This window comes from Theropithecus gelada, chromosome 12 (genome assembly GCF_003255815.1).
Source record: "Theropithecus gelada isolate Dixy chromosome 12, Tgel_1.0, whole genome shotgun sequence".
NCBI classification, from domain to species: Eukaryota; Metazoa; Chordata; class Mammalia; order Primates; family Cercopithecidae; genus Theropithecus; species Theropithecus gelada.
Window position 1 is genome coordinate 110,195,332 of NC_037680.1, and position 122,549 is coordinate 110,317,880.

A 122,549-nucleotide genomic window follows, 5' to 3' on the forward strand; every position below is an offset into this window, starting at 1 on the left:
TGGGATTTATTGTTTTTATCACATGTTCACCTACCATCTGCAGGATACAAAATTAATATTGTGTGTTATCTAAATCAATGCTCATTTTATTTTTCAGAAAAAATTCAATAATGGTCAGCTATAGGAATTGTGCTCTCTTTATGATAATGGAGTAACTGTATAGGTAAGGAATGGTTCCAGATTAGAGGAGATATCAGAGATAACTAAATACCATGCTTGACACTGGATTTGACACTAGAGTGGGGGAAAAATTGCCATGAAGGATGTGAACTGGAAACTGATGGAATCTGAACATAACTAAGTATTAGACAACAGTATTATATCTATGTCAGAAGATCCTGATTTTAATCAATGTTCATGTAAGATAATATCCTTGGTATTAGAAGATAAACACTTAAGTATTTAGTAGTAAAGGGACCTGGTGTCTTCAACTTAATTTCAAACGGTTCGCACTAATAATGATAATGTTAATAATGTGTGTCTGTGTATACACATGCACAAATGTGGCAAAATGTTCATCAGAGAATCTAGGTAAAGGGTATACAGGAGGTGTTTTTACTATTCTGGTAATTTTTCTGTATGTGTGAAATTATTTAGAAATAAAAATTTAAAACTTGTATCTGTATTAACTTTCAGTGCCTATCAAAGTTTTCTACAGAGTGGATATAAAATAAATGGTAAACAAAATATCCTCAACAAAATAATAGGAATAGAAAAGAAATTGCAAAGATATTTCTAAACAAATTTCTATACGTACTTGAAATTGCCAGTTTCCCAAATGATCAACATCTTTAATATATACATGGTAATGGCCTCCGTAGCAGCCACCTTTGTGTATAATAACTGAGAAGAGGTCATACATATATTCTAAGTCATCCAATTCATTCTAAAAGAAAAAAGAACATAAATATTGATACAGTTTTCATAAAATGCTAAGATAATAATCAAAAGAAAAAATAATTTCAACTACTCAAACTAATAAGAAACTTCACTGTTGTTAAGAGTAAAGATGAATTCAAGTAATTGGCTTTAAATTTAAAATTAATTAATTTTAAATTTATCTAATGGCCAGTCACACTACACCAATCAAATTCTGCCTCTTAGCCGACCATGAACACATGTACCTGAAAAATACATTACTTTTATGTACTTTGGCTAAGACCATGTAAGCCAATAAATCAATGAAGCATGTTACCCTATCAGTGATTCTATTGCAGAAATTTTTAGCAAGAGAAACCCATCTTCGTACAATACCTGTTTATGCTATTTTATAGATGCACTCTTCTTTTAAAATGCATCACCTTTTTTTAAATTGATACATATCTAGTTTAAATTGTCCTCTATTTCAACTAGGTTGTCATGTGCCTCAAAGTCAAAGCCAGATCAACTATCACCCCTCCTGACACTAGAGTCCTCTGTATAGAATAAGAACTTAGTAATTATGACTATCATTTGGTTTTGTTTAGAGGCAGTTTAGTGGAAGAGGTTCTTTCTTGTTTTATTAATTCTATGATCAACATTTTCTACAATCAATATGCTCCATAATCATGAGTGATCTAACAGATGTACTCCTACACTAGCAATTAAAAACAAAATAAAACAAAAAGCTACTCTAGATTAAGAGGTACTTTAAAGATGTTTGTTTAAATTTCTGATGCAGAAGAAAAAAGAAGCCTTTTTTACACCTGAGGGATCTAAAACTACATGATATAAGCTCTCTTCTGGCTTTGACATCTAAACTCAGTCAGCGCTCATCCGTGATGTTCAGATGTACATATGGTGGCCCCTTGATGGGTGTCAGTTATTTTAAGAATTTATTTGCTTAAAATATTAAACTTTTTAAGTGGGCAGCAGTTTAAAATGTCTAGTACAGGCAAAAGACAAGGTGTATACAAAGATGCACAGTGATTTTTTTCCATTAATACAGAAATCCAAAAGTAAAATTAATGTGAACTTCCTAGATAAGTGCTCAATTTATTCACTTATTTCAGTTTTGTTACATCAAAGTATGTTAAAATCATGTGGCAAACTATCTTTTATAAAACAAGAAACAATTATATTAACTAACTCTGGGAAAATTATTTATTTGGGTATGTCAATAATAGCCTCGGGGCAACAGAATATTAGAACCTTTGAGTGGTAATTCAAACAACAACAACAACAACAAAATTCAAAAAGCTCAATAATTTGGCTTGAAGTAAAGGAAGGCCCATGTGTGAAGATCCTGAATTTAAGAAATGTTTATAAAAAGATTACTTTTTTTACACAGAAACTCAATAGCTAGCTAATAAATGTTCTATTCTGAATAAACATGTAAGAATGATTTGTGATAAGAAATAATTACTCATTTCACCCAGACCTTGGCATGTACAGCAATGTTATAAAAAACATTTTTAAATGGCTCATAAAGTAGGTTGGTTTTGTAACTAATTTGTTTTCAAAACCTCTTCTTTCCCTATATCTTAAGGATTACAAATTCTAGACTAGCGAATTTCCATTTGCCTCTTGACTTTCTAGATGCATAAATTCATTATTACATGTAAAATAAACTAAATCCAAATCAGTGGTACCAATTAATCGTAAGTTTTCTAAATGCAGGGTAACTTCTAATTTTGTTCTTAAATTTTCATTTCAAATATTTTAAAGAAGGGTTTAATAAAAAGAAGGGAACAAATCTATACTTTGGAAATTCAAAATGACTGTAAATAAATCAGTGGTACTTGAACAGGGTCAATCTTGCCCATGCTGTCCTCCCAGGAGACATATTTGGCTTTGTCTGAAGACAGTTTTGGTTGTCACAACTGAGGGAGGGGGAGTGAGGATGCTACTGTCATCCAATAGGTAGAGGGCAGGGATGCTGCTAAACACCCTAATGCATGAGACAGTCTCCCACAACAAAGAATAATTTAACTCAAAATGTCAATAGTGCCAAGGTTTAGCGATTCTCACAATAAACCAACTGAAAATCAGGTCAATAATAGATTCAGTCTTGAGAGGGGAAAAGAAAGAATTTAAAAATAAAATAGTTCAAACCTGTTCACAAAAGGGCTTGAGATTGATCCGGAGAGGGAATGTATAACAGCTAGTTTCCTTGTAGCGTTCGCATTTCACAAAATCAAAATTAAATCTTAGTAATGAAACAGTAAGAAAAGGAGGCAGCTTACGTAATTTGGCCGACTGTTAAAAGAAAAATTTACAAAGCTTTTTAAAAACAGGGTTATATAAAAGGATACATAATGTTTCCTAAAGTCTGAAAAAACAACCTATGACACAGGTCTAAGAGAAATATTACATCAACTCATTACCTTGGATTCAACATAACTCGATATCAACTCATCTATTTTATGGGTCTAAAGGTAGAGCCACTCATTTGTGCTTACAATTAATAATTTATAAGCTAGTTTTATCTTTAGTGTTGATATCCTGAAATAGTATTTGATGACTGGTGCCTATTTCCTGCCCAATTTCTGGCCTTTCACTTTCATCCTTGGTGTCTCCACTTTACCTGGCAGGTCTACAGTTCTTTTTAATCAGTGAAGAACTGGAACTGTCAACCTGAGACCTATGAACCTGTTTTAAAGGATCTGAAATGATAAAAAACTGTATGTGCATATGTATTTTTTCTGAGGAGAAGAATCATAGCTTTCATGAGACTTGCAGAAGGCCTCTAACTTCCCCAAGGGCTAAGATCTATTGACTGGGATTAAGCTGCTTTTTAAGAGTATCAGCTGTGCCCAGCCTCTGGGATTACTGGTCTGTGAGGAGAAAAAAGTCCTCCCTGATATATAAAATTACCCATAATCATATATCTCTAACAGTGCTAAAAATACATTTTAAAAAACAGTTCCACAAATCTAGTGAGTAAAAAACAAGTTGAATGAAAAAAAACAAAAACAAAAAAAACCCCCAGCAATATAACAACATGGTAGATTTTCAAACAAGCTCTAAAAATGCATCTAAAAAAACTGAGTAACTCAACTATAATGTGGCTGAGAAAATACTGCTTAGGACAAGAAAATCTGCATTTATTTAGCAGTATAGTCAAACATAAACTTAGAATGCAACAAATCCAATGCATAGAATATAAATTTAGAAGTATCAAGATCAAAAAACTTCTACTGAAAGAGAATTAAAGAAATGCGATAAAAGGTATATTTAAAAACTACATTTGTTTAGCAAAAGGTTCTTATTTGTTAACGTGAACATGAAGTCTAACCAAAAGCTGAATGTGTAGGTCTCTTTCTAACACTATTCCAAACTCTGAAGTTCATACACCAAAGGTGAAATACAAAATAAGCAAATGATGAACCTCTCTCTTTGGGTTTGATAAAGGGGCAAAAACTGGATGGAAATACAGGTGAAACAGTATAAAGTTCAATCTTCCTGTGAAAGCTATAGGCATAGGGTGTAAGGTTTTATTATTGTTTCATCTATAATCTCCAGGATACAAAATCAGTATTGTGTATTATCTAAATCAATGCTCATTTTCTTTGTTGGAAAAATTCAATAATTGTCAGCTATAGGAATAATGCTATCTCTGTCATAATGAAGTGACTGCATAACATAAATATGTCTCTTATGGTAGCTGTTTAAGACAATGTTCAGTAACCACTGAGTGAACTGAGCTCAAGTTGATGATGTTTATGAACAGCTCATCACATCACCCACGGCAGTGGGAACGTCACCACTGCAGATAATAACGACAGTAGCAGGGTTGATGCCATATTGGCCATTGGTACAAGAAGCTGAGAAGGAAGGCCAGAGAAGGTTAGAGACAGCACATCCAGACCAGAGGAAATGGTATTAATATACATACGTAGATATAGATACATTTATCTATAATAATCATTTTTATATTAATGTTAATGAATTACTAGTATTTAGCAATTAACTAGCATTGGTAATGCTTTTGGTGGAAATTAAGGGTGTAAAAAATACATTAAAGAACAATTCCATAGTGAGAAATCACAGGGAATTGTGAAAAGGAAATATAAATGAATGGCTGCTAGAAGATAAAGTGGGAAAAAAAACCTACAAAACATTTTTTAAAAATCTGTCCTCCAAAAAGAGTTATTCAGATGTCAGTCTCCCTTAGAACAAATAGATATCCTGGACCCAAAAGGGTTGGCCAGTAAAGCACAGAGAGAGACCTCACATCAGTACTGGGATAAAACACCAATACGTGGCACAGGGATTTTCAGAAAGGCCAAAGTGCTGATATAATAAATCCCTGCCATATCAGAAAAGAGCTGGAATGCGCAAAACTTAGGATGCATGAAAATAACGCCAGGGAGGTGTTCCACTAAGCTAAACAGTAGTTGTCTCTCATTTCTCCTCTTATCAAAGTGTCTCTTCTTTCCTGGAAAGGAAAATAACTATGAATTATACTACAGGAATGGCTACTGATATATGAACGTGATGAATAAATTTGAGAAATGTCAGAATTCTATGTTTATTGGTTTGTTTTACTTTTCTCTCTCAGCTCTCACATGGCAAAAGATATCAGTTGCTTTAGTCCTGACCTTCTTTTGTCTTATATTTTGCTTGACTGTACAGAAAGAAAACCAGAAGCATTCTGTTAAATTCCTTAATTAGCAAGTTAAATACTCCCACCTGGCGGAGGAGGTAAGTCTATATTGGATTTGCCAGAGTGAGGAAGAACATGTCAAGATTATAAAATAACTGTATATTAAGAAAATGAAGAAAGCCATCTATTTTCGTAGTAGTAAACAAAGAAAGTAGTAAACAAAGAAAGTAGTAAACAAAAGGAAAGCTCAACAAGCTTCTCAATGGCAGAAATAAAAATATATACATCTCTTTTCACAACAGTAATTGCAAAAAGGAGGGATACTTACGAAACACTGAGGTACAAATAAACTTTTCCCCAGAGAGAAGGAAGTTGGGTGTACTGTTGGGCTGAAAGCCTTAAAAATTCTTTATTGTAAAAAATTAAAATACAGATAAGGATGTAAATATCTTTTCAATCCTTAGTGTCAACAGCTTCAAGTATATCCTCAAGACTTTTTCATACAAGTTGACTTATACTAAGTACAAAGTGGGGACCCTGGGAAAAAGCAGGTATCTGTCTTTACCTTTGCTGCTTTAACCAGCCTGTTACAAGTTCCACAGTGGTACAAGTTGTCACAATCAAAAACTTCCTCTTCTACATACATGTTCCAGAGAGCATCTTCCAAACCAGATACATTTTTGACTGCTACTGTTAGATCTAAGAAGTCTTCCTGAAATAGACATGAATATAATATTGAAAAACAATTTCAGAGGTTTACAAACACATAAACACATCACCAACTCACACATATATTGGGAATAATCAGATATATGTTTTCTAAAACACTACAAATAAAGATGTAGATCTCCTGATTAGATGTTGTGAAGTTCATAACGCTAAATATCCTTCTTTTGAAATAGAACTATAATTTAGCTTAAAATATATCAGAAAAAAATTGATAAGAAAAGTTTATGAATTTACTGCAGATGCAATAAAATGTTTTATGAGGAAATATAAACCACAATAAAACACATATCTGAATTCAGAAGTGCATATATACAAGGTACACAGTACTGTTTTAGACTCTAGACTAGACTATAAGAGCAAGGGCAGGGTTGAATTTTCTAATGTAAACTCCATTTCTTTATCTTCTTTTGCTAGGGTTGCCTTAAGATATACTGAAGAAGTTATAAGGAAAGAAATTATATGACCAGCCTGGTCAATATGGTGAAACCCCATATCTAAAAATACAAAAAAATTAGCTGGGTGTGGTGGTGCATGCCTGTAGTCCCAGCTACTTGGGAGGCTGAGGCAGGAGAATTGCTTGAACCTGAGAGGCGGAGGTCGCAGTGAGTCGAGATTGCGCCACTGCACTCCAGCCTGGGCAACAGAGTGGGACTCCATCTCAAAAAAAAGAATTACATTAAGCTAGGATAAGAAGGTCTTCCTATGAAAATTCAAGAGAATATTTTGTAAAAAGAGGGTTTATGAAATCTGCTATAACTACATTTGAATCACAATATTTCTAGTAATAAGCACTTACAATTTGGCAAATGTAATTCATATTTATAGTTCTGTATGTGTGTGCAACAGCTTTATTTTAAGAGATTTTGGGGAATGAAAATGATTAACTCATGGTGAAAATTTTAAGTACTAAAAGTAACATTTATACAGTATATGGTTTATAATATATATGTGAAAAGTTAATGTCTTTAATTTATAATGGTCTTACATATACTGTTTTGAAAATACTGATTTACTACATCATAGCTAAGTCAAGCATGCAGTAATTCAAAAACACACACAACATCTTAATTATTTCCAAACTTAAAAAATCACTTTTTTTTTTTTTTGAGACGGAGTCTTGCTCTGTTGCCAGGCTGGAGTGCAGTGGCGCAATCTTGGGTCACTGCAACCTCCGCCTCCTGGGTTCAAGCAATTCTCCTGCCTCAGCCTCCTGAAAATCACATATTTTTATATCTATTTTCAAAAAAGCAGTTAACACTTTGAAAATGGTAATTTTGTCCTCATACAAATACACAAACTTTCTTGGCATAAATAATCAAAGCAGCCTTTTATTAAAGGATCAGTGATGAATTCAGTGATAAAAATCATTGACTATATAAGATTTGTAGGGCAAACAGGATTGTATTTACATGAGGAAATTTCCAATTAGATTAAAAGGGCAATATGTGTCATTACAAAGAACTGAAGGTTATACTAATTAACACAGGATTACAATAGCTTTATATATAATATATAAACGGAAGCACACATATATAAATGAACGTTCTGAAGAATATTAATAAACTAAATCCAATATTTAATTATAGATGCCTGTCAAATTAAACACTCCTCGGTCCTCAGTATTATCAATTTTTATTACCTCCCTAATTAACTTTCTTTACAATATTCCAACCATGATGACATTGGCTTCTCACATGAGGCCACAGTCTTCTATTTGTAAATATCCCCAAATCTATTTTCCAAATATTAAAGTACTGAATAAAAGATTAAGTTTCAAGATATTTGCTTCTTTCAATCTAGATGGAGAAATCTGGATTATAGGCTCATGATTTAGGTGTAGTTAGAAGAAAAAAAACTCAGTAAATTACTTTTAGTAATAAACACTTTAATCCTTGTGTGGTATTATAGATCACACATTTAATGACATGAATTATAATTTACAACATAACTTATTACTAAAATACTCTGGCGTATTTACCTGCCTCTCACTGACGTTCTTACACTCTTTACAAACAATCTGGTTAACAATGGTTCCATGATACAGACGATTGATGAGGTCATGACCGGAGGTCCCAACTAAAGAAGTTTCCAAAGCACTGAAGAGGATTCGATTCAGTTCCTGCACATCATGTTGCCTCATTTCCTACACAACAGGTAACTTTTAGATGTAATTCTGGGCTTCAGATTTTTTAAAACATTTAAAAAAAAAACACTAGTCAATAAAAACTCAAGATTTATCAAGCAATCCAAAGATCAAATATAAGAATGACTCAGCAAAACAAGCTGTGAGCTGGTTAAGACATTACCACCTATCTTTATTTATACTAAACAATGAAAATATGAACAGGCAGTGTTCACTGTGTACATATAACTCAATTCCTTTGACACCCAGAATGTGCATTTATTCTTGTGGGAAACCATACACATGGCCATGCCTCAGTAAGGAGAGAGGGATACACTAGGCACAGACCAGTGTCTAAGAGCTGGCAGTGTCTGCACAGGAACACCTCACTGAAATCAGAGCACATGCTGAATAGTCTGAATTATCAACAATAGAAAAGAACTAGAATGTACTGCTTTGAAGTAAAAACAACTAAAACAAGACTCAGTGCTACTGAGAAAAAAATCCTGATGGAACTTGCTTTAATCCATTATTAGTCATGCAGCTGTGTGTGAACTTCTCCTTAAGAAAAATTTATAACCAAACCAAGGGGCGCACCAAGACTTAGAAGTGGAGGAGAGGAGGAAGAGCAGTTGCGGGCAGAGCCAGGAGAGTGAGACCCCAGGAAGCAGGAAGAACTGGGGCTTTAAGGAGGGTGGTGAGTGCTACCGAGAGCTCCTTCTGCTGAGAACAGAGTGTCTTCTGGACTTGGCACAGGGATGTCACTGTTGACTTCAACAAAAAAAGTAGAAAGGAAGGAGAGGAACAAATGGAGAATTCAGAAGCAGAGGCAATAAACGAAGACAACTTCAAAAATAAGTTTCAACCAAGAGCAATAGCTCATGCCTAAAATCTTAGCTACCTGGGAGGCCGAGGCAGCAGGATGCCTTGAACCCAGGGCTGCAGTGAGCTATGATCATGCCATTGCACCCCAGGCTGGTGACAGAGTGAGACCTCAACTCAAAAAAAAAAATAGTTTCGTGTGAAGAGCAGCAGATAAAGTGGATGAAAGCTGGAGGATTCCTATCTTGCCTTTTAAAATAGAAGACCCTCAAGGATGTAAATTTACCTAATATCACTAGCTATGATGGGATAGAAAACTTGTGGAAGTTTTCAAGTTCTGTTCCTAAACAATCCTACACTTGGCAAAGGTACCACAGAGACCTTCTCCTACCACTGCAGGTCCAGTCCTAGAGGGTTTTCTGTAAGACCTTATTTAGAAAACAAACAAACAAAAAAAAATTCACAGCATTAAGAAGTATGAAACCAGCAACTTAGTAAAGCTCATTACCAAAAACAAAGAAAAATCTATCAACTAATGACTAGATTTAAAAAAAGAAACAAAAACCATGCGGCATATCTATCCAATAGACTCTCATTTGGCAATAAAAGGGAAGAAGTATCGACACATACCACAACATGAATGAACCCTGAGAACAGTACCTTAAGTGAAAGAAGACAGTTACGAGACCACCTATTGCATCACTCCATTTCTATGAAATGTCCAGAATAGGCAAATCCATAGAGACAGAAAGGAGGTCAGGGGTTGCCAGTGGCTGAGTTGAGGGAGATGGAAAGTTACTGCTAATGGGTATGGAGTTTCTTTTTGGGGTGGTAAAAATTTTCTAAAATTGATTTTAGTGATGGTTGAACAACTCTGTGAATATGCTAAAAAAAAAACCCTTTAAATAGAGTGAATTTTGTGGCATGTAAATTATATCTCAATATAGCGTTTTTTTTTAAAAAGGGATTAACCCCAAGTACCAGCCCTACACCAGAAATTTAACATACTTGTTTAGGGAATGTATTATTGCCCCATTTTGCTTCAAAGTCCATGCCTTACCTCCTTAATCACATAGTATCACCTAGTTAAGGAGTGTTCCTGGTGAGAAGACCCCCCTGCAGAGTTTACTGTTAAAGTCAATATAACACTATTCCAATTGTTTGCTCTTTAAATTCTATGACAGTTGCCTGTACCTGTCATTGCAGGAATACATCCATCTATTCCATATAAAAATGGTAGATTGGGATTTGTTTGGATTTGTATAGCTAACAGCTCATCAATATTTGCAACAAGCACCTTTACTCATTGCTGACAAGTGTGTAGTGTTTGTATACAGTAGAATTCCTTTTAGAACCCAAACAGGAAAGTGAAAGAAAGCCCACATATACAACAAGATTCATAAAGAAAATGGAGAAGGTCAGGAGAAAGTCAGGACAGGAAGAATAAAAAGACCCACCAAGAACCATTTCACTTTTTTGACTGAAGCAAACATTCAAATCAGAATATATGTGGATTCAAACAAAGCACACAACAAACACAGAATTTTTAAAAATATACTTACAATGTAATTGATCCATTACATCCAGTTGGTCAAAGACTAAAAACCTGATCAACAGTTTTCTATATAAATGGTAGGTAATCTCCATGTAATAGGTGTTGTATCTCAACCAGACTACATAAAGACTCTTAGGGTAGAAACTGTAAAAATCAGCTCTTGTACTTCTCCCTGTTTTTCTAATCTTCTCCCCAGCCCCAAATCATAGCTATTCATAAAATACTGTATACAGCAAGTGTCTAAAAATATATATTTCTGGCCTATAATTTTTTAATGTGAGAAGGAAACATTCAAACAGTATGTTGAGACCCTATGACAAAATTAAAGGAAGTTGGATAACATTAAACCAGCCTTATTCTTTCCTCTACTGCTGGTAACTCTTCCTTAGAGAGCTGACCCTCATACCTCATTGCTGGTCCACCCAAAGCTGTCAGTGAGGTCTGTTGTGGATGCAGCTTCCTGGTCTAAGAGCAGAAGCTGGGCAAACAAGCGCTGTAACTGTAAAGGGATGATTCGAACCTGAATGAGAAACAAACACATTTCTAAATGAATTCTTTAAGTGTTGATTGAGGCTTTTGAAAACAACTGCACACTAGCTTTTTTATATCTCCCAGTTCATTCAGAAGAAAGTTTACAAATATCCTATTATAAGGAAAAACTATGATTCAGTTCTTCTGTGAAAATTCTAATTCAATCCAAAATATAATAGTTATTTGGAGTTTTCTACCTTGATATGGTTCAGATAAACATTAAAACTCAAATAGGTCCTAATAAACCACTCAATTGATTACAGATTGACAGTAGTTTGAATCTCTTCTAATAGTCCAATATTTCTTTAAAATATCTCTCATACACATAATTTCCCCCTCTGTAGAAATTTTCCAGGCACAATACTGTATCTCACTCTGGAGTTCTCAGCACACCCTGCCTCACTTTCTCCTGGCTCCAAGTGAGTTCCTGCCTTACTTGATGTGGTGAGGGCTGGTGCAGACTGAGCAATGTTGCTTGGACTCTGGTCTATAGGCCAGACTTTATTGAAAGGAGAATAAGTATTTAGAAATTGCAATGGCAATTTGACATTCCCATGGCATTTTTATCATATACTACAAAAGTGCTAATCTGCAATAGATTGGGAATAAAAAGAAATACACAAAAACAGGTCCTCTGCCATACAGGTAGTCTGAGAAGCACTGGGCTAGATCATGAAAGACTCCTAAGAAGTACAAATTTGGGCCTGAACATGGTAAGAAACTTTTGAATTATGTTTAAGCAGGGAGGAACGTGATTAGATCTGCACTTTAATATCAACACAGTAACAAACAAAATAATAAATTAACTCATTACTCAATTTATTTCCAGAGTACCAAATGAAAAGAATACCAGTCTCTATTTTTTTTGGGGGGTGGGGTGGGTATTGTTGCAAAAAAAGTGCTTTAAATAGATTTCTGGGGGAAGCTAATGTGGATGTTCTGCAAATATTTCCTTCACCAGAAGAAAGAATAAGCATAGTAAAGAGTGCTACATGTTTATAAAGCTGTAGCAGTATTGTACTTGGAAAAGTGATTATTTCTCAGAAGTAAAATTCCACTACCCACAGGGTATAGGCCAAATCACTTTCGGAAAAGATCATATTTGATAATTAATAAAATTATTGTTTTGTGAATAAGTCACTTAATTCCTTCTTTTAAAAAAAATGTCCTGAATACTCTAAAACATCCCCAGTAAATCATAGATGTAATACCTTTGCATCAGGTTTATCCTTATCTTCAAATAAACCAAGCTCCTCCGGGCCAAGAGAAAAGAGAGCTTCTATACAAAAAGGTAGAATCAGAGATGCAAATGACATTATTTCATTTCAAAAAATTGTTTTAGAAAGCCAAGACCACCTTTAAGTAAAATCAAGTAGATTCAGAAATACGACTGTGGCAATATTTATACCTTTACTCTATACACTTTACTTTCTTGTAACATTTTTAACCAGTGACTCTAAGAAAATAAAGTGGCATGCTAAGGCTTCAGCATTTCCTAATTCTAGGAAAGGAAAATAATCTTTATGCATAAAACTAAAAACAGTAACATCAGAAATCTTTCATGGCTTCCCACTGTCTATGGCATCAGGTACCAAAAGCCAAAAGGAATCTTAGGAAATACAGTAGTGTTGCGGTTTTCCTGCCACATGTAAGGCTAACAACCATCCTTTTGTGGGAAGGATCCCCTTTTACTCTGAGATGCCCTTTTTTTTTTTTTGGTGTGAAAATGTCTTTTCCGTATTGAAGGTAATAACAGATGACAGTGGTCTTAGCTGGAAAAAGAAGAAGTTGGCAACCCCATGTGCTTAAATTTCAGAATTTCTTTATCACCCAGCATCTAGGTGATGTGCCACCCAACGGGGCATATTTGAATCTTTTGAGAAGTCTGTATCTAAGCCCAGGTAGGAACTCTTACTACGGAACTCTGATATACTCCAGGGATACAAGGAATGGAATAAATGTGTCTCCTATTGAAAAACTACTGCTGCCCTAGTGCTTACTGTTAATGAATGTTATATTCTTTCTAAGTGCTGGGACTGGGCAAAAATGAACTACAAATCTACAAGTTAAAGCATAAAACCATACAAGAACTTTTATGATAATCTCCCAGTACTCTCAGCTACATTGTAATGGAGTACGATGGAACCCAATCTAGCCCTATTATTCAAAATACTATTCCAAAATTTTTCTTCCCCAGTTCTCTGACAGTCCTTATCCTTTCCAAATTATACCTCCCTGTCAATCAGCATCAGGATTCTGGCTAAGCTATAAAAGCAGTGCACATTGTGCACTAAGATGTCAAATCATGTGCTTAATCCCCTTTGCTAGAGAGGAAGCTGGCCTGTGACTCTCAGTACTATTCTTGCCTAATGGTACTCTCCGTGACCTGCCCTACACTTGACCATTTTCCTCAGTCCCTTTGAGGCTACGTTTCTACTTCAAGTTGTCCTTTAACTTCAACTATATTAAAACCTGGAAAAGTGTTATCCCTATTAGGAATCTACTTATTAGTGCTGGAAATTTCTAGTGGTGGAATTACTGATTGCATCAGGGAGATATTTTTATGGAGGGGATTGAGTCAAGGCTAAGAGGTACCACTTAAATCCCACATGCAATCCAATCCATTAAATTGCTCCTGGGAAGGTAACAGCGGTAAATATTTACTAAATATCTGGAGGCAGGAAGTCTTTCTAAGCTTAGAAGCAACAGAAGAACCACAAAGATTTGATAAATGTGGTGGTAGTACGGAAGAGGAACATGGCAAACCAGGTACAGGATGAGTCAGGCTGTCTGTCCTCCTAATATGGAGACACTGTGGAAAGCTGAGCTACAAAGCCATGTAGTGCTGGGGACCCCAATCAGGGCCAGGTGAAGGCAAAGTAATGTTCACCCTGAGCCCATGGGAACACAGCTCCTAGGACCCTTGTGGAGGAAGCTGGTTTGCAGAGATGGGATATGGGAGAAATAAAGAGAGAGAAATAGGGGCAAGAAATCAAGGGTCCAATAAGGTCAGGCTAGCTTCTTGCAGTTGATTTCTGAGATCCCCTATATTCTTATAATAATCCCCCTTTCAAATTTAGCTAATTTGAGTTGTGGGTCTGTTTCTTGGATACAATCCCTTACCTAAAATCTCTGGGTCTTTGGAATTCAGCATTTCCAGAGTTTATAAAGATAATATGAAAAAAGTGGTTTTTTTTATATATACATATATATATGTATATATACATATATAAAATGTTACATTCCCAGCAGGGTCTGGGACAGTTTCCATTAATCAAACAGATTAATATTCCTGTAATGAATGTATGAATATTCACCCACATGAGATAACTAAAAACTGTAAATAGCCTCACACCAGGTCTGGTTGTGAAGCCAAACAAGTTCAGGTGAGATCAGATAAGGGTGTAAGCTTTCCAGATTTCAGAAATGTGTACGTATGAACGACTGTGGACCCATATAAATAGTATGATACCCTTCCCCACTCCAAAAGGTAGATATAATTGTTTGGATAACTCTGGCTTAACTGTTTGCTATTCTGGAGAAATTTTAAAACTCAAACAGTGTGACAATAATGAAGACTGATACTTATGACAATTGTCTTTATGTTGTACTTCAAATTATAGGAATTAAAAAGAAATATATTGCTTTTTTATTTTTTTACTAAACATTATTGTAATCACCCAGGATATATTTAAGTTTCACATTTCTCTGCAGAGGGAATTACCAATTTATACCTTACATTTGCAACAGTAAACACATACTGTAGAATATACCTTTACGATAACTGGTCCATTTGTGATTTTGCATAATTAATTACATGTAAAGAAGATGGTACATATTGCTAGTCAAACGTACGTAACATAGCATACCTCTGAATTCAGGTGTGAAATGAAGAGTCTGAAGAAGGGAATTGAGGTAACAGGTTCCACCCTGATTTCTGATTCCGCTTAAATTGGTGAATTCTCTAGGAGCAGGAGGCTCCAAAGCTTTAGTCTTTAATTTCTTCCCTTTTCCATACTGATTATTAGACACAGTGGAATACTCCTCTTCAAATAGGTCCCCAAACATTGTGCAACTAAATACTACCCTTAAAAAAAAGTGACATATAAATGCTTTTATTTTTAAAATAAATTTTCCCCAAATCCCCCCACCTTACACTTGGGAGTTGATTCTGTTGTTTCTTAGAACACAGGACTACTGTTTCTATGTACAGTAGTTGGGTTTTGGAGGCAGCAAGATCTAGGCTTTTTTCATCCCTGTCAGGATCCTAAGTACCTGTGTGACCCTGGATATGTTAATCTGTTTTCTTATGTGTAAAATGGGATACCATCTGTCTCCTCAGGTCATTTAAACTGTCAAATGACATAACGAAAGAAGGGCACTTAGTGTACAGGGTTTGGCCCAAAATAAGTAATAGCTGTTTTTAAAAAGGCACGTTCACATCACTAATTTTTTTAAAAAAGAAAACCTGTCACCACAACTAATCCACTGCTGGGATGGCAAAGTCAACCCTAGATTCTTAGACTCACTCACTAAAATCTCTGCTTGTCACACTCTTCAGTACTATATACCAGATTATGACATTTAAATTAAACGGATCAAGTTAACTTTTTTTTAGAGCAGTTTAGTACATAGTCCCGAAGCTGTTGGGCCGGAAGAAGTTCACTGGCGGGGGAGGGGGAAAGGAGGGCGAAGGGCGGGGAAGACTGCAATTAAAATTATCGAGCCTAAAGGCCTTCCAATATGTACCCACTAATCCCATCGTTAGGCCTGGGGGCCTAGGTGACTTCCCCAAGGTTTCACATCGGGTGTGGCGGAGGGTCACTTGGAGATGAGAAACGTCACGCGCCTAGCATAGTTGCCAAGAGACAGGAAGCGCTGAAATGCAATTATTTTTCTTTTCCTCAGAAGAAAACTATAAAAAACACAACTCGAGAGTCTGGCCTCGAGCTCGCTGTCTGCATTCCTGAATTCCCAACTCCTACGGCCGGCCGAGGCCGGGGCCTTCCAAGCCACCACAGGCCCAGGGGCGCGAAAAGGCAGAGATCCCCGTGGCCCGAGACCACTGTCCCGACTCCAGGAGAGCGCCGCGTCCTCAGGCAGGCCTGGGCCGCCTCTCGCCTCGCCCTCCTCAGGCTGTACCACCAACACTGTACCTACGCTTCCCACGTCCCTCCCTGGATCCCCGGCCGCCAGCCGCACTTACTGCCTAAAGCCCAGACCCCCGCCCTGGCCAAAACGCGAAGCGAACGAACCCGCCCCAACTGGGCGCCGCCATGTTGGCGAGGGCGGGTCTCCAGAAAGTGATTTATGGATCGTGGACTATGCTTCCCAGGATGCCCCGCTGGAGCGCCGGCCCCTCGCGCGGGGCCTTATGGGAAATATAACTCCTCTGCTCCTAGAGTTTGGGAACTGGAACGGGAGCGGGAAAGGTGAGCTCGCTTACAAGTCGGCTGGTGAGTTCGCGGGTCCACTCGAGCAGGGAAGCACTCATTCGTTCACATTTTTAAGATTATTAAAAATTAACCCTTTAGATCAAGGGATCATAAGGACCTTTAAGGCTCATTACATACGGTTTTCTAGGGAAAGGGGTGTTAACACTATGGAAGAGAATCTCAACAGGGAGAATATCGTGAAAGCCCGGAAGGATTACACCATTGAAGAGGCCCATGTTGTTACAGAAAAACTGTGAAAGCCATCAAGCCCCAAACAATACAGTAGTGCTGAAGAAAACTGTGTCTCGATGTTGTGTGTGAGTTCACAGGATTTACAACAGAGCCTATCAAGGAAGTCATGGAAGAGATTGTGGGTATGGCACAAAAAAAAAAAAAAAAAAAAAGGCATAAAGTGTTTGAAGATCTAGATCTTGGAGAAATTCAAGAGTTAATAGATACCACATCTGAGGAATTAACAGAAGATGATTTGATGGAGATGAGTGCTTTTGAATCAGTACCAGACAATGAGGAAGAAGATATAGAAGAAGCACTGTCAGAAAATGAATTGACATTAGACAGTCTTGCAGAAGGATTCTGATAATTTAAGACTGCTTTTGACTTCTTTTACAACTTGGACCCTTCTATGATATGGGCATTGAAAGTAAAGCAAATAGTAGAAGAAGGATTAGTACTGTATGCAAGCATTTTTATTTATTTATTTTTATTTTTTTGAGACGGAGTCTTGCACTGTCGCCTGGGCTGGAGCACAGTGGCACGATCTCGGCTTACTGCAACCTCTGCCTCCCAGGTTCAAGCGATTCTCCTGCCTCAGCCTCCTAAGTAGCTGGGATTACAGGCACCCGCCACCAGGCCCGGCTAACTTTTTGTAGTTTTAGTAGAGATGGGGTTTCGCTATGTTGACCAGGCTGGTCTCAAACACCTGACCTCATGATCCACCCGCCTCAACTTCCCAAAGTGCTGGGATTACAGGCATGAGCCACTGCGCCCAGCTCAAGCATTTTTGAAGAATTGAAAAAGCAAAACTATCAGACAATAATTATGATGTGTTTCCATAAAGTTAAACGGAGTGTGCCTGTCTCTCCTGCTTCCCCTTCCACTTCCTCCACCAATTCCCCCTCTGCCACTCCTGAAATAGCAAGACCAACCCCCCCATCCCACCCCTCCTCAACAGCCCAGTCAATGGGAGGCAGTGAGCATGGTGACCTTTATGGTGATGCACTTTCACTTAATGAATAGTAAAGATCTTTTCTCTTCCTTATGACTTTTAACATTTTCTTTTCTCTAGCAGACTTTATTGGAAGAAAAATACAGCATATAATACATATATTACACAATATTTATTAATTGACTGTTTATGTTATTGGCAAGGCTTCCAGCAAACAGTAGGCTACTAGTAGTTATGTTTTAGGGGAGTCAAAATTCTGTGCTCATTTTTGACTGCACGAAGTTGGTGCCCCTAATTCTCGCTTTATTCAAGGGTCAGCTGTAGTAGCAATGAACAATTGAAAATTGGAAATACCACTTAAAATAGCATAAAAAATATGAAATACTTAGAGCTAAATCTGACAAAAGATGTGAAAGACTGTACACTAAAAACTACAAAACTTCAATGAGTGACCTAAGTAAACAGACATGTTCATGAATTGGAAAACTCAAAATTTTTAAGATGTCAGTTCTCCCAGTTCATCTATAAATTCAATATAATCCCAACCAAATCCCAGCAGGCTTTTTTTTGTGCAAATTGGCAAACTGATTCTAAAATTTTTACGGAAATGTAAAGGATCTACAATAGCAAAAACAACAATAGAAAACAAGAAAAAATAGTGGACACTGACTCATTTCAAAACCTCCTACAAAGGGTAGTAATCAAATATTTCATAAATATGTCAATGGAACAGAATGAAAAGTCCAGAAATAGATACACAGTTGTATGAACAAGTTTTTACAAAGGTGCAAAGACAATTCAGTGGAGAGAACAGTCTTTTCAGCAATTGGATATCCATACCCAAGAAAGCAAGAAAAAATATTACATCTGTGGTCTTTCCAAAAACCTATAACCCCAGTCTATGATGAAAACATTAGACAAACTCAAACTGAGGAACGTTCTACAGAAAAATTGACCAGAACTTCTCAAAACTGTCAAAGTCATCAAAAACAAGGGAAGTCTAAGAAACTGTCACAGGCTAAAGGAGGTGAAGGAGACATATGATTAAATGATTAAATGTCATGTGGTATCCTGGATGGGATCCCAGAAATGGAAAAGGACATTAGGTAAAAATTAATGACATCTGAAGAAAACATAGACTTTAGTTCATCGTAATGTATCAAATGTTGGTTAATGAGTTGTGATAAATATGCTACAGTAACATTTAACAATAGGAGAAACTGGTACAGGATATATGGGGATTTTCTGTGCTATTTGTTGCAAACTTGCTGTAAATCTAAATTTATTCCAAAATAAAAAGTTGGATGGAAAAAAAGAGAGTCCACAGACTCGGAAGAAATATTTGCAGCACATGTATGTGATAAAGGAGAAATATCCAAAATGTATAAAGAACGTTTAAAATTCAACGAAGAGAAAATGAAAATAAACCAATTTTTTTTTTATGTGCAAAGATTTGAACAGACATTTACCAAATAAGGTATACAGATGGGAAACAGGCACATGTAAAGACACTCAACATCATTAGTGATTAGAGAAATCAAATTAAAACCACAGTTTAATTTACACACCCATTAGAATGGCTGAGAGGAAAAAGACTGACAATACCAAATGATACAGTTTAGGTATTTGTCCCTTCCAAATCTCATGATGAAATTTAATCCCCGGTGTTGGAGGTCAGACTTAGTGGGAGGTGTTTGGGTCATGGGGGTGAATCCTGCTTTAATGTCTTGGTGCGTTCCTCTTGATAATGCATGAGTTCTCCCTCTATTACTTTCAGTAAGAGCTGATTGTTTAAAAGAGCCTGGCACCTCCCTCCTTTTTCTCTTGCTTCTCTCTCACCGTGTGATCGGCACCTTCTGCCTTCACCTTCTGCCATGAGTGGAAGTAGCCCAAGTCTCTCACCAGATGCAGATGCTAGTGCCATGTGTCTTGTACAACCTCTAGGACCATGAGTCAAGGAACATGCTTTCTTTGTAGATTACCTAGGCTCAGATATTCCTTTATAGCAACACAAACAAAGACACCAGGTACTGGTGAGTGTGAAGAGATCCTGGCAGAAGGCAAGGAGGAACAAGTAACATGTTATGTGGATGACAGCAGGAAAAGAAGGAGAGCATGTTCAGGGAAACTCCTGTTTTAAAACCATCAGAACTTGTGAGACTTACTGTCAAGACAACAGCATGAGAAAGACCTGCCCCCATGATTCAATTACCTCCCACCAGGATCCTCCCATAACTTGTGGGAATTGTGGGAGTTATAATTCAAGATGAGATTTGGGCAGGGACGCAGCCAAACCATCTGATTCCACCCTGACCCCTCCCAAATCTCATGTCCTCACATTTCAAAACCAAGCATGCCGTCACAACAGTCCTGCAAAGTCTCAGCATTAACTCAAAAGTCCACAGTTCAAAGTCTCATCTGAGACAAGGCAAGTTTCTTCCACCTATGGGCCTGTAAAGTCAAAAGCAAGTTAATGACTTCCTAGGTACAATGAAGGTACGAATATTGGGTAAATACAGCCATTTCAACTTGGAGAAATTGGCCAAAATAATGGGACTACATACCCCATGCAAGTCCGAAATCCAGTGGGGCAGTCGAATCTTAAAACTCCAAAATGATCTCCTTTGAATCCATGTCTCACATCCAGGATATGCTGTTGCAATGGGTTCCCATGGTCTTGGGCAGCTCTGCCCCTGTGGCTTTGTAGGGTACAGCCTCCCTCCAGGCTGCTTTTACAGACTGGCATTGAGTGTCTGTGGCTTTTCCAGGTGCATGGTGCAAACTACTAGTGGACTTAACATTCTGGGTGGAGGGATGGTAGCCCTTTTCTCACAGTTTCAATAGGCAATCCTCCAGTCGTTACTCTTTGTGGGGGCTTCAAACCCACATTTCCCTTCTGTACTATCCTAGCAGAGGTTCTCTGTGAGGGTCCTGCCCCTGCAGGAAACTTCATCCTGGACATCCAGGCATATCCATACAGCCTCTAAAATCTAGGCAGAGGTTACCAAACCTCAATTCTTGACTTCTGTGCACCCACAGGCTCAACCCCCCATGGAAGTTGCCAAGGCTTGGCACTCACACCTTCTGAAGCCATGGCATGAACTGTACTTTGGCTCCTTTTAGACACAGCTGAAACAGTTGGGATGCAAGGCACTGAGTCCCTAGGCTGCACACAGCAGGGGGCCCTGAGCTTGGCACATGAAACCATTGTTTCCTCCTAGGCCTCCAGGCCTATGGTGGGAGGAACTGCCATGAAGACCTCTGACATGCCCTGGAGACATTTTCCCCATGGTTTTGGAGATTAACATTCAGCTCCTCGTTACTTATGGAAATTTCTGCAGCCAGCTTGAATATCTCCTTAGAAAATGGGATTTTCTTTTCTATCACATGGTCAGACTGCAAATTTTCCAAACTTTTATGCTCTGTTTCCCTTTTAAAACTGAATGCCTTTAGCAGCACCTATGTCACCTCTTCAGTTCTTTGCTGCTTAGAAATTTCTCACACCAGATACCCTAAATCATCTCTCTAAGGTTCAAGTTACACGAATCCCTAGGTCAGGGGCAAAATGCTGCCAGTCTCTTTGCTAAAACATAACAAGAGTCACCTTTCCTCCGGTTCCCAACAAGTTCCTCATCTCCATCTGAAACCACCTCCGACTGGACTTTATTGTCCATATTGCTATCAGCATTTTGGGCAAAGCTATTCAACAAATCTCTAGGGAGTTGCAAACTTTCCCACATTTTTCTGTCTTCTTCTGAGCCCTCCAAACTCTTCCCATCTCTGTCTGTTACCCAGTTCCAAAGTCACTTCCACATTTTCAGGTATCTTTTCAGTAGCAACCCACTCTACTGGTACCAATTTACTGTGTTAGTCTGTTTTCATGCTGCTGATAAAGACATGCCTGAGACTGGGGAATTTACAAAAGAAAGAGGTTTAATTGACTTAGAGTTCCACATGGCTGGGGAGACCTCATAATCATGGCAGAAGGCAAGGAGGAGCAAGTCACATCTTACATGGATGGCAGCAGGCAAAGAAAGAGAGCTTGTGCAGAAAAACTTTTATTTTTAAAACCACCAGATCTCGTGAGACTTACTCACCATCATGAGAACAGCATGGGAAAGATCCACCCCCATGATTCAATTACCTCCCTCCAGGTTCCTCCCATGACATGTGGGAATTGTGGGAGTTCCAATTCAAGATGAGATTTGGGTGGGGACACAGCCAAACCATATCATTATTGAATTTGATTTGCTAAAATATTGTTTTAAATTTTTGTATCTAAGGTCATGAGGGTCTGTAGTTTTTCTGTCTTGTCACATCTTTATCTGGTTTTGGTATTGTGGTAATGTTGGTCTCACAGAATGAATTAGGACATTTCACATGCTTCTGTTTTCTGGACTAGATTGTGAGAAATTGGTATTATTTCTTCCTTCAGTGTTTGGCAGAATTTGTCAGTGAAGTCATCTGAACTGTACCTTTTTGTTTGTGGGAACATTTGAATTCAAAATTCAATTTGAATTTAAAAGGTACAGATTATGTCATTTGTGTTATTAATTTATTTTTGTGTAAAGTCTGACAGCTTGTGTCTTCTAAGAAATTTGTCCATTTCATCTAAATTGTAGATTTTATTGGCATGAATTTGTTCATATTCTCTTATCATTTTAATACCTGTAGAATCTATGGTGATACTACCTCTCCCATTCCGGGTATTGGTAATTTATATCTTCTGTCTTTTTTTTTCTAATCAGCCTGGCTAGAAATTTGTCAGGTTAATTGATCTGCCCAAAAAGTCATCTTTGGTGTCATTGGTTTTCTCCATTGTTTTTCTATTTTCTATTTCATTAATTTCTACACTGAAGTAAACCTCCAGGGAAGGTAGATCACTCACTGTCATGTTTGTTTTTCAAGGACAGTCATCTGCCAGTGCCCCAGTCACCAAGGGACAGGTGACTAAGCAATGTCTAGTACCCATTGACGCATCCTGGAGGGAGCCATCTTGTGCTCCTACAAGGATTATGCCCTGAGGTTGGCTGCTGATTCCCTCACTAAATATGCCTGACACGCTGGGCTAATTCATGGAAATCTGCATGATGTAATTCAGCCCAATGCAACAAGAATTCCGTCAACTTCCTCTGTGCCAGGTATAGCATGGGTGCTGTGGAAGAAGGATGAAAATAGGAAGAAGACATAACCTCTGTCTTCAGGGGGTTTTCAGGATACTGTGGGTGACCAATACATATTCCTGAAAGAAGGCACCAGACCGATGGGATAAGCCCACAGCAGAGGCCTACAGCTCTGTTCAGAACGAGGAAGCAGAGCGGGCTGAGAGAGGCAGCTCAGCAGAGTGCTTAGGAAAGGATAGGGCCACGACTCCCCACTGCAGGTAACATATCTAAGGAAAGCCGTTTACAATAGGTGACGGTCACATTCCATCAAATCTCTGGAAGGGTTCATGGAGGTGGGGTTGTCAATCTTATTTCAGCCTTTCAAAGGCCTCTCAGGGTTTGGAAATGGAAGCAACAATGCCTGTGCATTGCAGAGGCGCAGGTGAGCCCCCATTTCCTGCCAGTTAGGAAGTTAGTGCTGAGGGCCTTACTGTCTTTCCTTGGCACGTGAGATACCAGTTCCTTTCTGGGCATAGAGCTTTTTGTTGTCTGAGGATAACATCCAAATTTTGCTTTGAAACACATTTCAAAAATATGAGCTTTATTCAAATTTACTTTCCTTTTTATCTTTCTGAATTGTTAAGGTCCAAAAGCATTGCTGAATAATTCTGTGTCTAAACACCCATTGCAACACAGGGCATGATCTATCCCCAAGGCAAAGAACATAAGGTACGCTTGTCTGGAAAATGTACACGTAGGTATCTCAGCAAATGCTACTCGTGTTATTATGAGTAATTCATTGGCAGTGATTGTGACTTTTTTTTTTTTTTTTTTTAATGAACAAATAACTACATGCCCTCTACTGGGGTCAGGTTTTGTGCCTTTACTTCTCCCACCTACTGTATCATAGCAGCTTAGAATCCCAGCTGCTCACTCTGAGCTGAAGTTCTCTGATGGCTTTTGCAGGGTGGAATAGCCTCCTTCCCCTATCTGTGTGTCTACTGCTGACCTGTGGCTTTGCCAAGGCAGGGAAGCTGCTGGTAGTGCCCATGGATGGGAGCCACTGGTTCACCATGCGGTCAGTGGTGGAGAAACTCATTCTCAGGGGGCATGAGGTGGTGGTAGTCATGCCAGAGGTGAGTTGGCAGCTGAGAAGATCACTGAATTGCACAGTGAAGACTTATTCTACCTTGCACACCCTCGAGGATCTGGACCGGGAGTTCATGGCTTTTGCCAATGCTCAATGGGAAGCAGAAGTACGAAGCTTATTTTCTCTATTAATGAGTTCATCTAAATGTTTGGAATTTAGTTTTTCACATTGCAGGAGTTTGTTTAATGACCAAAAATTAGTAGAATACTTAAAGGAGAGTTCTTTTGATGCAGTGTTTCTGGATCCTTTCGATCTGTGTGGCTTAATTGTTGCCAAATTTTCTCCCTCCCCTCTGTGGTCTTCACCAGAGGAATATTTTGTCATTATCTTGAAGAAGGTACACAGTGCCCTGCTTCTCTTTCCTACAGCCCTAGATATGTCTCAGGGTTTTCATATGCCATGACTTTTAAGGAGAGAGTATGGAACCACATCTTCTACTTAGGGGAACATTTATTTTGCCCGCATTTTTTCAAAAATGCCTTAAAAATAGCCTCTGAAATTCTCCAAACACCTGTCATAGCATATGATCTCTACAGCCACACATCAATTTGGTTGTTGCGAACGGACTTTTTGGACTATCCCAAACCCGTGATGCCCAACATGGTCTTCATTGGTGGTATCAACTGCCATCAGGGAAAGCCAGTGCCTAAGGTAAGTCATTGCTCCTTTAGCACATTAAAAGTGTTCTGGCTTCGAATATTTAAAAAGATTCCTTACTGAACTGGGATTTGACATTTGTGTTTGTTGCATCTAAAATTTCTTTTCTGTGTAAAAAATTATTTTGTGCCATCCACATGCTTGTTGGTTAGCAACTTTTATGTAATGGCTTTGTTAATATGTATCTGTGTACAACTGGTTAATTGTTCATAATTTCCACTACATTTTTAAAATTTTTATTTTATTTTTAGAAACATGGTTTTGCTATGGTGCCCTGGCTAGACTCAAACTCCTGGGCTCAAGTGATCCCCCTATGTAAGCCTTCCAAGCAATTATGACTTTTTTAGTATTTTTGGAAAAATACTTAAAAACCCAATAAGAAATGAAACTTTCATTTTAGCTAATCCTGTAGTCCCTGCTGCAGTAAAATGCTCTTTGCGATTGTGTATGCATGTCTTTCCATTTATTGAAATTACTTTATATATAAACATGTATGTAAATGTTTACACTTACTTTATTAAAATCAAATCTACTATCAGGCTGGACATGTTGTTCTTTACCATGAATTTTTACTTGCCAGTAAACCAGAGACAACTTTACAGATTTGACATGTTCTTTTAATAATTGCATAAAAGTCTTTACTTTGGATGCAACATAGTTGCAAGCTTTCCCAGGTGTTTTTCTGCTAAAGATTTGGCTAACTTCTTCAAAACAACAATAATAAGCTGATGATATCTTTCTTTGACCCTGAAGAAAGTATAAAGCAGAATGCGTTTAGCCACCCAAAACAGGGTTACCATAACGTTTGGTCTCGTCCTGTCTGCTTTTTATTTGACTGGATCACTTTCATCTCCTGGTAGCCATTTCTTTGATTGTGCTGTCTTCAGGGTCTTACTGGTAAAGCTGTGTTTCATCTCCGCTTACAATTCTTTGAAGAGATGCTTCAAGGTCTTGATCCCACTTGTTTATAATTTCCTGTGAAGGGTCTGTTCTTGTCTGTAGCTGATCTGGCTGCAACGGTTTTGGCACCCATCAAGTGGAAAATTTGTTCAACTGAAATTTTTGTCAGAATTGTGTAAACTGTCCTGATTGAAATTTCTATTGTGTTGGCTATTGTTTCTGCTGTTAATTGTCAGTCCTCTTCAGTTAGAGCATGAGCAAGATTAATTATTTCCTTGCAAATTAATGTGTGGATGGTCTGCTGGTGTGGGCTTCATCTTCACCATCGTCTTGTCCCTTCTCAAAAGGAATTACTCACTTGTAAACTGCTAATTTTTTGGAGCATTTTCCCCATTAACTTTCTGTAAAGCATCAGTGATTTTACCATTTTTCCCTCATGCCTCAGCATAAATTTTAGGCTATTGCTTCAACTGTAGCAGAATTGATGTTGTTCTGATGGGGACTTCTTTCCAACTGATGTCTTATCCTTCTTAGTGCCTCAAACTAGATCCTACTCAGACAGGTTTTAACAACTTAGTGTAAGTTTGTTTTGGTGCAAAGAAATTTGAAATCCATGCATAAGTTTTCATAATATGCATTTTCATTAATTGTGTGATGATCCCTCATCTATTACTTTTATAGGTATGGACCATGCATTTTTGTTTATTGTTCTGGCTTCTTACAGGGTTCAGTATACTTTGTAACACAATTGTGTCTCTCACAGATTGGCAGATATTTGGTAAAGGATTGACTTTGTAGCCAACTCATGGGAAAGTGAAATAATGTAAAAAAACAGGAAGACTACAGTTTTAGGCCTTTCAAGTGAGGCATGGCTTTCAGCTCTTGGCAAGAACAGGTGAGGAGATGCAAGTTGTAGGACTCTAAGAGGCTAGGCTTTTCAAAGTGCTCCTCTCCCCTTCACCCTCCTTCAGTTACAGCACCAAGCACCACCCAGGTGTTGCCTGCAGCCTCACCCTCTACCGTCTGCCACTTCCGGAACCCACACTGAGTTCCTTGTGGCTCATAGGGTCATCCAGAGGGCTGTAAAGATACAGAAAGATATATGTAATTTTATATCACCTATCATATAAAGATATATTTATAAAATAGGAAACATATTAACCATTTATCATTTTATATATTTATGGTTTTATGTGTCTAAAATATATTGTTTTATGTATGTATTTAAGGGTAAGTATGTATAAGAGGTTTTAGGGATATGGAAAATTACATATTTATATATATCTTTACAAATTTAAGAATAAAGGAAGGAAAATTCTCAAAGAGGAATTCAGATATCCAAGAGTGCCCTTTGACAAAGAGCCTTGGATACAACATACCTACAAAAGTGAATTGTCATTGAAAGACCTGTGGACACTGGATTTCTCTTTCCTTATTTTAGAAGGGCAGGCTGTGTCTTGGAAAAGCATACAGTTTGTTGTATCTTGCTGGACAACAGGAGTGGTAGTCTGAAGTGTCTGATGAGAAGGAAGCATCACTTGATGGTGGAGTGTGCATCTGTGCCCATGTATGTGCACGTGTGTTTGTGTGTGTGCCTGCACATGTGTCTGCATGCAGTGTCTCAGATCCTACATAGGGATTTTTCCTGAAGGCCTCCAGTAGCGAAAACTCATTGAGTCTATCCAGGGGAATTACATCCAATGCTGTAATTAAATACTTTAATGAAGATGGCAGATCATCATTCAAGAGAGTATCAAGATAGTTTTAATTTAAAAAAAAAAAAAGGAATCACTCCCAGGGTTTTTTAGTTTTTGGTGAGTTCCAGCAGAATTGATGATGAGGTCCAGTAGGAAGGAATTCAGGATTACTCTGTACCATGCAGGGTGAGTGTAGCTCTGAAGAACTGGGGGTAGGAAGTGACTTCATAGCAAGCAAAGATCTGGGCTTCCCCCATTGCTCTAAGATCTAGTTCCATTCTGAGATTCAAATTCAGAGTAAGCTGTTAGTGGGCAAGACCAAGGCCTCCCACCAAGATTATTCAATTCAACTTCTTTTTTTTTTTTTAATCAAAATTTTCAAACATATGGCAAGGAGAGACTATAGTGTAATGAACACCTATATATCCATCTTTGTGTTACGTAACTTTCAATATTTTATTATACTGATTTATGTATCTGCTCTTTTGTTTCTTTTTTTAAAAAAACCTTCTGGCTATAATGTTTTAATGGAATGCTGTGCATATCATTCTATCCCCAAATACTTCACTAAATATGAAAAGTACAGAAAGTTTGTTACATAGCCACAATATCATCATTCCTCACAGAATCAATAACTCTTTAATATTGTCTCACTCATAATCCATAATGAAATTTCCCCTAATTGTCTCAAAAATGTCTTTTACCTGCAGATCAGTAGAATGGAGTTGAGAATCCAGAAACAAACCCATACATCCTTGGCCAATTAGTTTTTACTGTGGTGCCAAGACTGTTGAAATGGGAAAGAATAATCTCTTCAACAGAGGTCGCTGTGACAGCTGCATATCCACATGCAAGATAATGAAGTTGCATCCTTATATGCAAAAACTAACTTGAAATGGATCAAATAACTAAATATAAAAGCTAGAAGTGTAATAGTTTAGAAGGTAACATTTGGGCAAGTATTTATGACCTGGGTTTCTGAGATGTGGCACCAAAAGTATCAGAAACACCAACAAAAACAACACAGACATATTTGACATCAAAATAAAAACTTTTGTGCATCAAGGGACACTATCACGAGAGTGAAAAGACAACCCACATGACTTCCCTCACTAAGATGTACAAACAAACATGTACATGCTTGATGTGGAGGCTCCTGGGAGGCGATCACAATCCTCAACGACCTGAAATCCCCAAATCTGGAATGTTAAGATCCTGAAAGATCAAGGTCCCACGAATATAATTCCAGAAAAAATAACTTTAAAAATTATTTAAAAGATATCTGTTTACATTTTAAATGGAAATTTATTTGAAAAACATATGAAAACAGGACAGAACACTTCATAGGCCACTTTACACCCTAAAATATGTAATAATAATAATACATATTTTTGCAAGCGTAAACCCTCAGGTGTACTAATAACTGTCACATAGCATAGGTATATCAGTTGTGATCAGATGATTCATAGAGTAATAGGTCAAGAAAATGATAAGCGTATATCATTGTGATTGGTAATTTTGTGCACTCAGCTTTACAGCTTTGGTCATCTGACATACATTGAAAAATGAATAGAGACTTTTCATGAGGTCGGTCAAAAATCTCTATGGGTCTCCACCACATATACAGTTACTCAAAGTGCCCAAGTCTTGAGAAATTTTTTTGTTTGTTCGTTTTTTGAGATGGAGTCTCAATTGGAAATGCAACAAATGAAATGTCAACTTACAGTTCAGTAAGCAATCTTTTTCTAATTTCCAAAGCCAGATTATTCTTAATGTGCTAAAGGAGAGATAACTTACGATAGGCAATGGCTTTCCCTGCGGGCCCCCACCAGCTATCACAGTCCCCATCATCTTGCCTTCCCTGGCTCACAGGCTTTATTTTATGCCACTCTTCATCCCTCCTCTGTGCAGCTCCCCTGTTCCTTTTCCCTCCTTCTTCCTTTTCTCTATTTCCTTCCCCACCAATTTCTTTCCCTCTGTCGATTCCTCAGCGTGATCCCTGTTCCAGAGGTATAGGATGATATGGTTTGGCTGTTTCCCACCCAAATCTTATCTCGACTTCTAGCTCCCATAATTCCCATGTGTTGTAGGAGGGACCCAGTGGGAGATAACTGAATCATGGGGGCAGTTTTCCCCATACTGTTCTCATGGTAATGAATTCATCTCATGAGATCTGATGATTTTATGAGGGGTTTCCCCTTTTGCTTGGCTCTCATTCTCTCTCCTGCCTGCTGCCACGTAGACATGCCTTTCGCCTTCTGCCTTGATTTTTAGGCCTCCCCAGTCATGTGGAACTGTGAGTCCATTAAACCTCTTTAAAAAAAAAATAATTTATCCAGGTCGTAACTCTTTATCAGCAGTGTGAAAACAGACTAATACAGTAAATTGATACCAGTAGAGTAGGGTGCTGCTGTAAAGATACCTGAAAATGTGGAAGCAACTTTGGTACTGGATAACAGGCAGAGGTTGGAAGAGTTTGGAGGGCTCAGAAGAAAACAGGAAAATGTGGGAAAGTTGGGAACTTTCTAGACACTTGTTGAATGACTTTGACCAAAATGCTGATAATGATATGGACAATGGGATGAGGAACTTATTGTGACCTGGAGCAAAGGTGACTCTTGTCATGTTTTAGCAAAAAGATTGGCAGCATTTTGCCCCTGCCCCAGAGATCAGTGGAACTTTGAACTTGAGGGAGATGACTTAAGGTATCTGGTAGAAGAAATTTCCATTTTTTTTTTTTTAAGACGGAGTCTTGCTCTGTCCCCCAGGCTGGAGTGCAGTGGCACGATCTCAGCTCACTGCAAGCTCCGCCTCCCAGGTTCACGCCATTCTCCTGCCTCAGCCTCCTGAGTAGCTGGGACTACAGGTACCTGACACCACACCCAGCTAATTTTTTTTTTTTTGTATTTTTAGTAGAGACGGGGTTTCACTGTGTTAGCCAGGATGGTCTTGATCTCCTGACCTCATGATCCGCCCGCCTCGGCCTCCCAAAGTGCTGGGATTACAGGCTTGAGCCACCGCGCCCGGCCTTTTTTTTTTTTTTTTTTTAAGATGGAATGTCGCTCTGTCGCCCAGGTTGGAGTGCAGTGGTGCAATCCTGGCTCACTGCAACCTCTGCCTCCCAGGTTCAAGCGATTCTCCTGCCTCAGCCTCCTGAATAGCTGGGATTACAGGCATGTGCCACTGTGCCCAGCTAACTTTTGTATTTTTAGTAGAGATGGGGTTTCACCATGTTGGTCAAGCTGGTCTCAAACTCCTGATCTCATGATCTGCCTGCCTTGGCCTCCCAAAGTGCTGGGATTACAGGCATGAGTCACTGCGCCCCACCAGCAGAAGAAATTTCTAAGCAGCAAAGTATTCAAGAGGTGACTTGGGTGCTGTTAAACTCATTCAGTTTTAAAAGGGAAACAGACATAAAGGTTCAGAAAGTTTGCAGTCAAGCACGCTGCAGAAATTTGCATAATGAGGAGCCAAATGTTAATCCCTAAAACAATGGGGAAAATGTCTCCAGGGCATTTGTCCCATTGTCCCTGGGCTGGGCCCAGGACACCCCTGGTGTGTGCAGCCTAGAGGCTTGGTGCCCTGCATCCCAGCCACTGGTACATCTCAGTCCCTGGCTTCAGAGGGTGCAAGTCCCTGGCAGCTTCCATGTGGTGTTGAGCCTGTGGGTGCACAGAGGTTTGGGAAACTCTGCCTAGGTTTCAGAGGATGTATGGAAACACCTGAATGTCCAGGCAGAAGTTTGCTGCAGGGGCAGCTCCCTCATGGAGAACCTCTGCTAGGGCAGTGCAGAAGGGAAATGTGGGGTTGAAGCCCCCCCACAGAGTCCCCATTGGGGCAGTGCTTAGTGGAGCTGTGAGAAGAGGGCCGCCATCTTGCAGACCCCAAAATTGGAGATCCAATGACTACTTGCACCTGAAAAAGCCATAGACACTTAACACCAGCCTGTGAAAGCAGCCAGGAGGGAGGCTGTACCCTGCAAAGCCACAGGGGCAGAGCTGCCCAAGACCATGGAAACCCACCTCTTGCATCAACATGACCTGGATGTGAGACATGGAGTCAAAGGAGATCATTTTGGAGCTTTAAGGTTTAATGACTGCCCTATTGGATTTCTGTCTTGCATGGGGCCTGTGGCCACTTTGTTTTGGCCAATTTCTCCCATTTAGAATGGGAGCATTTACCCAATGCCTGTGCCCTCCTTGTATCCAGGAAATAACTGACTTGCTTTTGACTTTACAGGCTCATAGGCAAAAGGGACTTGCCTTGTCTCGAATGAGACTTTGAACTGTGGCTTTTTGAGTTAATGCTGAAATGAGTTAAGACTTTAGGGGACTGTTGGGAAGGCATGATTTGTTTTGAAATATGAGGACATGAGATTTGGGAGGGCCAGAGGTGGAATGATGTGATTTGGCTGTGTCCTCACCCAAATCTCATCTTTAATTTGAGCTCCCCAATTCCCATGTGTTGTGGGAGGGACCAGTGGGAGGTAACTGAATCATGGGGGTGGTTTTCCCCATACTGTTCTCCTAGTAGTGAATAAGTCTCGCAGGATCTGATGATTTTATAAGGGGTTTCCCCTTTCACTTGGCTCTCATTCTCTCTCGCCTGCCACCACGTAAGATATGCCTTTTGCCTTCTGCCAGGATTGTGAGGTCTCCCCAGCCATGTGGAGCTGTGAGTCCATTAAATCTCTTTTAAAAAAATAATTTACCCAGCCTCTAGTATGTCTTTATTAGCAGTGTGAAGATGAACTAATACAGGGGTCATCAAGAAAGGTCAGCTTCTTCATCAAGGTTGGAGGCAGTGAGAACGACCCGAGTTCCAGTCCCTTCTGTGGGACCTCGCTTCTCCTCACTGTCCCCACTTTACATCCATCTGCCCTGCCTGAAGACCCACCCTGGGGTCCTTAAGCTCTAGCATCAGACACCAAGTCCGTTTTCAGAGATCGTCCAGTCAGCTACCATCACGCGTCTGACCAATCCCTCACCATGGGTATGCACAGCAGCTCTGCTTCTCTCACTGAACCCTGACTGCTATAGGTTGGAAGTAAGGGCTGTGGCACAGTGGCACCTTGTACACTTTTTGACTTGAAATGCAAGAGGCAGGAGGGACAGCAGCAAGAGGAGAGCCTAGATTATGGCCTATTACAGTTTTTATAGGAAAGACAGGCAGGGCAGGAGAAACAGTTTAGGACTGGCTGGTTTGGATAATTTCAGTGGGCTCTGAGCTATAAGGCTGGGCCCTTTGCTCTCTCTAATAATTGGCTGGCTTGGGGAGGGACTCCATTCTCAGCCAGAAAGGGATTTGAAGATGTGGAAACATCATAATATGCAGAAAATTAAGAAATACATACAATATAGGTAGTATGCTCTTTCTTTTTCCTCATGGATAAATACCTAGCAATAGAATAGCTGTACTCTCTGATAGGTATATGTTTACCTTTTTAAGAAACTGCCAAACAATATTCTCAAGTAGCTGACCCAATGTGCCACCCCACCTCCAGGATATGAAAGGACTAGCTCTTCCTGCTCACAAGCACCTGGTGTTTTAGTCTGTTTGTGTTACTATGAATAAATACCTGAGGCTGGGTAATGTATAAAGAAGAGATGTTTAGCCCTCAGTGCTGCAGGCAGTACAAGAAGCATGGAACCAACATCTGCATAAGACAATAGAGTTAGCCTATCCCTTCCTGGCTTAAACCCTGGTGCCCACTTTCTTCCTTACTAATAAATGTCCTTTGTGGCCTTCTTTTTCTAGATAGGGCACTTTTGCATGAATTAAAAACCAGTTTGGGCAGATATTCTTTCTCTTCGAAGCTTTTCTTCATGAATTCTGGGAACTCATCTGCTGCCTATTGCTTGGCAGAAGTTGCTTCTGTTATCTTCACATTTTTAAAGCCAAACCTCTTTCTAAAACTAGCAAACTATTCTTTGCTGCCATTAAATTCTCCAGCTTTATATCCTTCATCTTTATTTAGCTTTGTGTTATCATATAATGACTGTTTTTCTCAGGTAGTAGTAGAGAATATAGGTTTGCCTTTCTTGTAACAATCCTGTGCCCACATAAAAGCTACATTTTTTGTAATAAAATTGTGTTTAGATAAGCATGATACAGAATTACTCTTTGACAACTTATCTATGGATATAATGACTCTAGTTTCAGACTTTTTCTTCTGAAATATGTGAGCTTTGGCCAACAGTCTGGTCTCTTTTCCTACCTTAATTTTCTACTTTTGCTCTTGGATTTGTTGATAGGGCACAGAGGACTTCCCATGGGGCTGTAAAGAACTTATTCCTCCGTGTGGACTGTGCACACCATGGTGCTGTCATTACTGTTACCACCAGGAGACTCCTTAAACGCTTAGGATATATGATAGTTTTCACTTGGTTAAAAAAATCTGCCAGTTTCTCAGAAAGACCTTTTTCACTATTAATCTTTAACCCATGGATGGAATCCTAGATCTTTTTATCCATTAACTCTTTGAATATCCTTGTTTCTACCTTGGCAGTGGAGTCCACTGATATTGAAAAGCTGCATTTTTAATATGAGATATAAAGGTATTTTGGAAAATGTGCGAGGTTTGAAGCCTGCTGGCATCACTGCAATGATGGCTTAGTGAATTTTCTTTTCTTTTTTTAACGATGGTCCTTATCTGGTTTCATTTTTTTTTTTTTTTTTTCCAAATGATGGCCAACCACAGCTGCAGTCCTCAACCTATGGTATATATCAAGCAATTCAACTTTCATTATAATATCATGAATTTCTCTGCTTCATGGGAGCACTTGAGGCATCACTAGTGACACTTTGTATGGGCCCCATGGTATTATTTAGAGTTTCTGATATGCAGCAAACATGACAAAAAATGCACGAGAACTGTGAGATCAGTGTTTACTGTGATACCCAATTTACTGGAGGGATGAACTGTACACACGGAGATGATCAGCCTCACTCACCTGGTGTACTGAGTGGATACTTGCAACATTTGAGCTCCCTGCAATAGCAACAGGAGGTGGCTATGAAATTATCACAGTAGTACAGTAGGCACAGTTAACTCTATGCAGTTATGACTTAATGCTGCAACCTTACCGTTGTTACTTTTCTCTTGACTGCAAATGGTGTCATGTATAGTCTGTGTTTGTGTGTATAAGTTTTGATAAATTTTAACTATTTAAAATAGATTTGTGTCCATATTATGGTAGTAAATGATAAAATAAACTAATTGCTATATATATTTTATGCATTCCTGACATACTCAACTGTTTCTTAATTTTTTCACTATTGTAGGCTGTGTGGTTTATCTGCAAGTTTTTCAATTTGTTGCAAATCTCCATAACATTTTCTAATATATTTATTGCAACAAATCTGCCTATAAATGGACCAACACTGTTGAAACTCTTGATGTTCATGAATAACCAATTATAGAGATGAAATTAACTTTTACTTGTTGTATCCTGCAACCACACTAAACTTACTTATTTGTTCTTGGAGGTTGTTGCAGAGTTTGTTGGAATTTCCCCGTAGATGATCACATTGTTTGTGAATGAGCTCTTTTTACTTTTTCTTTCAAATCTGGATATTTTAAATTTCTTTTTTTGTTTGGCTGCATTGAATAAAACAATGTTGAGTAGAAGTAGTAGTTAGCCCCCATCCTTGGCATGTGTCTGATCTGAGGAGTGGAGCATTCAGTCTTTCACCATTAAGGATGATGTTAGCTGTGGGTTTTTACAAGATGCCCCTCAATACTTCAGAAACTTTCCCTCTTTTTCCTTCTTTTACTGACAAATTTTTTTGTCAGATATGGATTTTGGACTTTGTCAAACACTTTTTCTGCATCTATTGAGATCATTACATGGTTATACATTTTTAGTTTATTTATATGGTATGCTGCTTTGATTTATTTTTAAAGATTATTTATCATTAATTGTGGTGAAATACACATAGCATAACACTTATCGTGTTCACCACTTTAGGTGCACAGTTCAATATTGAGTATATTCACATTGCTGTGCAACCAACACCACCATTCATCTGCAGAACTCTCTTCATCTTCCCAAACTGAAGCTTGGGACCCATTAAACAATAATTGCCCATTCCTCTCTCCTCCAAGCCCTTGGTGTAACTGCCCAAGGGTTCTGCTTGCCTGCTGCCTAGACAGAGCTGATTTATCAAGACATGGGAATTGCAATAGAGAAAGAGCAATTCACACAGAACTGGCTGTGCGGTAGACTGGAGTTTTATTATTACTCAAATCGGTCTCCCTGAGCAATTCAGGGAGCAGAGTTTTTAAGGACTACTTGGTGGGTTGGGAGAAGCCAGGAGTGCTGATCAGTCAAAGATGAAATCATAGGGAGTCGAAGCCATCTTCTTGCACTGAGTCAGTTCCTGGATGGTGGCCACAAGATCAGATGAGCCAGTTTATCTATATGGGTGCTGCCAGCCGATCCATCAAGTGCTAGGTCTGCAAAATATCTCAAGCATTGATCTTAGGAGCAGTTTAGGGAGGGTCAGAATCTTGTAACCTCCATCTGCATGAATCCTAAACCATAATATCTTTTTTTTTTCTTTTTTGAGACGGAGTCTTGCTCTGTCGCCCAGCCTGGAGTGCAGTGGCATGATCTCGGCTTACTGCAAGCTCCTCCTCCCGGGTTCATACCATTCTCCTGCCTCAGCCTCCTGAGTAGCTGGGACTACAGGCGCCCACCACCACGCCCAGCTAATTTTTTTGTATTTTTAGTAAAGATGGGGTTTCACCATGTCTACTAGCCAGGATGGCCTCGATCTCCTGACCTCGTGATCCGCCCACCTCGGCCTCCCAAAGTGCTGGGATTACAGGTGTGAGCCACCGTGCCCAGCCCTAAACCATAATTTCTAATCTTGTGGTTGATGTTAGTCCTACAAATTCAATCTAGTCCCCAGGCAAGAAGGAGGTCTGCTTTGGGAAAGGGCTGTTACTGTCTTTGCTTTAGGAAACTATAAACTAAGTTTCTCCCAAAGGTAGTTCAGCCTATGCCCAGGAATAACAAGCACAACTTGGAGGTTAGAAGTGAGATGGAGTCACTTAAGTTAGATCTCTTTCACTGTCTCAGTCATAATTTTGCAAATGTAGTTTCATTGACAACCACCTTTCCTCTTTTTGATTCTATCAATTTGTCTATTTTGGATACCTCATAGAAGTAGAATGGTATGGCAGTTGTCATTTTGTGACTGGCTTACTTTACTTAGCACAAAGTTCTCAAGGTTTATTCATGGTGTAGCATGTGTCAGAATTTCCTCCCTCTTTAAGGCTGAATTTTACTCCTTTGTTACCACATTTTGTTTATGCACTCATCTGCAGATGGGCAGTTGGGTTGAGTTCGCCTCTTGGCTGTTGTGAATTATGCAGCTATGAACATGGTGGTACAACCTGGATTAATTTTCTAAAGTGAAAACCAGCCTTACATCCCAGGGATAAACCCTATGTACTTGTAGTCTATGATCTTTTTATGTATTACATACTTAAAATATTATTAAATTTGATTTGCTAAAATATTGTTTTAAATTTTTTTTTTTCTAAGTTCATGAGGTTCTGTAGTTTTTCTATCGTATCATGTCTTTATCTGGTTTTGATATTTTGGTAATCCTAGTCTTTTAAAATGAATTAGGAAATTCCATAGGCTTTTGGTTTCTGGACTAGACTGTGAAGATTTGGTATTATTTCTTCCTTTATTGTTTGGTAGAATACATTAGGGAAGTCATCTGAACTTCACTTTTTTGGTGGGAAAGTTTAAATTTCAAATTCAAATTCAATTTAAAAGATATTGGTTACTTCTATTTGGGTTATTTATTTCTTCTAGTGAGAAGATTGGGAGCTTGTGCCTTTAAAGAAATATGTTTATTTCATCTAAGTTGCAGACTTTATTGGCATAAATTTGTTCATGATATTCTGTTATCATTTTAATGTTTGTAGAATATATGGTGATACCACCTCTCTCATTACTGATATTGGTAATTTATTTCTTCTGTCTTTTTCTCTGATCAGTGTGCTAGATAGAGCTTTATCAAGACAATTGATCTTCTCAGAAAGCCAGCTTTGGTTTCTTTAATTTTGTCTATTGATTTTCTATTTTCTGTTTCATTGCTTTCTGCTCTGAAGTAAGCCTTCAGGGAAGATAAATTACTCACTGTCATTTTTATTTTTCAAGGGCAGTCATCTGCAAGTGCCTCAGTTGCCAAGTTAAAAGGTGACTGAGCAAATGTCTAGTACCAATTAGGGTGTCCTGGAAGGAGACATTTTGTTCTCTGACAAGAACTATGCCCTGAGGTTTGCTGCAGAATCCCTCACTAAATGTTCCTCAGAGGGTAACCTGACAAGCACCACTGAGCTCACCTGTGAAGGTGTTGTGAAAACCTGCAAGATTTTATTCGGCCCAATACAACAAGTATTCCCATGGACTTCCTCTGTGCGAGGCATAGTATGGGTGCTGTGGAAGGAGGATGAAAACACAAGACATAACCTCAACATCAAGTACTACTTAGGAGACTGGGGCAGACCAATACATATATTCCTGAGGGAGGCACCAGGCCAGTGGAATAAGCCCACAGCAGCCTACAGCTCTGTTCAGAACATGAAAGCAGAACAGGCAGAGAGAGGCAACTCAGCAGAGTACTCGGGCAAGCATAGGGCCGGTGACTCCCCACTGCAAGCAACGTTATCTGAGGAAAGTCGTTTACAATAGGTGACAATCACATTCCATAAAAATCCCTGGAAGGGTCCATGGAAGTAGGGTTGTCAATCTCATTTTAGCATTTCAGAAGCCAGGAATGGAAGATTAAAAGCAGCCATGTGTATGCATTGCAGAGATGCAGGTGAGTCACAATTTCCTGTCAGGTAGGAGGCCAATGCTAAGGACCTTGCTGTCTTTCCTTGGGCCATGAAATGACAACTCCTTTCTGGGCAGAAGGCATTTGGTTGTCTCAAGCTAAAATCCACATTTTGCTTTGCATCTGGGCAATTTACAAAAGAAAGAGGATTATTGGACTTACAGTTCCACATGGCTGGGGAAGCCTCACAATCATGGCAGAAGGGAAGAAGGAGCAAGTCACATCTTACATGGATGGTAGCACCCAAAGAGAGCTGTGTAGGGAAGCTCCCCTCATAATACCATCAGACCTCATGAGATTTATTTGCTATCAGGAGAACAGCATGGGAAAGACCTGACCCCATGATTCAATTACCTCCACCAGGTCCCTTTCACAACATGCGGGAATTCAAGATGAAATTTGGGTGGGGACACAGCCAAACCATATCAGGGGCAAATTCCAAAAACATTAGCTTTATTCAAATTTACTTTCCTTTTTACCTTTCTGAGTCATCAAAGTCTAAAAGCACTGCTTAATAATTTTGTTTCTAAACTCACATTGCAGCACAGGGCATGATCTGCCCTCAAGACAAAGACCATAAACTACTCTTTCCTGGAAAACGTACAAGTTGGTATCTCAGCAAATGCTACTCATGTGTTCTCATCCTTATGAGTAAATCATTGGCAGTAAGTGTGATTTTTTTTTTTTTTGGGGTCAACAGGAAAATACACGGCTTCCCTTGGGGGCAGGTTTTGCCTGTACTTCTCCTGCCTACAATATTATAGGAGCTTAGAATTCCAGCTGCTGGCTCACTCTCAGCTGAAGTTCTCTGATGGCTCCTGCTGGGTGGAATGGCCCCCTTCCCCTATGTGTGTGTCTGCTGCTGACCCGTGGCTTTGCCGAGGTAGGGAAGCTGCTGGTAGTGCCCAAGGATGGGAGCCACTGGTTCACCACCATGAGGTCGGTGGTAGAGAAACTCATCCTCAGGGGACATGAGGTGGTCATAGTCAGGACAGAGGTGAGTTGGCAACTGGGAAGATCACTGAATTGCACAGCGAAGACTTCCTCAACCTCATACACTCTGGAGGATCTGGACCAGAAGTTCGTGGTTTTCACTGATTCTCACTGGAAAGCACAAGCACAAAGTCTATATCCTCTAGTGACGCGTTCATCCAGTGATATCTTGGACTTCTTTTATCCAAATTGTAGAAGTTTCTTTAAGGACAAAAAATTAGTAGAATACTTAAAGGAGAGTTCTTTTGATGTGATATTTCTGGATCCTTTTAATGCCTGTGGCTTAATTCTTGCCAAATATTTCTCCCTCCCCTCTGTAGTATTCACCAGGGAAATATTTTGCCACTATCTTGAAGAAGGTGCACAGTGCCCTGCTCCTCTTTCCTATGTCCCCAGAGGTCTCTTAGGGTTCTCAGATGCCATGACTTTCAAGGAGAGAGTGCGGAACCACATCATGCACTTTAAGGAACATTTATTTTGCCACCATTTTTTCAAAAGTGCCCTAGAAATAGCCTCTGAAATTCTCCGAATGCCCGTCACGGTATATGATCTTTACAGCCACACATCAATTTGGTTGTTGCGAACTGACTTTGTTTTGGACTATCTGACTTTGGACTCGTGATGCCCAACATGATCTTCATTGGTGGTATCAACTGCCATCAGGGAAAGCCATTGCCTAAGGTAAGTCATCTAGTCATCTCTCCTTTAGCATAGTAAGAATAATCTGGCTTTGGATAATAAAAAAAAAGATTTTGTATTGTGTTAGGCCATTCTTGAATTGCTATAGAAAATACCTGAGACTGGATAATTTATAAAGAAAGGGGGTTCAATTGGCTTATGATTCTGCAGGCTGTACAAGCATGGTGCCAGCATGTGCTTGTACAGCCTGCAGAACCATGAGTCAAGTAAACCTTCTGTGGGAGGGCTCAGAGAGCTTTTACTTGTGGTAGAAGGCAAAGTAGAAGCAGACATGTCACATAGCAAAAGCAAGAGCAAGAGAGAATGAGAAGATGTGCCACATACTTAAACAACCAAATCTTGTGAGTACTCACTATTACAAGGACAGCATCAACTCATGAGAGATCTGCCCTCATGACCCAAACACCTCTCACCAGGCCCCACCTCCAACACTGGGGATTACATTTCAACATGAGATTTGGACGGGACGAATATCCAAACTGTATCATTTCTCCCCTGCCTATTCCCCCAAATCTTATGTTCTTCTCATATTGTAAAATACAATAATGCCTTTCCAAAAGTCCCCCAAAATCTAACTCATTACATCATTTGCTCAAAATTCCAAAGTCCAAAGTCTCATCAGAGACAAGGCAAGTCTCTTCCACCTATCAGCCTGTAACAAGAAACAGTTATCTACTTCCAAGTTACAATGGGGGTACAGGCATTGGGTGCTCCCATTCCAAAAGGGAAAAATCAACCAAAAGAAAGGGGCTACAGGCCCCATGCAAGTTTGAAACCCAGCAGGGGAGTCGTTAAATCTTAAAACTCCAAAATAATTCTCCTTTGACTCCATGTCTCACATCCAGGGCACACTGGTGCAAGGGGGAGGGCTCCCATAGTCTAGGGTGACTATGACCCTGTGACTTTGCAGGATTCAGGCCTCATAGCTGCTCTCACAGGTTGTTGAGTGCCTGCAGCTTTTCCAGGAGCAAGGTGCAAGCTGCCAGAAGGTATACCATTCTGGAGTCTGGAGGATGGTGGTCCTCTTTCTCATAGCTCCACTAAGCAGTACCTTGTTATGGACTCTGTATCGGGGCTCCAACCCTACATTTCCACTCTGCCCTAGTAGAGATTTGTTGTGAGGGCTCCACTCCTGTAGCAGGCTTTTGCCTGAGCACCCAGGCTTTCCCTTGCATCCTCTGAAATCTAGGTGGAGGGTGCCAAGCCTCCTTCACTCTTGCATTCTGCTCACCCACAGGCTTAACACTACGTGGAAGCCATCAAGGCTTATGACTTGCACCATCTGAAGCAGAAGCCCAAGCTGTATCTGGGGGCCTATGAGCTGAGGCTAGAGCTGGAGTGACTGGGATGTGGGGAGCAGTGTCCTGAGGTTGCACAGGGTAGCAGGGCCCTGGGCCTGGCCCACAGAATCATTCAGTCCTCATAGACCTCAAGGCTTGTGATGGGAGGGGCTGTCTTGGAGATCTCTGAAATGCATTTGAGGCCTTAGCATTTGGCTCCTTTTTAGTTATGCACATCTCTCTAATAAGTGGTGGCTCTGTGGCCTGCCTGAATTGCTCTCCTGAAAAAGCTTTTTCTCTTTCTCTGCCACATGATTAAGCTGCACATTTTCCAAACTTTTATGCACTGCTTCCCCTGTAAATATAATTTCCAACTTGAAGTCATTTCTTTCTTCCTGCATCTAAGTGTAGGTTGTTACAAGAAGCCAGGCTACATCTTGAATGCTTTGCTGCTTAGAAATTTCTTCTGCCGGATACCCTAGGTCATCACTGTCAAGTTCAAAGTTCCATAGGTCCCTAGGGCATGGACGCAGTACAGCCAAGTTCTTTGTTAAGGCATAACAAGGGTGACCTTTACTCCAGTTTCCAATAACTTTTTCATTTTCACATGAGACCTCATCAACCTCGTGCTCATAGCCCATATTTTTATCAGCATTTTGGTCACAATCATTTAACCAGTCTCTAAGAAGGTCCAAACTTTCCCTTCATCTTCCTATCTTCTTCAGAGTCCTCCAAACTCTTCAAACCTCTGCCTGTTACCAAGTTCCAAAGTCACTTCCACATTTTCAGTATCTTTATAGTAATGTCCCACTCTCAGTACCAATTTTCTATTGGTACTATTTTCTGTTGGTACCGATTTTCTATTCTTCATTGTGTTGCCATGAAGAAATGCTTGAGACAGGTAACTGATAAATAAGAGGTTTAATTGACGCAAGGTTTTGCAGGCTGTACAAGCATGGTGCTGGCATCTGTTCATATTCTGGGGAAGCCTCAGGGAGCGTTTACTCATGGCAGAAGGTGAAGCAGGAGCATGTCACATGACAAAAGCAGGAGCAAGAGAGAGTCGATGGGGGTGGTCCGCACACTTAAATAACCATATCTTGTGAATACTCACTGACTACTGCAAGGACAGCACCAAGCCATGAGGGATCCACCCCTATGATCCAAACACCTCCCACCAGGCCCCACCTCCAACATTGGGTATTATATTTCAACATGAGATTTGGGTGGGGACAAATATCCAAACTATAACACTTACTGAACTGTGATTTAACATTTTCATTTGTCACATTTGGAATTTTTTTCCAGTTATGTGAATCAGTTTGTGCCACTTGATGTACCTCTCAGTTAGCAATTTTTTATTTGTAGGTCATATCCAGGTTACATTTAAACATACTCTTTTTGGGAAAATACCAAAAACCACAGTGAGAAATGAAACTTCCCTTTATTGCTAATTCTATAGGAAAATGCTCTTAACAGTTTTGTGTGCATCATTTTCATTTTTTGAAATTATTTTATGTATATGCATATATCTAATGTGTATTCTCATACCTATTTTGTTAAAATAAAATCTAGTAAAGGCTGAACATATTGTTCTTTACTTTGCATTTTTAATTTGCCAGTAAATTACAGACATCTTTAGAGGCCAATACCAACTGATTTGACAAGTTCTTTTAGTAATTGCGTAAAAGTCTTTACTTTGGATTCAATGTAGTTTTTTCAACCAATTAACATTGATAGAGATTTAGGCGTTTTCCAAATTTGTCTTTGTGCACATTAGGGTGCAAACATGCTTTAATACTTTCTTTACATTACTATGTTTCCATATTCTTAGCCTCTGATGAATTCTTCATCATGTGGATCCCCAGCAGCTTTACCTCTCTCATTGAACCCTGACTGCTGTAGACTGGAAGTAGTGGCTGTGGCAAAGTAGTGCGTTGTACACTTTTTGACTTGAAATATAGTGAAGCAGAAAGAATAGGAGTGAGGCTAGAGGCTAGACCATAGCTCTACTGGAGTTTCTGCAGGAAAGGCGAGGCAGGGCAGGGGAAACAGTTTAGCACTGGTTGGTTTGAATAATTTCAGTGGGCTCTGAGCTCTAAGGGCAGGCCCTTTGCTGTCTCTAATAATTGACTGGCCTGGGGAGGTGCACTGCATCCCTACCAGACAGGGATTTTTAAGATGTGAAAATTTCGTAATATACAGAAAATTTAAAAATACACACAATACAGGAAGTATTTTATTCTTATGGATAAATACCCAATAGTGGAATAGCTTGATCTATGGTAGGTGTGTTTTTACCTTTTTGAGAATTTGCTAAACAATATTTACAAGCGGCCAGACCAAGGTGCCCTCCCAGCACCAGCATATGAGAGGTCCAGCTCTTCACACTCACCGACACTTGATGTCTTAGTCCATTTGCATTGCGATAAAGGAATACCTGAGGTTGGTTAATTTATAAAGAAAGCATGTTTATTTGACTTGTGGTTCATTCAGGCGGCACAAGAAGCATGGCACCAGCTTCCGCATCAGGTAAGAGACTCAGGCTACTTCCACTCATAGCAGAAGGTGAGGGTGGGGGGTGCTGATCACATGGCGAGAGAGAAGCAAGAGAAGAAGGAGGCAGGTGCCAGGCTCTTTTTAATAATCAGTTCTTGCTGAAACTAATAGATGGAAAGTTCACTCATTACTGGGAGGGGGCACTAGGTCATTCATCAGGGATCCATCCAAACACCTCCCCCTAAGCCTCACTTCCAACATTAGAGATCAAATTTCAACACTTGATTTTGGAGGGACAGATAACTCAACTGTATCATTTGATATGGTCAGTCTTTTTCATTGCAGCTATTTTAATGGGATGTGGATTAAACTGCAGTTTTAGTTTGATTACCCTAATCATTAGTTATGTTGAACGTCCTTACATGTGCCTGTCTGCCATCTGTGTACCTTCTTTGGTAACTGTCTTTTGAAATCTTTGCTCATTAAAAAACATAGATGTCTTTTTAAAATAGACTTTTTATTTTACAATAAATTTAGATTTAAAGCAAGGGTGCAAAAAAATAGCACTGAGAATTCCCATGTATCCTTTGCCAGTTTCCCCTATTGCTAAATCTTGGATTACTATGCACGTTTATCACAACTCATTAACCAACACTGACACATTATGATGAAGTAAAGTCTATGTTTTCTTCAGATGTCATTAATTTTCACCTAATGCCCTTGTTCTTTTCTGGGATCCCATCCAGGATACCACATGACATTTACTCATGACATTTGTTTCATCTCCTCTAGCCTGTGACAGTTTTTCAGACTTTCTTTGGTTTTGATAGCGATTTGTTTTCTGGCACTGCTTCTTCTACAGCTTCTTTAGTACCTGGTACTGATTCAAAAGCACTCATCTCCTTCAAGTCATCTTCTGCTGATTCCTCTGGTGTGGTGTCTATTCGTTCTTGAATTTTTCACAGATCCATATCTTGAAAGAACATATCCCCCACCTTTTGTTGCTGAATTAGAGATGTTGGGTTTGCAAGCAGGTAGACCACTTTGACACCTTCAGTGTTGAACTCATGGGTTCTGGGTGGCTCGGGGCATTGTCCAAAATCAAAAGAACTTTCAAAGACAGTCTCTTACTGGCAAGATATTCCTGACTTCAGGGACAAATCAATGTAGAACCAATCCACAAAAAGTGTTCATGTCGAGGCCTTCTTGTACAACAAAAAAACTGGTAGTGGGTATTGATCTTTTCCCTTCAAGGTATGGGGGCTGGCAGGTTTATAGATGGGGGCAGTCCTATTTGTAAACCCAATGGCATTTACAGAAAGCAGTAGAATTAGTTTATCGCTTCCTGCCCTGAATCCTTGTGTTTGCCTCTCTTCCTTAGATTAGGGTTATGGTTAGTAGCCTGCAGATCAATGTTGAATAGAAGCGGTAACAGCCCCCGCCCCCATCCTTGGCATGATCCAAGGAGTGAGCATTCAGTCTTTCACTGTTAAGGATGATGTTAGCTGTGGGTTCCTCCAAGATGCCCTTCATTAGTTTAAGATACTTCCCTTTTTTTTTCCTAGTTTGTTGAGAATTTGTTTTATCAGAAATGGATTTTGGATTTTTGTCAAACACTTTTTCCATACCTATTGAGATAATTATATGCTTATACATTTTTAGTTTATTTATATGGTATGTTACTTTAAATGATTTATAAAAGTTTTTTATTTTATCACTAATTGTGGTGAAATACACATAGCATAAAATGTATCATCTTTACCACTTTAGGTACACAATTCAGTATTGAGTACATTTACATTGCTGTGCAACCAATGCCACCATTCATTGCCAGAACTCTCTTCATCTTCCCAAACTGAAACTTTGGACCCCTTAAAAAATAATTCTCCATTCTCCCCTTCTTTCAGCCCTTGTCAACAAGCATTCCACTCTTTTATTCTATGAATTTGACTATTTTAGATACTTCATATAAATAGAATCATACAGCATTTGCTGTTTTGTGACTAGCTTAGTTCACTCTGCGCAATGTCCTTAAGGTTCATTAATGTTAGCATATGTCAGAATTTTCTTCCTTTCTAAGGCTAAATAATATTGCATTCTGTATATATACATCACATTTTTGCTTGGGTTGTTTCCACTTATAGGCTGTTGTGAGTTACATTGCTATGAACATGGTGATACGACCTTGATTAATTTTCTAATGTCAAACCAGCCTTGCATTCCTAGGATAAACCCCATTTGGTCATGATGTATACATCTTTTTATGTAGTAACTGTTTTAAAATATTACAGAATTTGACTTGCCAATATTTTGTTTAAAATTTTTGTATCTAAGCTCATAAGGGTCTGTAATTTTTTTTTCTCCTCATAATGTCTTTATCTGGTTTTGGTACTGTGATAATGCTGGTCCCATAAAATGAATTAGGAAATCCCCTAGGCTTCAGTTTTCAGGACTAGTTTGGGAATAATTGGTATTATTTGTTTCTTCAATGTTTGCTGGATTCATCAGTGATATTGTTTGAGCTTCACTTTGTCGTGTGTGGGAACGTTTGAATAACAAATCCAAATTCAATTTAAAAGATACTGGTTAGTTCTATTTGTGTTACGTTATTTATTCTTGTGAATAGTCTAGCAGTTTGTGTCTTTAACAAAATGTGTCAATTTCATCTAAGTTGTAGTTTTTTTGGCATAAATTTTTTCATGATATTCTCTTAGCATTTTAATATCTGTAGAATCTATGGTGATACTACCTCTCTCATTCCTGATATTGATAATTTATTTCCTCTTTTTTTTTCAGATCAGGATGTCTAGAGCTTTACCAAATTAATTGATCTCAACAAACCAGCTTTGGTTTCATTAATTTTGCCTATTTTTAAAATGTATTCTCCATTTCATTGGTTTCTACTCAGAAGTAAGCCTCCAGGGAAGGTAGATCACTCACCGTCATGTTTATTTTTCAAGGACAGTCATCTGCAAGTGCCCAGTCACCAAAAGAAAAGGTGATTAAGCAAATGTCTAGTACCAGTTAGGGTGTCCCAAAAGGGGCCATCCTGTGCTCCTACAAGGATTATACTGGTTGTCTACAGAATCTCTCACTCAATGTTCTTTAAGGTGTTACCTGACACACACTGCTTAGGTCATCCATGAAGTATCAAGAAAACCTGCAGAATATAATTCTGTCCAATGCAACAAATATTCTGGTTGATCTTCTTTGTGCAAGGCTGTGTTTGTCTGTTTGGATTGCTATAAAGGACACCTGAGGCTAGGTAATTTATAAAGAAAAGAGGTTTAGTTGGCTCATAGTTTTGCAGTCTTTACACGAAACACAGGGCTAGCATCTGCTTCAGGTGAGGCCTCAGGAAGCTTACAATCGTGACAGAAGGTGATGGGGAGCTGGCATGTCACATGGCAAGAGCAGGAGCAGGAGAGAGACAGGGGAGATGGCACATACTTTATTTTTAGTTTTTATTTTTATTTCTGGGGTACATGTGAAAGATGTGCAAGTTTGTTACATAGGTAAACATGTGCCCTGGTAGCACATACATTTTTTTTTTCCTGCTCTTAAACTTTCTTTTTTTTTTTTTTTTAAATACTTTAAGTTCTGGGATACATGTGCAGAACATTGTTACATAGGTATACATGTGCCATGGTGGTTTGCTGCACCCATCAACCCGACATCTAGATTAGGTATTTCTCCTAAGCTATCCCTCCCCCAAGACCCCCCACCCCCAACAGGCCCTGGTGTGTGATGTTCTGCTCCCTGTGTCCATGTGTTCTCATTGTTCAACTCCCACTTATGTGTGAGAGCATGCGGTGTTTGGTTTTGTGTTCCTGTGTTAGTTTGCTGAGAATGATGGTTTCCAGCTTCATCCATGTCCCTGCAGAGGACATGAACTCATCCTTTTTTATGGCTGCATAGTATTCCATGGTGTGTATGTGCCACATCTTCTTTATCCAGTCTACCATTGGTGGGCATTTGGGATGGTTCCAAGTCTTTGTTGTGGTGAATAGTGTTGCAATAAACATAGGTGTGCTTGTGTCCTTAAAGTAGAATAATTTGATATCCTTTTGGTATATACCCAGTAATGGCATTGCTGGATCAAGTGGTATTTCTGGTTCTAGATCCTTGAGAAATTGCCACACTGTCTTCCACAATGGTGGAACTAATTTACATTCCCACCAACAGTGTAAAAGCGTTCCTATTTCTTCATATCCTCTCCAGCATCTGTTCTTTCCTGAGTTTTAATGATCGCCATTCTAACTGACATGAGATGGTATCTTATTGTGGATTTGATTTGCATTTCTGTGATGACCAGTGATGATGAGCTATTTTTAATGTACTTGTTGGTTGTATAAATGTCTTCTTTTGCAAAGTGTCTGTTCATATACTTTGCCCACTTTTTGATGGGGTTGCTTTTTTCTTGTAAATTTGTTTAAGTTCCTTGTAGATTCTGGATATTAGCCCTTTGTCAAATGGATAGATTGCAAAATTTTTCTCCCATTCTGTAGGTTGCCTGTTCAGTCTGATGATAGTTTCCTTTGCTGTGCAGAAGCTCTTTAGTTTAATTAGATCCCATTTCTTAATTTTGGCTTTTGTTGCCATTGCTTTTGGTGTTTTAGTTATGAAGTATTTGCCCATGCCTATGTCCTCAATGGTATTGCCTAGATTTTCTTCTAGGGTTTTCATGGTTTTAGGTCTTACGTTTAAATCTTTAATCCATCTTGAGTTAATTTTTCTATAAGGTGTAAGGAAGGGGTCCAGATTCAGTTTTCTACATATGGCTAGCTAGTTTTCCCAACACCATTTATAAAATAGGGAATCTTTTCCCCTTTTCTTGTTTTTGTCAGGTTTGTCAAGGTTGAGATGATTGTAGATGTGTGGCATAATTTCTGAGGCCTCTGTTCTGTCCCATTGATCTGTATGTCTGTTTGGGTACCAGTACCATGCTGTTTTGGGTACTCTGGACTTGTAGTATAGTTTGAAATCAGGTAGCGTGATGCCTCTAGCTTTGTTCCTTTTGCTTAGGATTGTCTTGGCTATACCGACTCTTTTTTAGTTCCATATGAAATTTAAAGTAGCTTTTTCTAATTCTGTGAAGAAAGTCAATGGTAGCTTGATGGGGATAGCACTGAATGTATAAATTACCTTGGACAGTATGACCGTCTTCACGCTATTAATTCTTCCTGTCCATGAGCATGGAATGTTTTTCAATTTTTTTGTGTCCTCTCTTGTTTCCTTGAGCAGTGGTTTGTAGTTCTCCTTGAAGAGGTCCTTCCTATCCCTTGTAAGTTGTATTCCTAGGTATTTTATTGTTTGTAGCAATTGTGAATGGGAGTTTACTGATGATTGGGCTCTCTGTTTTTCTACTATTGGTGTATAGGAATGCTTGTGATTTTTGCACATTGATTTTTGTATCCTGAGACTTTTCTGAAGTTGCTTATCAGCTTAAGGAGATTTTGGACTGAGATGATGGGGTTTTCTAAATATACAATCATGTCATCTGCAAACAGAGACAATTTGACTTCCTCTCTTCCTATTTGAATACCCTATATTTCTTCCTCTTACCTGACTGCCTTGGCCAGAACTTCCAATACTATGTTGAATAGGAGTGGTGAGAGAGGGCATCCTTGTCTTATGCTGGTTTTCAAAGGGAATGCTTCCAGCTTTTGCCCATTCAGTATGATATTGGCTGTGGGTTTGTTATAAACAACTCTTATTATTCTGATATATGTTCCATCAATACCTAGTTTATTGAGAGGTTTGAGCAGGAAGGGCTGTTGAATTTTTTTGAAGATCTTTTCTGCATCTATTGAGATAATCATGTGGTTTTTGTCATTGGTTCTGTTTATGTGATGGATTACGTTTATTGATTTGTGTATGTTGGACCAGCCTTGCATCCCAGGGATGAAGCCAACTTCATCATGGTGGATAAGCTTTTTGATGTGCTCCTGGATTTGGTTTGGCAGTATTTTATTAAGGATTTTCACCATCAATGCTAATCAGGGATATTTGCCTGAAATTTTTTGTTGTTGTTTTGTCTTTGCCAGGTTTTGGTATCAGGATGATGCTGGCCTCATTAAATGAGTTAGGGAGGATTCCCTCTTTTTGTATTGATTGGAATAGTTTCAGAAGGAATGGTACCAGCTCCTTTTTGTACCTCTGGTAGAATTCCACTGTGAATCCATCTGGTACTGGGCTTTTTTTGGTTGGTAGGCAATTAATTACTGCCCCAATTTCAGAACCTGTTATTGGTCTATTCAGGGATTCGACTTCTTCCTGGTTTAGCCTTGGGAGGCTGTATGTGTCCAGGAATTTATCCATTTCTCCTAGAATTTCTAGTTTATTTGTGTAGACGTGTTTATAGTATTCTCTGGTGGTAGTTTATTTCTGTGGGATCAGCGGTGTTCTCCCTTTTATCATTTTTTGTTGTGTCTATTGATTCTTCTCTCTTTTCTTCTTTATTAGTCTGGCTAGTGGTCTATCTATTTTTTTAATCTTTTCAAAAAATCAGCTCCTGGATTCAAACATTTTTTGAAGAGTATTGTGTGTCTGTATCTCCTTCAGTTCTGCTCTGATCTTAGTTATTTCTTGTCTTCTGCTAGCTTTTGAATTTATTTGCTCTTGCTTCTCTAGTTCTTTTAATTGTGTTGTTAGGGTTTTGATTTTAGATCTTTCCTGCTATCTCGTGTGGGCATTTTAGTGCTACAAATTTCCCTCTAAACACTGCTTTAGCTGTGTCCCAAAGATTCTGGTATGTTGTGTCTTTGTTCTCATTGGTTTCAGAGAACTTATTTATTTCTGCCTTAATTTCAATATTTACCCAGTAGTTATTCAGGAGCAAGTTGTTCAGTTTCCATGTAGTTGTGCGGTTATGAGTGAGTTTCTTAATCCTGAGTTCTCATTTGATTGCACTGTGGTCTGAGAGACTCTTTATGATTTTCGTTCTTTTTCATTTTCTGAGGAGTGTTTTACTTCCAATTGTGTGGTCGATTTTAGAATAAGTTCGATGTGGGGCCAAGAAGAATGTATATTCTGTTGATTTGGGGTGGATAATTCTGTAGATGTCTATTAGGTCTACTTGATCCAGAGCTACCTGAATATCCTTGCTACTTTTCTGTCTCATTGATCTGTCTAATATTGACAGTGGGGTGTTAAAGTCTCCCACTATTATTGTATGGGAGCCTAAGTCTCTTTGTAGGTCTGTAAAAAGTTGCTTTATGAATCTAGGTGCTCCTGTATTGGGTGCATATATATTTAGGATGGGTAGCTGTTCTTGTTGCATTGATCTCTTTACCATTATGTAATGCCCTTCCTTGTCCTTTTTGATCTTTGTTGGTTTAAAGTCTGTTTTATCAGAGACTAGGATTACAACCCCTGCTTTTTTTTTTTCTTTCCATTTGCTTGGTAAATATTCCTCCATCCCTTTATTTTGAGCCAATGAGTGTCTTGCATGTGAGATGGGTCTCCTGAGTACAGCACACTGATGGGTCTTGACTGTTTATCCAATTTGCCAGTGTGTGTCTTTTAACTGGGTCATTTAGCCCATTTACATTTAAAGTTAATATTATTATGTGTGATTTTGATCCTGTCATTATGATGCTAGCTGGTTATATTGCCCATTAGTTGATGCAGTTTTTTTATAGTGTCAATTGTCCTTTAAATTTGATATGTTTTTGCAGTGACTGATAACCATTTTTACTTTCCGTATTTAGTGCTTCCTTCAGGAGGTCTTGTAAGGCAGGCCTGGTGGTGACAAAATCTTTCAGCATTTGCTTGTCTGTAAAGGATTTTATTTCTCCTTCGCTTATGAAGCTTAGTTTGGCTGGATATGAAATTCTGGATTGAAAATTCTTTTCTTTAAGAATGTTGAGGCCGGGCACGGTGGCTCAAGCCTGTAATCCCAGCACTTTGGGAGGCTGAGACGGGCGGATCACGAGGTCAGGAGATCGAGACCATCCTGGCGAACACGGTGAAACCCCATCTCTACTAAAAAATACAAAAAACTAGCCGGGCGAGGCGGCGGGCGCCTGTAGTCCCAGCTACTCGGGAGGCTGAGGCAGGAGAATGGCGTAAACCCGGGGGGCGGAGCTTGCAGTGAGCTGAGATCCGGCCACTGCACTCCAGCCCGGGCGACAGAGCCAGACTCCGTCTCAAAAAAAAAGAATGTTGAATATTGGCCCCCAGTGTCTTCTGGCTTGTGGGGTTTCTGCAGAGATATCTGCTTTTAGTCTGATGGGCTTCCCTTTGTGGGTAACCAGACCTTTCTCTGGCTGCCCTTCACATTTTTTCCTTCATTTTAACCTTGATGAATCTGACAATTCTGTGTCTTGGTGTTGCTCTTCTCGAGGAATATCTTTGTGGTGTTCTCTGTGTTTCCTGAATTTGAATGTTGGCCAGTTTTGCTAGGTTGGGGAAGTTCTCCTGGATAATATCCTAAAGAGTGTTTTTGGAACATACTTTTAAATAACCAGATCTCGTGAGAAATCACTCACCATTGGGAGGACAGTGCCAAGCCATTCATGAGGGATCCACGCCCATGATCCAAACACCTCCCACCATGCTTTACCTTCAACACTGGGGATTATAGTTGACCATGATATATGGAGGGGACAAACATACAAACTATATCAAAGGCATAGCATGGGTTCTGTGAAAGGAGGGTGAAAACACAAAGATGACATCGCCACTGACCTCAGGGAGTGCTCAGTAGACTGAGGGAGACAAGTACATATTTTCCTGAAGGAGGGCACTGGAGTGATGGCGTGTTTAGAATGTGAAAGTAGAGCAGTCACAGAGAGGCAGCCCAGCAGAGTGCTTGCTCAGGGACTGGGCCAGCAACTCCCCACTGCATGTGATGTATCTGAGGAAAGTCATTAAAATAGGCAATGGTCACTTTCCATCAAGTCCCTGGTGTGGTCCATGGAGGCAGGATTGTCAATCTGATTTCGGCATTTCAGAGGCCTCTTAGGGTTTGGATACGGAAGAAGACAACCAGCAATGATTATGTATTTCAGAGATGTGCGTGAGCCCCAATTTCTTGCCAGTTGGGAGGTCAGTGTTGAGGGCCTTACTATCTTAAGGAAATCCTTGACACATAGGATGCCAATTTCTTTCTGGACAGAGAGTATTTGGTTGGTTAAAGTTAAAATCTGAATTTTGTTTTGGGATATATTCCAAAAATATTAGCTTTATTCAAATTTACTTTCACTTTATCTTTCTGAATTTTCAAGGTCCAAAAGCATTGCTTAGTAATTCTGTTTCTAAACTCACATTGCAGCACTGGGCATGATCTGTCCAAGGCAGAGACCATAAGATAGTCTTGTCTGGAAAACATACAAGTAGGTATCTCAACAAATGATACTCATATATTCTTGTTCTTAGGAGTAAATCATTGGCAGTGAGTATGATTTTTTTTTTTTCTTTTTTTTTTTTTTTTTATGAAAGGATAAATACACACCCTCTATTGAGGTCAGGTTTTGTGCCTGTACTTCTTCCGCCTACTGTATCATAGGAGATTAGAAACCCAGCTGCTGGCTTGGGCTGCAGTTCTCTGATGGCTCGCACACGGTGGACCAGCCCTGTTCTCCTATGTGTTTCTCTGCTGCTGACCTGTGGATTTGCTGAGGCAGGGAAGCTGCTAGTAGTACCCATGGATGGGAGCCACTAGTTCACCATGCAGTCGGTGGTGGAGAAGCTTATCCTCAGGGGGCATGAGGTGGTGGTAGTCATGCCAGAGGTGAGTTGGCAACTGGGAAGATCACTGAATTGCACAGTGAAGACTTATTCAACCTCATACACTCTGGAGGATCTGGACCGGGAGTTCATGACTTTCGCCCATGCTCAATGGAAAGCACAATTACGAAGTTTCTTTTCTCTATTTCTGAGTTCATCCAATGGTTTTTTTGATTTACTTTTTTCGCATTGCAGGAGTTTGTTTAATGACCAAAAATTGGTAGAATACTTAAAGGAGAGTTCTTTTGATGCGGTGTTTCTGGATCCTTTTGATGCCTGTGGCTTAATTGTTGCCAAATATTTCTCCCTCCCCTCTGTGGTCTTTGCCAGGGGAATAGCTTGCCACTATCTTGAAGAAGGTGCACAGTGCCCTGCTCCTCTTTCCTATGTCCCCAGAATTCTCTTAGGGTTCTCAGATGCCATGACTTTCAAGGAGAGAGTACGGAACCACATCATGCACTTGGAGGAACATTTATTATGCCACCGTTTTTTCAAAAGTGCCCTAGAAATAGCCTCTGAAATTCTTCAAACACCTGTCACGGTATATGATCTTCACAGACAAATATCAATTTGGTTGCTGCGAACGGACTTTGTTTTGGACTATCCCAAACCCGTGATGCCCAACATGGTCTTCATTGGTGGTATCAACTGCCATCAGGGAAAGCCATTGCCTATGGTAAGTCATCTCTCCTTTAGCACGTTAAGAATATTTCAGCTTTAGAAATTAAAAAAGGATTCTTTACTGAAGTGTGATTTGACATTTTCATTTGTTTAATTTCAGATTTCTTTCCAGTTTAACAAATTATTTTGTGCCAGTGCATGTACTTATCAGTTAGCAAATTTTATAAAACTGCCCTTCTTGAAGATATGTATTTATAATTTATAAAATTGTATATCATATGCAGCCTACATTTTTAAGTACCATGTTTAGAAAAGTACCAAAAACCGCAGTAAGAAATGAAACTCCCCTTTTTTGTTAATTCTATGTGACCCCCTAGAGGAAATGCTCTTAGTTTTGTGCACATTCTTTTCATTTTTTTAAAAAAGTACATACGCACTGTATTTAATATAAATTCTCACACCTATTTTGTTAAAATAAAATCTAGTATTGGGCTGGACATATTCTTTTCTTTGCATTTTTCACTTGCCAATAAATTATAGATACCTTTATAGACCAATACAGACAGCTTTGACAAGTTCTATTAATAATTGCATAAAATACTTTTCTTTGGATAGAATGTAGTTTTTAACCAATTAATATTGATATAGATTTAGGCATTTTGCATTTTTTGCCTTTAGCAATAAGGCCATGTAAACACTCTTTAATGCTTTCCTTACATGAATATATTTCCATATTATTGCTTTTATCTTAGTTGACTGGAGCCCTACATGTAGGGTTACAGGATTTTCCTGAATTGAGGATTGGCCTCTTTTTGCTATTATGTCTTCCTGTTCATGAATATGTATGTCTCACTATTTATTCAGATCTTGTTTTATATACATAAATAAAATTTTTCACTATATAAACATTTTATGTTTCTTACTAACATTTATTCCTTGGCATTTCAGTATTTTTGAAACTATTGGGTACAGGGCAATTTTTCCATTTCTACATTTAGCTGACTATGGGAAATTAAAGTTTTGTTTTTTGCATATGTATCTTGTATCCAGCCACATTATTAACTTTTCTTATCATTTTGTAGTATAGATTAGATGTACAATATACAATGTCATCTGCAAAGAATTCCCTTCTCTGATATTTATACCACTTATTTTGCTTTCCTGGAGCATATACATCTAAAACACTATTGAGTAATATTGTGAGAGTAGCCAGTTTAAATAGGGATTCAGTCACTTGTGATTGAAAAGTCCTTGACAAATACCAGAATAACATTCTTAGCAAATGTATAGTTGCTAAATCCAGATTAAACACCTAATGTCTCATCTCAGTATATTATTTTATTAGGGATAGAGTATACAATTTATCTATTGTTCTGGCCTCTTAAAAGGTTCAATAGACTTGGTAACACAGTCATATTCTCTCACATATTGGCAGATGTTTGGCGAAAGAGTGGCTGTTCAGCCAACTCACGGGAAAGTGAAATAATGCTCTTTCTAAAAAGCAGGAGGACTACAGTTGCAGGCCTTTCAAAATTAAACATGACTTTCAGATCTTCACAAGGCTAGGCCAGGAGATGCAAGTGGCAGAAATCTAAGAGGTTAGACTTGTCTAAGCACTTTTCTCCCCTTTACCCTCCATTAATTATAGTATGCTCCATTAATTATAGTACCAACCTCCACTTATGTGTTGCCTGCACCCCACACCCTCTGGCTGAGGGTGAGGCCCTGCCACTTCCTGAACCCACACTGAGTTCATTGTGGCTCACAGGGTCACCCAGAGGCCTTTAGAGATATAAAAACCTATGTGATTTTATATCACCTATGATAGATATCTATAAAATATTAAACATTAAACTATATATGGTTTCATTTATTTTGATTATAAATATCTTTTATGAGATATGAAATAAATGTGTTTATGTGTCTATTAAAGAATATGGATGTATGAGAGTTTTTATACTTGTGGAAGGTTATATATATATTAATGTATATATTTATGACTATACATGTAAAGCCAGCAGAATTCTCACAGAGGAATTCAGAACTCAAAGAAGGCTTTCTGGCAAAGAGCCTTGGATATGGCCCAACCACAAAAGTAAATTGTCATCGAAAGGATGGACACTGCATATTGCTCCTTCCTTGTTTCAGAGGCCAGGATGTGTCTGGGAAAAGCATGCAGTTGGTTATATCTTTCTGGGAAACAGGATTCAGAATCTAAGTCTCATCTGTCTGATGAGAAGGAAGCATTACTTGATGATGGAATATGTGTTTGTGCATGTACGTGTTTGTGTATGTGCAGGTGTGTTAGTGTGCAGTGTCCCAGACCCTGCACAGGGGATTTTCTTGAAGGTCTCTTGTAACAAAATCTCCTTGAGCCTATCCAAGAGAATTACATGCAGAGATATAACTAAATACTATAACAAGGATGGCAGATGACCCCATCTCCAACGTCAGGGATCAAATTTCAACGTGAGATTTGGAGGGGACAGACTTCTAAACTATATCATTCTGTGTGGTCATTCTTTTACATTTCAGCAGTCTAATGTGTGTGTGTTGATTAATGATGTGTAAATAATTCAGCAGAACATTGAAATAGTTTTAATGGGAAAAAGAGGAATTCACTCCTAATCTTTTTGAATTTTTGTTGAGTCCCAACAGAATTAATCACTGGTTTTAGGTGAAAAGAATTCAGGTTCCGTCTCTACCATCCATGGCAGGTGCAGCTCTGGGGGTGGGATGTGGTTACAAATAAATAAAAGATCTGTGCTTCCGCCATTGCTCTAAGATTCTGGCTCTAGTCCAAGATCCAAATTCAAAGTTAGCTTTTGGTGGACAAGACTAAGGCCTCCCACTAACATCATTTACATCAAGTTTTTATTTTCAAAGTTTTCAAACATACACAAAGGAGAGACTCAGTGTAATGAGCACCCACTTATCCATTCTTAGGTTAAATCATTTTCACTATTTTTCTGTGCCAATTCATGTGTCCTTTTATTCTGTCTTTTTAAAGAAAACTTTTAAAGAGCAATTTGTGCCATTTTAATAAGAAATTCTTGGCATGTCATTCCATCACTGAATACTTCATTTAATATAAAAAAATAGGAAAAATTTGTTACATAGCCACAGTATCATTATCATATCTAAGACAATAAAAATTCTTTAATATTATCTCATTTACAATCCATAATTAAATTTCCCCTTATTGTCTCACACAACATCTTTTGATACAGACCGATGGAATAGAATGGAGAATTCAGAAATAAACCCATACATATACATCCTTGGCCAATTGACTAGGTACCAAATTTTGACAAGGGTGTCAGGATCATTCAAATGGGAAATAATAGTCTCTTCAACAGAAGACCCACCCTGGGGTCCTTAAGCTCCAGCATCAGACTCCAAAACCATTTGCAGAGATCATCCAGCAGCTCTCACCATGCCTCTGATGAATCCTTCACCATGTGCATCCCCAGGGGTCCTGCAAATATTTTCTCACAGTCTGTTGAGTGACCTTTCTTACAAATGCTTCATTGTAGAATAAATATAGGGTTATAGCAAGGTTGCAACAAATAGTTTAGAGAATTCTCATCTACCCTGTGTCCAGTTTCCCGCATTGTTAAATCTCATGTTTCTACGGTACATCCATCACAACTCATTCACCGACATTGACACATAATGATGAACTAAAAGCTAAAGTCTGTTTCCTTCAGATTTCATTAATTTTTACTTAATTTCCCTGTTCTTTTATGGGATCCCATTGATGCCACCTGAAATGTAGTCATCACGTCTCCTTAGTCTCCTCCAGCCTGTGATGGTTTCTCAGACCCTCCTTGTTGTTAGTGACTTGGGTAGTTTTGAGCAGCCTGGTCAGGTGTCCTGTAGAATGTTCCTCTAGAGTGTCAGTGTGTGTTTTGCCTGATGTTTTCATCGTGGTAAAACTGGGTTTATAGACGTGTGGTGAGAAGACACAGAGGTCTTTTCTTGTTTTTTTGCGTGTGAATATTCAACGGTAGAAAAGCGTAACCTTTACTCCACTGCATTGCCTTTGTACCTTTGTAAAAACTTGGTGGTTCCTACATCTGTGCACGTATTTCTAGACTTTGTATTCTGTTCTGTTGATCTATTTGTGAAATATATGATTACTATAGCTGTGTAATAATCTGTAAATGAGGTAGTGTTACCTCTCTAATGTTTTTTTTTTTCCATATTGCTTTTGCGATTGGAGGTCTTCTACATTACCATATGCATTTTAGAATAAGTTCATTAATTTGTACAAAAAGTCTGCTGGATTTTGATTGGGAGTGTATTGTATTTATAGATCAACTGGGGAGAACAATATCTTAGCAATTTTGAGTTTTCCAATTCATTAACATATCTATTTATTTAGGTCCTTCATCAGTGTTCTGTAGTTTTTAGTGTACAGTCATTCACATCCTTTGTCAGATATATCCCTAAGTATATCATGTTTTTGATGCTATTTAAGTGGTATTTTTAATCCAATTTTCAATTGTTCATTCCTAGTACAGTTGACCCCTGAACAATGTAGGAATGAAGGGGACCAACACACGTGCAGCAGAAAATCCGCATAGAACTTTTGATTCTCCAAAAACTTAACTAGTAATGGCCATCTGTTTACCAAAAGCCTTACCAATAACATAAACAGTCCAATTAACACATATTTTGAATGTTATTAGTATTATGTCCTGTATTATGACAATACAGCCAGCTAGAGAAAAGAAAATGTTATTTAAAAACATAACATATGAAAAAATGTTCAGCATCACTAGTTATCAGAAAAATGAAAATCAAAACCACAATGAGTCATCCTCTCACACCAGTTAGAATGGCTGTTATTAAAAAGTCAAGAAACAACAGATGGTGGTGAGGCTGCTGAGAAAAGGGACCACTTGTACCTTCTTGGTGGGAATGCAAATTAGTTCATCCCCTGTGGGAAGTAGTTTGGAGATTTCGCAAAGAACTTAAAACACAACTGTCATTCGACCCAGCAATCCCAATACTAGATATAAGCAAAAAAAATCGTTTTACCAAGAAACACATGCACTGATATGTTCATTGCAGCTCTATTCCGAATAGGAAAGACATGAAATCAACCTAGGTGCCTGTCAACAGTGGCTTAGATGAAGAAAATGTGGAACATATACACCATGGAATATGCAGCCATAAAAAAATAAAATCATGTCTTTTGTAACAGCATGGATGCAGCTGGAGGTCATTATCCTAAGGGAATATATACAGGCACAGAACACCAAATATCATGTGTTTTCACTTAGAAATGGGAGCTAAATAGTGGTATTCATGGGCATAAAGATGGCAACAATAGACACTATAGACTCCTAAAGGGGAGAGAAAAGGGTGCAAGAGTTGAAAAACTATTGGGTACTATGCTCAGTACTTGGATGATGGGAGCAATCATACCCCAAACATCAGCTTCACACAATATACTCAGATAACCTGCACATGTACTCCTGAATCTAAAATAAAAGTTGAATATGTATAAGCAGAAGTGAATCATCATAAAGGTCTCCATTCTCATTGTCTTCCATTGAGTGGGTTGTGGAGGAGGAGGAGGAGGAGGAGGAGTAGATGTTGGTCTTGCTGTCTCAGGGTGGCAGAGGCAGAAGAGGCACAGGAGGTGGAAGAGGAGTCAGGTGAGGCAGGTGCACTTGGTGTAACCTTATGGAAATACATCATAATTTCTGTCTGTTTTTTTTTCTCTTTGATTTATTTAAAAATGCTTTTATACAGTACTAATCCTTCTTCCCCATTGGCTTTCATTTCAGTGCCCATATCATAGAAGGGTTCATGTTGTAATAGAAGTCAATAGCAGTCTTAAATAATTGGAAGTCTTTCTATGAGGCTTGTACTGTTTAAGGCCATTTTTTTTTCTGGCACTGCTGCTTCTACATCTTCTTTCTCATCAAGTGCTGATTGGAAAGCACTCATCTCCATCAGGTCCTCGATTAATTCCTTGAGTTTGGCATCTATTGACTGTTGAATTTCTCCAAGATTCATATTTTGAAACACCTTATCCCCCACATTTTGTTGCTGTATCCATAATCCCTTTCATGATTTCCTTGATTGGCTCTGCCATAAATCCTGTGAAGTCATGTGCAACATCTGGACACAGTTTTCTCCAGAAGAAATGTATTGTTTAGGGCTTGGTGGCTTTCACAGATCTTTCTATAACAACAATGGCATCTTCAGTGGTGTAATTCTTCTGGACTTTCATGACATTCTCTATCCAGATTCTCTTCCATAGTATTGACAATCCTTTCCATAGAAAACTGTGTGTAATGAGTTCTAAAGTTCCTTATGACCCCTGATTGAGAGACTGAATTAGAGATGTTGCGTTTGGAAGCAGGTAGACCACTTTGACACCTTCCGTGTTGTACTCATGGGTTCCGGGTGGTTAGGGGCATTGTCCAATATCAAAAGAACTTTAAAAGAGAGTCCTTTATTGGCAATGCATTTTCTGCTTTCAGGGAAAAAGCATTGATGGAACCAGTGCAGAAAATGTGTTCTTATTGTTGAGTCCTTCTTTTTGTACAACCACAAAGCTGTCAGTGGGTGTTGATCTTTTCCTTTCAAGGCTCGAGGTTTGGTAGTTCTACCGATGAAGGCAGTCCTGATTATAAACTTGACTGCGTTTACACAAAACAGGAGAGTTAGCCTATCCCTTCCTGCCTTACATTCTGATGCTTGGTTTTCTTCCTTGCTAATAAATGTCTTTTGTATCATCTTTTTGTTTGTTTGTTTTTGTTTTTTCCAGAATAGGGCACTGCCATCTGTATTTAAAACCTGTTCAGGCAGCTATCCTTTCTCCTCAACGTTTTTCTTCATGGTGTCTGGGGACTCATCTGCCTCCTTTTGCTTGGCAGAGGCTGGATTTCTTATTATCTTCACAATTTTAAAGGCAAACCTCTTTGTAAAACTAGCAAACCATCCTTTGTTGCCATTAAATTCTCCAGTTTTAGATTCTTCACCTCTCTTTTGGTTTAACTTGTCATATAATGACTTTGATTTTTCTCAAATCACATTGGCATCTATAAATACGCCTTTCTTATAGCAATCCTACACCCACATTAAAGCTGCATTTTCAATATGAGACAAAAATGTATTTCACAAAAAAATGCAAGGTTTGGCTCCTGCTGGCATAGCTGCAGCAATGTCTTTATGAATCCCCTTCCCTTCCCTTCCCTTCCCTTCCCTTCCCTTCCCTTCTTCCTTCCTTCCTTCCTTTCTTTCTCACTTTCTATCTATCTCTTTCTGTCTCTCTTTCTTTCTTTCTTTTGCAATGGTCCTTATCTAGCTTCATTGATTTTGAAATGGTGGGCAATCATAGCGGCAGAGCTCAATCTATGGTACCTATCAAGTAATTCAACTTTTTTTTGGTAATGTCATGATTTTTCTTTGCTTCTTGGGAGTACTTCCAGCATCTCTAGTGGCACTTTATAGTCCCATGATGGTATTCAAGATTTACAATATTACACTAATCATGATGAAAAATACAGTAGAACCATGAGAGATCACTTTTTACTCTGACATGCAATTTACTGGAGAGATGAAATGCTCAGAGAGTATAAGTGTTATATCACATGCATTTAAGCCACACGTCAGCTCACTTCAATAGCAACAGGAGGTAGTGACAAAATTATTATAGTAGTGTAGTATGTACTAGAGGAAAGTGACTAAGCAAATGTCTAGTGCCAGTTAGAGTGTACTGGAGGGAGCCATCTTGTGCTCCTACAAGAATTATGCCCTGAGGTTGGCTGTTGAATCCCTCACTAAATGCTCCTCAGGGTGTTGCCTAACACACACCGCTGAGCTCAACCATAAAAATCTGCATGATGGAATTCAGCCCAATGCAGCGAGAATTCCCATGGACTTCCTCTGTACAAGGCAAAGCATAGGTGCTGTGGAAGGAGGATGAAAACAGGAAGAAGATGTAATCTCATCCCTAAGGGGTGCTCGGTAGAATGGAGGAGAACAATACATACATTCCTGAAGATGGGCACCAAAGTGATTGGGGTGGGCCCACAGCAGAGGCCTACAGCTCTGTTCAGAATGCAGAAGCAGGGTAGGCAGAGAGAGGCAGCTCATCAGAGTGCTTGGGCAAGCATAGGGCCAGCGACTCACCACTGCAGACAATGTATCTGAGGAAAGCCATTTAAAATAGGTGATAGTCACATTCCATCAAATTTTTGGAACGGTCCATGGAGGTAGGGTTGTCAATCTCATTACAGCATTTCAGAGACCTCAGAAGATTTGGAAATGAAAAAAGACAAGCAGCACTTGTGGTTCACCTGTGTCACAATTGTGGTTCACCTGCATCTCTGCAATGCACAGGCGAGCTGTGTATTGCAGAGACACTGGTGAGCCACAGTTTCCTCCCAGTTAGGAGGTCAGTGCTAAGACTCTTGCTCTCTTTCCATCGAACATGAGATGCCAATTTCTTTCTGGGCAGAGGACAAAATAAAAATTGTCTGTAAACTTTGGCCAGGCACAGTGGCTTACGCTTGTAATCCCAGCACTTTGGGAGGCCGAGGCAGGCAGATTGCCTAAGCTCAGGAGTTCAAGACCAGCCTGGGCAACATGATGAAACCCCGTCTGCACTAAAATACAACATTAGTTGGGCATGGCAGCGTATGCCTGTAATCCCAGCTACTGAGGCTGAGGCAGGAGAATCGTTTGAACCTGGAAGGTGGAGGTTGCAGTGAGCCTAGATCGCACCACTGCACTCCAGCCTGGATGACAGAGCGAGACTCCATCTCAAACAAAGAAAAAAAAAAATAGCAAATTTTTCTTTGTGACAAATTCCAAAATTATTAGCTTCATTTAAATTTACTTTCCTTTTTATCTTTCAATGTCGTCAAGACCAAAAGCATTGCTTAATAATTTTGTTTATAAACTCATATTGCAGCACAGGGCATGATCTGTCCCCAAGGCAAAGATGATGAGTTACTCCTTTCTTGAAAACATGCAAGTAGTTATCTCAGCAAAGGCTACTCATGTGTTATTATGAGTAAATCACTGGCAGTGAATGTGCATTTTTTTTTTTTTTTTTTTTAGTGGATGGATGAGTACACACCTTCTTTTGAGGGCAGGTTCTATCTGTACTTCTTTCACCTACTATATTATAGGAGCTTAGAATCCCAGCTGCTGGCTCTGGGCTGAAGTTCTCTGATGGCTTGTGCAGGGTGGACTGGCCTTCTTCCCCTATCTGTGTGTCTACTGCTGACCTGTGGCTTCGCTGAGGCAGGGAAGTTGCTGGTAGTGCCCATGGATGGGAGCCACTGGTTCACCATGCGATCAGTGGTGGAGAAACTCATTCTCAGGGGGCATGAGGTGGTCGTAGTCATGCCAGAGGTGAGTTGGCAACTGGGAAGATCACTGAATTGCACAGTGAAGACTTATTCTACCTCATACACTCTGGAGGATCAGGACCGGGAGTTCATGGCTTTTGCCCAGGCTCAGTGGAAAGCACCACTGCGAAGTGCATTTTCTCTATTAACAAGTTCATCCAATGGTATTTTTGACTTATTTTTTTCAAATTGCAGGAGTTTGTTTAAGGACAAAAAATTAGTAGAATACTTAAAGGAGAGTTCTTTTGATGCGGTGTTTCTGGATCCTTTTGATGGCTGTGGCTTAATTCTTGCCAAATATCTCTCCCTCCCCTCTGTGGTCTTCGCCAGAGGAACATTTTGCCACTATCTTGAAGAAGGTGCACAGTGCCCTGCTCCTCTTTCCTACATCCCCAGAGGTCTCTTAGGGTTCTCAGATGCCATGACTTTCAAGGAGAGAGTATGGAACCACATCACACACTTGGAGGAACATTTGTTTTGCCCCTATTTTTTAAAAAATGTCTTAGAAATAGCCTCTGAAATTCTCCAAACATCTGTCACGGCATATGATCTCTACAGCCACACATCAATTTGGTTGTTGCGAACGGACTTTGTTTTGGACCCTCCCAAACCCGTGATGCCCAACATGGTCTTCATTGGTGGTATCAACTGCCATCAGGGAAAGCCAGTGCCTATGGTAAGTTATCTCTCCTTTAGCACATTAAGAATAATCTGGCTTTGGACATTAAAAGAAGATTTCTTACTGAACTATAATCTATCATTTACATTTGTCCCATTTGGAATTTCTTTCTGGTTTAAGGAATTCTTTTGTACCAATTCACTTAATTGTTGGGTAGCAAATTGTATAAAGCAGCTCTTGTTGATATGTAAGTGTATACAATTGATATAATTGTAGATCATATCTAGGCTGCAATCTAAATGCTATTTTTGGAAACATACCAAAAACCACAGTAAGAAATGAAACTTTCTTTTTTTTTTTTTTTTTGCTAATTCTATACTACCCCCAGAGGAAAATATTCTTAGCAGTTTTGTGTGAATTCTTTTCAATTTTTTTTGAAATTATACTATGTATATGCATATATTTAGGGTAAATTCTCACTTCTATTTTATTAATATAAAATCTAATATCATGCTGGCTATGATTTTTTTTATGTTAGATTTTTCTTTTGTCAATAAGTTAAAGATATCTTTACAGGTCAATGCATACAGATTTGACACATTCTTTTAATAATTGCATAATAGTCTTTACTTTGGATGCAATGTAGTTTTCCAGCCAATTAATATTAATAGAGATTTAAGTGTTTTCCACTTTTGGGGTTTATGAACAATAATAAACATTCTTATATACTTTCTTTATATATATTTCCATATTTTTGCTTTTATCTCAGTAGGGTATCGTCCTATGAGTGTGGTTGCTTGGTTTTCATTAAATAAGATTAGCATCCTTTTGCTATTACATCTTCCTATTCAAGAATATGAATCCCTCATTATTTATTCTGATTTTGTTTTGTGTCCATAAATAAAATCTTGCACTTTATAGAAGTATTTTATCTTATTAACCTTTATTCCCCTGCATTTCATTTTTTTGAAACCATTATGTGCAAGGCAATTTTCCCATTCTCTTTTGAATTAATTATGCATAATTAATGTACTGCTTTGAGTTTTACACATTTATCTTGTATATAGTCATATTACTAACCTCTCGTATTAGTATGTAAGGTGTATTAAGTGTGCAATATCATCTGCAAATTATTCCGTCCCCTGGTATTTATACTTCTTACTTTGGTGGAGCATATAGTTCCAAAACATTATTGAATAATGTTGTTGGTCTAGCCAGTTTAAATTAGGATTTAGTCACTTGCAATTCATTCTCAGCAAACTATCGCAAGAACAGAAAACCAAACACCCCATGTTCTCACTCATAGGTGGGAACTGAACAATGAGATCACTTGGACTCGGGAAGGGGAGCATCACACACCGGGGCCTATCACGGGGAGGGGGGAGGAGGGAGGGATTGCATTGGGAGTTATACCTGATGTAAATGACGAGTTGATGGGTGCTGACGAGTTGATGGGTGCAGCACATCAACATGGCACAAGTATACATATGTAACAAACCTGCACGTTATGCACATGTACCCTAGAACTTAAAGTATAATAAAAAAAAAAAAAGAAAAAGAAAAAGTCTTGACAAATACAGGAGTAAGATTCTTGGCAAATGCATAGTTGCCAAATCCAGGTGAAACATCTGGTGTCTCATCTAAGTATATTATTTTATTAGGGATGGAGTATACATTTTTATCTATTGTTCTGGCTTCTTACAAGGTTCAGTAGACTTGGTAACACAGTCATATTCTCTCACCTATTGGCAGATGTTCGGTGAAAGAGTGACTGTTCAACCAACTCATGGGAAAATGCAACCACGCTCTTTCTAAAAAGCAGGGAGACTACAGCTATAGGCCTTTCAAATGAAACATGACTTTCAGCTCTTTGCAAGACCAGGCAAGGAGATGCAAGTTGTAGGACGCTAAGAGATAGACTTATCGAAGTGTCTCTCCCCAGTTTACCCTCCATCAATTACAGTACCAGCCACCACTCAGGTATTGACTGCAGCCTCATGGCCTCTAGCCAAGCGTGTGGCCTGCCACTTTCTGAACCTATGCTGAATTTGTTGTGGCTCAAAGGGTCACCCAAAGGGCTTTAGAGATATAGAAGTCTGTATATGATTCTATACCATCTATAATGGTATATGATAGAGAGATTTATAAAATATGAAACAGTGAACCATATATAGTTTTACATATTTTGGTTATTCGTATATCTTCAATGGTGTATAAAATATATGCATTTATATACCTTTACAGAATATATATATATATGAGATAGGATTTATAGATGTGGAAGGTTATATATTAATGTATATATTTATAAATATAAAATAAATATAATTATCGAAGAAGAATTCGATCATAAAGAGTGCCCTTTGGCAAAGAACCTTGGATATGGCTCAACCACAGAAGTAAATTGTCATAGAAAGATTTATGAGCACTGCATAGTGTTCCTTTCTTGTTTCATATGGGCAGTGTGTGTCTTGGAAAAGTATACAGTTTTTTGTACCTTGTTGGCCAACAGGATTCATAGTCTGCATTTCATCTGTCTGATGAAAAGAAAGCATTGCTTGATGATAGAGTGTGTGTGTGTATGTGGTGTTTGTGCACGAATGTGTCTGTATGTGCAGGTGTGTTTGTGTGCAATGTCTTAAGCTCTACACGGGAGATTTTTTTTCTGAAAGGTTTCCTATAACAAAATCTTATTGAGTCTATCCAGGGGAATTACACCCAGGGATGTAAATAAACACTTTAACAAAGATGGTAGATCATCATTCAGGAGAACATTAAAACAGTTTTGTTTTGTATTTTTAGTACAGACAGTGTTTCACCATATTGGCCAGGCTGGTCTCTGACTCCTGACCTCAAGTGATCCGCCTGCCTCGGCCTTTCAAAGTGTTGAGATTACAGGCATGAGCCCACACCCGGACTTAAAATGGTTTTAATGAGAAAAAAAGAAAATCACTTCCACTTTTCTTGACTTTTTGGTGAATTACAGCAGAATTGATGGTTGAATCCAGTTATAAAGAATTTGGGCTCAGTCAACACCATCTAGGGCCAGTGCAGCTCTGGAGAACTGGGGCTGGGATGTGGTTACAGCAAGAAAAGATCTGTGCTTTCCCCATTGCTCTCGCATTCTGTTTTTGATCGAAATTCAAATTAACCTGTTAGTGGGCAAGCCCAAGGCTTCCCTCCAAGATTATTTATTTCAACTTTTTATTATCAAACTTTTCAAACATATACCGAGGAGAGGCTGTAGCATAATGTATACCCATGTAGCCATTCTTAGGTTAAATAATTTTCAATATCTTTCTGTACTGCTTCATCTTTCTTCGTTTTTTCTTTCATTTTAAAGAAAAATTTTGACTTTTTTTTTAAAAGGAAGTCTTGGCATGTTGTCTCATCATGAAATACTTCACTAAATATAAAAAATAAGGAAAATTTGTTTCACAGCCACAATTCCTAAGACAATCAATAATTCTTTAATATTATCTCATTTTCACTTCATAATTAAATTTATCCTGATTGTCTCAAAAAATCTTTTACATGTAGATCAATGGAATAGAATTTACAATCCAGAAGTAATCCCATACATTCTTTGCCTTGATTTTTACCATGGTGCCAAGACCATTGAAATGGCAAAGAATAGTGTCTTCAACAGAGGGCTCTGGGACAACTGCATATCCAAGTGCAAGAGAATGAAGTTGCACCCTTACCTTGTATCATATACAAAAATTAACTTGAAATGGACCAAAGACCTAAATAGAAAATCTAAAACTGTAAAACTCTTAGAAGAAAACATCGGAGAAAATATTCATGACCTTGAATTTGGAAATGGTTTCTGAGATGTTTTTTTCTTGTACCAAAAGGACAAGAAATTAAAACAAGAAAAAGAAGAGCTAAATCTTTATCATAATGTTTTTATACAAAAACTTTTGTATATCAGAGGACACTATCAAGAGAATGAAAAGATAACTCATGTGGGCACCCTTATTAAAGTGTGCAGATTAACACGCACATGCTTGACATGGAGGCTCTCCCATGACACATCCTATGTTTTCCTTCTCTATGAAACTTTCTGAACAGGTGAGCCCAGGTGGAGCCTCCACCTCCGTTAGAACCTAAGCTTTCTGTGGCTTTCTGAAATCCCTGGTGTCAGAAGTCAAGTGTGGATTACTGCTGCTTTCCTTGACTGTCTCTCTCTCTCTCCTTCAATCTATGTTGATAATGTGATATCAAACATGATACACTACCTCTTTTGGCCCACTCAACATATTCTGGTGGTGCCCTCTGGCCTGCACCCTCCCACTGGCTATGAAGGTCACCCATGATCTCGCCTTCCCTAGCCTCACTGGCTTTATTTTATGCAACACTCCAACTCTCCTCTTTCCACCTCCCTGTTACTTTTCCCTCCCTATTTTATTCCTCTTTTCTATCTCCTTCCCCACCTATGTCTTTCCTTTCTGTCACCTTTTCTGTGTGATTCCTGCCCCAGAGGGGTCAACAAGAAGGGGCATCCCACAGGCTGACTCATGCAGGGAAGCTGTCAGTGATTAATTAGCAAGGCAGGGAAGTTGTACCCCAAGTCTTGGTTTTGACGCTAGAGGACTTTAGGAGGTGATTCAATGTAGTGTTTGAGCACATGGACCCTGGAGTCATCCAAGCCTGATTTCATAAGTACTTCAGTTGTGACACTTGCGTAAACTTGGGTAAAAACTCAGTGTTATCTAGATTAAATATGATAATGCATGCAGATGCCTGGCATGTGGCAGTGAATCAACAATACCCGTAATTGTGTGGGTGATATGCGTTTTCCAGCACAATTATTTCCAGCCTCCACAAGATTAATGATATTAACCAGGCATTCAGACTCTCTTCAAAACAACATGGTGAGATATCAATATTGTCTTCTTGATGCAAGTTTCCCTTGAATGATTTAAACTTCAGATGGTGGACTGTCTCCTTAGGGTGAATTTGCAAATTAAATATAATAAAAGCTAACATATATTGGAGGCTCACCAGGTACCAGGTGCTATCCTGAGTACTTACATGGAAGCTGGCATTATTGGCCGACCTATTTTGCAGATGATGAAACTGAGGCACAGAGGGGTTGAGTGACTTGCCCAAGGTTATTGCTCAAGTAAATAGGGGAGCCAGGATTCAAATCCGTACATTCTTTGTAAAAAAAAAAAAAAAAAAAGTTAAAAAGCCTGAGTGTGGTGGCTCACACATGGAATCACAGCACTTTACGAGGCCAAGGCAGGAAGATCACTTAAGCCCAGGAGTTTGAGACCAGCCTGGACAACACAGGGAGACACTGTCTCTACAAATTTTTTTTTAAAAGTTAGCTGGGCATGGTGGCACATGCCTGTGGTCCCAGCTACTCAGGAGGCTGAGGTGGGAGGATCGCCTGTGCCCAGGAGGTCAAGGCCGCAGTGAGCCATGATTATTCCACTCCATTCCAGCCTGGATGATAGACTAAGACCTTGTCTCAAATTAAATTAATTAATTAATTAATTAAATTTAAAATTGATATGTAATTCATGTATCATAAAATTCAGTGGTTTTCCATGTGTTCCCAGATATAATCAGCCATCACCAATATCTAATTCCAGATCATTTTCCTCACTCCAAAAAGAAACCCCATGCCCACTGGCAGTCACTCTTTATTTCTCCCCCTTCTCCTACCCCTCAGCATTAATTTACTTTCTGTCTGTATGGATTTGCCTATTCTGGGCATTTCATGAAAATAGAAGCCTTTATGACTGGCTTCTTCCACTTAGTTTCATGGCTTATCCATGTTGTAGCATGAATCAGTATTTCATTCCTCTTCATGACTGAATATTCCATTGTATGGATTTACCACATTTTTTTAATCCGTTCATCAGTTGGTTGACATGTGGGTTGTTTCCCCTTTTCAACCATGAAAAATGATGTTACTGTGAACATTTGTATACGATAGACCCTGATGTTCTAATTTTTGAGCCCATGTGCCTAACCTCTATTCCTGACTGCCTCCCTGTGTTGACAGAAAACTTTTTGGGAAATGTCCTATCTCTGGCCTTTTGGGAATGTCACATGGAGTGAACTGTGCCTAGAGTGGGTTTGACTTAGGACATCACATGGTCTCGAATCCCTCAGCAAACATGAGTTAGTCTTGTTTTTGTTGGTGTTACAGAATAACATGCAGCTGGCTCTTTTTCTAAAAAATTTAATATTAGATGTCCTTCATTGAACAAACATCTGTGGAGACGAAGGCATTGATTAGTTACAAACTGTGAAACATACTTTGAAAGAAAAGTAAAGGATGCAAAGAGAGCTGATCATAGGGGACCTTGCAGGATGAGGAGTGGCAATCTTGGGAGAAGTTGGGGCGACAGTGTGCCAAGCAGGGAAGATGGCAGGTGCAGCATGAAGCCAAATGTTTGGAATCACAGCGTGTTCTTTCCCTTCATCCCTGTGTTCCAGGGTCTCTTTACTTCACAAACATGGGCAAGTGGAAATCCTACTTTATGTCTCTTCTGAATAATCCCTTTGTCATGGCTTACTTAGTGACCTGTGCCCCTCCCCACTGCTCCTGGGACCACAACCCACATTGTTACAAGCCCCTGAAGGAAGTTATAAACACCTTATCTTCTACTAGGACAGGTGCCCCTGGAGCTGTCTGGCTGGGCAAGCCGTACTTACCTGCACTTCCCTATCCTGTCCGTGGGTGATTCAGACTTGACTGTTGTTATCACACTAAACTGAACTGTGGTTCACTCACCCAGTGCAGTAAGGCCAAACATCCACACTGAGATTTGCAATGGGAGAAAGGAAGGCGTTTATGTGCAGGGCACCAAGCAAGGAGTATTGGGAGGCTTATACTTAAGACCCAACCTCTCTGATGGCTTGCAAGTAAGGGTTTTTAAGGGCAAGGATACATTTTAGGAAAACAGAAGTTACAAGAAGAAATCGCAAATCAATACACAGAGGTTACACATCGGTTTGGTCATGAGAAATGAAGGCTTGCAGGTCATAGGTGAATTCAGAGATTTTCTGATTTGTAATTAGCTAAGGAAGAGAAGCTTCATTTAAAATTTGGGGTTCGCAGAAAAGAATGTTAGCTCTTGCTCATGAGTGTGACTTCCTCCAGGAACAAACAATGGCTGTCAGAGTTCAGTTCTCGGTTCCCTTTATCTGAGGTCTGCCTGCCAATGGATCCATTTGGTGAAGTCCAGGTTTCCGAAAAACAACTCAGGGACATATGTTAAGATGTAATCTTTAGTTTCTATAGGGAATCAAGCATCTCTGGACTCTAACATCCTTGGCTATTGTTTTAGGCTACTATTACCTTCTTGCTTATCAAGTGCCTTATTTATTTCTCAGGGTCAGGTAGGTGCCTGGAATTTCCTTTGAAAGAACCCAAGAATGTCCTTTATTTCCATGTTTGGAGGAGCCCACAGGCCCCTAAAAGGGATTCCTGCTTCATCTCACCATTTTGGACTTCCCTCAAGATCTGGGCACAGAGCATTCTGACTTCTGCAGCCCCACCCCACAGCATATCAAATATGCTCCTGCATCCCATGTCACCTATGTCTGCGTAACTTGGTGAGCTAATCTGTAGTGGATTCACTGACATGTAGTTACGTTCTTATAGCCATTTCATAAAATATTCATAAATTCAATTTTGCCATTTTAGAATTCTAGATTCAGCAAATTTCTTTTTTTAAGTCTCAAACAGTTTGCAGGTCCTTTGAAATCTTGCAGGTAGGTCCTGGCTCCATTACTTATGGCTCATAGGTCATACAAGGGTCTGAAAGAGTGAGCACCTTAGAAGCAAACCTCTCCATAGGGTCCACCTTTCCAGACCTTCCTATTCCCAACATGAAATTACCTTCATGCACATCTTTGGGTCTCTCTTCTTTTCAAAATGCCAGGTATCCTCCATTTACTTTTGGGAAATCTGCTCTTGCCCACAGAGATTTGTTTTTATCTTAGGATTTACTTCTTTCATGCCACTGGAATATGTCCCAAGCCTGAGTCATTCAGTCGGCAGCAATCCCTGAGGAAAAAAAAAATCGGCCTTTGTGTGATACTCAGGAGATGCCTGAGGACACCTTGACTCCCACAGCACCAACCAGGGCAGGCCTGGGTCTCTGGTGGAGCTACTCTTTAGGGATCATCATTATGACTAACAGACATGCCAGATTCCTCTGGCTAGTCTCCAGTGCAGACACACACACACACACACACACACACACACACACACACACACGCCATTCTTAGTATAGTCAAAGCCCATAGGAGAAAGAAAAATGTTTTCTAATACCTTCTTTCTTTGCAAGAAGGTGTTAGGAATTCAAGGGATGATATGCATAGTGATGTTAGTTTCTTTTCTGCAACTCCTTCCTCCAACTCATGTTCTGTAGGGACTTCTGGAACTAAGAACAGGACCCACAGATGAGCCATAGGATTTTCAGAGCAAGGCTCTGCTTGGAAGGGCCCAGACCAATGTCCACAGCACAGTGGAGGTCTAGTATAAAGAATGTGAAGTTTGTAGCATCTCTTGATCCTGCTATTCCTACATGCTTGCTTAAGCCGTTCGTCCTCTAGATGAACTGTTCTTTGAAGGAAACCTGCCTAATGTCCGCCTGCTCAAGAAGGTGGACCTGAGCTCTGTTCCCTTTGCAACCTTCCTGGAGTCTTATTGCTATCTAGATGAACTCAAAGCAAGATGCTGCCACCCCCATGACTTTGATCATTGTAAGCTGGCAATCCTCTTGGGAGACTGCTCCTAGCTTGGACTGACCTGAGTCTTCGCATGCCTTGAACAATGAATTTGCATCCTGGTTATGTTCCCCGTGGGGGCCAGCCCTGTCCTTGGAGTGGCCCCTCTAATCATGTTGCTCAGGCTTGTCCCTTCCTGGGCCCCAGAACACCTCCAATGCCAAACTTGTAGGTGAGAACAGGATGTTGCATGCCAACCAGGTGTGCGTGACTAGCTCTGGGCGAGTCTGTTCTAGTAATGCTAGGCACCACCTCTCACTGCGACAGCCTAGTTTCTACACAGGTCTTGCTCTGGGACCACCCTCAGCAGTGTGATTAGCAGGCAGGGCCAGTGTGACCCTCCCTTTCTGGGCCTCAGTTGAGAAACCTGAAGCTCAGGAGAGGAGTCACTCCCCTGGCTGATGGGTGGCTGGGCGGGAAGCAGATACCAGGCTTTCTGACTGCAGCTCTAGTACCTCACCACGTACTGGCTAGAGTTACACTTCTCAGATCTTAATTTCCTAAAGGCAAGTAACAGTTTGAATGTTGTTATATTGTGATGTATAATAAGAAATATATATGTTTGTCTTTGTTTCCTGGCCAGAGCTCCTGAAACCATAAGTGGTGGAAGCGATAAAGGTGAACAGAGAATCTTTTGTTTTTCAAAACAGATCCGTTTCCATCACATTTAAGTTTATGTAAAGGACATGTAAAGTCTCTAAGGATGAGGGCTGGTTGCCAGGGAACCAAACCCTTGCAATTAGAGGGAAGAAAGGAGAGAGTGATTGAAGATTGATTTGATCACTAGTGGGCAACAATCTAATCAATCATGCCTACTATGTAAGGAAGCCTACATAAAAACTCAAAAAGGCGGGGTTCAGAGAGCTTTCAGGTTGCTGAAGGTGTGGAGGGTGGGGCACCCAGAGATGGCAGATGGGGCTCCATGGCCTTACCCCCATATCTTGTTCTTTGTACTTTTTCCTCTGGCTATTCATCTGTGTTGTTTGCAATATCCTTTGTGATAAACCAAACCTAGTAACTAAACTGTTTTCTTCAGTTCTGTGAGTCATTCTAGCAAATGACTGACTCCAAGAAAGAGGGTGTGTGAACCTCTGATTTTTGCCAAGTCAGACAGAAGTTGTGGGTAACCTGGGAACCTACTATTTGCAATTGGTGTCTGAAGTGGAGGCAGTCTTGTAGGACTGAGCCCTTAACCTGTGGGGTCCATGCTAACTCAGAATTCAATTCAGAATGGAATTGAATTGTAGGATACCCAGCTGGTGTTAGAGAATAGGTCCATGTGAAATAAAATCCCCACACATCATGGACATAACAGACAACGTCAATGATGAGGAATCCAGCAAGTTCGGGATAGAGAATTGGCAGGGGGTCTCCAGGGGTCTCTCCACGTTATCTTCAACGTGTTGCTATAACTTTTCTGAGAGGGAGAGGCAGACTGGTGGAGATGAAGAGAAAATCCTGGAAGTTCAGGTAAAAGTTGACATAGGGTGTAGTTGATTCATATTCACTGTGTGCTTAAAATGGTTAAATATTAATTTGGGTTCTTACATATTAAAGGGCAAAATTCAGAGCAAGGGAGAGGTAGACAGGGCCTGTGAAAAGCAGTGGTTAGTTTAGGGAAAATAGCTAGGAGCCCTGTGATTTGGAGCGTGAAAACTCTTTATTACTGTTGTTACTTTAACTGGTTCCAGGATGGCCTGCCTGCTTCGTGCATTTCAGAGAATTTCCGCAGGGGTTTTCTTCTTAGCACTTTGGGGCATGGTTGTAGGTGACAAGCTGCTGGTGATCCCTCAGGATGGAAGCCACTGGCTTAGTATGAAGGATATAGTTGAAGTTCTCAGTGACCGGGGGCATGACATTGTAGTGGTGGTGCCTGAAGTCAATTTGCTTTTGAAAGAATCCAAATACTACACAAGAAAAATCTATCCAGTGCCGTATGACCAAGAAGAGATGAAGAACCGTTACCAATTGTTTGGAAACAATCACTTTGCTGAGCGATCATTCCTGACTGCTCCTCAGACAGAGTACAGGAATAACATGGTCGTTATTGGCATGTACTTCATCAACTGCCAGAGCCTCCTGCAGGACGTGGACACCCTGAACTTCCTCAAGGAGAGCAAGTTTGATGCTCTTTTCACAGACCCAGCCTTACCCTGTGGGGTGATCCTGGCTGAGTATTTGGGCCTACCCTCCGTGTACCTCTTCAGGGGTTTTCCGTGTTCCCTGGAGCATACATTCAGCAGAAGCCCAAACCCTGTGTCCTATATTCCCAGGTGCTACACAAAGTTTTCAGACCACATGACTTTTCCCCAACGAGTGGCCAACTTCCTCGTTAATTTGTTGGAGCCCTATCTATTTTATTGTCTGTTTTCAAAGTACGACGAACTCGCATCAGCTGTCCTCAAGAGAGATGTGGATGTAATCACCTTGTATCAGAAGGTCTCTGTTTGGCTGTTAAGATATGACTTTGTACTTGAGTATCCTAGGCCAGTCATGCCCAACATGGTCTTCATTGGAGGTACCAACTGTAAGAAGAGGAAAGACCTGTCTGAGGTTGGTGGGTTTATTTCTTTTGGGCTGCCTTGTTTCTTCCAGGCTCTGTTCTCCCTCACTCATTTGGATCCTTGAGCCAACTGTCCCTTGGAGGATTTCCTGGAGTAACTGTAGTGGGAAAGTGATACCCGGCTCGGAGCAGCGGGGACACATAGGAGACCTGAGGCTGAAGTGGTACATAGGCATTTGGATGAAGACAGGGCTCATGCTTGGCAATAGTAGATTTGCTTAGTTAGGTAATCTGGGGACAGTCACATAATCATTGAATGAGCCTTAGAAATGTCCCAGTTCAAACAGAGGTGAAGGCTTGACTAAGGGAACAGGTCCAGATTAAAATCAATTTTCCCAACTCTGTCGCATGCTTTGTCTCTGGACCTTAAGCCAAGGACCAGCAAACTACAGCCTGTGAGCCTAGTCTCCCCAAAGGCCTGTTTTTTGTTTGTTTGTTTGTTTTTTGTTTCCTTTTATGTTGAGACCTGTTTGTTTCTTTGTTTCTGAGACGGAGGCTTGCTCCGCCCAGGCTGGAGTGCAGTGGCGCAATCTCGGCTCACTGCAGGCTCCGCCCCTGGGTTCACGCCATTCTCCTGCCTCAGCCTCCTGAGTAGCTGGGACTACAGGTGCCCGCCATCTTGTCTGGCTAATTTTTTGTGGTTTTTTTTTTTTTTGAGACGGAGTCTGGCTCTGTCGCCCAGGCTGGAGTGCAGTGGCTGGGTCTCAGCTCACTGCAAGCTCCGCCTCCCGGGTTTACGCCATTCTCCTGCCTCAGCCTCCCGAGTAGCTGGGACTACAGGCGCCCGCCACCTCGCCCGGCTAGTTTTTTGTATTTTTTAGTAGAGATGGGGTTTCACCGGGTTAGCCAGGATGGTCTCGATCTCCTGACCTCGTGATCCGCCCGTCTCGGCCTCCCAAAGTGCTGGGATTACAGGCTTGAGCCACCGCGCCCGGCCATTTTTTGTGTTTTTAGTAGAGACGGGGTTTCACCATGTTAGCCAGGATGGTCTCGATATCCTGATCTCGTGATCCGCCTACCTCGGCCTCCCAAAGTGTTGGGATTACAGGCGTGAGCCACAGCGCCTGGCCGAGACCTGTTTTTATATGGCCCAGAGCTAAGAATGGTTTTTATAGTTTTAAAACAATTTAACAATGAAGAATATGTGCCATGGACGTATTTGGTCTGCGAAGTCTACACATTTACTATCTGGCCTTTTCAGCAAAAGGGGGATGGCCTCTGACCTAAGGCAAGTGTTTACGGATGGCCTCCTGACATGTAGGAAAAGGGCCCAGAGTTACTTTGGAAAATAAAAATCTGTGAGTTTTAAATTTTAATGTAAATATTTACACATTTGAAAGGCTTCAGGCAACTCCCTCTATCTTTTATGCCAGATTTTCTTTTCCAGTTCCTCTTTTTATCAGAGAGAAAGCCTCAAACAGGTCCCAAAGACCCTTATCTCTCTTCTTTACACCTGCTGATTTCTCTGTTAACAAATTGAACAGTTGGCAGTAGCCACTGTGAAAAGGCAAGGGTGAGGAGATGGGGATAACTGAACTGGTTCCAGGGAGTCTGGGGCATGAAATAAAAACTTAGAATGTCAGGAATCTTTTTATTGGGACATAATATAGTTGTACACATTTTGGGGGTTCATGTGATATTTTGATACATGTATACAATGTGCAATGATCAAATCAGGGTAATTAAGATATCCATCACCTTGAACATTTATTCCTTCCTTATGTTGGGAACATTCCCATTCTTCATTTCTAGCTATTTTGAACTGCAGAATACATTCTTGTTAACTGTAGTCACCCTACTGTGCTGTCGCACTTTGGACTTATTCTATCTAAGAGTATTTTTGTGCCCATTAACCAACACTTTTTCTTTTCTTTTCTTTTCTTTTGAGACAGAGTTTCACTCTGTCACCCAGGCTGGAGTGCAGTAGTGCGATCTCGGCTCACTGCAACCTCCACCTCCCCTGTTCAAGCGATTCTCCTGCCTCAGCCTCCTGAGTAGTTGGGACTATAGGCGTGTGCCACCACGCCCAGCTAATTTTTGTATTTTAGTACAGATGGAGTTTCACCATGTTGGCCAGGATGGTCTCGATCTCTTGACCTTGTGATCCACCTACCTCAGCTTCCCAAAGTGCTGGGGTTACAGGCATGAGCTACCGTGCCCGGCATTCTTCTTCTTCTTCTTCTTTTTTTTTTTTTTTTGATCAATGTTCTTTATTGGCCCTTTAGATGTTTTTCTCTTTTCTGTCAAAGTTTTTGGAGTATTACAAATTTTATTTTATCTTATTTCTTTTTTCTTTTTCTTTTTTAAATTTTAACCAACCATTTTCCCCCCTACTTTCCTACTTACCCTTTCCACTTTCTAGTAATTACCAGTGAACTCTCTACCTCCATGAGATCCACTTTTTTAGCTCCCACATATAAATGAGAACATGTGGTATTTGTCTTTCTGTGCCTGGATTATTTCACTTAACACAATGACTTCCAGTTACATTCATGTTGCTGCACATGACAGGTCTTCATTCTTTGTTATGGCTGAATAATTTTCCATTGTGCATATGTACTGTCTGTGAGTGGAAAACAACACCAACAAAAAACTCAAAGGGTTTTTCCTGTTTTCTCACTCAACAACAAACAACACAGAAGACTTCTGTGAACCAATGTGTGGGTTTTTTTTTTTTTTTTCTCCATACACCAAGCAAGCAGGCAATTCTGCCAGATACCAGCTGGGTGTCCTCTAATTCAGTTCTGACAGTGTCCACCTGAAGATAGCATCAGGTCCCACAGAGATAGGGCTCTATCTTCAAATTTACATGTCTTCAAATTTACATTTGAAGAATATAAATTAGTACAGCCACTATGAAGAACAGTATGGAGATTCTAAAAAACAAAAACAAAACAAAACAAAAAACAGAACTAGAACTGCCCCAATATATCCCATTGCTGGGTATATATCCAAAATAAAAAAAAATACGTTGAAGAGATATCTGCACTCCCATGTTTATTATAGCACTGTTCACAATAGCCAAAATATGGAGTCAACCTAAGCACACATCAACTAATGAATGAATAAAGAAAACATAGGACTGTAATATTGTGAAATATATATTTGGTCTTCATCCTCATTTCCTTGTACAGATTTTTCCCTTCCTTAGTTAAATTTGTTCCTAGGTATTATATATTCTTTGTAGCTTTTGTAAATGGCGTTGATTTCCTTTTCAGTTTTTTCTCTGTTGGCATTTATAAATGCTACTGATTTTCGTAAGTAGATCTTGTATCCTGCAACTTTACTGAATTTCCTTGTCAGTTCTAACAGCTTTTTGGTGGAGTGTTTAAATTTTTCTAAATATATTATGTCATCTGAGAAGAAGAATAATTTGACTTCTTCCTTTCCAACTTGGATGCCCTTTATTTCTTTGTCTCTCTTAATTGCTTTGGATAGGACTTCCAGTACTATGAAGAATAACAGTGGTGACAGTCAGCATCTTTGTCTTATTCCAGATTTTAGAGGAACAGTTTTCAGTTTTACCCTTTTCAGTATGATGTTAGCTATGGGTTTATTATATATGGCCTTTATTGTTTTGAGGTATGTTCCTTCTGTAGCCAGTTTATTGAGAGTGTTTATCATAAAGGGATGTTGAATTTTGTTGAATGTTTTTTCAGCATCTACAATGATCGTATGAGTTTTGTCCTAATTCTGTCAGTGTATTAATATCAATATATCAATACATGTATCACATTTATTGAGTTGTATATGTTTTTTTTTTTTTTTTTTTTTTTTTTTTTTTTTTTTTTTTTTTTTTTTGAGACGGAGTCTTGCTCTGTCGCGAGTTGTATATGTTGAATCATCCTTGCATCCTGGGATGAGTCCCACTTGATCGTGATTAATTATCTTAACGTGTTATTGGATTTGGTTTGCCGGTATTTTGTTGAGATTTTTGCATCTATGTTCATCAGAGATATTGGCCTGCAGTTTTCTTTTTTTGTTGTGCCCTTGTCTGGTTTTGGTATCAGGGTAACACTGGGCTTATAGGATGAGTTTGGAAGTATTCTCTCCTCTTCATTTTTCTGTAATAGTTTGAGTAGAATTGGTATTAGTTCTTTGAAAAATGGTTGGTAGAATTCAGCAGTGAATCCATCCGGTCCTGGGCTTTTTTGAATGAGAGACTTTTTATTACTGCTTCAATCTTATTACTTATATTGGTTTGTTGAGGTTTTCTATTTCTTCTTTGTTCAATCTTGGTAGGTTGTATGTGTTCAGAAATGTATCCATTTCCTCTAGGTTTTCTAATTTGTTGGCACATAGTAGTTCACAATAGTCTCTAATGATCCTTTGTATTTCTGTGGGGTCAGTTGCTATGTTTCCTTTTTCATTTCTGATTTTATCTTAGTGTTTTCTCTTTTTCTTAGTCTAGTTCAAAGTTTGCCAATTTTGTTTATGTTTATTTATTTATTTATTTATTTATTATACTTTAAGTTCTAGGGTACATGTGCACAACGTGCAGGTTTGTTACATATGTATACATGTGCCATGTTGGTGTGCTGCACCCATTAACTCATCATTTACATTAGGTATATCTCCTAATGCTATCCCTCCCCGCCGCCGCCACAATAGGACCCGGTGTGTGATGTTCCCCTTCCTGTGTCCAAGTGATCTCATTGTTCAATTTCCACCTATGAGTGAGAACATGCAGTATTTGGTTTTCTGTTCTTGTGATAATTTGCTCAGAATGATGGTTTCCAGCTGCATCCATGTCCCTACAAAGAACATTAACTCATCCTTTTTTATGGCTACATAGTATTCCATGGTGTATATGTGCCACATTTTCTTAATCCAGTCTGTCACTTTTGCCAAATTTGTTTATCTTTTTTTTTTATAAACAACTTTTTGTTTCATTGGTCTTTTGCATTGTTTATTTAGTCTCAATTTAATTTGATTCTTCCCTGATCTTTATTATTTCTTTCCTTCTATAAATTTTGAGTTGGTATATGTTTGCTTTTTTAGTTCCTTGAGGTACATTGTTAGGTTGTTTATTTGAAATCTTTCTACTTTTTGGATGTAGGCATTTATTGTTAAAAACTTCTCTCTTAGTTCTGGTTTTGCTGTAGCCCATAGATTTTGATATATTGTGTTTCCATTTTCATTTGTTTCAAGTAATTTTTAAATTTCCTTTTTAATTTCAGGAAAATCTAAGAAGTTAATAAGCAAAAGTTATGCATTTATTTAATGATTTCATACTATTGGTTGAATCAAAGCTATTTATTCCTTCTCCTTGAAGTCTGGGGTATTGGAAAAAAGTAAATGAAAGTTATTTATTCTTGTTAATAGTTGGCATAAGAGAGAAAAAATATCATTTCTGCACCTTGGTATCAATCATCTTATTTTTTCAAAAAGTTGTACTCAGTTATATTGAGAAACTGAGCTATAGTGAATGTACGTTTTGAGCCCTGTGACCCTATATCTGGTGCTTGACCTCGTTTGTATCTCAACTGTATTCCCAGCATGTCCTCCTAGAGAACATTCTGTATTATGATATGTAATTATCAACATGCACTTTTAATTATTAGGAATTAAATTAAAGTGATCAGAATAGAATTTCTTTTGTCCATAGTCAAACCATTTCAACACTATGAAAAAAAGTGTGTCTTTGGACAGATGGACATGTCTGGAACCAGATAGAAGTGTCGGTTGCAAAACATGAATGTGCTAAATGCCATGAAATTGTTCACTTTAACATGGTTAATTTTATGTGACTTTGTTGCAATAAATTATTTAAGACAAGAAGATATATCACAGATCATAGAAAATGAAGCCCTGATTATAGCTTAAAAATGTACTCTTCATTAGGCAAATCACATAATCAGGCAATACATAAAGTAAACACAATACAAGTGGCCAAGAAAACTTTAAGAACATGCTTAATTTCAGAAATAATCCAAGAAATTCAGATTAATAAACTGTGGAATTCAATTTCACCTATCAGATTAGTAAGCATGCTTTATAGATAACTATTGACCCAACTATAAAACAAATACATTTCTGAAAAAATTGTGCAAAGCCCTTTTTTTTTTTTTTTTTTTGAGGCGGAGTCTTGCTCTGTTGCCCACGCTGGAGTGCAGTGGTGCGATCTTGGCTCACTGCAAGCTCTGTCTCCCGGGTTCACGCCATTCTCCTGCCTCAGCCTCCTGAGTAGCTGGGACTATAGGTGCCCATCACCACGCCCAGATAATTTTTTTGTATTTTTTTTAGTAGGGATGGGGTTTCACCGTGTTAGCCAGGATGGTCTCGATCTCCTTGAAAACCATAGGTTGGTGACCAGTTTTTACATAATGCTATGATTCACAAAGAAAGAGTGTCCTTTCTCATGGTAACCTCTGGGCTCCCAGCCTCGCCTTGTGGAAGAGTAAAGCAGGATCACTTCCCTCTCATTTCCATGTTGGTGTGACTTTGCGACTTTGACCAAAGCTTTACCTGCCTCCTCTGCCCAAGGAGGGACGTGGCCATCTCAGAGGGCTGCTTGGTTTCTGTCCAAGCTGGCCCTCAGAGAAGCGGAGATTCCTGCTGTGAGAACATCAGAGGCTGAGCCACCAGGCAGTCCCAGATGTCCTGAAACAACTTATCCCAGCCCTGCCCAGGGCCTCCTCTCCAGCCCTGTGCACGTTATGACTTGCCCCAAGACAGTTCAGCTCATGCCAGATTCTCGCAGGTGCCTTGCAACCTTTCTGTCTGTCTCTCTGGTCCTCACTTCTTCCCCAGAATCTCATGCTGTTGCATGAAAAAAAATAAATAAATAAAATAAAATAAATAAATAAGTAAATAAAGAACCTTTGTTTTTAGGCCTTTCTCCTCTTCCTGTAGGGACTTGAATCCAGGCCAGATGCTGGGACACTCTTATGCTGTCCTTTTTGCTATTTTGTTCAGTTTCATCCATCCCAGGGATAACCTCTTTTCCTATTGTTATGGCCAGGTTTCAAAGATCTCAATTTTAGAAGAGAATTTAACTTTGCATTTCATTATGAGAAGGGTCATTGGAGTGTTTTCGCTAGAACAAAGAAGGTCAGAGGTAAATCCTAGTCTGTTTTCCTTGTAATACAAAGAACTGTTCAAGCCTTCAGAAGGACAGGGCCATTCAGACCATAGAGCCAGGTCATGGCCAGAGCTCTGGCTCTGGGACATCCTCTCTCCCCAGCCTGGTCTATGGAAAGGAATAGAATGCAGGCCCAGGCCTAGAGCCTAGCTAGGCCTGAATACAGGCTGAGACTTTCTCGCCGACAGGTAATAAAAACAATGAATGTGGTTTTCTTGCAGCATTTTTTACGGAGCATTTTCCCAGAAAACTAGACCCCAGTTCCTCAGGACTAGTTCTGTTCCCAAGTTTCCTCCTCTCGTGCTCTGGGTTCATCTAAATGGTAGTTCTCAAACGGGACTAATTTTTCCCCTAGGACGGATATGTCTGAAGACATTTTTGGTGTTGCAACTGGAGAGGCGAAACAGTCAGTAGGATGTAGGTAGAGGCCAGGGATGCTGTTGAAAGTTGTACAATGTGTGGAAAAATACCCACCCCCCAACTCCTAACAAAGAATTACTCTGGCTCAAAATGTCACGAGTGCTGAAATTGAGAAACTCTGATCTAAATCAATTCCAAGTGAATCCAATGGTGTCTATGCAGCAGGGCCCCCGCCTGGAGGTGTGGAGGACAGCAAGGATCCTGTGCCCACCCTCTGAGCTGTTTGTCTCCCTATAGGGGTCTTTGCAAGGAATGCTCATTCAGGGTGAAATCTCAGCCTTTCTTGTTTGAGCTGTGGGTTCATTCTAGGCAAGTCAGTGGAATAAAAGCCCCGAAATGCCAAGTCATTCCTTTTATTTTTTCTTTTTGAGATGGAGTCTCACTCTGTCACCCAGGCTGGAGTGCAGTGGCATGATCCCAGGTCACTGCAAGCTCTGCCTCCCAGTTTCATGCCATTCTCCTGCCTCAGCCTCCTGAGTAGCTGGGACTACAGGCACGCACTGCAACACCTGGCTAGTTTTTTGTATTTTTCAAGTAAAGACAGGGTTTCACTGTGTTAGCCAGGATGGTCTCGATCTCCTGACCTCGTGATCCCCCCGCCTCGGCCTCCCAAAGTGCTGGGATTACAGGCGTGAGCCACTGCGCCCGGCCCCAAAATGCCAAGTCATTCTTAATAGGCACTTTTTAAAATACATGACTTAGGCCAATGTCTACAACGGCTTTAAAATTCTGCCTCTCTTTCAAAACGCTGTGTTTATCTTTATGACTGATTACCTGGGGCATTTCCAGGCATGTGGAACATTTTGGCAGCAGTTTTTCTGTTAACAGATAATTATCTAAAGAGTAGCTGAATGCTAGAATGATTCAGTTAAAAAAAGTATTCAACATGAGTACATAAAAGCCTAGAACGTTGACTGATTAGTAATTTAGATAACTCTAGGAGAATGACAATAAGGGGTTATGAAAATATAACTTTATTATGATGCAATTCACATACATACAATTCAGTCATTTTAATGGTTTTTAGTGTAGTCACAGATTTGTACAACCATTATCATAGTCAACTTTAGAACATTTTCAGTCACTCCCAAAAGATACCTTATATCTATTATTACTCACTCTTCTTTCTCTCCTTCTTCTAGCCCCTGGCAGCCATTAATCAACTTTCTGTCCTTATGAATTTGCCTATTTCTATGGATTCCATTCACAAAATACATGAGTAGCTTTTTCCCTTTAGCATAAAGGTTTCAAGGTTCATTCATGTTGTGGAATAACTTTATATTGCCAAATAATATTCTGTTCTATGCATATACCACACTTCGTATATCTACTTGTAAATTGATGGACATTTGGGTGGTTTCCACTTTTTTGCTATTATGAATAAAGCTACTGTGGACATATTTGTGTATGATTTTTATTTGTATATGTGTTTTCAGTTCTCTTGGGTATATACTTAGTGGAATTGCTGGGTTGTATGGTAACTGTATACTTAATCTTTTGAGGAACTGCCAGTGTATGTCTTGATTACTGTAGCTTTTTTTTTTTTTTTTTTTAAGTAGAGACAGGATTTTGCTGTGTTGGCCAGGCTGGTCTCAAACTCCTGACCTCAGGTGATCCACCCACCTCGAGCTCCCAAAGTGCTGGGATTTCAGGTGTGCGCCACTGCCCCCAGCCTTGATTACTGTAGCTTTATAGTAAGTTTGAAATTGGGAATTACAAATCCTCTAAATTTGTTATTCCTTTTTAATATTGTTTTGGCCATACTGGGTACCTTGAATTTCCATATGAATGTTAGGGCCAGTTTGTCAATTTCTGCAAAAAATTCCAGCTGAAATTTTGATGGAAATTGTGTTGAATCTATAGATCAATTTGTGGGTTATTGCCAACTTAACAAGATTAAATCTTCTAATTCATGAACATGGGATGTCTTTCATTTTACTTAGGTCTTCTTTAATGTCTTTCAACATTAGTTTTTACTTTTCAGTGTAAAGTGCCACACTTAAAAAAATTAAATCTATTCCTAAATATTTTATTCTTTTTAGATGCTATTTTAAATAGAATTATTTTATTAATTCTAATTTTGTGTTGTTCATTTCTAGTGTCTAGAAATACAATTGAGTTTTGTATATTGATCTTGTATTTTAACACTTCTGAACTTGTTTATTTGTTCTAATAGTTTTTTTTCATGAATTTCTTAGGATTGTCTACATACAAGATCATATCATCTACAAATAAAGATAGCTTTATTTCTTCCTTTCTAATAAGGATGACATTTATTTCTTTTGCTTATCTAATTACCCTGGCTAGAACCTCTAGTATGGTATTGAATAGAAGTGGAAAGAGAAGATTCTTATCTTGTTCCTGATCTTAGGTGGGGAACATTCAGTCTTTTAGCACATTAGGTGTTAACTGGAGATTTTTTGAGTAGATGCCCCCCACATCATCAGATTGAGGAAATGTGCATCTATTCCTAGCTCATTGAGTATTCTTATCATATTTGAGGTGTATGGTTTTGTCAAATGCTTTTTCTGTGTCTATTGAAATGAACATGGTTTTCTTCTTGGTCCCCTATTCTAGTGATATGTGTTAATTGATTTTCAGGTGCTAAATGAACCTTGTATTCCTAGAATAATCCCACTTGATCATGTTATATAATCCTTTTACATGTTACTGAATTTGGTTTGACAGCATTTTATTGAGGACTTTTGCATCATATCCATAAGAGATATTAGACGGTTTATTTTCTTGCAAAGTCTTGGTCTGTGTTTGCTATCTGAACATTACTGGCCTTGTAGAATAAGCTGGGGAATGTTCCCTCCTTTTCTGTTTTTTGGGAACAGTCTGTCAAGAATTAGTATTCATTTGTTACATATTTGATAGAATTCACTAGTGAAACTGTCTGGGCCTAGGCTTTTCTTGCAGGAGGTTTTTAAATTACTAATTTAATCTTTTTACCTGTTATGGCTTTATTTAGATTTTGTATTTCTTTTTGATTCAATCTCAGTAGTTTATTTCTTTCTAAGAATTTGTCCATTTTATCTAAGTTATCTAATTGCTTAGCATAAAATGGTCCAGAGTGTTCCCTTATAATACTTTTTGTTTCTGTAAGGTTGGTAGTAATGTTCCCTCTTTCATTTCATATTTTTAGCAATTTGAGTCTTCTCTCTTTTTTCTTTGTTGATCTAACTGATGGTTTATCCATTTTGTCTATATTTTCAAATAAACAACTTTGGTTTTTTGATTTTTCTTGATTACTTCTCTATTTCTCTGTCATTAATTTCACCTCTATTCTTTATTATTTTCTGCCTTCTTGTGTTGTGTTTAGTTTCCTGGTAGAGTGACACTTATCATTACACAATTTCCCTCTTTATGGCTAGTAATATTTTTTGTTTTAAGGTCTACATTATCTTGCTTCATGATACTGTGTCATTAAAAAATAGTTGATTTTATCTGATATTAGTATAACCAGTCTGCATTTCTTTTGGTTGCTATTTCATGATATATTATTTTTCCACCATTTTACTTTGTAAAATTTATGTTTTAAATATAATTTTTTTTTGTTTTTAAATCTCAAATGTGCTTCTACAGACAAGATATTATTAGGCCTTGTTTTTATCCAGTCTGACAATCTCTGTCTTTTAATTGAGTTGTTTAATCTATTCACATTTAATTCTGTTATTGATGTAGAGGATTTCATGTCTACTATCATTTTTTTTCTTTTTTCTTTTTTTTATTTTGAGACAAAATCTCACTCTATCACCCACGCTGGAGTGCAGTGGTACGATCTTGACCCACTGCAAACTCCGCCTCCTGGGTTCAAGCGATTCTCCCACCTCAGCTGCCTGAGGAGCTGGAACTACAGGTGTGTGCCATCATGCCTGGCTAATTTTTGTATTTTTTGTAGAGACAGAGTTTTGCCACATTAGTCAGTCTGGTCTCAAACTCCTGACCTCAAGTGATCCATCCGCCTCAGCCTTTCAAAGTGCTGGGATTACAGGTGTGAGCCACTGTGCCTGGCCCCATTTTACTTTTTATGTTCTGTATCTCTCATGTATTTATTTGTTCCTCTGTTTTGCTTTTATTGCTTTTTTTTTTTTTTGCATTGAGTAAATATTTTCTAGTGCAACATGTAAAATCCTTTAATATTTTTCTTTCCACTATTTAAAAAAGTTGTGTTCTGAGTGGTTGTTCTAGGGCTTAGCACATAAATTTTAACTTACCAGTATCTACTTCAGATTTATACCACTTAATTCTAGTTAAATACTGAAATGGCATTCCTATATAGCTCTATTTCCTTTCTCCCCTTTTTATGATATTATTGTTGTACATGGTACATCTATATATGTTACAAACTAAACAATACATGGTGATATTACTTTATATAAATGCACATGCTTTCAAGAATCAGAAGAAAGAAGAGCAAGTATGTATTTATAGAGTTTGTTATATTAACCTTTTTACTGATCATTTTTGGTTCTCTTCCTTTGTTCTTATGGATCTGAGTTACCTTATGGTGTCATTTCTAAGCCCAGTTTACCTTTGCTCCCAACTGCCTCCCTTGTGCTGTTACTATCAAATATATTACACTTCCATATGTTATACTCTCAACAACATAATTGTATATATGTATATTGCTTTTTAGGATTGCTTTTAAAATCAGTTAAAAGAATAGGGCTGGGCACGGTGGCTCACGCCTGTAATCCCAGCACTTTGGAAGGCCAAGGTGGGCGGATCACCTGAGACCAGCCTGGATCAAGACCAGCCTGGCCAACACGGTGAAACCCCATCTCCACTTAAAATACAGAAATTAGCCAGGTGTGGTGGCAGGCGCCTGTAATCCTAGCTACTCGGGAAGCTGAGGCAGGAGAATTGCTTGAACCTGGGAAGCGGAGATTGCAGTGAGCCAAGATTGTGCCATTGCACACCAGCCTGGGGAACAAGAGTGAGAGAGACTTCGTCTGGGAAAAAAAAAAAGAATAAAAGGAAAGTATGCATTGGTACTGCCTTTTATAACTACATGATTACTATTATCGGTGCTTTTTTTCTGTATGAATTCAGATTATTCTATGGGGTCACTTGCTTTCAACATAAAGAACTTCCTTTAGTATTTCTTGTAAGTTGAGTTTTCCAGCAACACATTCTCTCATTTTTTGTCTTATTACATGGGGTTTTGCTTTTATTTTGTTTGTGCTTTTAAAATGATACTCATCAGAGACTTGTCTTCAGAGGTGGCTCATAATTTATCCTTCAAAATTGCACATATTTTTTAGCAGACACCAATGAGGCAAATTTAATGGTAATAAATACCTTTTTAAGAATCAGGGTGGGGAGATTACCTTCAGCTGTAAAGAGCAGCTGGTGATGTTGCTTGTGGGAAGAGACAGAAATGGTTTGTGGGTCTGGGAAAGGCTCTGAAGAAAGAGGAAACTGAGTTCACAGTTCTAGGAAGTTGAAGGTCTTCTCACAAATTATAGTTGTGAGATAATATTCATAACCACTGTTTCAAACTGGTATATTGGTATCTTTTAATGCCCTGAGCAGGTAGGTCGCTAACAGATCAGCTGCATACTTTGAGTGTCTTAGTGCAAAATGCCCTTTGTTCAAAAATTAGTAAGAATTTCAGGCCGAGCACAGTGGCTGAAGCTGAAGTGGGAAGCTGAGGCAGGCAGATCACTTGAGGCCAGGAACTCAAGACTGCCCTGGCCAAAACAGTGATACTCCTTCTCTACTAAAAAGACAAAAAATTAGCTGGGTGTGGAGGTGCATGGCTGTGGTTCCAGCTACTCAGGAGGCTGAGGTGTGAGAATCACTTGCACTTGGAACTGGGAGGCAGAGGTTGCAGTGAGCCAAGATCACGCCACTGCACGCCAGCCTGGGTGACAGAGTTAGACTGTCTCAAAAAAAAAAAAAAAGAATTTCAGGACACTGACAGCAAAGTATTAAACAAAGCATGAGAGCCTTCTAAATGTGGAATGTGATGTGTCTGCCCGGGCTGCTCCTCCACAGAAGTGGCCCTGGCAGGGGCAAATGGGGAGTTGGGAGAGTGAGAGAACCAGGGCAGCTGGATTGCACAACCTCAGGGGTGGGGCCAGTGCCAGGTACTATGTAGATAGTGCCTTCTGGAACTGTTCAAGCTGGTGACCCTGAAAAAACATTCTTCTAATTTAGGCCATTGTATAAAAGCAGAGGCCAAGTATATTTACCCTCAAACTTCACGTGGTCTTTCAGCCACAGACTTAGAGCAAATGACCACTGAGGTTTCACCATAGGCTGGGTACATGAGGGTGTCTAGGCTGGCATGTTGCTGAGGATTTTACAGTGGCTTAGAAACATAGCTTTTTTCCTAGGTGTTTCTCAAACCTCAGGGTAGGAGTGGAGTTGGGAGGTGGACCTAAGTATGTGATAAGAAGACTAGAGGAATCAGTGTTTCTACTGTGTCTGTGCCCCATCCCTGTGGATCTGTTTTCTACTCCCCACCCCACTCCTCCTTGTCACCGGAAAGTCATGGAATTCTGGAATCTCAGGGTTGACGGTGACTGTGAAGCAGAGTGCCATGCACTGGCATCCATCTCTAGGAGAGAAATACCATGCACCCTGCACCTGGGTTGGGTTGCCAATTCCAGGGCAGGACTCTAAACACCTCGGCAGTCTCTACTAAGATTCCTAGACCTGGCACTTCCCAGCTCTGGTCGGAGGCATTTTACAATCCTAGCTGCCAGACAGAGTATGAGTCTGGTGAGATGGAACGCTTGTGCAAGTCAGGCAAAGAAACTTTAATCTTCGCAGATAGGCAGTAAGAATCAACAGGAACCTAGGATCCATGTCAGCCAGCCCCCAAGGTAGAGGAAGCTGCCCAGGTGGACAAAGTCCCATCTGCATGTGCTCCACTTTGCACGGCAGCTGAGGGCCCCCCAAAATGCTCTGCATTAGGTTTTGTACGCCGGAGGTCACTGCAGTTTATCAGCACCCAGACATCCATCCTGGGTGCCTGTCCTCTGTTCTATTCCCTTTCCATCCTTTCTCTGACTTTTGTGATGATTATTTCTTTTGTGTTTTTTTTCATCAACATTTATTTTAAATTCCATAGCACACATGCAGGATGTGCAGGTTTGTTACATAGCTAAACATGTGGCATGGTGGTTTGCTGCACAGATCAGCCTATCACCTAGGTATTAAGCCCAGCATCCATGAGCTATTCTTTTTGATGTTCTCCCTCCTCCTCCAGCTATTTCTTTGCTTTTCTTTACAATTTTGCCACCTAAATTTGCATCTCTAAATAATATAGATGATTTTACCTGTTTCGGTACTCAATATAAATAGAATTTTCTTTTTTCTTTTTTTGTCTTGCTTTTTTTTTTTTGGTTCAACCTTATGTCTGAGAGATTCATGATGTGTGTTCTTACAAGTTGTAGTTTGTGGATTGTCAGTACTGAATATATCCCATTGTATGAATACACTACAATTTTATTTATCCATTCTACTGTTGATGGGCTTTGGGTTGTGTCTATCTTTTCACTGTTGTGACCAATGTGACAACGAACATTCTTTTACATTCTGAAACACATGTGAGTAGGTTTCTAGAGTATATACCTGGGGTGGAGCTGCTGCGTTGGAGAATGTGCATATCATTAATTTAATAAGATATAACTATTTTTCAGAGTAGTTGTACATTTCCCTGATTGCTAAGGCATTAGTTATGTACATGACTGATTATATTGAGGGTTTTAAAATATACTTACTGGTCATTTGGATTTCCTCTTTCGCCCATTCAAATCTATTGCCCACTGGGTTATTTGTCTACTCGAATTATTTATGCATTCTGGATACTAGTTCTTTGGCAGTTACAGGTATTGCAAATATCTTCCCCCACTCTGCATCTTGCTTTTTACTTTTATTCAAACGAATTAGAATAAACATCTTAGTATATGACTCATTGTGCTCCTGTGTGGGAGTTTCCATAGGGGAGATGCCAGAAAAGGGACTTACTGTGTCGTGCACATTTTAAATGTCATTAGGCATTAACAATTTATTCTTCCCCTAGCGATGTATAAGTGTACACTTTCCTTCATATCCTTGCCACATTTATTATCTTCAGACGTTTTGGGTTTTTGGCAATTCAATAGGTGAAAAATATCTCAAGGTTATTTGAATTTGCATTTCCCTTATTAATTTTTCATTTAAACGTCTTTTGTGTGTGTGCGCGTTTTCTTTTATCAGGTCGTTTCACCAATGAAGATAAGAGCTGGTATTTACCTTCTGCATTTAATAGAATTGATGCAACTGGCTGAGCATGGTGGCTCATGCTTATAATCCCAGCACTTTGCGGGGCTGAAGCAGGGGGATAGCTTGAGCCCAGGAGTTTGAGACCAGCCTAGGCAGCATAGTGAGATTCCTTCACTACAAAAAATACAAGCTTCGCTGGGCATCGTAGCGCATGCCTGTAGGCCTAACTACTTGGAATGCTGAGGTGGGAGGAGGATTTGAGCCCAGGAGTTCAAGGTTCCAGTGAGTTATGTTTGCATCATTGCACTCCATCCTGGGCAACAGAGCAAGACCCTGACCAACTCCCCACCACCACCCCCCCCCCCAAAAAAATCAATGCAACCTGTGATCACTTTATTTGGGCAACTTCCCCAAATTCTTGACTCAGTGAATTTGTTGCAGGGCTTTCTTTTTAAAGCTCTTTTATTGGTTCACATACTAGAACAATCTCAGGGGATATCTGGTTAGGTATTGATTGCTACACAGCCAAACTATGTCACCAGAACCCATTTATATGTTTCCATTTCTTGACTCTCTTTCCTTGGCCATGATATCCTTCTCAGTCTCATAATACCCAAGCAGCAGGGGCTTCAGCCTGAGTTCTTTTCCCAGGATTCCTAGTTAAACGTCTTCTGCCTCATTGGCTCTAATGAAGTCACATGCCCATCTCTGAACTAATCATGGTGGTCAAGGGGATGAGACGTGCTGATTGGTTGAGGCCTAGGTCACATGTTCTATCCTGAGCTGGGAGTGGATCTTCACCAGAAGTACTTTTTTTTTTTTTTTTTGAGACGGAGTCTCGCTCTGTCGCCCAGGCTGGAGTGCAGTGGCCGGATCTCAGCTCACTGCAAGCTCCGCCTCCCGGGTTCACGCCATTCTCCTGCCTCAGCCTCCCGAGTAGCTGGGACTACAGGCGCCTGCCACCTCGCCCGGCTAGATTTTTGTGTTTTTTAGTAGAGACGGGGTTTCACTGTGTTAGCCAGGATGGTCTCGATCTCCTGACCTCGTGATCCACCCGTCTCGGCCTCCCAAAGTGCTGGGATTACAGGCTTGAGCCACCGCGCCCGGCCCAGAAGTACATTTGAAAGTCGGGGAGGGGTAGCCGCTGGGATGAGACAGGAAATAACTTGTCCATACTGCGAATTACTCTTCAATTAATGATATTTTCTATTGGGATGTCAGATTTTTCGTTACTAGTTTGTCGTATAAGCCTATTACTATATAGATTTTTCTGTGTGTAATCTAAATTTCTTTTAATAATCTATGGGTTTACACCTAATAAGAATGTCCTCCAGAAAAGATGACCTGCCAACTTTTAAAGCAATCATTTTGGGGCTTGTAAGTATTTAGTATTGGAAGTCTCTGGCTCTTGCTCTCTTTTAGGAATTGTTTTTCCTACTGTGATATATGTAAATATTTATAAATTTAAATTTAAAATTTAAAAAATATACCAGGATGTGAAAGAAACATTATTAAATAGAGGTGTTTTGCTGTGAATGTTTCTTGGAATAGGTAGGACTTTGTATGATAGGTTTTTGTCTTTCGGTCAGCTTGGGAACGTTGTGTTCTTTTTTAATTGAATGATGTGTTTTCAATTGATACTACCAAAAGAAACATTATTGGAGTATTGTTTACATGCAATAAAGTGAGCCATTTTAATTATACATTTCTGAGTTGTAATGATTTTATTTACCTGTGCAACCATCACCACGTTCAAGATATGGACCACTCCATTACCTGGTAACCTCCTTCTGTCCTAAATCAGTCACCCAACACCTCCCCTCACCTTAGGCAACCATGGATGGTTTCTGTTGCTGGACAATAGAATTGTCTTTTCTAGAGTTTCATCTGAATGGAATCATACAATTAAGAATGAAAAGCACACAGGTATACTGTTTCATGTCTGGCCTCTTTGGCTCAGCATAATGTCTCTTTAGATCCTTTCACATTGTTGCATGTACCAATATTTCATTCCTTTTTATTTCTGAGTAGCATTTCACTGTATAGATATATCATCATTTGCTTATACATTTATTTATTGATGGACACATGGGAGGTTTCCAGTTGTTGGCTATTATGAATAAAGCTGCTATGACTATTTGAGTACAAGTGTTTCTGAGGCTTCATTTTCCTTGGGTAAATACTTAAAAGTGGGATTACTGAGTTGTATGGTAGGTTTATGTATGACTTCATAAGAAACAGTCGAACTGTTTCCAAAGCAGTTACACAATTTTACGATCCTAACAGCAAAACATTAGAGCTCTGGCTGCTCTGTATTTCTGCTAAGACTTGCTATTTTTGGTCTTTTACATTTTAGCCATCCTAATAGGTGTGTAGGTGAATATCATTTGGTTTTAATTTGTATTCCTCTTATGACTGATGAGGATCTTTTCACGTGCTTATTGATCATATGCCTGTCTTCTTTTTCAAAGTGTCCTTTAAAATCTTCTGCACACTTTTATTGGGTTGTTTGTCTTCTTATATTTGAGTAGTGAGTTCTTTACATATTCTGGATACAAGTGCTATGTCAGATAGTTGTGTTTGTGTTTACTTCTGGTGTGTGGCGTCCTTTGTTTCATTTTTAAAAAACAGTATCAACGAGCAAAAGTTGTAAATTTTGATTAAGTCAATTTTAGCAAACGTTTTGTGGTCTGTACCCCTTGTGTCCTATCTAAGAATTCTTTGTCTACCAAAAGGTGTGAGGATTTGTTTCTATGTTTTTTAAAAAAATGAAACAGTTTCAGTTTGTAGGTTTGGGTGGAAAGGGGTCTTTAGACCTCTTAGTCTTTGTTTAGGTCTTTGTTTATGTCTCTGAGATTGGCAGAGGTTAATACAATCATTCAGGTCAGGCTTTCGGATGCCTTTTTCTATCTCTGAATTTTTCTGGGGTGACCTCACTGACACCCATGGCTTCAACCACCACGTATGCTGATGGCTCCAAGTTTATCTGTGCAGCCCAGACCCCTCTTCATCTCCAGACCCTGGAAGCTGATGCCTTGGGCAGCTCCTCCTGTTTCCCAGGCACCAGGAATGTGAGCTTCTCCCTCCCCACAGTCCTGCTCTCCCCAGCGCTCCCATGTCTCTGAAGGAACCATCATCTTCCAAGATACATGGGCCTCCCCAGGGTCTAGGAGTCGTAGACGTGGCACTAGAAATTAGATGACATTGCTGTCTAAATAAAACACCACTACATGGAGATAGAACAGGGGAGCCCCTTGAATGTGGCAAGAGCAGCCTCCCAGGCATGTTCCACCCTCAACCCGGGCTCATCAGGAGGGTGCTTAGGAGGCACACAGTTTTAAGGGGGTTGGAGGAATAGTTCCGAGGCTGAGATGTTGCGCCCACAGCTGAGAATCCCTTTCTAGTGCTCTGCGTCCTCACAAATCCCCGGAAATCATCCTCCCCTGGAGAGTTCCCAAAGCCCTTGCAGACCCGCCTTGTCTGTGCTGTCCTGCCTGTGCCCCCTGGTGGACACCTCCATTCACTGCCTGTCCCGTGGGTTCTGTCCAAAGGTGGAATCTGTTATCAATGTGGATTTCTAATGGGGGTAACTTCCTCCCTAAGGGAAGCCTCAGCCTCACCAGCAATGGCAGACACAGCCAGGCATGTAGACACAGAGGAAGTGAGACAGAAAGTGTGGCCAGCCCAGAGAGCCTGCCCACATCATCCTGCAGTGACCAGGACAAGGAGGCCTCAGCAATCTTGCCAAGCAGATGTAGGAGTGACTTTCTCGAGCCTCATGGGCTTCAGACCGTTGTGAGTGCTCAGGGTCTCTCCCTTACAAAGGCACACATTTAATTCTCCATCTTGAAATGTGAACTAGGACCCCCACAAATTATGCAGCCCCCAGAAATTATTCTGTTCTGAAGGAACCATTCTTATCAGAAATTGGTGCTGGATTGACTTGGAGAAAAGCCTGACCACAACCTTCAGGATGAAATAAAGGCCTGGATGAATGGACACTTTAGCAGACTTGCGGAAGATTGGAGCCTTCGGCATTCAGAAGAGGAATGCAGACTGTGCAAGATCTGAGGCCAGGATCCAGCCTCCCAGGTTCAGGGAGCTCCCTGGGTCCTTGCTAAAGTTGTCTTGCCCATGTGTGCTTTAGACAGCAGCACCTTTGTTTCATGGGATAGATGGAGAATTCTCAACAGAGCCTTTGCAAGAATCTGTTCATCACATCTTGAGCTCAGCCTCCCTGTAGCTTTTTTTTTTTATGTTGACAGCCACTTCATAGAGAGTCCTCTGTGATCCTTAAGAGAAATATCCTTGTGCAAAAAAAAAGGCCAAAACCACATAGTGAGCCTCCCCGCTCTCTGTTTAAAGAAAGCTGGCTTAGCAATGTTGTCTGTTTTTTGGATGTATTGTGTTAGCCATACGTGGGAAGAAAGAGTTTTAAGAGTTAGCAAATAGGGTCACACCCAACAGAGAACATGTGGTTGGGGACTAGGGCAATGGTGACTCCTCAGACCCCAGCTGCAGCCTGATAAATGTGGTTAACAGAGAAGGAGGAGGCAGTGACATGAAATGGGTGTTCACAGCCTTGTGTTGGGAATTGGATGAGAAACAAGAGCTTGAACTTGGATGTTCCCCAGAGTGAGCGCAGGGTCAGATGAGTTTTTCAAGATAGGAGTGATTGGTCTTTCCCAGGGTGGGGCCCATAATGAAAGGCAACGATAGATTAAATAATAATAAGTAACTAGAGGAGGGCACCCTGTCTTCAGTTATATGATGATTTGCTAGGTGGCTCAGTGACAAGGTAATTAAGGTGAAGGAAACAAATGTAGCAGGCACAGCGTGGGCTGGACAGTCAGCTGTTGATAGCTTCTGCTGAGATGGCCACAGGACTCCAGGTTCCCCTGCCGCAGCTGGCCACAGGACTGCTGCTTCTCCTCAGTGTCCAGCCCTGGGCTGAGAGTGGGAAGGTGCTGGTGGTGCCCGCTGATGGCAGCCACTGGCTCAGCATGCGGGAAGCTGTGCGGGAGCTCCATGCCAGAGGCCACCAGACGGTGGTCCTCACCCCGGAGGTGAATATGCACATCAAAGAAGAGAACTTTTTCACCCTGACAACCTATGCCATTCCATGGACCCAGGACGAATATGATCACCTTTTGCTGGGCCACATTCAGTCGTCCTTCGAAACAGAACATCTGTTGAGATTTTCTAGAAGAATGGCAATTATGAACAATATGTCTTTGATCATACATAGGTCTTGTGTGGAGTTACTGCATAATGAGGCCCTGATCCGGCACCTGAATGCTACTTCCTTTGATGTGGTTTTAACAGATCCCTTTCACCTCTGCGGGGCGGTGCTGGCTAAGTACCTGTCGATTCCTGCTGTGTTTTTTTTGAGGAGCATTCCATGTGACTTAGACTTTAAGGGCACACAGTGTCCAAATCCTTACTCCTATATTCCTAAGTTCCTAACGGCCAATTCAGACCACATGACATTCCTGCAAAGGGTCAAGAATGTGCTCTACCCTCTGGCCCTGTCCTACATTTGCGATGCTGTTTCTGTTCCTTATGCAAGCCTTGCCTCTGAGCTTTTTCAGAGAGAGGTGTCAGTGGTGGATCTTCTCAGTCATGCATCCGTGTGGCTGTTCCGATTGGACTTTGTGATGGACTACCCCAGGCCGATCATGCCCAACATGGTCTTCATTGGGGGCATCAACTGTGCCAACAGGAAGCCACTATCTCAGGTCTGTATTGGTGCCTTCATCCAATCAATGTTCCAAGCAAAACACTTTTTAAAAAATGTATTTACTTACGAGCATCTTCGTATCTACTTATCTTTCCAAAGATTTCGTTTCTGCTTCTCATTGTTGTAATAGTCTTCAGTGAGATAAACTTTTAAAGGATCAGTGGTAGTGCAGTTCAGGCTTTCAATGGCCACGGAGAGGAAGGAGAGGCAGGGACAAGGATCTGTCAAAGGATGGTCAAGGAGTGATGTGACTCACAGAGACTATTCATTTGTAAAGGCGCCGTTCATGGTTGTGGATGTGCCTCATCTGGGCAGGAGCAGGGACACTACATTGAGAACTAATCCATCCAAATCTTGCTGCAAGGTTTTCAGTAGAAACGATGAAGGAATAGCAATGTACAATTGTTGACGTGATAATTTTTAGTGGTCCCGTCTTGCAAAAGACAGAGAGCTGACCACAGGAGACGTAAGCACTCAGAGGAAGTAGAAGTTTCAAAGAGGTTGACTCAGTTCAGTGGAATTGGGTCAATGTAGGTACAATGAATGTGATCAGAGAATGAAACACAGAGTTCAGTTTCCAGAGAGGGAATTTTGGATTATAATAGGAGACTGTTTCTTGTGAAGACGCTACTTAAAAAAAATTCTTAATAGGTTAACTTCATGGTCTAATAGAGAATTGTCCAATAGAAATATCATGTAAACCACATACGTAATTTAAACTTTTCTAGTGGGCATGTTAGAAACCAGAAAAAAAAGCCACCGAAATTAATTTGAATAATGCATTTTATTTAACCAGATGTATCCCAAATATTATCCTTTCAACATGTGTTCAATATAAAATTAATATTTAATATAGTTTTTTTGTTGTTAAGTCTTCAAAATCTAGCATATATTTGCCACTTACAGCACATCTCCATTTGGAATAGCCACATTTCAAGTGCTCAATAGTCATATGTAGTTAGTGACCACAATATGGTCAATGTTTATAAATGTTCCGTGGACAAAACTAAAATTCAGTCTTTTCAATTTTTCTGTCTTTTTTTGTTTTTCTTTTGAGATGGGGTCTCACTCTGTCACCCAGTCTGGAGTGCAGTGGTGGGATCTCAGCTCATTGCAATCTCTACCTCCCAGGTTCAACTGATTCTTCTGCCTCAGCCTCCCAAGTAGCTGGAACTACAGGTGCATGGCACCACGTCCAGCTAATTTTTTTTTTTTTTGTATTTTTTATGGAGATGGAGTTTCATCATGTTGGCCAGGCTGATCTCGAATGCCTGATCTCAAGTGATTCACTCGCCTCAGCCTCCCAAAGTGCTGGGATTACAGGCATCCGCCACCACACCTAGGCAATTTTTCTATCTTTTAAAAGACCCTCTACTGAATCTGCCCAATTCTGTGAAGGATGTCTTAAAAAAAATCCCCATATATAACGAATTCTACTCAAGTTACAGTTTGGTCCTTAAATAGCTTTTGCTTTATACATAGTGATTAGATTGGTGAATATAGGTTTGAGACTTGTATTTTCTTCACATAGTTTGCTGTTATCATTAAATAATAATCCTCAAAATACATTTTATCTGATATCAGTATTGCTACTCCTATGTTATTTTTTGAATTCCCCATCTCTTTTAATTTGAAAATAATTTGTGTGCAAGTGGGTGGCTCACTCCTGTGATTTCCACCCTTTGGGAGACCGAGGAGGATTGCTTGAGCCCAGGAGTCTGAGAGCAGCCTGGGCAACATGCTGAGACTCCATCTCTACAAAAAAAATAAAAAAAATTATCCAGTTGTGTTGGCGCACACTTGTGGTCCCAGCTACTCAGGAGGCTGAGGCAGGAGGATCACTTGATCCCAGGAGGTGGAGGCTGTAGGAGGTGAAGGTATGCCATGTTCACTCCACCTCACTCCAGCCTGGGTGACAGAGCGAGGCCCCATCTCAAAAAAAAAAAAAAAAAAAAAAATTTATTTGGAATGTGAAAATCTTGTTTTAAAGTTTAGAAAACATTTTTATAAATTCCAATATGAAAAGCTGGGTGCAGCGGCTTGTGCCTGTGGTCCCAGCTACTTGGGAGGCTCAGGTGAGAGGATCATTGAGCTCAGGAGTTTCAGCTCCTGTGGTTTGTTGATTGACTGATTGATTGAAAACACAAGAAAACCCAAAATGAGTTTAATCTGATAATTTCTTTTGATGTCAGCATTCTGATTCTGTCCATAATTGTGTTCTTTCCATTGAGTGTAAGCTCAATCCTTTAACAGAAATTTCCTTTTTCCATCTTAATTTTGGAATTCCATGGCACCTTTCCATTTCCATGGAGACGCAGTGCAGCATCCTCAAGTCTCCAATTCTTACATCTGTCTCTCTCACTTGTAAGAGCCCTTGTGATTATATTGTCCCACCCAGACATCCAGGATAATCTCCCCATGTCAAAACCCTTAATTAAATCACATCTGTAAAGTTTCTTCCACCTGTAATGGAACATATTCCCAGGTTTGAGCAACTACAGTGTAGATACTTTTGTGGGGCTGTGATTCTGCCTACCGCAGACACTAAGCTTAAAGGGAAACCCACATCTTATTCAAAGCTTGGAGGTTTTCCTCTATTTGGCCATTTAAATTTAGTTGTTGTTCCTGTCCTCCATAGTCTTCTATTCTCCAGGCTTCAGAGCTATCAGCTTACCATTCAATTATCTCCTTTTCTCCTTATCTTCCTTTTTTTTATTTTTAAAAAACAATACTTTCAAAGAGCAAAAATTTTAGAATTTCATGAGGTTTATTCTAGTGAAGTTTTTATCGTTTGTACTTTTTGTACCCTAAGGATGCTTTGTCTACCTCAAGATATAGTTTTTACATTCTCTTAAAAACATTAAAGGATTCCAGTTTGTACATTTAGCTCTGTGAGATTGGCAGAGGGGAACTGGATCACTCAGGTCCGGCTTTCGGGATGCCTTTTTCTGTCTCTGGACTTTGCTGGGGTGACCGCACTGACACCCATGGCTTCAACCACCACATATGCTGATGGCTCCAAGTCTATCTGTGCAGCCCAGACCCCTCTTCATCTCCAGACCCTGGAAGCTGATGCCTTGGGCAGCTCCTCCTATTTCCCAGGCACCAGGAATGTGAGCTTCTCCCTCCCCACAGTGCTCCTCTCCTCAGGGTCCCCATGTCTCTGAAGGCACCACCATCTTCCAAGATACGTGGGCCTCCCCAGGGTCTAGGAGTGCCAGACATGTAACTAGAAATGAGATGGCATCACTGTCTAAATAAAACACCACTAGATGGAGATAGAACAGGGGAGCCCCTTGAATGTGACAAGAGCACCCTCCCCGACATGTTCCACCCTCATCCCGGGCTCATCAGGAGGGTGCTTAGAAGGCACACAGTTTTAAGGGGGTTGGAGGAATAGTTCAGAGGCTGAGATGTTGCGCCCACAGCTGAGAATCCCTTTGTAGTGCTCTGTGTCCTCACAAATCCCCAGAAGTTGTCTTCCCCTGGGGAGTCATCAAGCCCTTACAGACCTGCCCTCTCTGTGCCATCCTGCATATGCCACCCTTGAGCTAGGTGTCCCTCTGATGGACGCATCTATTCACTGCCTGTCCCATGGGTTCTGTCCAAAGGTGGAATCTGTTATCAATGTGGATTTCTAATGGGGGTAACTTCCTCCCTAAGGGAAGCCTCAGCCTCACCAGCAATGGCAGACACAGCCAGGCATGTAGACACAGAGGAAGTGAGATGGAAAGTGTGCCCAGCCCAAAGAGCCTGCCCACATCATCCTGGGGTGACCAGAATAAGGAAGCATCAGCAATCTTGCGAGCACACGAAGGAATGACTTTCTGGAGCAGGACGAGCCTCATGGGCATGAGACCGTTGTGAGCGCTCAGGGTCTCTCCCTTAGAAAGGCACACATTTAATTCTCCGCCTTGAAATTTGACCTAGGCCCCCCCCAAATTCTTCAGCCCATTCTGTTCTGAAGGAACCATTCTTATCAGAACTTGGTGCTGGATTGACTTGGAGAAAAGCCTGACCATAACCTTCAAGATGAAATAAAGGCCTGGGTGAATGGACACTTTAGTCTGTAAGCAGACTTGCAGAAGACAGGAGCCTTCAGCATTCAGAAGAGGAATTCAGACTGGCAAGATCTGAGGCCAGGCTCCAACTCCCCCTGGTCCCTTGATGAGCAGGGAGCTCCCTGAACCCCTGTGGGTCCTTGCTAGGTTGTCTTTCCCATGTGTGCTTTAGAAAGCAGCACATCTTATCCCATGGGATAGATGGAGAATTCTCAACAAAGCCTTCCCAAGAATTCGATCATCACATCTTGAGCTCAGCCTTCCTGTAGCTTTTTGAAATATTGCCAGCCACTTCATAGAGAGTCCTCTTTCATCCTTGCAAGAAACATCCTTGTGTGACAAAAGACCAAGACCAGATAGCCAGCCTCCCCAGTCCCTGCTAGAGAAAGCTGGCTTAGCAATGTTGTACCTGTTTTGGATGTGCTGTATTACTCATATATGAGAAGAAAGAGTTTTAAGAGTTAGCAAATAGGGTCACATCCAGCAGAGAACATTTGGTTGGGGACTAGGGCAGTGGTGACTCCTCAGACCCCAGCTACAGCCTGATAAACGTGGTTACCAGAGAAGTAGGAGGCAGTGACATGAAATGGGTGTTCACAGCCTTGTGTTGGGAATTGGATGAGAAACAAGAGCTTGAACTTGGATGTTCCCCAGAGTGAGCGCAAGGTCAGATGAGTTTTTCAAGATAGAAGTGATCAGTCTTTCCCAGGGTGGGGCCCATAATGAAAGGCAATGATAGATTAACGAACAGGTAATAAGTAACTGGAGGAGGGCACTCTGTCTTCCAATTACATGATGATTTGCTAGGTGGCTCAGTGACAAGGTAATTAAGGTGAAGGAAACAAATGTAGCAGGCACAGCGTGGGGTGGACAGTCAGCTGTTGATAGCTTCTGCTGAGATGGCCACAGGACTCCAGGTTTCCTTGCCGCAGCTGGCCACAGGACTGCTGCTCCTCCTCAGTGTCCAGCCCTGGGCTGAGAGTGGGAAGGTGCTGGTGGTGCCCACTGATGGCAGCCACTGGCTCAGCATGCGGGAGGCCGTGCGGGAGCTCCATGCCAGAGGCCACCAGGCGGTGGTCCTCACCCCGGAGGTGAATATGCACATCAAAGAAGAGAACTTTTTCACCCTGACAACCTATGCCATTCCATGGACCCAGGATGAATTTGATCATCTTGTGCTGGGCCACACTCAATGGTTCTTTGAAACAGAACATCTTCTGAAGAGATATTCTAGAAGTATGGCAATTATGAACAATATGTCTTTGGTCTTTCACAGGTCTTGTGTGGAGCTACTGCATAATGAGGCCCTGATCCGGCACCTGAATGCTACTTCCTTTGATGTTGTCTTAACAGACCCGGTTAACCTCTGTGGGGTGGTGCTAGCTAAGTACCTGTCGATTCCTGCTGTGTTTTTTTTGAGGAACATTCCATGTGACTTAGACTTTAAGGGCACACAGTGTCCAAATCCTTACTCCTATATTCCTAAGTTACTAACGACCAATTCAGACCACATGACATTCCTGCAAAGGGTCAAGAACATGCTCTACCCTCTGGCCCTGTCCTACATTTGCGATGCTGTTTCTGTTCCTTATGCAAGCCTCGCCTCTGAGCTTTTTCAGAGAGAGGTGTCAGTGGTGGATCTTCTCAGCCATGCATCCGTGTGGCTGTTCCGATCGGACTTTGTGATGGACTACCCCAGGCCAATCATGCCCAACATGGTCTTCATTGGAGGCATCAACTGTGCCAACAGGAAGCCACTATCTCGGGTCTGTATTGGTGCCTTCATCCAATCAATGTTCCAAGCAAAACACTTTTTAAAAAATGTATTTACTTACAAGTGCTTCCATATCTAATTATCTTTCTAAAGATTTTATTTTTGCTTCTTTGTCGTAACAGTCTTCAGTAAGATAAACTGTTAAGTGGTCTCTAGTAGTGTATTTCAGGTTTTCAGTGGTCACTGAGAGGAAGAAGAGATACGGATAAGGGTCTATCAAAGGATGGGCAAGGACTGCTGTGACTCACGGACACTGTTTGTAAAGGCACCGTCTTCATGTTTGTGCATGTCCTTCAGTTGGGGAGGAGCAGGGACACTACATTTGGAACTGATCTATCCTGGGGTTTTTGGCTTGCCTGATTTTCAGTAGAAAGATGATGCAACAGTAAATTATAATTGTTGGCATGATAATTTTTCGCGGTCCCATCTTGCCAAAGATAGAGAGGTGACCACAGGAGACCTAAGCACTCACAGGAAGTAGAAGTGTCAAAGAGGTTGACTCAGTTCAGTGGAAGTGGGACAGTGAAGGTGGCATGAATGTCTGTGATCAGAGAATGAAACATGGAGTTCAGTTTCCAGAGAGGGATCTGTGCTGACAGAAGTTTTTCTGACCAGGAGTTGGGGGTCTGATGTATGATGTGGGCACATCATAGAGTTGGGAAGGTACAGTGATGGTTGCATGTCAGAAGGGTCTTCTTCTACTTGTAATGCTGAAATTATCAAGAGAGGGTGGAAGGGACTAGGGAGGAGATAAGACTGTGAACCTATAAGCCCAGTGAAGCTGGGAGCAGTGATGAATGGACATCTGTCCAAGAAGGAAAGGGTTTCTCTGGAGGGGCTGAGCACATCACCAAACCCACCGTATCCCACTCCAAGTTTCTATAGTGAGATCTATTCTTTTTCCAAAAATGTCAGAGGCAGCTTTCATTAACCCAGAGTATTTGGGTTTCATTGAGATAGTACTTTGGGATCTGAGAAACCAAATTCACACACCAATGAGTTTGGTTCTGAATCCATTGAGAGAGCCATCCTTTTTTTTTTTTTTTTTTTTTTTTTCTTGAGACTGAGTCTCACCCTGTAGCCCAGGCTGGAGGGCAGTGGCCCCATCTCAGCTCACTGCAGCCCCACCTCCCAGGTTTAAGAGATTTTCCTGCCTCAGCCTCCTGAGTAGCTGGGACTACAGGCACATGCCACCACTCCTGGCTTTTTTTTTTTTTTTTTTTTTTTTTTACTAGAGACAAGGTTTTGCCATGTTAGCCAGGCTGGTCTAGAACTCCTGACCTCATGTGATCTGCCTGCCTCCCAAAGTGCTTGGATTACAGGTATGAGCCACTGTACCCAGAGAGGGAACCATCTTTCTTGTGAGAGAACTGAGCCCTTTTTTTGTCATATTCACTGAATTTATATGAACTTCCATGAGTTTAGGTCCTTTGTATTCTTATTTCTGTACGTCTTTTTATTAGTGTAGGTATTATTGCAAAGGACACTAAACTTTGTTTTTGTTTTTGATCAAACCACAAGGTATTTGTTCTACTGGTTTTCTTTTCCCCTTGTGCAATGTAGTTACTGAGCTGTAAAAAATATGTATGTTCTTTAGATTTGTAAAAATGTAGAAAATTAGGAAGACATTTGAATAGTGACTGTGGCTCTTTTCTTCTGGTTTTTCACTATGAATATGTTCTTTAGACTGAACTGCACTGGCTCAAATCTTCCCTCTCATTTTTCTAGCTATGTGACCTAGGACAGGTACCCTAACCATTGTGGTTTTAATGTTGTTATAGAGAGTACCCAATAAATATTATCTGTTATCATTATTATTATTATTTTAGTTTTATTGCATTTATTTTAAGCTGAATTTATTCCAGAGCCAGAGGCATTTTTTTTCTTCAGTTTCTTCTGGGATATCTTTTTCTCCTGTGCAACCTCATCCTCAGGTTTAGGAACAATTTGTTCCTTATCAGTAAAAATCATCTTNTCTCCGTCCATCTGACCCCTCCTTTCAGGCAAGGACCATTTCTAACTTGGCCTTCTGGCCCTAGTTCCTAGCATAGTGACTGGCATACAGTAGGGCTCACACGTTCCATAAATATTTGGTGGATGAGGGAATTAGCAGTGGATTCTGCTTTGGTTCCAGAGCAGAGATTAATTGGATTGCTTAGCAATGGTTCTCTGTTGTAATTCATGAGGGTGAATGTGGATTGCCTACTATTCAGATTAGTAAGTATTTCTTGGTCAAGGGCAGATCTGTGGCCCCAAACCATCCAGGTACACAGCAGCAGCAGCCTCAAAAAGCTTGGAAGCTCTGTGTGATGCAGGAAAGTCATAAAATCATTACAGTGGTGACTTATGTGTTTATAGCCTGTTTTCTCCCTTTAATCCACAAACGCACTCACATGACATTGGGACTTTGGAAGAATTATCACCCTTAAGGTTTAAATTGAACTGTGAATTTCAGAATTTCTGATAAGGACACAACAAAGGGTGAAAGCATTGCTATGTCTATTCTGCTTGCCCAGAATCTTGGTCCTAAAAAATGAAGAGTGCTTGGGTGTGGGGAAGAGCTTCAGTGTGCATATGCATGCCGAAGTACCTACTCTAAGGAGCAGAATGAGAGGGTACCCTACGTACCTGTTAATATGTCCCACAGGACACCAAAACTCTAGTTAGCTGTTTCTCTATGATCCTCTAAGAACATCCCCAAGTATGGCTGGCCTGTGTATGGTTAAAATGTTGGGATCTGTGCAATTATGTTGGGATTGTATGGTACGGCAGTATAGCCCCAAAGAAAAGAGTGTAATACTTCCAGTTCTGGCTGCACAATACTTGCCCCAGAGTCCATGGTCAATAAAATACAAATCTGAGTTATTGTTTTTGCTCATCTTTCCCTTTTGCCTTCCACTCAGTCATCAGAATTTCCCCAAATGCCTTATTTCCCCCTGGATCTTGGGCCAGTGGAATGAGTACAATTTAACTTAATTGAGTTTGCTTATCTGTTTGGTTTCCTGTTGTGAACAAAAGTTCTCTGAAAAGGAATTTGGAAGAAAGAGACTTTGTTCCAGTGAACAGTTTGCAAACCAGGGAGTTACAGCCTCTGGTATACAATGAAAGCGAGTTCCAGAGAACAAAGGAAGGCAGGTTTCATGGCAGAAAGTTCTTTCTGAGGTTCCTAATCAGGTCAATTTATGCAAATGAAGGATGGAAACTTGCTTAGTTCTTATTGGTCAATGCAGCTGCATTCTGATTAGTTGATGAAGCTGAGCCCTGAGTGGCTGAGGTGGGTGAGCTCTAATTGGTTGATTCAGGTGAGTGCTGAAAATCTCAACTATGAAAAGGTACAGGTTTTCAGGATGCTCAGAGTAACTGTGACCTGTAGTAAGCAAAGGACCAGTTGGCTCTATTTTAAATCCAGGCCAACTTAGCCTTTCTTATAGGACTGGCTCTTTCAGGTTCACACTAATACAGACCTGTCCTTGGGGAAGACTTTTGTGCATATGCACTCCAGCGGATTTCCCTTTCTGGTCGTTCTCTACCCCAGCATGCCCCTCCACTGCCGCCTACCCACCCACCTGTTCATTTCCTTCTTAGCATGGTTCACGATTTCTAAGTCCCTGCTCATCTGTTTAAATTGTGAGTCTGGCTCACCTGATAGCACGTGAGTTCTGAGGAGGCAGGAGACTCATGTGGTGGGCTCCGCTGCAGCCTCAAGACCCCACACTGTGCTGGACTCAATAAATATTTGTTGGATGAAGGAATGAAACACATGATACAGGTGAGCAGGCAGTACCGGGGGAGCTGTGGAAAGAGCACGCCTAGGTTTCCATGGCGAAAGTGGGGGTACAGTTGTGTTCTTTTCTTTCAAAAAGGCTTTCTAAAAAGCTTTCTGTTTAATTTCTGGAAAAGAAACCTAACTTGTCACTACATAGTCGTCCTTATTCCTTTCTGGTAACACTTCTTGGTCCGTGGAATACTAATTTAATGGATCCAGAGGTGCTGGAGGTACTTTGCTGTATTCACTCAAGAATGTGATTTGAGTATGAAATTCCAGTCAGTTCAACTGTTGTTGCCTATCAAGAAACCTAATAAAGCTCCACCTTCTTTATCTCTGAAAGTGAACTCCCTGCTACCTTTGTGGACTGACGACTTTTCATAGTCATGTGACACAATCAAATATTAACTTGGTGTATCGATTGGTTTTTACCATATATATAAGTAGGAGAGGGCGAAGCTCTGGCAGGAGCAAAGGTGCCATGGCTGTGGAGTCCCAGGGCAGACATCCACTTGTCCTGGGCCTGCTGCTGTGTGTGCTGGGCCCAGTGCTGTGCCATGCTGGGAAGATGCTGTTGATCCCAGTGGATGGCAGCCACTGGCTGAGCATGCTTGGGGCCATCCAGCAGCTGCAGCAGAGGGGACATGAAATAGTTGTCTTAGCACCTGATGCCTCATTGTACATCAGAGAGGGAGCATTTTACACCTTGAAGACGTACCCTGTGCCATTCCAAAGGGAGGATGTGAAAGAGTCTTTTGTTAGTCTTGGGCATAATGTTTTTGAGAATGATTCTTTCCTGCGGCGTGTGATCAAAACATACAAGAAAATAAAAAAGGACTCTGCTATGCTTTTGTCTGGCTGTTCCCACTTACTGCACAACAAGGAGCTCATGGCCTCCCTTGCGGAAAGCAGCTTTGACGTCATGCTGACAGACCCTTTCCTTCCTTGTGGCCCCATCGTGGCCCAGTACCTGTCTCTGCCCACTGTATTCTTCTTGAATGCATTGCCATGCAGCCTGGAATTTGAGGCTACCCAGTGCCCCAACCCATTCTCCTACGTGCCCAGGCCTCTGTCCGCTCATTCAGATCACATGACCTTCCTGCAGCGGGTGAAGAACATGCTCATTGCCTTTTCACAGAACTTTCTGTGCGACGTGGTTTATTCCCCATATGCAACCCTTGCCTCGGAATTCCTGCAGAGAGAGGTGACTGTCCAGAACCTATTGAGCTCTGCATCTGTCTGGCTGCTTAGAAGTGACTTTGTGAAGGATTACCCTAGGCCCATCATGCCCAATATGGCTTTCATTGGTGGAATCAACTGCCTTCACCAAAGTCCACTATCCCAGGTGTGTATTGGAGTGGGACTTTTACATGCATATATTCTTTCAGATGTATTACTTTGGATCGATTAACTAGCCCCAGATATATGCTGAGCAAGCATTCTGAGATAGTTTAAAATGCCCTCTTTTGTTAATTTTTGATTCCTAGGCCTGAGTCTGTCTTTGGCATCATCTTCTGGATGATTTCTTGGTATCCGAGATTTCAAGAAAACATTCCTTGGACATTTTACTCTGTGTGCTCCAGTGGATAGTAATCAATTAGAAACAACAAGCTGTTAAATGCCATAAGCACAGAATGCTGGGTTTGGGACACCTTGCAGAAAACTCAATTGAAGCCTGCACCTTGCCCTGGATTCAGTCAGGCAGCCAACATTCAGGACTGATAAAATCATTCTTTGATGATAGATCCTGGCAATGAAAGTTGCCTTTGTGATCCTCGTTAAAGCTCCAGTTTCTAAATATTCTGATAAGAAGCTAGATCCTGCAGTCCCTTCTCTTCTAATGAGTCAATCACCAGACAGGTTCTGACACGATACAGAAAGGTTGTGGGTTTCATTCTCAAGTTGTTAGGTTTATTTTTCCCCTACAGAGTTTGAAGTATGCAAAAAGTAGCATTCACATCCTCATCTAAATCTCAGCAGAATATAGAGAAGAACAGGAGAGGCTCCTTCAGATGGAGGGTTAGGGAAGGACTCTCTGAGGAGTTGACATTTCAGTGAGCATTCATTCATTTATCCTTCAAAGATTGACTGAGGATCTACTGGCAGCCCAGGCACTTCCCAGGTGCTGAGTCTGGCTCCCATTAAGGGGACTGATATCACCCTCGGAGAGCACTGGACCTTATTTCCATGATACCTCCAACATGATTTGTGTTTTATTTTATTTTTTAAAATTTCCTGTGCATTTTCCTTCATAGCACATCAAATATGGCAGTCATTTCTCTTAAATAATTGTTGATTGTCCGCTTCACGTCATGAGCCCCGTGGGGACATGTGTGACTTTGCATTAATCACATCCACTGTATGCTGCATCCTCAACACCTGCCAATGGGTCTGCATGTGTTTGGCGCTCCATAAATATCAGCGCCTAAGGCACAGAATAGGCACCCATCAAATATGTGCTAAGTACTAAATGAGTGAGAAGAAAGGTGCCAACTGAGGTCTAGTCACTGGGTAGAGAGTAATCCACAATAGCTCTTTTTAGTTCTTTGTACTCCAGCTACTACATATCTATCTATCTATCTATCTATCTATCTATCTATCTATCTATCTATCTATCTATCTATCTATCTATCTATCTATCAATCATCTATCTATCTATCCATCCACAAACATATATCATTTTTTGGTTGCCTTTTCTACAAAATAGAGTAACAGTGTATCCCCACTGCCCACTTACCAATATGTCATGGGTATTACTCCAGTTTTAAATGCTATTACTTTTTAAACTATGAAATAGTATTTCGTGGTACTTGTGTACTACAGTGTATTCTGCTATGGATCTAGTCTAGTTCCCCACAGAGGAACGTTACAACTTGTATTCCCGGAGTTTTGTTGTTGTGACTTCAAACACTTCCTTTAAAAAGATAAGATACTTTGTAGTTTAAAAAACATTTGTTCTGTTTCTTTCTCATTCATCTTTTCTTAAGTATTTTACAGGGGTTTTTTTTGTGTGTGTGAATGTGTGTGTGTGTGTGTGGGTTTTTTTTCCATTTCTATCTCTAGCTGATTATCTACTCACTACTCAGCCGTCTCATCAAAATATTGATTTTCATAATAAAAAACACAGGCAGTCATTTGCTGATAAAGAAATTTTGGTTTCTTCTGTTTTAAATTCCATGCCAAATATCAGGGTTATTGAATTTATTAGAATCTGTAAAAACAGTTGAATAATTCTGGCAATAGGAAAGATTCCTGTCTTGCTGCTATTTTAGTGGAAATTGATTATCATTTCATTATTTTGCATTGCGTTAGCCATTGTTTTCCGGCAAATCGTCTTTATTGATTTAGATAATTTCCTTCTTTACTTGAGGGTGTTTGTAGGAGAGGCACCAAACTTTATCAGCTGCCTTTCTGGCATTTACTGATATAACCATCAATGTCTAAGTGGTGAATTGTGTTGATTACATATTGTTTGTTGCCTTGTTTGGTGCAGTAAGGCTTAGGTGTGAAAATATCTTGTAAATTGTACCTGTTAGTAACCTTCTTTGTCTTGTTGAATGTTTTAATCTGAAATTCCACTTTTTGGATATTAATATTACCACTTCTGGGTTATTTTTGTTTACATTTCCCTAGTACATCTTTAGTACTCCTTTGTCTTCAAGCTTTCTTCCTTTTTAAGCAACATGGAACTGGGATTTTTAATCCAGTCAGGCAGTTGCTTTAATAACTGCATTTTGCCCACTTGAATCTAACAATTAATAGATTTGATTGTAACTCTCTCAGTTTACTTTACGTTTGGTTGACTTTGCCATTCTCCCTTTTCCAGATTTTTACTGGTTGGTCAAGTTACTATTTTTATTTTCTCTTTCTTCCTTTGTCAACTAAAAATGCCACTCTGCACTACCATTCCTCTTGTGTTGATAGTCCTATTCTCAATAGTCTTGATAAAACTCCTGAACTTTAAGAATAAAGATAAAACTTTTATTGCACAAAGAAGTCCATAGAGAAAGCACAACCTGGCATTGGCGTGTCTTTGGTGTGTCTGAAGGAAAAGAGATAGTGGAACAACATTGGGAGAAAAGGAATGAAACTCAAGAATTCCAAGATGTTGCTCCCCTGCCAGGGTGAGATGGCAATGGTTCACAGACAATCACAATGTTGGATCTGAGAAAAATAACTGAATGGAAGATTAGTGAGGACAGAGGCTTTGAGATGGCCAGGAGAGGAAAGCTTGGGAGCAGGGAAGGTTGAGATACACGTGGGTTACTGGGAATGTGTGATGGTGAAGTCACAGGTGCCCCATATGGTGTCTAAGTGCTAAAGAAGAATTCTGGAAAAATGAAATGCATTTGGGAAGGGAAAATCCAATTAAAAGCCTAAACTAAAAATGCAAAATTCTAGTAAAGTTTAGGAGAATGTCTGATTTTGGCTGGGGAAGTCTCATCAGAGCAGGGAAGTTCTCTCATTCGGGGGATCTCACCTTTTTTTTGAAGGGAATCAATGGTGGGGGATTAGAGTGTTATTTTCAGTTAGTATGTTGCTTCACTCTTTGGTCATTCCAGTAACTGTGAAGTCAGGGCGAAGTTTAAGGGAAGCTTTGCCAAGTAGGGGATGGACTTCACCTTTATTGAGCCTCATAATAGCTGGTTGAGGTAGGAGTTGGCCATGATGACAACTTCTCTGCAGTTTTCCCTGCGTGAATCTCTAGATGAACTTTTGTGCCATTTAAACTTTCGTGATCTCCTGCTATTTAACTTCGGACGTTTATGGACTTTTATGTGGGTTCAATTATGTGTGAATCACATCCTGCTGATTGCTGAGTGGGCATGGGAGGGTGTGCCTGGAGAATTTAGACTCGGCCCTTTCCAGATGAGCTTCAGTGTAAGAGTGGGTTTCGTAAAGAGCAAAGGTCTTAGGAAATTTGAGTAAGCCATGTACCATCGCTCAGAAGAAAGCTTGAAGAGCACTTGGAAATGAGCTCTCTCTCCCCAAGAAAGAGGGAGAGAGAAGGGAGAGATGTGGGGCAGACCCTAGGGAGGAAGGAGTTCAGAAAAACCATCCTCAGGGTGTTCTTGCTACAAACCAAAAATGCAGCATGGTGGTGGGGAGGATGACTCTGTCCTCCCTGACCTTTTAGATGACCCCCAGGGAAAAGGTCAAGACAAGGCCCTTAAGAGCCAGAGAACTCATGAGGGCCTGGGGCTGGTGAGAGTGGCAGGGAGAGGGGGTCACCTTGGGGGAAGGATGATCAGTGTCTGGGGCTTTCCTGGTCATGCTCCAAATCAGGCTTGGCAGGAGTCCTGCTGTGCAAATCGCATTTGCTGAGCCCTGTCAGAGGTCTCCTGTGACTCACATCTAGGGTGACCAGTGTCCTGGCTTTCTCAAGACTGTTCAGGTTTTAGCACTGAAAGGCACATGTCCCAGGGAACCCCTCAATTCTGGGCAAGCCCTGCCACATCACACAACCTTACTAGTACCCTCAGTATTCTTTAGAAACGTAAAACCATAGACTCAGCAATCCCATTACTGGGTATATACCCAAAGAAATAGAAATCATTCTACTATAAAGACATTTGCGCATATTTGTTTATTGCAGCACTATTCACAATAACAAAGTCATGGAACCAACCCAGATGCCCATCAATGATAGATTGGATAAAGAAAATGTGGTATGTATACACCATGGAATACTATGCAGCCATGAAAAGGAACGAGATCATGTTCTTTGCAAGGACAAAGCTGCAAGCCATCATCCTCAGCAAACTCACACAGGAACAGAAAATCAAACAGCGCATGTTCTCACTCATAAGTGGGAGTTGAACAATGAGAATGCACAGACACAGGGAGGGGAACATCACATGCCAGAGCCTCTTGGGGGTTTGGGGGGTGAGGGGAGGAACTTAGAGGACAGCACAGGTGCAGCAAACCACCATGGCATATGTATCCCAGAACTTAAAGTAAATAATAATAACAATAAATAAACCCATAAAGCCATTTGAGAGACTTTTGCGGGATTCATTGGACCACTGAAATCTACAGTGGGAAAATAATTGCCATGCTGATGAAACAGGAAGACTTTCCTTGTCCCCCTGACAGGGCGTGTGACAGCAGGAGGGGCTCACTTTCTCAGTGCCCCGCTGCTCAGACCTCTAGGGGAGCATACAGACGGGCAGGCTGTGGGGCTCTGACCTCACAGGCAGTGTCTAGAGGTGGATGTTTACAGCTCCTGAAGCCCCAGTGGGCATGTGTTACAGTGTTCTTTTAGTTTTGCCCTCTATAGGCGGCTTGTGTTAACCAGCTCAATTACACCCTCTACTTTGTCGCAAGGACAGAGGGCTTTCTGTGTCCTGGGGGCTTGCCTTGGTGTACCAGAAGAATCGAATCACACCTGGGCTTGGAGAATGAGTGCAAGGATTTATTGAGTGGAGGTAGTTTTCAGCAGATGGAGGAAGCCAGAAGGGGATGGAATGGGAAGGTTTTGCCCTGGAGTCAGACCGCTCGGTGGCCCAGGCTCGGTGGCCTGGGCTCTCCTCCAACTGCCCCAGCCAAACTCCACATTGTTCTGCTGGTCGGTGGCCTGCCAGTGCCTGTTGGTGAGTTCTTCTCGACGTCCAGCCGTCCTCGTGTCCCTCCGCTGATGTGCTCCTCCCAATGTCCAGCCACGTGTGTGTCTGCCTGCTAGGGTCTTGGGGTTTTTATAGGCACATGATGACGGCGTGGCAGGCCAGGGTGGTTTTGGGAAATGCAACATTTAGGCAGGAAAACAAAAATACCTGTCCTCACCTAGGTCTGTGGGCACAGGTCTGGGGATGGAGCCCTCGCCAGGGACCACACCCTCTTTTACCCAGAACTTCCCTTCCCTACTTCCATATCATTTGAAGGGACCATGCCCTTCCCAGCTTTTCCCTTCTGTATCACTGATGCCTTGCTCTGTGCCCTCGAAGTGGAATTATCACGGTGTGTATGTATAGGTGTGTGCATGTGTGTGCATGTGTGTGCATGTACCTGTGCTTTGCTTTTGGAAAATTAGCACATTAACTGAATTTTGCATCTCAAGGATAATTCTGTAAGCAAGAACCCTTCCTCCTTTAGAAGGAAGTAGAGGAGAGGAAAATGCTATAAAACTTACGTATTAATAACTTTTTACTCTATCTCAAACACACATGCCTTTAATCATATTCTTAAGAGGAAGACATCTAATTCATAACTTACCATATGTACTTGTCAAAGAATATGAGAAAAAACTAACTGAAAATTTTTCTTCTGGCTCTAGGAATTTGAAGCCTACATTAATGCTTCTGGAGAACATGGAATTGTGGTTTTCTCTTTGGGATCAATGGTCGCAGAAATTCCAGAGAAGAAAGCTATGGCCATTGCTGATGCTTTGGGCAAAATCCCTCAGACAGTAAGAAGATTCTATACTATGGCCTCATATCTATTCTCACAGGAGCTCTAACCCCAGACTTCCAGCTTCCAGATTAATTCTCTAAGTTGGAACTTGAAATTTGGCTTTTCCCTGCCACTTCCCAACTATTAATCCAAAGGGTTTTTTTTCGTTGTTGTGGTTGCTGTCAAATACTCTGTTAAACTATCATCCACCACACTCGGAAGTCTCATTTTCTCTAAGAGACTCAAAAGTATATTAGGGAGAATTTATTTAAAAATAAAATAAAAGGGATATTGTTTCTTCATATTAAATAGGAGTATTTCTCCAAAAAGCTGTTGGTTAGGACATTGAATTTATGTCTTATATTTTTGCTCTTATAGTTCTGCATCCACTTGTTTTATTAAGCAAACTTGCCCTTGAAGTGCAGGAAAGTGAAAAAAAATCCTGAGTGCACAGCTTGATAAATTGTCACAAATTCACGTAGTGCATACTCCCTTGTAACTAAACCTCCAAAACAAGATGCTGAAAGTTGCCAGTCCTCAGAAGCCTTCATAGTTGCTGAGCCTCCCACTCTGTTAAAGGTTATGTTCCTTCAGAGGACCCCCATTTTCTAGTTAGTATAGCAGATTTGTTTTCTAATCATATTATGTTCTTTCTTTGCATTCTGTTCTTTTTGCCCCTCGAAGGTCCTGTGGCGGTACACTGGAACCCCACCATCGAATCTTGCGAACAATACGATACTTGTTAAGTGGCTACCCCAAAACGATCTTCTTGGTATGTTGGGAGGATTGGACGTGTAGGTCAAACCAGGGTCAAATTAAGAAAATGGCTTAAGCACAGCTATTCTAAAGGATTGTTGAGCTTAAAAATATTATGGCCAACATATCCTACATTGCTTTTTATCTACTGGGGTATCTCAACTCACATTTTCTTCTGCAAATTTCTGCAAGGGCATGTGAGTAACACTGAGTCTTTGGAGTGTTTTCAGAACCTAGATGTGTCTGACTGTGAAACTCAGAGACGTAACTGCTGACATCCTCCCTACTTTGCACTTCAGGTCACCCAATGACCCGTGCCTTTATCACCCATGCTGGTTCCCATGGTATTTATGAAGGCATATGCAATGGCGTTCCCATGGTGATGATGCCCTTGTTTGGTGATCAGATGGACAATGCAAAGCGCATGGAGACTAAGGGAGCTGGAGTGACCCTGAATGTTCTTGAAATGACTTCTGAAGATTTAGAAAATGCCCTAAAAGCAGTCATCAATGACAAAAGGTAAGAGAGAAGATACAGAAGAATACTATACTTTGGCCATGGCATTCATGATAAAATTGTTTCAAATATGTAAATATTTATGTAGCATTTAATAGCATTGTTTCAAATATAAAAACAAATACATAAAAATCTGGATCTTTTTTTTTTTGAGATGGAGTCTTGCTCTGTCGCCTAGGCTGGAGTGCAGTGGTGCGATCTTGGCTCACTGCAACCTCCACCTCCCATGTTCAAGCAATTCTCCTGCCTCAGCCTCATAAGTAGCTGGGATTACAGGTGCCCGGCACCACGCCCGGCTAATTTTTGTGTTTTTTAGTAGAGATGGAGATTCACCATGTTGGCCAGGCTGGTCTAGAATTCCTGACTTCAGGTGATCCACCTGCCTCGGCCTCCCAAAGTGCTGGAATTACAGGCGTGAGCCACTGCATCTGACTTGAATTTATAAATAAGATAATTTAGAGGTTATTATTCACTTTATAAAAGGATTCTTTAGTTCCTATATAATTTATCATAGAATTTATTTAGAGTTTTATTTCCCCCGGTAGATTTAAAACTCCAATTTATATAAAAAAGTTGCCATAATAGACATCTGATCCATAAGTTTTCTGCACAGAAAGAAATGCTCCATTATAAGAAGCATAGTATCTACAAGAGAAAAACAACTCAAATGCTTACAAGTACAGCTTTTTGCAGCACTGGAACCTCTGAGAAATTTTGTCCATGCAGTTTATGAATGAAGGAGCCATAAGATATCACAGACAAAGGCTTAGAGTAAAAACAAAGGAAAATTTGTTCAAATGTGGCCCTGAAAACGATTCAAAGGGCAAATGATTTCTGGATTAGAGTGAGTATATTACTGTCAATCTCACTGGTAATAGGCTTATCAGAACCTTATGGGAAGAAGTGGTGGCCAGTGGTAGATTTCATCCAGCAGTAGATACTGTGTGCATACGTGCATGCGCATTTATGCATGTGGCTGTGCTCATGTGTGGGTGCACGCGTGTGCATTCATATGAGTGTGTGCCTGTGTTTATGAGAGTGTCCATTGCTTTCTCCCATGGTTACCTCCTTCAGAAAGAAGCAGCAGTCAGGAAGACAGATATGAAGAGCTGGAGCATGTTCAGATGAGAGGAGATAGAACACAGGGGGACACACCAGCTTGAGCAAGGGACAATAGGGGAAGACTGATGACTGACTTCCCACCTTTGAGGTGCTAATGTGTGTTTGGTGCTACTGGATAAAAGATAAAAGTTGGCTGGGCACCGTGGCACATGCCTGTAGTCCCAGCCACTCAGGAGGCTAAGGTGGGAGGATTGCTTGAGCCCAGAAGTTGGAGGCTGCTGTGAGCCATGATCATGCCACCACACTCCAGCAACCTGGGCAACAGAGCGAGACCCTGTCTCAGAAAAAGAAAAAAAAAAAAAGAAAAAAGAAAAGTCCACATGACCTGAGCATCACATGCCCAGAATGTTGGGTGGTGTGGTCCCATTCCTTCCTTCCAGCGGCTTCTTCTGGCCACCTCAATGTCAGGATGTCCTGCTCACACATCAATACCATTAAAACCTGACTTCTTTCCCTGCACTGATGAAGCTCCTTCTTGAGGCTCACATTATGGATATAATTTTGATTATTTGTTCAGCGGTACAGATAACTACTTGTAACCTAAGAAAGACTTGGTGAAAATTCTCTAATACATTATTTTTTAAAAAAACACAAATCAGTGAGCTCAAGTTATTAACTAACTTTCATCTATTCACTTTCAAGCCATCCCTGTCTGATTGTGAATCTCCATGATTCCAACACTCTGAGCTGGGGACAGTACCTACACAAAATAAAGAGAAGTGGAAAATCTTCAAACATCAGTTTATGCAGACAACCAGGTCATAATAGGTGCTCAGCTACTATTGAATGAATGAATGAAAGTTCTGGCCAGGCGCGGTGGCTCGTGCCTGTAATCCCAACACTTTGGGAGGCCGAGGCAGGCGGATCACTTGAGGTCAGGAGTTCGAAACCAGACTGGCCAACATAAAGAAATCTTATCTCTACCAAAAATAAAATATAAAAAAATTAGCCAGGCATGGTGGTGCGTGCCTGTAATCCCAGCTATTTGGGAGGCTGAGGCAGGAAAATCACTTGAATCTGAGAGGTGGAGGTTGCAGTGAGCAGAGATTGCACCACTCCCCTCCAGCCTGGGCAACAGAATTAGACTCCGTCTTATTAAAAAAAAAAAAAAGAAGGTTCCAAGAAAATCCATCTTAAGGTTTATGTAAAAGGAAGATGGTATTGAACATGGTTTATGGTCAAATACTAATATTACATTATAACAATGTTTCCAAGTAACATTACAGATATGTTTAAAGACGGTGTTCTTGCATTGCTGTAAAGAAATACCCAAGACTGGATAATTTATAAAGAAAAGGGGTTTCTTTGGCTTGTGGTTCTGTAGGCTATACAGGAAGCATAGTGCTGACATCACTTGGCTGCTGGGGGAGCTTCAGGGAGATTTTGCTCTTGGCAGAAGGCAATGCAGGAGCTTGCATGTCACATGGCAAAAGCAGGAGTGAGAGGGAGTTGGGGGGAAGGTGCCACATGCTTTTTAATGACCAACTCCCTAAGAACTCGTGAGAACTCACTATCAGGAAGACAGCACTAAGCCACAAGGGATCCGACCCCATGATCCAAACACCTCCCACCAGGCCCCATCTCCAGCATTGGGGATTACAATTCAACATGAGATCTGAGTGTGGACAAATATCCAAACTATATTAGTCAACAGTGATCATAATTAGTCCAAATAGGAGTGTCTTTTTTTTCTTTCTTTTCCCTTTTCTTTTCTACTTCCTCCTCCTTTTCCCTCTCCTCTTCAGCCTCCTCTTCATTCCTCTAGCACCAAGGGTTGAAGCAGCTAACCTGTTTTGGATTGAGATGTTCTGTTTGGGCTATTAACACTCCAGAATAAACAGAAATCCATTTTGCACTAAGTGGCTGCACAGACACAGCCTAATGCTAAATCTAGCACCTGGATAGTTTAATGTTTCAATGACTGAATTACAAATAGATCATCACCTTAGATTTGGCACTTACAAATGACTTTTACCTTGGCCAGAGGTGGTTGTTTACAACTTCAAATAGGAGACTATTCATAATTTCTGACATGACCTTTTCCTTTCTTTATTTTACTGTATGAAAGTATAACGAAATTTCCCACAAAAATGTCACTAAAAAGAAGGTTATACTTTGAGGTTATAATAGTAACACAGCCTGGGCAACACAGTAAGACCCTGTTTCTACAAAAAATTTCAAACTTCGCCAGACATAGTGGTGCATGACTGTAATTCCAGCTACTCTGGAGGCTGAGGCTGGAGGATGGCTTGAGCCCAGGAGTTGGAGCCTGCAGTGAGCCATGATTGTGCCACTGCACTCCAGCCTGGGCAACAGGGCAAGACTCTGTATCTAAAAACAACAACAACAACAACAATAATAGAAACAGGTTTCCTTTCCCAAGTTTGGAAAATCTGGTAGTCTTCCTAGGCAGCAACAAGCATAAAGAGAGGATTGTTCATACCACAGGTGTTCCAGGCATAACGGAACTGTCTTTGTGTTTAGCTACAAGGAGAACATCATGCACCTCTCCAGCCTTCACAAGGACCGCCCGGTGGAGCCGCTGGACCTGGCCGTGTTCTGGGTGGAGTTTGTGATGAGGCACAAGGGCGCACCACACCTGCGCCCCGCAGCCCACGACCTCACCTGGTACCAGTACCATTCCTTGGACGTGATCGGTTTCCTCCTGGCCATCGTGCTGACAGTGGCCTTCATCGCCTTTAAATGTTGTGCCTATGGCTACCGGAAATGCTTCGGGAAAAAAGGGCGAGTTAAGAAAGCCCACAAATCCAAGACCCATTGAGAAGTTGGTGGGAAATAAGGTAAAATTTTGAACCATTCCCTAGTCAGTTCCAAACTTGAAAACAGAATCAGTGTTAAATTCATTTTATTCTTAAGGAAATACTTTGCATAAATTAATCAGCCCCAGAGTGCTTTAAAATATTATCTTAAATAAAAATAATAGAATCACTAGTCAGTAAAGATATTTGAATATGTATCATGCCCCTCTGGTGTCTTCGATCAGGATGACACATGCCATCTTTCAGAGGATGTGCAGACAGGCTGGCGTTCTACATGCCTTTTCTTACTCAGAAACATGACCTGTTTGGGAATGCAGGATTCAAAGGTGGTCCCACCGCTGTCCCTATTGCAAATGGCAGTTTTAATCTTATCTTTTGGCTTCTGTACATGGTTGCGATTGATCCTTAACCAATAATGGTTGGTTCTCATCTCTGTCCGTGCTTCATAGGCGCCCCCTTGTGTGTTTAAAGAGGGGAAACTTTGTACCTTTAGAGCATAGGTGAAATGAGTGAATGGCTTGGAGTGCACTGAGAACGGCATACGATCTATTGCTTTGGGGAAAAAGAATGATGCTGTAAAATTGATGGGTGGTGTGTTTGAGAAGATAATCATTGCTTATGTCAAATGGAGCTGAATTTCATAAAAACCCAAAATACAGTGATGAAGTGCTGGGCAAGCGTATTTTTTTCTTATGTTTCCTGCAACTAAATAAATTTATATAAATTCTATTTAAGTGTTTTCTCTTCATTGGTGTTGCATTTATTTATTGTTAAGTTGTGTTTTCTAATTACAAAGGTAATGCATGATTATGACAGAAAGTTTGGAAAATACAGAGGTTCACACACATATGTCCTCATTGCGTGCGCACATATAAATGCATGAGAAAAGAAAAATAGCCAGTAATCACATTGCCCAGAAACAACCCCAGTTACAATTGTGGCAGATACACATACTTATAAATACTGCAGAAATATCAAGTATACCTAGTATTTGCTAACACTCTTCTACTCTGTCATGAAGATTCATCCAAGGTGTTTTTGTATAATTAATTCATTTTCAGTGGCCAAGCAGTATTCTATTTCATGGATATACCAGGATTTATTTAACCACAACTTCTGGTTGGATTCACTTTTATTATTTTGTTTAAAAAAAAAAAAGGCTGGGTACAGTGGCTCACGCCTGTAATCCCAACACTTTGGGAGGCTGAGGTGGGTGGATCACCTAAGATCGGGAGTTTGAGACCAGCCTGGCCAATATGGTGAAACCCCATCTCTACTAAAAATACAAAAAATTAGCCGGGTGTCGTCGCCAACACCTGTAATCCCAGCTACTCGGGAGGCTGAGTTCAAGGAGAATTGCTTGAACTGGGGTGTGTGTGGGGGGGGGGGGGGGTTGTGGGAGGGGCAGAGGTTGCAGTGAGTCCAGATCACACCACTGCACTCCAGCCTGGATGACAGAGTGAGACTGTCTCCAAACAAACAAACAAACAAAACAAACCTCACTGGACATCCTAGTAGCTAAGTCTTTCCACACATTCATGATTATTTCTGTTGGAAAGTGCTTTACAACAAATTGCTAGTTGTCTCAGTCTGGGCTTCCCTGAGATAAGGATTCAAGGGCCAGGAGTTTACTTAGGAAGTAAAGGAAACACTGATAGAGGAGTGGTAGAGTGAGAAGGGGTGATGGCCATCAACAACCCGCTCTCTTCTGGGCAATTGGAGCTTAATCCTGCTGGGTGACTCTGGGAGCCAGTGGAGAAAAGACACCCTAGACTTATCCCAATGAGGAGCACGGCTGTTGGGTGCTTGAATCCTTGCCTCCTCAGTGATCGAGACACACTCCCAGGTAGTAGTAATTTCTCTGTACTTCCATTTGGCCACAAAGGGGGCTCTGAAAGTCAGAGCTGACGAGAAAAACACACGCCCTTGTGACTGAAGAGGTGCCACAGGGGATCTGTGTGGGGCACCACCTGCATTGCTACCCTGGGCAGATAGCTTGAGAAATCCCCACACTGCATCCCCAAACTGTTACTATCAGTGTGTGAGGGAGACAGGTTCCCATACCCTCATGAGCACAAAGTACTATCCTGAAAAAGAAAGCCTGTCAGTTTGATAGGAGAAAAGCAGGATCTTGTTTACAATGTGCTTTTATTATTGTTATTATTAGAGGTTGCATTTCTTTTCAAGCCGATGAGCCGTCTATGTTTATTTTTTGGAGGATACCCTTTTGCCCACTTTGCTATTGAAGTGTATTACCCTGAGGATTTGGTAAGAGTGTTTATTGCATTCACCAGAATGTCCTTTTTGTCATGTACTGTATCTTCTCTACTTTTTTTTTTTTTTGCCTTGTTTTACTATTTTGTTTTGTGTTACAAGCAAAGTTTTAAATCTGTAAGCTTCAAATTGGAGCTGCGGTGGTGCAGAGAGTGAGGATTTCAGCTGGTTCCCTGACCCCAGCTCCATCTCCTTCCCGAGGCAGTGGCTGGAACACATTCTGCCCACTATTTCCCTCTCTACATCCTTTAGGCTGTGCAGTGACCCCTCAACTACATTCACCCTCCTAAAAAGCCCTTCCTAGTCCACCCGGGGCCCATCTCCCGGCCTCACTGCCCCTGGCTCCTTGACGCCCGACCTCTCTCAGGGACCCCAAGGTGCTGTGAGCTCCAGCCAGCTCATGCTCATTTGCACCTTCGTGTCTGTAGCACTGAGGCACTCTTGTTTACAAGTGAGAGGACCCAATTCCAGATAGCTTAAGCATAAAGAGTATTTTTGTAAGGAGGCAGGCTTCTGACGACGCGAGGCTCACAGCCAGGCCTGCGCTGGGTAGAGCCTCCCCTTCTCGCTCCTGTCCCTGTTGGGTCAGAGCGACAGCTTCCTCTTCCCTCTCCTCAGGGTCTTTTCGGCCCCTCAGTCCCCATATCCCTCTGCCCTAGCTCCCAAGATCCCACAGGAGACAGACTGGATTCTCTCTGGCCTAGAGTGCCTCCTTCCTGAAAGTCAGAATCTGATTGGTCCAGCTGGATCAGGTGTGCACTCCCTGTCCAACCATCAGTGCTGAGAGGGATTACGGAGAGAAAAGCATGGCTCCCACCGTCCCATTACTGTGGCTGCTTGGGCCAGGGGAGAGGGAACCTTGTGAGCTGGGCAGAATCCACCTTGTAGAGGCTGCCTCTGGGTCAGTGATATGGTTTGGCCGTGTCCCACCCAAATCTCATCTTGAGTTGTAATTCCCATTACCCCCATGTGTCGTTAGAGGGACCCTGTGGGAAGTAATTTGAATTATGGGGGCAGTTATCTCCATGCTGTTTGTGTGATAGTGAGTTCTCACAGGATCTGATGGTTTTATAGGGGGCTTTTCCCCCTCTTGCTCATACTTTCTCTTGTCTGCCACCGTGTAAGATGTGCCCTTGCTCCTCCTTCACCTTCTGCCATGATTGTGAGGCCTCCCCAGCCATGTGGAACTGTGAGTCCATGAAACCTCTTTTTCTTTTCTTTT

The 122,549-nt window shown here is 40.5% G+C and overlaps 2 protein-coding genes and 3 pseudogenes across 12 annotated transcripts in view; 4 read left to right on the forward strand and 1 right to left on the reverse strand.

The window, feature by feature from the left end:
• Positions 1 to 16,650, reverse strand: part of USP40 (ubiquitin specific peptidase 40) — a 93,601-nt gene extending 76,951 nt beyond the window's left edge. Inside the window, exons 1-8 of one of the 2 annotated variants that reach the window (XM_025405196.1) lie at positions 16,493 to 16,650; positions 15,156 to 15,373; positions 12,498 to 12,565; positions 11,162 to 11,275; positions 8,235 to 8,399; positions 6,093 to 6,239; positions 3,034 to 3,177; positions 758 to 886 (exon numbers count right to left, since the gene is read on the reverse strand). In XM_025405196.1, the coding sequence (XP_025260981.1) occupies positions 758 to 886; positions 3,034 to 3,177; positions 6,093 to 6,239; positions 8,235 to 8,399; positions 11,162 to 11,275; positions 12,498 to 12,565; positions 15,156 to 15,354 (966 nt within the window). In that variant the 5' untranslated portion in view covers positions 15,355 to 15,373; positions 16,493 to 16,650. Of the gene's footprint in view, positions 1 to 757; positions 887 to 3,033; positions 3,178 to 6,092; positions 6,240 to 8,234; positions 8,400 to 11,161; positions 11,276 to 12,497; positions 12,566 to 15,155; positions 15,386 to 16,492 lie in introns of those variants that run through there. The other variant, XM_025405197.1, reaches the window with a different exon arrangement.
• A 7,315-nt stretch (positions 16,651 to 23,965) lies between these two features.
• On the forward strand, positions 23,966 to 24,882 carry LOC112635901 (annotated as a pseudogene).
• Positions 24,883 to 39,087: 14,205 nt separating this feature from the next.
• On the forward strand, positions 39,088 to 39,983 carry LOC112635902 (annotated as a pseudogene).
• A 13,317-nt stretch (positions 39,984 to 53,300) lies between these two features.
• Positions 53,301 to 54,218, forward strand: LOC112636117 (annotated as a pseudogene).
• A 9,033-nt stretch (positions 54,219 to 63,251) lies between these two features.
• LOC112636116 (UDP-glucuronosyltransferase 1-6) lies at positions 63,252 to 119,787 on the forward strand. 10 transcript variants are annotated; one of them, XM_025404587.1, is made up of 6 exons: positions 73,216 to 73,365; positions 75,346 to 75,412; positions 113,764 to 113,895; positions 114,564 to 114,651; positions 114,935 to 115,154; positions 118,758 to 119,787. In XM_025404587.1, the coding sequence occupies exons 2-6, from the start codon at positions 75,353 to 75,355 to the stop codon at positions 119,053 to 119,055; spliced, it is 798 nt and encodes a 265-aa protein (XP_025260372.1). In that variant the 5' UTR covers positions 73,216 to 73,365; positions 75,346 to 75,352; the 3' UTR covers positions 119,056 to 119,787. The 10 variants fall into 10 exon arrangements, with proteins under 10 accessions (XP_025260367.1, XP_025260371.1, XP_025260372.1 ...); XM_025404582.1 differs by lacking the exons at positions 73,216 to 73,365; positions 75,346 to 75,412 and adding an exon at positions 63,252 to 64,159; XM_025404586.1 differs by lacking the exons at positions 73,216 to 73,365; positions 75,346 to 75,412; positions 118,758 to 119,787 and adding exons at positions 63,252 to 64,159; positions 116,226 to 116,726.
• Positions 119,788 to 122,549: the final 2,762 nt, after the last annotated feature.

Excerpts from the sequence above, each read along its gene's own strand:
- LOC112636116 (XM_025404577.1), top strand. The coding sequence starts at position 101,850 with ATGGCCACAGGACTCCAGGTTTCCTTGCCGCAGCTGGCCACAGGACTG. Across the intron at positions 102,717-113,763 it reads ACAGGAAGCCACTATCTCGG|GAATTTGAAGCCTACATTAA; the intron begins GTCTGTATTGGT and ends TTCTGGCTCTAG. Across the intron at positions 114,652-114,934 it reads ACCCCAAAACGATCTTCTTG|GTCACCCAATGACCCGTGCC; the intron begins GTATGTTGGGAG and ends TTTGCACTTCAG.